The 144179-nt window shown below is 42.6% G+C and overlaps 4 protein-coding genes across 10 annotated transcripts in view; 3 read left to right on the top strand and 1 right to left on the bottom strand.

The window, feature by feature from the left end:
* The window catches only part of LOC115158558 (carboxyl-terminal PDZ ligand of neuronal nitric oxide synthase protein), a 199905-nt gene extending 191852 nt beyond the window's left edge, over positions 1-8053 (top strand). For both annotated transcript variants that reach the window (XM_029707660.1, XM_029707661.1), the window contains 2 exons: positions 6099-6444; positions 7399-8053. In XM_029707660.1, the coding sequence (XP_029563520.1) occupies positions 6099-6444; positions 7399-8032 (980 nt within the window). In that variant the 3' untranslated portion in view covers positions 8033-8053. The remainder of the gene's footprint in view (positions 1-6098; positions 6445-7398) is intronic.
* A 20458-nt stretch (positions 8054-28511) lies between these two features.
* Positions 28512-40924, bottom strand: LOC115158557 (serine/threonine-protein kinase Kist). The gene is made up of 8 exons (XM_029707659.1): positions 39964-40924; positions 37779-38113; positions 36703-36900; positions 34937-35031; positions 34624-34700; positions 32739-32837; positions 30421-30509; positions 28512-28828 (listed from the first exon to the last, which is right to left on the bottom strand). Exons 1-8 carry the CDS (start codon positions 40271-40273, stop codon positions 28682-28684), a joined length of 1350 nt encoding a protein of 449 aa, XP_029563519.1. The 5' UTR covers positions 40274-40924; the 3' UTR covers positions 28512-28681.
* On the top strand, positions 40176-76080 carry LOC115158556 (UDP-N-acetylhexosamine pyrophosphorylase). Of its 4 annotated transcripts, none has more exons than XM_029707655.1 (12): positions 40176-40264; positions 43892-44077; positions 44930-45263; positions 52343-52547; positions 57222-57397; positions 57475-57647; positions 65430-65623; positions 73184-73324; positions 73856-74044; positions 74237-74278; positions 75086-75152; positions 75293-75385. In XM_029707655.1, exons 3-12 carry the CDS (start codon positions 44981-44983, stop codon positions 75383-75385), a joined length of 1563 nt encoding a protein of 520 aa, XP_029563515.1. In that variant the 5' UTR covers positions 40176-40264; positions 43892-44077; positions 44930-44980. The 4 variants fall into 4 exon arrangements, with proteins under 4 accessions (XP_029563515.1, XP_029563516.1, XP_029563518.1 ...); XM_029707656.1 differs by having other exon boundaries at positions 40184-40264; positions 43922-44077; XM_029707654.1 differs by lacking the exon at positions 40176-40264 and having other exon boundaries at positions 42661-44077; positions 75293-76080.
* Positions 76081-80853: 4773 nt separating this feature from the next.
* On the top strand, positions 80854-141170 carry LOC115158554 (discoidin domain-containing receptor 2). 3 transcript variants are annotated; one of them, XM_029707652.1, is made up of 17 exons: positions 80854-81009; positions 105374-105495; positions 124590-124692; positions 129760-129991; positions 130202-130349; positions 130487-130589; positions 131457-131640; positions 132097-132337; positions 132456-132527; positions 132713-132825; positions 133052-133271; positions 133446-133684; positions 134422-134549; positions 134747-134944; positions 135050-135284; positions 138348-138497; positions 138597-141170. In XM_029707652.1, exons 2-17 carry the CDS (start codon positions 105414-105416, stop codon positions 138726-138728), a joined length of 2580 nt encoding a protein of 859 aa, XP_029563512.1. In that variant the 5' UTR covers positions 80854-81009; positions 105374-105413; the 3' UTR covers positions 138729-141170. The 3 variants fall into 3 exon arrangements, with proteins under 3 accessions (XP_029563512.1, XP_029563513.1, XP_029563511.1); XM_029707653.1 differs by having other exon boundaries at positions 132689-132825; positions 133103-133271; XM_029707651.1 differs by having other exon boundaries at positions 132689-132825.
* Positions 141171-144179: the final 3009 nt, after the last annotated feature.

Raw genomic sequence — 144179 nt, 5'->3', positions numbered from 1 at the left:
TCACAGTGTAAATAAAATGTGGAACGACACACACGCTGCACTTTGGTCCGCTCATTCCTACGACAACCGTGACAGAATCTCCCACCACCAAAGGACCAAGCAGCGTGCCCAGGAGAAACAGGAATGGACTTGGGAGGAAATTCTGGACGGGAAAGGACCCTGGAGTCAGGCTGGGGAGTATCGCCGTCCGAAAGAGGAAATTGAGGCAGTTAAAGCGGAGCGCCGATATTACGAGGCACTATACCAGCCACGAGGCAAGTGCGAGAGGCAGCCCCAAAAAATATTTTTTTTGGGGGCCCACGGGGAGATTGGCAGAGTCAGGTTGGAGACCTGAGCCAACTCCCCGTGCTTACCGTGGGGAGCGAGTGACTAAGCAAGCACCGTGTTATGCGGTGGGGCGCACTGTGTCACCAGTGCGCATTCACAGGCCGGTGCGATTTGTGCCTGCGCCCCGCATTTGTCGAGCTAGGTTGAGCATCCAGCCAGGACGGGTTGTGCCAGCTCTACGCTCAAGATCTCCAGTGCGCCTCCACGGCCCAGTATATCCTGTGCCTGCCCCACGTACCCGGCCTCCAATGAGTCTATTCAGCCTGGTACGCCCTGTGCCTGCTCCTCGCACTTGCCCTGAGGTGCGTGTTACCAGTCTGGCGCCACCTGTGCCAGCCCCATGCATCAGGCCTCCAGTGCGCCTGCCCAGTCCGGGGTGTCCTGTTCCTGCTCTCCGCACTCGCCCTGAGGTGCGTGTTACTAGTCTGGCGCCACCTGTGCCAGCCCCACGCATCAGGCCTCCAGTGCACATTCCCAGTCCAGGGCTTCATAAATAAAATCTGGATAGTTCCCAGTCCGGAGCTTCTGGGGGCAGTTCCCAGTCCGGAGCTTCCAGGGGCAGTTCCCAGTCCGGAGCTTCCGGGGGCAGTTCCCAGTCCGGAGCTTCCAGGGGCAGTTCCCAGTCCGGAGCTTCCGGGGGCAGTTCCCAGTCCGGAGCTTCAGGGGGCAGTTCCCAGTCCGGAGCTTTTACGGGGCAGTTCCCAGTCCGGAGCTTCCGGGGGCAGTTCCCAGTCCGGAGCTTCAGGGGGCAGTTCCCAATCCGGAGCTTCAGGGGGCAGTTCCCAGTCCGGAGCTTCCAGGGGCAGTTCCCAGTCCGGAGCTTCAGGGGGCAGTTCCCAGTCCGGAGCTTTTACGGGGCAGTTCCCAGTCCGGAGCTTCCGGGGGCAGTTCCCAGTCCGGAGCTTCAGGGGGCAGTTCCCAGTCCGGAGCTTTTACGGGGCAGTTCCCAGTCCGGAGCTTCCGGGGGCAGTTCCCAGTCCGGAGCTTCAGGGGGCAGTTCCCAATCCGGAGCTTCAGGGGGCAGTTCCCAGTCCGGAGCTTTCACGGGGCAGTTCCCAGTCCGGAGCTTCCAGGGGCAGTTCCCAGTCCGGAGCTTCCGGGGGCAGTTCCCAGTCCGGAGCTTCAGGGGGCAGTTCCCAGTCCGGAGCTTTTACGGGGCAGTTCCCAGTCCGGAGCTTCCGGGGGCAGTTCCCAGTCCGGAGCTTCAGGGGGCAGTTCCCAATCCGGAGCTTCAGGGGGCAGTTCCCAGTCCGGAGCTTTTACGGGGCAGTTCCCAGTCCAGAGCGTCCGGGGGCAGTTCCCAGTCCGGAGCGTCCGGCGACATTTCCCAGTCCGGAACCACCTGAGACGGCCCGCAGTCCGGAACCACCTGAGACGGCCCGCAGTCCGGAACCACCTGAGACGGCCCGCAGTCCGGAACCACCTGAGACGGCCCGCAGTCCGGAACCACCTGAGACGGCCCACAGTCCAGAGTCTCCGGCGACGTTCCCCAGTCCAGAGTCTCCGGCGGCGATCTACAGTCCGGTTCCTCCTCCGATCCACGGTCCGGTGGCACAGAAGCAGAGGGATCAGGGGGCGGAGCGGTTGGTTGTTTTGTTCTTTAGTTTATGTTTATGTATTGCATAGTTTCACAGTGTAAATAAAATGTGAAACGGCACACACGCTGCACTTTGGTCCACTCATTCCTACGACAACTGTGACAAGAAGAAAGTAAAAATGCAATATGCGCCATGTAAAAAAGCTAACATTTAAGTTCCTTGCTCAGAACATATGAAAGCTGGTGGTTCAATATTCCCAGTTTTTCAATATACCCAGTTAAGAAGTTTTAGGTTGTAGTTATAGGAATTATGACGCATCAACTATTTCTCTCTATACCATTTGTATTTCATATACCTTTGACTATTGGATGTTCTAACAGGCACTTTAGTATTGCCAGCCTAATCTCAGGAGTTGATAGGCTTAAAGTCATAAACAGCGCTGTGCTTCAAGCATTGCTAAGAGCTGCTGGCAAACGCAGTAAAGTTTGAATGAATGCTTACGAGCCTGTTGCTGCCTACCATCGCTCTGTCAGACTGCTCTATCAAATATCAAATCATAGACTTAATTATAATATAATAAACACAGAAATACGAGCCTTTGGTCATTAATATGGTCAAATCCGGAAACTATAATTTCGAAAACAAAACGTTTATTCTTTCAGTGAAATACAGAAACGTTACGTATTTTATCTAACGGGTGGCATCCCTAAGTCTAAATATTGCTGTTACATTGCACATCCTTCAATGTTATGTCATATGTAAAGTTCTGGCAAATTAGTTCGCAACAAGCCAGGCGGCCCAAACTGTTGCATATACCCTAACTCTGCTTACACTGAACGCAAGAGAAGTGACACAATTTCCCTACTTAATATTGCCTGCTAACATGAATTTCTTTTAACTAAATATGCAGATTAAAAAATATATACTTCTGTGTATTGATTTTAAGAAAGACATTGATGTTTATGATTAGGTACATTCGTGCAACGATTGTGCTTTTTTCGCGAATGCGCTTTTGTTAAATCATTCCCCGTTTGGCGACGTAGGCTGTGATTCGATGATAAATTATAGGACAAGCTAGTTAACCTAGTAATATCATCAACCATGTGTAGTTAACTAGTGATTATGTGAAGATTGATTGTTTTTTATAAGATAAGTTTAATGCTAGCTAGCAACTTACCTTGGCTCCTTGCTGCACTCGCGTAACAGGTGGTCAGCCTGTGATTGTCTCCTACTCCTTTCTCAAACTGTGATAACATCTCTGTGAGGAAGGCTGCTTTTGTCTGACTAACAGCCCAAGTCTCACCCACTGTGTGTGTGTGTGTGTGTGTGTGTGTGTGTGTGTGTGTGTGTGTGTGTGTGTGTGTGTGTGTGTGTGTGTGTGTGTGTGTGTAGTCACTCTGACAGAAGTGGGTTACTCACAGCTGAGAACAAAGTCTAAAGTTTTTCTTCAGATGAAGAGGAAAGTTGAGTCCATAAAGAAACAGCAGCCTATAAGACTGATATAAAGCTCAGACTGACTCTGTAGAAGGTCTTATCGTCATGGACATTCTCTCTAAGGGTATATGTTAGTAATACAGCCAATTATGTGACTCTGGAGATAAAACTTTTAATAACACTTCAGATAAAACTTTAAATTATAAATAAACCAATTGGAACGTTACATTGCATTCCAGTATCTCCCAACTAGACTGGACCCTATGATTCTAAGTTCCAAAGTTGTGGCTAAACTTTGATCCTATTCCTGTGACTAAAGCTTCATTGGGCTGTGGGAGCATCTCAATAGTGTGACCTTTCTCCCTCTGTTCTGTTAACCTGGGTCTTTTTTCTCTGGTACAAAACGTTTCATTCCATCAGGTCCTTCGCTGGCCTGTTGTATAAAGAGAAACCCAGTATACTGTACTGTACTGTACTGTATATGTGTGGGAGTGAAAATGCACTTACCCTGCATTTCATTCTGTCACTGACCTTTCTTTTGCTCAATAAACGTTTCCTTTCTTACTTTCTCTCTTTCCGTACTCCTCCTCTACTTAAATTGCTGTGCCACACTGTACCGTACTGATTGCCTTTCTAGAATTCTGTCTCTTTCATTTAATTGTCTTTTTTTCATTTAATTATCTTTCTTGTATGTTTTCTGTACTTCATTCCTATATGTTTATTCTCCTCTTGTAACGATGTAAGCTGAGAGTCGGGAAGCAAGTTCAGGGAGTGAATACATTTCATAAATAAATGAACAAAACAAGAAACACAAACAACGACGACTGGGGAAGAAACCAAAGGGAGTGACATATAAAGGGCAGGTAGGGAGGTGATGGAGTCCAGGTGTAATGCTGGTGACAGGCGTGCGCCATAAAGAGCAGCCTGGTGACCTAGAGGCCGGAGAGGGAGCACACGTGACACCTCTGCACTTGAGCAGAAAAAACAAAACTTCGGTGTTAATTAAGAATTAACATGGCAACAATCCCTAAGGCTAGGCTGTAAAAAAAAAACAATTACCCCCAGATTCACCCCAGTAGTACATACCCCTCAGGGGGAGAGATAGAGAGAGGGGGGTAGAGACAGGAGAGGGATACCAGTATGTATTATAGTACAGGGCCAGTCTCAGCCTCAGGTGTAGACAAACAAGCTCCTGCGTCTTAACATGGGGAGTTAATGTGTAATGGAGCTGACTATGATTGTGCTATTTGTTATCATGCCCACCCATACTTTAAACACTATCCTTATTCTATCATTATGCATCATTATGCAGCCTTCTGATAGGGATTCTAGCTAAGAGAAGTGTGGGAACTGCTTTTCTAGCATAAATAGTGGCTGAGAGCTGTCACACAAACACACGCACACATACACACAGAGATAAACAGATGGATTTTCTGTTAAATATAATTATTGCCGAAGTGATGCCGAAACGTTGGTAAATACCCATTACATTGCTGGAAGATTATACATGTGTGTGCGACTTTCTTTATTTTGATAGTTTAGTCAGCACCTCCACACAAACTATTTTCCATGTTTTTTTCTAACAGCACTTCTCTTTAGTCAGGCTACAGAGCATCCACCCCTGGCAAGCCTCTAACAGTGAAAGGAGACATCAGTGTTTGTGTGAATAACCACCTGGATGTCTGCTCTCCCTCTCTCTTCCTCCTTCAAACACCCTTCTTTCACTGCTGATTCGTATTAGCTCACTCTCCAAAGACACACTAATATATTCTAAGATCTCTGGAGCTGCCAGTGTCTTTGAAATCATCTGAATTGCAGCCGCAACACAAAGTGAAGTCAAGGGCACCTGTGCTGTGCTGTCTCACTGCTCTCACTGTTTCTTTCCATATATCTGTCGAGAGATGAGATGTGGTGTTAAGAGTTACAACCCAACCCGGATTTTTAGCCGTAAAGTCCCTATTTGTCCCTATGATGAGCCCGTTAGGGCCCCGGAGCGTTTGTCTGATCAGCGAGAAAGAATCATGCAGTAAATTGTGTTCCATTGGAATGTGCTCAGTATTCTGAACTCTACATTTTCTCTAGCATATGTACTGGAGGTTATTAGAAAGCACTCTGCATAAGACCATCTGCTAAACGACTTAACTTAGAACTTAAAATGTATTTATATAACGCTTTGTACGCAATGTTTGGAACCCGATTTACAAATACACTTTTTATTCATTCTAAGCACTTGTTGTGTCTTACTAATTAATGCCTTCTGAGAAATGATTTTCTCCACGAGGTAAGAAAATCTATTATTGTACTGTGGACTGACAACAACCCGCTTCTTTGTGCATTTAGCCATCCTGTAATGCATTGTGGTCCCTGTTTCTGCTTCATTGTGATTGGTGGATGTGGTTATGTGCATGTGTCATGCCCCTTGCTTGCATCATGACTTGTTGATGGTTGTGTAACGTGTTGCATCCATATGGAGCGGTTGTAACACTGTGCCTTGTGGCACCCCATTTGCTCATTCTATCACTAAGCCATACTTAAACATGTTTTTGATTTTGCAACATTATGCAATGTAGCATAAAAGATGCAGTAAGAAATGGAATGTCAGGAGTTTTCTTTTGCTCCAGGTCATGAGATTTAATGTCGTCTATACATCCATTTATATCTGTACCATTCCATTGGTGCCTGTAATGTTCTATGTATCTGAAACCTTTCATTTAACTAGAAATGCCTTGATTGAATGTGCCCTCACAATACCCTCACTTTTATCTTACACGATCCCTCTCCCTGCCTCTCTCCCTCCAGTTGACCAGAGTATGTTTGAGAACTCCAACGCCTCCAGATCTCCAGGCCAGGGGCTCCAGGCCTCCAGGTTGACCCAGGCCTCGGCCCGTCGCTCCCTGGTCACTGCTAACCCTGCCCTGGGTAGCAGCCCTGCCGAGGCCCTCTCCTCCACCACTGTCGCTGGAGGTCAGCAGAGGCTGAAGAACGCCCTGAACCTGGGCAAGGTGGTGGGGGCAAAGGTCAATGACCTGCTGCGGAGGAAGGAACCCAGTCTTCTTGGAGACATTGGGGTCACAGAGGTCAACAAGAACGTAGGAGCAGTCTGGAGCAATATGGAGGAGATGACCCTGGGGACTACTGCCAATAGGTAAGGAGGGATACACACAGTACACATTGCAAACAGACACTTTTAGACACTGTGCTCTAGAGAATCACTCCAATATTGGTTTTATTCTGAGTCAAACTGTAGCTAGTTATTTCAAAAAGCAACTTTTCACTCCATATTAAAATCATAACCACGGAGTCAAAGATGTTTAAATGATTCATCAGAGTAAGAGGAGGGTTAGTTAGACTGAAGACAGAGATTAAACCATACACACACACACGCAGCCTTGGGTCTCCCTCTGTCTAAAGAGACAGAATGAGCTGTCTGTCTACACACTGTAGCTGATCATTGATCTGTCTGTCTCTTGACTGAACTCGATGCCGAACTCACATCCTCATCATATAATTGGTAAACCGTGATGTGTGTTTGGACACTGATGTGTTGAGAAATATGGATTGTGTGTGTGCGTGAGTGTACGTGTGTGTGTGTGTGTGTGTGTGTGTGTGTGTGTGTGTGTGTGTGTGTGTGTGTGTGTGTGTGTGTGTGTGTGTGTGTGTGTGTGTGTGTGTGTGTGTGTGTGTGTGTGTGTGTGTGTGTGTGTGTCAGCGACAGTGAGTGGTAAGTCACGTACAGACAGACTAGTCATAAATGACTGGTATTCTTTGCAGTGACTTACTTCTTATTACTATGGCAATGATAAGTCATCACCATGGCAATATGCTCATTTATGGGGGACAGATAGAGAAATATTCCACTGATAATATAAACACACAGTCAACAAACACACACAATCTCACAGCATGAGAGAGAGATGCGAGCAAGTAAGGGGGTGACTGGGAGGGATTGAACAAATTAGTCATTCATTTCAGGTACGCTTTGTTCATAGCTAAACTGCAGAGCTAAAACGGATGTCTGTGCATCTTCTCTCTCACCTGTCTACTAAACAGACACAGAAACACACAAGGATTGACACAGTTCTCTTCTCTATCCCTCCAGTCATACCTCTCTGGACTCCTTCCCTCGTCTGGACCCCCCTCCCCCCGGTAAGAAGCGTCTTCCTCGCGCCCTGAAGACCACCCAGGACATGATGATCTCATCTGACCCTGTCGTCACCACTCCCCCTGAGACCCCCGATCACTCCCTCCTCCCCTCCCCTGACAAGACCCCCCTCATCAGCAAGGAGCATACCCCACCCCAGGAAAAGAGGGATGGAGAGAATGATGGAGGGAGAGACGGATTCACCGGGCTGACTGGCCCTCTGGACAGCGAGAGGAAAGAGGTGGTGGAGATGGAGAGAAATGGAAGTAGTAAGATGGATGGAGTGGAAGGGGATGAGATGGAAGAGAGGAGAGAGCCAGAGAAGACCCAGATTCAGCTCCAGCTCTCTGTCCCAGACCTCATCCATAAGGACCACCCGGACCCCCACAGGTCGAAGACGTCTGAGCCCAGGCAGAAGGCACCGGGAGTGGACACGAGGCTGGCCTCCACCCCTCTGAAGGCTCCATACAGGATCAGTCTGAGTGTGAGTGAGGATGGGCTGATGGAGAATGGCTCCCTCTGTATGAGAGGATCAGCAGTTACAGACACAGAGGAGCTTGAACAACACCCCGACCTGCTCTCCTTTGAGTAGAGACACACATAAACACACACATACGTACATACATACATACTTACATACATACATACATACATACATACATCCATCCATACATACATACATACATACATACATACATACATACATACATACATACATACATACATACATACATACATACATACATACATACATCCATACATACATCCATACATACATACATACATACATACATACATACATACATACATACATACATACATACATACATACATACATACATACATACATACATACATACATCCATACATACAGACAGTGATGTGGTGAGGACTTGGCAGAGGGAGAGGAGAAGACAGAAATTGTGTGTGCGAGACAATAAGAGGGAGAGAGGATGTTTTTGACTAGACCCTAGACTAGGGTTAGGGGACAGAGATATAGATTGAGATGTAGTGTGTTTGTAAGTGAGTGGGAGTTGGATATAGTGGTAGAGAGAACAAGACAGAGACAGGGAAAGAGTATCTATTTTAGCATCATGAAGGGACAGACCAAAGTGGCTTAGAATATTTTCAAGAGAACCAAAACCTCCTGGTCTGCCAAACATTGTTTTATAACCTTGTTTTAAGTCATGTTTTATAGTGTTAATCTTAGAAGATAATGCTGAAGGAAGATTTATACCCAAGGATTCTAGATATCTAGATTTCAAATAAATAATTTGAAATGTCATAATACCCTTTCATGCTGAGACAGAATGTATTTTTTATGATCTTTTATACTTGTTGCCCCTCAGAAAATGTCAAGCCATCAGCGGTAAATATGAAAACAAAAGTGAACATGACAAGTAGCATAACACAGTTTTGCGGGGCCACCTCGCAAGGTCTTGCGTGGATTGCGGGGGTGTCTGGTACGCCAGTGAACACGACATAAACACTGATTCATATGATTCAACACCACAAGCGCTTTCTCTGTTTTTATACGCCCACTGTTGTGTTCCTCATTCTCACCCTTCAAGTGGAGACATGTATTGTGGGATACGTGCGATTGGGTTTGTTTCGCCTCTGTATGTGTCTGGTTTATGTTTGTTGATCGACGGTCATTGTTTTAGTAGTGCCACTCACAGTCCTGTTGTTTTATTTCTGCAACAAAAAAGTTATATCACAAACACACACACAGGACACATAGTAGGACAGAATGAGGGGAATGTAAGGCAGGTCTCTCCCAGAGAAAGGAGGCTTTGTCTGGGGCTGCTATTCTCACTTACAGGCTCCTCACCACTCCACTCATCTACTCCTTCTCTTCCCCTCTCATCCACTCCTTCCTGAGATGAACAAACAGAATCCACTATCACAGCCCTTTTATGCTCCTAGCACAGATTGAGATGAATGAGATTTTACACGAGTGTTTCACAAAACTGACCGTAGATCAGTGTGTCAGGGGAACTACTACTCCAATAGAACAATGCTTAATTATTCTGGGTGGGGTGTATGTGGATCTGTGCTTCCATCAGTCAGCACACAGAATATTAGTCTGGACCCAGTATTTCTGGAATGTAGTAGCCAGACACTGAGACTGGGGTGGAGGGGGGGGGCTGCAGGCGACAGCATGAAGATTGATACCATTGGGAGTATTTACATCCAGATTGTTCTTAGCCTATTGTATCAACCGAGTCCGTGGGTCTTGGGACCTGGCTGAAAACGTCTGTGACTAAAAACATGGATTTGTGTGATTGGATGTTGGAAAGGCTATATGTATGTCAGTGTGTTTTTAGATAATCTGTTTGATAAGGCAACCTAATCATGATGTAAACTAAAGCAATAATTGATATATTTTAAATGAATCAATCATCGTTTGTAGTCTAGACGGGTGTTGGCATTAAATTGTTATTTCTAAATGAGAACACTAAAGAGGACAGTTGCTTATAAAGCTACATTTTACAGCATCAACACATAGCTTATCTGTATCAATACTATGCTGACCACTTAAGTTATATCAGATCTTCAAATGTGAAGGAATATACTGTACATTTGTGGAAATATTTTTACTACACCTTTATTACGTCTCTGTGTATATGAAAATCATTTCACATCTTAAGAAATGAATGAAAGTGATTTATTTTGAAATACAATTTAGTCATAAATCTAGTAGAAAATGTTTCTATTTAGCTAGTTGTAAAGACATTTGATTGAAATGGAATGATATCACATACTGTGCATTTGATTTGTTATGATTGATTTATTCATAATTGTAGTTATTGTTTTAAGTGTTGTATTCTACAAGATGTTCAATATCATTTCACTACTCCGCTGTAGAATGAAGGAAAGGAGCAAGGATGATGTGGATGTGTGTGACTGTAAGAGAGAGAGAGAGAGAGAGAGAGAGAGAGAGAGAGAAGCTTGTGGTGTATTTGGACATATGGACAGTTCTGATGAAGCCTTTCACTGGAACAGTTTCTCTATTCATTATTTGTAATACATTTGGGTCACCATGTGTTACAACAAATCTGTGATTTAAATGTTTGTTTTTGATTTATTTAGATTTTATAGTTTTATGATTCTCTGTTTTTTAACATTGGGGAAATAGTTACTCTTGCTACTGGAAAATATAAAGTAAAAAAATGAAATATGACTCCTTGTGCCTGTAACTTATGGACGAAACAGATAGAACTTAGCTCTCTTCTCAGAAGCTTTCCTGTCTATTTCGGGCCATACAGATGTAGGATCTTAATTTGATCACTTTTTATTGCTGAAAAATGTTGCTGCACAGCAGGAAATACAAACGTGTAATGTTTTCGAGGGTTAAAAATACTTCTAACATTTGTAATTTCCACTTTAAATTGTCAGCCTTGATTTGCCCTAACAAAAAATATATCAACCCCCCAAAAAATGTCCATTAAAGATGCACTATGCAGAAATCGCTTCACCATTTCCTAATTTCAGTTTATGTGACAAAACAAGCAAGTATAGTGTAGAGAATTATTGTACCATTTTCAATAACCAAAAATAGATTATTTTCCGCTGTTTGAAGCTGGTCTACCAAAATGAAAGTAAAAGACTAAAAAAGTAAATTTAAGAATGGGAAGCATAGAAATAACGCATATTGAACAGATCTACCACTTTCTAGATTGCTTTCAATGAGAATGACAGATCTATAACTCACATTTCTGTGTGAATTTGGTAGGGTACCCCCAAAAAATATTGCAACTGTAATTATAATCCACATAATAATTCACATTTCCTGTTGCTGCAAGAATATTTTCCTGCTGTAGCAAACTGGCTCAGATTAAGATCCTACATCTGTATCCTATTGTATTACTTCTTACCCTCACACATAACCATGGCAACTTGTGTCACATTCAAAAGTGCCACTGTGACATCCTGTTCTGCTGGATTTAGGATCCTGGAAAGTTTAGAGACGTCCATCAAATATAATTCGATTTTTCTTTCCAATCACCCATATTTGTGTTTCCCTTCATGCATGCAGAAAGACGATTTAGAGCAGAGGCAGAAATTAAATGGCAAATGTGACCGACTGGCTCGATTCGATCTTATGTTTTTACATTGGATAAAAGTGAAGACAGAGCTAGAAAATGGTATATCATACACTACAGTTGAGGAGCAATGGGAAAATAATTCTGCTTTGAAAGTTGATAAACTTGTAACCTCACTTTTGAGAAAATGGCCCTTGAATGTTTTGGTTAACCTATTGGAGAGCTCTTCTTTGTCTACACCCATTCAGCATCGTTCATACCCTCATTGTTATTATGAAAAAGTATAAACAGAAAACTACAGGCTGCATGACATCAGCAGCCTGGTGGTCCAAAATAGCATAACTAGTGTATTTTAACACCAATAAACCCACCTGTTTAAAAATGAATTTAGTATATGTCAATCTAGCAAACCAGGGAACTAAAAGCAACTTTCTAAACAATGTTTTGGTTTGTTTATTAGCTTGTTCGCTAGCTAGCTAATGTTAAGTTAGCTGGCTAGCCAGTTCAAGTAATGACCATATCATAAAGCTGACAACGTCTTCGCTTTAGCTCATTTGTCTTCATTATTACAGGAAAATAAACTCACAACAATATTATTATTTACAAGTTAATGGCAATTACAGAAAAATAGCTTACGATTGTGAGTGTGACTAAATAAAAGCAGCACTCTACCAGAGCATTTTAGAACTTGGATATGTTATAGCCTAATTTGACTTTGGTGCAGGTCATGTTCTTCACGTTACCGTCTCTGGTAAATATATACTATATAAAATCAAATCTAAGTTGATTTGTCACGTACAGGATACAGAAGGTGTCGTGAAATGGTTACTTGGATTGTCTTTTGTTTATACATCTAGCTAGCTAGCTAAACAATGAACCATAATACCAACTCATAACGTTACTACCCTGCATGAATCTGCATGTAGCTAACCAACCAGGTTCAATGTTAGCTAGCTAACAATAGGCTATAACTAGCAATGCAAATGGCTCTGAGATGCTAATAATATTACTACACAGATAATACACGTAACGTTAGCTAGCTAGCTAACAGTACGCTTTAACTTGAAATGAAAATGACTTTCTGATTCAATTTGAAAATGTAACTAACTAGACTATCTTACACATGGATGGACTCTTCTCTCTCTCTCTCTCTGTCACGGATGCCATGGTTGCCCTTAGTTTGAAGATGTAATCCGGAGACAGGTGTTTTACACAACAGCCTTCTGTGTGTTCTGTTTTCGACTCCCTCTGCATATTTGCAATCAAACGGCTGAATTTTCTCCATATCCTTAGCTATCATATTCTAATTCCATCGGGCATTCCACTGATTTCAAAACTCAGTCCTCCAGAAAGTGGAAAGCAACACTTTTTCAATTCTACTATGTGATATTCTTTAAAAAAGCAGCATTAGAAAGGATTACCTACACATACTGACCAGTTGATGTTATCGACAGAAGTGTGCTACATGGCAGACCAATCCAAATTCATCTCTTGGCATGTCCAGCCCATCCATTATCTCAGCCAATCATGGCTAGCAGCAAGGTTCCTGTCGTTTTCCGTGGCTAAACCAACTAGGTTCATAATTGAACAATTGTATTCGTATTTACAGATGGCATATAAATGTATTATTAAGGCACGTGAACGTTGACATGTTCCTGAAGGCATTTATGCCAAAAAATAAATTTTGTTAAGAAAAAGGTTACGTTCAAATGCCTCTTCTGTGATGCACGACATACGCCTAGTTTCCTGAGACGAGCCACAAATACTTTGTTCAAATCTTAAGATTGTTTTCAAGGGAGCAGTCATTTGTCTTTGTCTTTTTATGCCTCTGTCTTTTTAATGCATTTTGCTAGAGGAGATTTATTGGGCTAAAAAAATACATTCCACTCACACACACCATGGTTCCCACATATTGCAAACTGTGGCTTCTTTTCTTGTATACCCTTTCTATGCTGTACTGTTTGGCACATGTTTCCTGTATGCGGAGGAACTGGTGAAAGCTATACTACCAAATCTAATCAGGACCCTGGCTTGAACCTAATATCTCCTGTCCCTGTTCTCTGAAAGCTCTTCTATAGAGAAACAAAATAAAGAGGCTACAATAAATCATGTGTATTGTCAGACCTCATTTGATGATGTCCATGAATTTGCATACATCTTCTCTTGCACTAAGTGTCATAAATGGCATTTGTGTCATTTTTCTGTTGCCTTCAAATGCTGCATACCTTTTCTGATAGGATCCGGTGTTGTATCTCAAAAATGGAAGGCAGCACCAGCGTGTGTGTCTGTGTGCATACGTGCATGCATGTGTGAGGGTCTAACATCGTCTGGCAGTCATGTGCGACCTGTGTAACAACACTGATTAATATGTAAATTAGATTAAGTGATTTATTTACAGTCACTTTATGCAGATCTTGGCACTAGATTCAATCAGATTGACATCCGCATAGCGTTGTTTTGGCGTTGTCGGAAGTGGAACTGCGTTAGAGCCAGGGGTTGGAACCAAAATTATTTTCCAACCGTTTTGTTTTGATTAGAATCATTATTTTTTTTGTTCCCATTCCACTCTTCAGACCAGCAAAATAAAGTATCCATTCTTCTCTAATTAAACATCTCTCCCTAATTTCGGTATTACGCTTGTAATGTCATCAGTAGGCTACAGTACGAGAAGCAAAGTAGAGGGGCAAGTAGCCTACACACACACGCACACCCACTGGCAAAGATTTCCAGCTGGTAGGCAGATGCTGGAATAAGTTTCTCAGTGACAGAGCGCTTTGTTGGGATTTTTGCTGGAACGTAAAATAACATTAATAACTGGTTCAAAATACTGTTCTGTTCCGAAACAGTATAGATCACTTTCATTTTTGGTTCGGGTTCTGTTCTTCAAATAATGTCATTATTTTCCGGTTTTCGGTTCTGCTCCCTGAACCGGTTCCAACCATTGGTTAGAGCTGTCAAATCCACAAGCGGCTCATTGCATTGGGCTCCCGAGTGGTGCAGCAGTCTAAGACACTGCATTTCAGCACAAGAGGTATCACTACAGTCCCTGGTTCAAATCCAGGCTGTATCACATCTGGCAGTGATTCGGAGTCCCATAGGGTGGTGCACAATTGGCTGGGGTAGGCTGTCATTATAAATAAGATTTTGTTCTTAACTGACTTGCCTAGTTATATAGTAATAAAAAATGGCCTTATCGCAGACAGTACACTGGATGCAACTAAACCACACCCGACTATAATCCGACAAATTCTATGTAGCTGCATAGAAGTTAATGCAGCCAAATTAGACTGATAGGCATAAATCCCCCATCCAAATTAACATGAAAAATTTGCATTAGCCTAACATCAATGATTTGATGTTTGAGAGTCATTATTTCTAACATGGATAGAGCCTACACTTTCTTGCTCCATTTTGAACTTCTAACGCAGTAGGGAGAAGCTAATAAGGAAGGGAGTGGTTTGTGACACACGAACAGCCACTCACAGATATATCAGCTCATACCGCAGTTACACATCTGCCCTGCGTATGTCGGTCAACGTTGTTTTACACTTGATCTGATTGAATCCAGGCCCACGTGTGTAAACAGTTAATCAGGTCAAGGCATAGACTTCATTACTAATTGAAACACTTATTTATTCAAGTGTGTTTCTCTGTAAGGGAATCTAGGTCTTAATGCGTAATACATTTGGTGTAACCATCTCAAAGCCTCTATGTTCATCTTCTCTTCTTTGTTGACTTTATTGTATTCTATGTCCTTCAAAGGGAATAATGAAGTGAACCAAAGAATAAACCGGTTTACCTAGCTATCCTATCTATCAACCAGACCAAGAGAAGACGAAGAGAACAAATTTGTTTTTTGATCACTTCCTCTGAGAAGGATGAAAGTGAGTTAATGTATTATCTGCTTTTTGATTGTAACACATCGTCTGTAGTGAAAGGGAGGTAATTCCACTGACTGAAGTTAATCATCTGTTTTATTGTATATTTAATCTATTCTTTAATTTGAGCCAGCAGCAGGCAGGCAGCCACTGCATTTTTTCTTTATCAATAAATATCACAGTGGTCCTCTTCAATAAACATGAGAAGGATTAGAAAAGTTCTGCGTAGCCAAGCGACAGTGTGATGTACTTACGAACTGAAGGACAGAATGTTACACTGATAAGAAATAACAATAGGACACAATTAAACTCTGCTATAATCATAATTTTCACAATTTCAGAGTTATTTCGACCTCAGTGAGGACATATCATAATCATATTTTTCACTGCACTACCCATTTAACACTGTCCTGACAAAGATACTGTATTGACTGATGCGGGGATTCAATCAAATGTGTGTTGTAGACACGTGCATTGTACTTGACTTTAAATGAATTTACACTTCATCAGACTTCTGCAGTGTTTACCTTGTATGTGATCTCTGCGGACGTCAGGGAAATTGCCTGCAGTGCAATGCGCTGGACTATAATGTGCCTTTGATTGAATCCTGGCCTGAGTGTGAGTATCATCCTCTATGTCCTAATGTGACCTGTCTGCTGTTTCGGTATTGTGATAGAGCTCTGTCCCATCAGTCCATTCATAATTCAACAGCTGGTTCTGGTACTGGAGTGTGTGTGTGTGTGTGTGTGTGTGTGTGTGTGTGTGTGTGTGTGTGTGTGTGTGTGTGTGTGTGTGTGTGAGTAATTGGGTCTGGACCAGGACCACACAACGTGTCTACACACACACAGTCATGAATATTCACATGACAGGATGGCTGTTTACACTCCTTCCTTGCTCTCCTAAAACAGACTGGCAGACTCTGTTTGTTGAGGTAAAAGCCCACAGGCCAAAACACAAGAGTAAACACATACACACACTTTTAATAGAGCCAGTGGAAGAGTGGGGAGTCAGTCGGAAGAACTCATTAATCAGAGTGAGTGAATGCATCTCATTTGATTAGAAAGTCTGCTAGTCAAAAGTGTAAAGGAGCTTCCACTCCTGGTCTCATACACAAACTAGACAGACACAGGCCCAGGCAGACAGGTAGACTACACAGGTTAAATGGCACTACACATAGGTAGAAAAACAGGTGACGAGTTCACCTGAGACACTAGTGAGTATCCTTTCTCTTCTTCTGTCTGTATCTCCCTCTTTCTCACTCTCTTCCTCTCACACTGATAGGATAGTCTGAACTCCAATACACACTACACTAGACTACTAAAATATGTTATGCCTACTGTTGCCCCCAACATTTTGTCTATTGTAAATAGTTCCCTGACCTCTGGCTCTGTTCCAGCCTATTTTAAAACTGCTCTGGTCCAACCTCTCCTTAAAATTATCTTTCTAGACCCCTCCTATCCTAAGCTTCCTTTTTTATCCAAGATTTTAGAAACGTTGTTTTCAAGGAATTGTTGGCTCATTTGAGTATGAACAACTTATTTGAAATATTCCAGTCGTGCTTCCGCTCACTTCACAGCACGGAAACTGCTTTATTTAAAGACAGTAATGACCTATTGGCTGCTGAAGTCGGTGAATTTTATTTTTTATTCTTATTTAACCTTTATTTAACTAAGTAAGTCAGTTAAGAACAAATTCGTATTTACAATGATGGCCTACCAAAAGGCCTCCTGCGGGGAAGGGGGCCTGGGATTAAAATAAATAAATACAATATAAATATAGGACAAAACACATATCACAACACTACATAAAGAGAGACCTATAAGACAACAACATAGCAAGGCAGCAACACATGACAACACAGCATGGTAGTAACACAACATAACAACAACATGGTAGCGACATTATTGGGCAATGCTCTAGTCTAGTTCTTTTGGATCTCAGTGCCACACTTGACACTATTGATCATAACATCCTTGTTGACTGGCTGGAGAGGTGGGTGGGAATCTCCGGCGATGCACGTCTGGCTCAGGTCATATCTTTGTGGCAGACATTTCTCAGTGAGCATGGGTGGTTCAGTATCGTCCCCAGGGCCTATTCACTATGCCAGGGGTTCTCAAAGTGCCATCCACGGAACTACTACGGGGGTCCACAGCATTCCACCAATTATACATTTTTAAACTATTCCTATTATTATTTGTTTTTTACATAAATGCACTGTAATTTAAGCTGTAAAGGTCAAATGCAGCCATTTTCATCTCAATATAAAATAATTTCTAGGTAACAATGAAGTACCTTACTGTGATTGTTTTAAATTAAAATGGTCAAAAAGATACAAAGATATATTATTAGCAAAAGAGCAATTTCTCAAGCAAGAATTTTGCTAGGACTGTCTGGGAGTGGTATGAGTGGGAAAGGGAAAAGTAACTGTTATTGGCAGAGTTTGGAACTCACCAGCAGGCCAAAACTCCTTCCCACCCAAACAGGCTTTTAAAACAGCTCTTACACTAAAAAGGCATTATCATCATTTTCAGAATTTGTCAGTATTATGCCAACTTCAGTGTGGAAATATACACTGAGTGTATAAAACATTAGGAACATTTCCCTAATATTGAGTTGCACCAACTTTTGCCCTCAGAACAGCCTCAATTCATCAGGGCATGGACTACAAGGTGTCCAAAGCGTTCCACAGGGATGCTGGCCCATTCTTGATGCACACGGGAAACTGTTGAGAGAGAAAAACCCAACAGCGCTGCAGTTCTTGACACACTCAACCGGTGCACCTGGCACCTACTACCATACAATGTTCAAAGGCACTTCAATCTTTTGTCTTGCCCATTCACCCTCTGAATGCCACACATACACAATCCATGTCTTAATTGTCTCAAGGCTTAAAAGTCATTCTTTAACCTGTCTCCTCCCCTTCATCTACACTGATTGAAGTGACATCAATAAGGGATCATAGCTTTCACCTGGATTCACCTGGTCAGTCTATGTCATGGAAATGTTTTGTGTTCTGACTGCACTGGGGGTTTAAAACTGAAAAGTTCTCTCTCCCTCATGGCAAAATGTGTTGAATTCCAGGATATTAGCTTTAAAAATGTAAAAATGAAAATATCACTTCCCCATGACAAAGTGTGTAGAATTGCAGGAAATTATCTTGAAAACTGCAACATTTTCTTTCCAATGGCAAGAGGTGGGCCTTTTAAATGTTCTTTCCCTGGACCTGAGACTTGGTTCATTCAGCCATGCACTGCAGACATCGTAGTAAAACTGCTTGTAAACTATTTTTATCTCACTCGAGTTGTGTTCTGACTATGAGGGGGGTCCCTGATGAATTTGCTATCACAAAAAGGGTCCACGACCCCCAAAAAGTTTCAGCTGATTCAAATGATCAAACCTTGATGATTAGTTGATTATTTGAATCAGCTGTGTAGTGCTAGGGCAAAAAACTAAATGTGCACCCTTTGGAGTCCCGAGGACCAAGTTTTGGAACTGATTGGGGAAGAACTTTGGAACTTCCCCAATCAGAACATTCACTTTCACTATGCAAATGACACGCAGCTCTATTTACCAATCAGACCCAGTGACCAATCTAGCGTAGCTACCCTTCATAAGTGACTTGCTAACATCAAATGTTGGATGTCTGACAATTTTCTCCAGCTCAATGATAGAAAATCTGAGGTTATATCTGGCCCCCACCTTGCTAGAACTCAGAGTACAGCCTGCTACGACCGGAAGACCCATGGGGCGGCGCACAATTGGCCCAGCGTCATCTGGGTTAGGGGAGGGTTTGGCCGGCAGGGATGTCCTTGTCCCATCGCGCTCTAGCGACTCCTGTGGCGGTCCGGGTGCATGCACGCTGACATGGTCACCAGGTGTACGGTGTTTCCTCCGACACGTTGGTGTGGCTGGCTGGTCATTTGTCCACAAAGGTAAAGCCTAAGGCCAGAAATCTTGGTGTCTTCTTTGAACCTGACCTAAATTTCGAGCTGCATGTACAAAATGTTGTCCAGTCCTGCTTTTAATGTATACTGTTGCTAAAGTCAAGTCTTTTATTTCAGTTCTGATCTGGAGAAACATACACATGCTTTTATTTCCTCACACCTAGATTATTGTAACTGTTTGTATACCTGTCTCAGTCAGAAATCACTCCATTTATTTTTTGTTTAACCTTTATTTAACTAGGCAAGTCAGTTAAGAACAAATTCCTATTTAAAATGACGGCCTACCCTGGCCAAACCCTAACCCAAACGACACTGGGCTAATTGTGCACCGCCTATGGGACTCCCAATCACAGCCGGTTGTGATACAGCCTGGAATCAAACCAGGTCTGTAGTGACGCCTCTAGCACTGAGATGCAGTGCCTTAGACAGCTGCGCCACTCAGGAGCCCTCCATCATCTACAGTTAGTACAGTTAGTTCAAAATGCTGCAGCTCGGCTTTTAACAGGCACAGGACAATGTAACTCTATCACACCTGTTTTAGCTACACTGGCTACTAGGCTTGGTTTAGCACCATCCTATATCTTTGATCTTTAATCTCCCTATGAACCAGGATGCAGCCTGAGATCCTCTGGCAGGGCACTGTCGACCATTCCAAAATCTAGTTTGAAAACAAAGGAGACCAGTATTTTCCATTAGGGCCCCTGGACTTTGGAATGGTCTGCCAGAGGAGATCAAGCTTGCAGATTCAGTGATTATTTTTAAATAGCTGCTGAAGACACACTTTACATTTTTCATTTATCCATCCTCTGGTTTTTCTTTCTTTTATTTTATGATGTAAAGCACTTACTTGTATTGCACTTACTATATATTATTATTACACTGCCAATGGATGTCCTCCTCAGCAAGGGGAATAGACTTTATCAGCCTTATCAATCAGATTGTGTGTGTGTGTGTGTGTGTGTTCCCCCTCTATCCTCCATCCTCTCAGAGGTGATGAGGGTGCTGTGCTGATCCTCTCTGGACTAGGTCCCTGCGGGTCCCTCACTCCCCTGCTCTCAGCTTATTTCTCTATCTCCCTCGCTTCCCCTCTCTCCAGGGAACATGCCTGCGACAGACAGTGATTAATTACATCCCTGTCTGACAGGCCCTCTAGGACAGACTATTCCTTGTTCTAGTTCTACCCCTCTTTTCATCAGCAGACCAATGACCAACTCCAGGCTGAGAGCCATGAATCACTGCAGACAGAGGATTTTGTTTGACCCAAAGTTTGACCCTTCAAACTTGTACGAGAGACAGAGAATATGGGTAAGTCTCTTACTTCCGTCATCCATGCGTTGGTCTGTCCTCCAGGGGCCCAGTGTGGCTGAGCCCAGGTCAGACAAGGCCCTCTTTATGGGGCAGGCTGTAAACAGAGAGCCCATAAATGGGCTGAAAGTCCCACTATTCACAGTAACAGGAAGCAGCAGGACAATATGTTGGGGGCTGTGGAATGCAGAGTGCTACAGGGGGTCTGCTCTTATAGCTTGACTCCTCACACTGTATTCATTGGGTTTGTTTTTACTTGTTTGAGAGGTCTATCCAAGTTCTAATGTAGGCCTACTATGTATTTTTAATACCTACAATTGGAAATAAACTTGGTCTTGATACAACACTACATCTTTCATGGGTTCATATGTATTCAAGGCATCCTAGTGTTAACCACTTGATCCTGACTGGCTCTGTACTTAACTATGACAAGTTAGCCTGAGCTCCAGGCTTTCCCACTATGGGAGAGAGTTCTCTGACTTCTATTCCTTTAATAATTCTCCATCAGCACGGCTCCTTCCATCCCAAAAGAGTTGTGAAAAGCAATTATTTGTTTGCTTCTTGGTAAAAACAGCATGGCAGGGCAATCGATCAGAGTATAACAGAGATCAATAGGCCTGGTTAGATTATTAATTTGTGTGTGGATGTGAGGTCTGTTCTACCCAGCAGCGAGACAACTGTGGGGATCAATGGGCTCCCGAGTGGCGCAGCGGTCTAAGGCACTGCATCTCAGTGCTAGAGGCGTCACTACAGACCCTGGTTAGATTACAGGCTGTATCACAACCGGTCGTGATTGAGAGTCCCATAGGGTTGCGCACAATTGGCCCAGCGTCGCCCGGATTAGGGTTTGGCCGGGGTAGGCCGTCATTGTAAATAAGAATTTGTCTAGTTAAATTAAACATAAAGTGGCAGAAGTAGTAAAAAAAAATCTATTAGTGGTAGCAGTATAGTAGAAAGAGGAGGAAGGGAAGCGCTACTAAGGTACACAATAGTAAATGTTGGTAGACAGAAGGTGCTCTTTGGTAAAAGGGTTGAGTTGGTCTTCAAAAAGAAAGGAGGACCAAGGCACTCTTCATATAATTAATTAAAATGCCTTTATTAGTATGGCATGTTCAATAGAAACAATGTTTTTTAAAAAACGACGCGTTTCGGCTGCATGGCCTTCATCAGGGTGTACAAAGAAATAATACAATGTTCTCTGTTTAACAGCTTTTCCAATTAACCCTAATTAGAAGGGGGAGTGGTTAAAATTGATTGGACACACCTAGTAAGCAATAGTATACACACTTTAAAGTGAAATGCTGTAGCTATGTTATCATAAAAATGTAACTCCAAACTAGAAGTATCACAACACTTAGAAAGGTAGTTCTAACCTTAAATATGTCTGGGCGAAGTGTCAAGAATAAGAAAGCAATACATTCCATAGTACACTAGAACACAGCAAAACATGAACAACAAGAGTCTAAACATAGCTGAGGGCAATTGAGCAAAAATATCCACTAGATGACAGCAAATGTACCCATCACAACCCTACAGGAAGGGTGAGAAATCCATATCTTCATTTAAACCCGGGTATTTAGTGGCCTGTAGTTTGTAAATCCAAAAACTTTCCATTTGGTTTAACTGTTTAAGGCGGTCCCCTTTTCTAATAGAGGCCGGGATATGATCAATACCCATAGCTTGTAGGGAGGCAGGGTTGCCATGGTGTAAGGACTTGTAGTGCCGTGCCATGGGGTAGTCTTCATTGCCTACCCGTATGGCGTACTTGTGTTCCGCTAGGCGATCTTGAAGGCGTCTCTTTGTCCATCCAATGTAGAACACCTTGCACTGTGGACATTCCAATCTATAGATGACATGAGTGGTTTTGCAGTTAATTAAATGCTTGACGTAATACTCCATTTTGGAAGCTGTATCAACAAAATACTTTTTCTGTGCAATATTTCTGCAATGGTTGCACTGGTTACATTTAAAAGAGCCCTTGGGTTTGTGGCCAAGCCAAGTTTTTTGAGAGTCACCCGGAAGATAACTGTGGACTAATTTGTCCTTTAGGGTAGGACATCTCTTAAAGCTTATGACTGGTGGCTCAGGAAAGACTTGGCGTAGTAGCGTATCACTTTTTCTTTTTAAAGTGGTAGCAGTATGTTGTAAAGTATAGCAGTGCTGACCCCTAGTGGCAGTACTATGCTATTACATGGGTAGTTTTACTCTATATTGATATAGCTGATCCAGACCATAAAAACAGACATATAGGACTAACATATATTGTGGACACATAATCAAGTAGCTTTCTTTATTTTGAGATATGCAAACAATACGAACATATATAATCACACCCTTACAATCACAGGGTTCTGTGTGGCAATGCATGGACTCTCACACACACACTTGTTCCATCATACATACTTGTTTTATACTTATGTGCCTTCGATAATCCTGATCACACAGATCAGATAGTGTGAGTGGAGTGATCTCAGATTGAGATATTCACATTCAAGTCAGTTTTAGTTCTGTTGGAGACAGTTGTTCTTTGTAACAGGGGGGTGGCTGACAGCTGCTCAATGCAGCAGGCTTTCACAAAACCCAAAGGAGACATGTTGCTCAAAAATGATCATGATTGTCTTTTGAGTGGGAAAGGGAAATGATTTATATAACACATTGGTATCAGTGCTTTAGTCTTTGGAGACTCCTTCAATATTGCCTAGCAGACAAAACTGACAATAAAACGCCTCATTTCAATCCTGTCATCTTTGGGGGGGGGGGGGGGGTTTCATACCATATGGCAACGGGGGATTGGTCTACATCATTGCTGACTTAGATTTTTCTTTCATTTGATCAGTGCTGTAAAGCTGGGTTGATTCAATTCAGTTCAGGAAATCGCCAAATTGTGCAATCTCTGACAACAGCAGAACTCCACTAACTAATAAACCTGAATGAAACATAACAATGCCTATCAACAAACTGGGAGGATGCAGGAAGCCTCCCCACATACAAACCTATAAATTAATATACATGTAAACACACACACTAATCTCTAACCTTAACACCCAGCTAAATGTTACTGTAGCAGCTTGGGTCAACACTGGCTTCTAATGAGAGAATGAGCGCGATGGAGTAGTGTCAGCTTGGGAGGCATTGCTCATTTTCAGCCTTGACACACCTCCGCCCCACCCCTTCAGTATCCACAGACTAACACCCCCACCCCACACGCACGCACAAATACTTCTCATTCAACACCGCACACACAAACTCTCTGATTGCCCAGGGTGTCTGCAAACAAAGACACTCCTTCCATCTGTTTCTAAATATGTTGGGGCTGGCCCGGTCAGGAGGCTGCTCAGTGATATTTCTACAACTGCTCAGAGTAACAACAAAACTTTACAAAGAAAGTTATACAATCATTCTGCTTCCTCTCGACATGGAGTTGGGCAATAAACAGGATCTATTTTATTCAGTAGCTTATAGTACTACACACTGCCTGCAGGGCTAGCTAGGAAGCTCTTTAGTCTTACCAACACAGTCCCGGGATATGAAACACCTAACTAGAGACTAGATGAGTCTGTACTCTAAAGAATACCTCGGCCCAAAGCAGCGTGAAATGCAGGGCCGTAGCTATACACACACACACACACACACACACACACACACACACACACACACACACGAGAAAACCAAGGTATGGAAGGTCATTTTTTTAAAGAAATAAAATGATTAAATCGGAACTAATTTAGTGTCTCAACTTACTCTTGGGAGTTAGAATACACATGGTACAATTTCTAAATTTGGTTGTGCATCAGCAGTTATCCTGTTGTTGTCTGCCACTCACTGACAGACAGTCACTCAATTAGCCAATGTCAGTGAAAAAAAATGTGATTGTTAAATTTGTCTAGTGCCTCTAGCCAGTTAGGCCCTGACCTCCAGGGAGCCCCCATTGATTTTGTTATTCACTCTCACTCAGATATCATAACATGTCATCGCAAAATGCAGGAGATAAGCTTTTAAAATTGCAAAAATGTCAACCCCCACCCCATGGCAAAATGTGTAGAAATGCAGGAAATTAGCTGTAAAATACTTTTCTGTAAACAGAAATCTGAACGTATTAAATTATAGTTTTTAATCCCGGTGCTGAGTTCATGTGTAGCGGCTAATTGTATAGCTACTGTAATAGGCTATTTATTTGTAGATCGACTGAGGTTAATGAACCTACAGCAACCAACTACTATGTTTTTGCTGTCCTCCAAATAGCATTTTAGATTTTTTAAAGCTGCAATATGTAACTTTTTGGGCAACCTGACCAAATTCACATAGAAATGTGAGTTATAGATATGTAATTCTCATTGAAAGCAAATCTAAGAAGTGGTAGCGCCTCCCGAGTGGCACAGCAGTCTAAGGTGCGGCATGGCAGGATCGTGTTTTGGAGGATGCATGGCTCTCAACCGTCGCTTCTCTCCCGAGTCCATAGGCGAGTTGTAGCAACGGGACAAGACTAACTACCAATTGGAAATTTTAAATAAATACCTGCACATTGCCTAATTTCAGTTTGTGACACAACAAGAAAACTATTAGAATGTTAGCAACCAGAAAATGGTGGAGTGATTTCTACATATTGCACCTTTAAAATGCTTAGAAATGCAGTAAATGAGCTTCAACTTCCTTCATTTCTTGGATGGAAGGGGGCACTCAGACCCTGGCTACAGCCCTGGTGGCATGTACGCTGACTTACTAACAGCAGAGTTCCCTCTCTCTCTGTTACTGTTGCTCTCATGTACAGTGTAGGTACCGGTTTTCCCTGATCAGTATTGTGTTCATAGTCAACATCCAGAGGAATCCTGCTCTGCCACCTGCATTCTAATACTAATATTATGTTCTCTGCCATTAGAAGGCCTAGTATATTGCTACCTATGTGCTAATACCTGACATCGCCTTGCCCACAAATCAATTCCAGCTTTATCAGACACTTAGAAGTACTCATATTAGTACTTCTATATAAGAAGACATAGAAGAAACTGACACTGCATTCAGATAGCTGACCCAAAGTGTAAACAAAACACAATGGAGCTACCTGAACATTTTTCAAAGAAATGCCATCATGCTCAATGGTTGTGGAGATTACAAAGGAATCATTGAGATCTATTTTGAATAACACACTGAAGGGACAGTGTGCCAAAACATCAACAAATATACTAAATGGGAACATTATAGTGGTAGACTCTAGATTATAAACACAGAGAAGGTACTGTAGCTAAGGCAGTGGATGGATCACCTCACATATTGGTGATACCTCACCCAAAGGTCCTAGAGTCAGTACTTCACATAGGCAGGACATCGTCAACGATGTCTCAATCAGCATCCACACTTGTCGCATGATGCCAGTTGACTGGAAGTGTGAGTTACAAATGGAGTAAATCGCAGTGTATCAACAATAATGTGCTTTAAATAGTAGTTATTTTTTCTCATGTTAATATGGTCTCTTTTTCAAACAACTTAAAAGAGCATCTGGAAAGGTTGGACAGGCAGGACGGAGCTTTGGAAGATCAGCTACTGTAGGTATAGTATAGGAGAGGAAGACGAGGCCTTTCTCCAGCATGACCGCTAAGGGGTGCTGCAGTATTTATATAGATGGGCAGGATGCCACTAGCCCCCTGCCTGAAACCGTTCTAGTTTCAATGCCAGCCTACTGACTCAGAAGCCTCTGTGCCCCGCCTAAGATTCACAGGGTCATTGGACTGAATAAGAGCAGCAGACAAACAAGGGGGAAGAGTAAAAAATGCAGAATAAATACTGCCTCTAACATTTCAGTTCATGCAACATTTTGTTGTTAATTTCAACATCTTCAATACACGACACAGAATAATTCAAGACTTTTGTAGCCTATAATCTCACCATAGTCAAACACCTAAACTAGCTGTTCTCACACATTGATTTGCCATGCAGACTATAAAACTCAGAGAGACAGACTGAACTGGAATAGTCGGCTACAACACTGACACAGCTGTAATGCTCTCCAACTGAAAAAGTCAACTGAAAACCCTATTCATGGGTTCTGAGCGTACAGTAGGCTTGTTGCTATGTACTGTACAGAGCTCAGGAATGACCCATCCCTTTCATAACGTATCAAACTTCACTTCCATTCACATCAGCCCAACCAATCAGGAGTAAACATAGTATATGTGGCATTTTGGACAAAATTGAATAATACTATATATATATATATATATATAGTAGAAATGATTATATAAAAACATATGGTAGAAATTACAAAAAAAAGTATATTATTTTTTATGTACCATAGAAAAGTGCCACAGTTGAATGGTTGGACTTTAGTCTCAGAACGTGATTCTACTGATGTTTGAGTGGTACCTTTGGAATTCATGTCTCAAAACAAACAACATCTCATAGAAAAATATGTCATAGGAAGGTAACTTTGGATAAGATTAAATTGTGGCTCAGCCTTCAAAAAGAGACCCAAGATCAATCAGTAGGAACAGTTTCAATTACTTAAAGATGGCATATTCAAGTAGTTGAGTATGAAAAAAAAAAAACTAGGGCCCTACTCAAGCTAAACAGCCTGCTGGGTTTACGAGAGAAACCCATAGGGGACTTGGTACTGTACTCTTTGTGCTCTATAAAAAGGCAGGTGGACATAAAGCAATTCTCTTGTTCAGGGTTTGACATAAGCATTGTGGAGTGGGACCGTGTGGATTTATCCATCTACTGAGAGTCAAGCCATCTACCCTCTGATAAACATATGACCAATCTGGATCAATGTTAAAAGCAGACTCCAGCAGTATACATCCCAATAGGAGGACACGGAAAATTGTGAAAGGACAGATTTGTATAATCCATACTGTAGCTACATACAGTAATTAAAGCTACAGGGCATATTAGGTTATCTCTGGCCCTAGAGGCTGCATAAAGCAGAGTGGTGATCTGATATACAGTTGAAGTTGGAAGTTTACATACACCTTAGCCAAATACATTTAAACTCAGTTTTTCACAATTGCTGACATTTAATCCTCGTAAAAATTCCTTGTCTTAGGTCAGTTAGGCTCACCACTTTATTTTAAGAATGTGAAATGTCAGAATAACAGTAAAGAGAATGATTTATTTCATCACATTCCCAGTGGGTCAGAGGACATTTCTCCAAAAGGCACAATCTTTGTCCCCATGTGCAGTTGCAAACTGTAGTCTGGCTTTTTTTAATGGAGGTTTTGGAGCAGTGGCTTCTTCCTTGCTGAGCGGCCTTTCAGGTTATGTCAATATAGGACTCGTTTTACTGTGGATATAGATACTTTTGTACCCGTTTCTTCCAACATCTTCACAGGGTCCTTTGCTGTTGTTCTGGGATTGATTTGCACTTTTCGCATTAAAGTACGTTCATCTCTAGGAGACAGAACGCGTCTCCTTCCTGAGCGGTATGACGGCTGCGTGGTCCCATGGTGTTTATACTTGATTACTATTGTTTGTACAGATGAAGGTGGCATCTTCAGGCATTTGGAAATTGCTCCCAAGGATGAACCAGACTTGTGGAGGTCTACAATTTTTTTTCTGAGGTCTTTGCTGATTTCTTTTGATTTTCCCATGATGTCAAGCAAAAAGGCACTGAGTTTGAAAGTAGGCCTTGAAATACATCCACAGGTACACCTCCAATTGACTCAAATGATGTCAATTAGCCAATCAGAAGCTTCTAAAGCCATGATTTTCATCATTTTCTGGAATTTTCCAAGCTGTTTAAAGGCACAGTCAACTTAGTGTATGTAAACTTCTGACCCACTGGAATTGTGATACATTGAATTATATGTGAAATAAACTGTCTTTAAACAATTGTTGGAAAAATGACTTGTGTCATGCACAAAGTAGATGTCCTAACCTACTTGCCAAAACTATAGTTTAACAAGAAATTTGTGGAGTGGTTGAAAAACGAGGTTTAATGACTCCAACCTAAGTGTATGTAAGCTTCCAACTTCAACTCTAAGTATACACATCATGACAGAGACTGACTGAATGGGGCCTAGGCCTGTGCTCTTCAACTAACGGTATGTGAGCTCTCAGTGCGCGTGTGTGTGTGTGTTCACTGCACGGTCTGGTACAAGTAGCCTCTCTTGTAAGCACTCAGGGGGTAGAATGTGGCAACGACAAACTTCCTGTCAAAGGTCCGTCCCGTCAGCAGTCTCTGGGCCTCTTTGGAGTCGCCTGCGTTAGCATATTCTACAAACACCTGGGGGAAACACACACACAGAGATTAAGACAAGAGACAGTAAAAATGCAGGTCTACAATATGTACAAATCTCTAATTTGTACAGAAGTATTTAAAACCTCTTACATCTAGATGTTCCGCTAGCGGAACACCTGCTCCAATATCCAATGATAGGCGTGGCGCGAAATACAAACTCCTCGAAAATCCGAAAACTTCCATTTTTCAAACATATGACTATTTTACACCATTTTAAAAGACTCTCCTTTATCTAACCACACTGTCCGATTTCAAAAAGGATTTACAGCGAAAGCAAAACATTAGATTATGTCAGCAGAGTACCCAGCCAGAAATAATCAGACACCCATTTTTCAAGCTAGCATATAATGTCACATAAACCCAAACCACAGCTAAATGCAGCACTAACCTTTGATGATCTTCATCAGATGACACTCCTAGGACATTATTTTATACAATACATGCATGTCTTGTTCAATCAAGTTCATATTTATATCAAAAACCAGCTTTTGACATAAGCATGTGACGTTCAGAACTAGCATTCCCACCGAACACTTCCGGTGAATTTACTAAATTACTCACGATAAACGTTCAAAAAAACATAACAATTATTTTAAGAATTATAGATACAGAACTCCTTTATGCAATCGCGGTGTCCGATTTTAAAATAGCTTTTCAGTGAAAGCACATTTTGCAATATTCTGAGTAGATAGCCCGGCCATCATGGCTAGCTATTTTGACACCCACCAAGTTTGGTACTCACCAAACTCAGATTTACTATAAGAAAAATTTGATTACCTTTGCTGTTCTTCATCAGAATGCACTCCCAGGACTTCTACTTCAATAACAAAATGTTGGTTTGGTTCCAAATAATCCATAGTTATATCCAAATAGCGGCGTTTTGTTGTGCGTTCAAGACACTATCCGAAGGGTAAAGAAGGGTGACGCGCCCGGCGCGTTTCGTGACTAAAAAATTCAAAATATTCCATTCCCGTACTTCGAAGCATGTCAAACGCTGTTTAAAATCAATTTTTATGCGATTTTTCTCGTAAAAAAAGCGATAATATTCCGACCGGGAAACCCTGTTTTCGTTCAAAGACTGAAAATAAAAACATGGAGTCGTCTCGTGCACGCGCGCGCCACTCTCATTGTTCTCAGATCGACCACTATCCAAATGCGCTACTGTTTTTCAGCCATGGCCTGCAAAGTCATCATTCAACGTTCTGGCACCTTCTGAGAGCCTATGGGAGCGTTAGAAAATGTCACGTTACAGCAGAGATCCCCTGTTTTAGATAGAGATGATCAAGAAGGCCAAGAAATGGTCAGAGAGGGCGCTTGCTGTTTGGAATCTTCTCAGGTTTTGGCCTGCCAAATGAGTTCTGTTATACTCACAGACACCATTCAAACAGTTTTAGAAACTTTGGAGTGTTTTCTATCCAAAGCTAACAATTATATGCATATTCTAGTTTCTGGGCAGGAGTAATAATCCGATTAAATCGGGTACGTTTTTTATCCGGCCGTGAAAATACTGCCCCCTATCCATAACAAGTTAAATGACAACAATAGACCACTGGTTATGGGGCTAGTGTGTGTCTTACCTGTCCTTTGCCTGGGTTCTCCTTGGGAATGAGAAGAGAGACTACAGAGCCGTACTTCTGGCACTCCTCCTTCATGTCCTCCAAGATGTCTGACAACACAACAGCATCATTTTGATCAGTGTAAATCGAAATGGTCACATTTTCAGGGGCATTTTTGCCACAAAAAATGGTGTCATTTCCATGTCTTTTTTTTATTCACAATCTGATCATATGTTGTTTAAAAGGGATACTGCACGATTCTGGCAATTAATATATTTTTCTACTTACCCAGAGGCAGATAAAAAAAAATGTTGTCTCTGCTCACAGTATGAAGGAACTTAGATGTGCAGTGCCTTCAGAAAGTATTCACACCCGTTGACTTTTTCCAAATGTTGCTGTGTGACAGCCTCTATTTAAAATATATTCCATTTTGATTTTGTCACTGGCCTACACAATGTCAGAGTGGAATTATATTTTTAGAAATTTTTACAAAGTCATTCAAAATGAAATGCTGAAATTGAGTCAATAAGTATTCAACCCCTTTATGGCAAGCCTAAATAAGTTCAGAAGTAAAAATGTGCTTAACAGGTCACATAATAAAGTTGCATGGACTCACTGTGTGCAATCAAAGTGTTTAACATCATTTTTTAATGACTACCCCATCTCTGTACCCCACACATACAATTATCTGAAAGGTCCCGAAGTCAAGCAGTGAATTTCAAATAGATTCAACCACAAAGACCAGGGAGGTTTTCTAATACATCTCAAAGAAAGGCACCTATTGGTAGATGGGTAAAAATAAAAAGCAGACATTGAATAACCCTTTGAGCATGGTGAAATTATTACACTTTAGATGGTGTATCAATACCCACAGTCACTACAAAGATACAGGTGTCCTTCCTAACTCTGTTGTCAGAGAGGAAGTAAACCGCTCAGGGATTTCACCATGAGGACAATGGTGACTTTAAAACAGTTAGAGGGTGTTTAATGGCTGTAATAGGAGAACACTGAGGATGGTTCAACAACACTAACCTAAATTACAGAGTGAAAAGAAGGCAGCCTGTCCAGAAAATTCATCCTTCATGCAATATTGCACAAAAGTGAAACTGCAAAGAAAAATGGCAAAGAAATTAACTTTATTTCCTGAATACGAAGTGTTATGTTTGGGACAAATCCAACATAACATGTCACGGAGTACCACTCATGTTTTCAAGCATGGTGGTGGCTGCATCATGTTATGGGTATGCTCGTCATCGGCAAGGGAGTTTTTTAGGATAAAAAGAAACGGAATAGAGTTAAGCACAGGCAGAATCCTAGAGGAAAACCTGGTTCAGTCTGCTTTCCACCAGACACGGGCAGACAAATGTACCTTTCAGCAGGACAACAACCTAAAACACAAGGCCAAATTTACACGAGTTGCTTACCAAGACGACCTTGAATGTTCCCGAGTGGCCTAATTACAGTTTGAACGTAAATCACCTTGAAGATCTATGGCAAAACTTGAAAATGGCTGTCTAGCAATGATCAACAACCAACTTGACAGAGCTTGAAGAATAAAATAAAAAACTGCAAATATTGTACAATCCAGGTGTGCAAAGCTCTTAGAGACTTACAACTGTAATCGCTGCCAAATGTTATTCTAACATGTATTGACTCAGGGATATGAATACTTATGTAAATTAGATATTTATGCATTTCATTTTAAATAAATCAGCCAACATTTCTAAAAACATGTATTCACTGTCATGATCCATTTCATAATTTTTGAATTCAGGCTGTAACGCAACAAAATGTGGAAAAAGTCAAGGGCTATGAATACTTTCTGTAAGCAGTGTAGTTTTGCAAGCCAATGCTAATTAGTGTTAGCTGACTGGAAGTCTACCGGTACACTCACAGAACTACCTCTATACTGCATGCAGAGAAACATTTTATCCACAAGTTAACCTGACTCTGGGTAAGTAGAAAAATGTCTTATTTGACAGAATATTGCAGTGTCCCTTTAAAAGCGAGAGTCAGCGACACATGAAGTGGACAGCAGAATTGTGCAGACTTCCGCAACAACTAAGAGCGCAGACAAACTTCTCAGCTGTTTTGGTCCCACATGTACAGATACTCTGTTAGTGCATAGTCTTGCTGCTGCTCATGGCAACGTCATATCGCTGAGTCTATATATAGCCTCATCATATGGTTTAGTTCACCGATGACTCGTGGCACTGACTTGTGGTTCCACGAGCCCCAGTGTATTTCCATCGATCTTCAAAGTGACCAACTGTAGGAGAAATTTGTTCTTAAAATGTATCGTCAGTGGAGAAAGTTGGTTTGAAAAGGCTGAGCCCTACCTTCATACTCCTCCTCATTGTGTAGGTGGCTGTCGTCAATCAGGTTGAGCAGGCGCAGAACAGGAGAGGGCAGCAGAACCAAGTCTTCTATGTGAGGAGCTGTCACACATTTCTTCAATCAATAGGTTTAAGAAGCCTTTTCTATGGTTTATGCAGCTCCACCCAACCTCTCTACTATGATTCTAATATTTTTTTTCAGTGAAAATTCTATGCATATCATAAAGAGGTAGATTACAAGCATAGAGCAAAAAAGAGGGTTGGGAACAGGTGCAGAGATAGCTTGCATAATCTTATCTATCATATGAGCTGACTGAGAATGAGGTACAGTGCCTATCATAAGTATCCACCCCCCTTGGATTTCTTCATATTTTATTGGGTTACAAAGTGGGATTAAAATTAATTTGTACTTTTTTGTCAATGATCCACACAAAATACATGTCAAGGTCAAAGCCAGGTCGCAGTTGCAAATGAGAACTTGTTCTCAACTAGCCTACCTGGTTAAATAAAGGTGAAATAAAAAATACAAAAACGTGGAAGAACAATGTTTGTATTTTTATGAAAAACAAAACAATATACCTTGATTATATAAGTACTCACTGCCCTGAGTTAATACATGTTAGAAACACCTTTGGGTGGCAGCAATTACAGCTGTGAGTCTTCTTGGGTAAAAATGATTCAAGCTCTGTCAAGGTTTCGGGGATCATGGCTAGACAGCAAAGTCTTGCCATAGATTGTCAAGCAGACTTAAGTCAAAACTGTAACTTGGCCACTTAGGAAACTTCTTGGTAACAACTCCATTGTTGATTTGGCCTTATGGTGTATGTAGGTTATTGTCCTGCTGAAAGGTGAATTCATCTCCCAGTGTCTGGTGAATGCAGACTTAAGCAGGTTTCCCTCAAGGATTTTGCCTTTGCTTAGCTCCATCCCGTTTATTTTTATCCTGAAAATCTCCCCAGTCTTTTCCAATGTCAAGCATACCCATACCATGATGCAGCCACCACCATTCTTGAAGATATGGAGGCAGTTACTCAGTGATGTGTTGCATTTTCCCCAATATTACAGCTTTGCATTTAAACCAAAATGTAAATTCCTTTGTTGTGTTTTTTTTAAACAGTATTACTTTAGTGCCTGGTTGTATACAGGATGCAAGTTTATTTTATTCTGTATATTTGTATTCTTTGCACTCTGTCATTGAGGTCATTACAATGTTGTTGATCCATCCTCAGTTCTCCCTTCAATGCCATTGAACTCTGTAGCGGTTTTAAAATCACCAATGGCCTCATGGTGACATCCCTAAGCAGTTTCCTTGTTGTCCTGCTGCTCAGTTCAGAAGGACAACTGTATCTTTGACGTGTCTGGGTGGTTTAATACATCATCAACAGCATAATTATTAACTTGCCCATGCTTAAAGAGATATTCAATGTGTGATTTGTTTTTGTTAGCCAGCTACTAATCACTGCCCTTCTTTATGAGACTTTCGAAAAGCTCCCGGGTCTTTGTTGATGAATCTGTGCTTTAAATGTAATACTTGACTGAGGGACCTTACAAATGTTGTATGTATGGGGACAGAGGAAGGGATAGGCATTCAAAAATTCTGTCAACCGCTATTATTTCATTTATGTGATTTGTTAAGCCAGATTTTACTCCTGAACTAATTTACGCTTGCCTAAACAAATGGGGTGAATACTTATGCAACGACTATATTTTTGTTATTACATTTGTATTAATTTGTAAGCATTTGTAGATTTTTTTCTCTCACTATGACATTATGGAGTATTTTGTGTAGATCAATGACAAAAAAAAAAACAATTAAATCCATTTCAATTCCAGTTTGTAACGCAACAAAATGTCTGCTGTGGACTTTGTATTGGTGTTTCTGACTTACCAAAGGGTATACTGAAGAAAGGGCTAAGCAGGGCCGTCTCGGCTGTGCCTCTGTGCTTGGGGTCATTGTGAAGCATGCTGCAGGTGCACACAAACATTACAAAAATGAATGTCAACGTTAGGAACCCCTATCTCAGGAAAATCATCACATGCATTTCAATAAGTTTACAATTTTGAAAATGACAACTTATGTTTAAGGGAGCGCAGAGTCAATTTGCTACAATAGATCAAATGTCTGCATTTATGCACAAACTAAAACAAAATGCATATGGATGAATGAATGAATGAATGAATGAATGAATGAATGTTGTTACCTCTTGATCAGGTCTCTGAGGTGATAGACAGGGATAGCAGGACACACCACACTGTTACTGGCAAAGATATGGTCGACTATCGCTGCACTGTTGTCCTGCAGGAGCAAAGAACAGTAAGCAACATAACAGCAGGTTGGACAACACGCCCATATCTGTCTAATAAATGTATATTACCTAAATGTCTTCTGTGTACAGTGCATTCAGAAAGTTCAGACCCCTTCACTTTTTCCACATTTTGTTACCTTACAGCCTTATTCTAAAATGGATTAAATAATGTTCCTCGTCAATCTACACACAATAACCCATAATGACGAAGCAAAAACAGGTTTAGACATTTTTACAAAAAATTGGCAGAAATAACTTATTTACATAATTATTCAGACCCTTTACTATGAGACTTGAAATTGAGCTCAGGTGCATCTTGTTTCCATTGATCATCCTTGAGCTGTTTCTACAACTTGGAGTCCACCTGTGGTAAACTCAATTGATTAGACATGATATGGAAACGCTCACACCAGTCTATTTAAGGCCCCTCAGTTGACAGTGCATGTCAGAACAAAAACCGAGCCATGAGGTTGAAGGAATTGTCCGTAAAGCTCAAACAGAATAGTGTTGAGGCACAAATTAGGGGAAGGGTACCAAAACATGTCTGCAGCATTGAAGGTCCCCAACAACAGTTGCCTCCATCATTCTTAAATGGAAGAAGTTTGGAACCACCAGGACTCTTCATAGAGCTGGCCACCCAGCCAAACTGAGCAATCGAGGGAGAAGGGCCTTGGTCAGGGAGGTGGCCAAGAACCCGATGGTCACTCTGACAGAGCTCCTCTGTGGAGATGGGAGAACCTTCCAGAATGACAACCATCTCCACAGCACTCCACCAATCAGGCTGTAATGGTAGAGTGGTCAGATGGAAGCCACTCCTCAGTAAAAGGCACATACCAAATCTACGGTGAAGCATGGTGGTGGCAGCATCATGCTGTGGGGGTGTTTTTCAAGGGCTGGGAGACTAGTCAGGATCGAGAGAAAGATGAACGGAGCAAAGTAGAGAGATCCTTGATGAAAACCTGCTCCAGAGCACTCAGGACCTCAGACTGAGGCGAAAGATCACCTTCCAACAGGACAACGACCCTAAGCACACAGCCAAGACAACACAGGAGTGGCTTTGGGACAAGTCTCTAAATGTCTTTGCGTGGCCCAGCCAGAGCCCGGACTTGAACCCGATTGAACATCTCTGGAGAGACCTGAAAATAGCTGTGCATTGACGCTCCCCATCCAACCTGACAGAGCTTGAGAGATCTGCAGAGAAGAATGGGAGAAACTCCCAAAATACAGTTGTGCCAAGCTTGTAGTGTCATACCCAAGACAGTAATCACTGCCAAAGGGTCTGAATACTAATGTAAATGTAATATTTCAGTTTTCATTTTTTTTTTTTAAATGTGCCTGTTGTTGCTTTGTCATTATGGGTTATTGTTTGTAAATTGATGGGGTGAAAAAAATATTTAAATCAATTTTAGAATAAGGCTGTAATGTAACAAAATGTGGAAAAAGTGAAGGGGTCTGAATACTTTCTGAAAGCACTGTATGTGAAGAACATATTGATCTATTAGCTACAGGTGGATCAGAGTCCACTGCATTGTATATGACAATAATGTGGTAAAGAACAGTCATTTAAACAGGTGTGTTTGTGCTGGGGTGGAACAAAAGCCTGCACACTCATTATAGCGGCAATACAGGCCCAGAGTCAGAGAGCCGTGCTGTGGACGTACCTTCCACTCAGGTGACCTGACAGTGTCTTTGAGTTTGATGCCGGAGTACATCTCCAGCAGGATGATACCCAGGCTCCAGAGGTCCACAGTCGCCGAGCAGCCAGAGTTACCCTCCGCCTCAAGCCCCACCTGGGCCAGCGAGTTCTGAAGCTCAGCCTCCGGGGCACGGTACCCATCCGTCTGGATGTACTTCACGTCCTTGGAACATACAAGGAAAGAACGAACACTATTATACGGGCAGAAAACCACACACACCAAAGTTTAACCCGGTCCATATACCGTAATTTCCGGACTATTAAGCGCACCTGAATATAAGCCGCACCCACGGAATTTTTAAAAAAGTATTATTTTGAACATAAATAAGCCGCACATGTCTATAAGCCGCAGGTGCCTACCGGTACATTGAAACAAATGAACTTTACACAGGCTTTAACGAAACACGGCTTGTAACAAAAAAATTAAAATTAGCAGTAAGCTTTAGTTGTCTTTTTGCACTGAGTCAATTCCTCACGCTGCTGTTTCCAACGTCTTATCATCGACTCATTAAGACCAAGCTCCCGTGCAGCAGCTCTATTTCCTTTTCCAACAGCCAGATCAATCGCCTTCAACTTGAAAGCTGCATCATATGCATTTCTCCGTGTCTTTGCCATGATGAGGGTGACAAAATGACTACCGTAATCAGAATGATGGGAAGTTTGAGAGCGCTCGATTTAATCTAAACAGTAAACAAACAAGTTGTTTGACCTTAACCCGTTCGGCAATTTCATTGGTCTAATGAAAGCTTCATGCCGCCAAAAAACTGAGCACGTCACAGAATGTGTTTTTTTGTAGAAAAAAAAAATTGAAAGCGGGAAAAATCCATATATTAGCCGCGTCATTGTTTAAGCCGCGAGGTTCAAAGCCTGGGAAAAAAAGTTGCGGCTTATAGTCCGGAATTTACGGTAATTGTTTCCTTGTTGTATGTCAACTAATTTTATGCATAACTGATTAACGTACAAATATGCTAAAACCAACTTGAAAACCCTCCGTTAGAGGTATGTAGCCCACACCAACCCCTGTTCACAACTCCACTTCACCTGGTTACCCTCCTTGAAGCTGAGCCCAAAGTCGATTAGTTTGAAGCACTCGTCGTCTGCGCTCCAGAGCACGTTGCGGGGCTTGAGGTCTGCGTGGACGTAGCCCTCTCGGTGGAGGAAGGCCAGGGCCTCCAGGATGTCTCTTGCGCAGTGCTGCACCAGCCACATGGAGTGGCCCTGCTGCTGGGCACCACCACTCTGGAGGCTGCCCACCTGGCCCTGGGTACTGGCCCTAACCAACAGCTCAGACACACTGACATCCAGCAGCTCTAGCAGCAGGCAGCGTGTGGCCACACCCACATGGCTGTGGTTGGTGAACACCCCATACAGCGTTACTATGGAGACATACAGGAATGGAACAGTCAGCATAAGCACAGATTTGATTGGGTGGTGAAGTTGGGGGCTCTGTTCGAATATCAAAAAATGCATCCCTCCCTTGAGGTTACATTGATGTGATCTGTAAAGCAAGGTTATCACCCTGTTATAAAAACATGGAAGTCTTGTCTGAGTATTCACATATCCTGAATGTAAAGTAAGTGTATAGCGATATCGACTTAATAATCAAAACCATATTCTTTTAAAGCCCACTCCGGCAACAATTCCAAAGTCCACTTGTAAACGTGGTGATGATCAATAAATATAGACAACATTGAATTGTTTTATATAGGGGCAAAGTAAACTCTCCAATATCTTATCTTCCATTTAATTGTTGTAGAACAAACAACCGATAATCTGTTGAGCCGATATATCGGGTCGATATTGGCTTTTTGTAGTCTACGGACCGCATCTGGCCCACCGGTCACTTCAGTCCAGCCCACGAGACAAAAAAAAATAAAAATGTAGTGGTATCCAATTGGTAGTTACAGTCTTGTCCCATAGGGAAAGGAGGAATCTTCCTGCATGTTTATGAAACGGCGTAGATGAGCGGATGTGTGGGCGCGCTCAAAATTCTCAAATTATGAGCAGGTTTGAGTCATTCAGGCAGAACGTGCATCGTTGTTTCATCTTTTTACCTACCCTCGCTCTCCTTGTTAGATATTATGCACATTATGACTTGGTAGGTAATGTCATCGCCATTGAGCTAGTTCTCATAGCGGCCATAAACCTCACCAAGAGACATGAGCGATGCGGAGATGTGAAAGGGAGCGGAGTTACAGCCTGGCTCTATCAAGTCGTAGCAGTAGGCTAAAGTTACAACCCACCCATTTCTTGACAGATAGCTGAACTAGCCAATTGAGTCGTTTCGAATTTCATCCTGGCAGCTGAATTTTTTTTTTTAAATCCGATCACGGAAAATGACAACAAAAATACTCGTTTCATAAGAATCTGTGATCACAAGTCATCATGTTGGACCCATTTGCATTGAGTCGATTTTATTTTATATTCTCAAACTAACAGCTGTGCCTATATGATGTCCTTCCATACAGGCGTGACATTCTGGAGTGATGCTTCTATGCAAATGTTGTGGCTCAGTAGGCTAATATAAGTCCCAAATGGAAGGCAAACAGTTTGTCATCTGTAGCACCATAGACTCCACTGATCAGCCAAAACAAGCGCAATAACTCAATGCATGCACATACTCCTATTGAATAAGCATTCACCTGTATTGTGAGTATGCCTATACCATCTTAATTTACCCACTTTATCAAGAGATTTACCATTCAAATTAGATTATTACCTTAATGTTATTATGTAGGTAGATTGGTAAAAAATAAATGTATTGTTTGGTTTTAAAATCTATGCATTATGCATACTGAATATCAGCCTAAAATATCAGCTTCCTTGACCCCCAAGAATTGATATTGGCCCTAAAAACAAATCCATCTAGGTCGTTCTCTAGTTATTACGATGTGTCAGTCAGGGTCATCATCATCAGGTGTTGGTTTGACGTAAAGCCTGAGAAGGGCTTTACGACATGCCAATGAAGGCTTTAAAAACCAGCGTTGCCAGAAAAACAGCTTACTATGACAGATCAGAGACAAGATTGAGATTTGTGACTTGGTTGTAATGGCTGACTGGCAATCAGCTTGATAAAAACACAGATTTCAAGTATGAGGCTAAACCCTTCGTAATACGACTCAGATAACCTCATTTATGTGGTACACTAGAAGACGAGCTCTGTAATTCCAGAGATTGTGCACAGTGACATTACAACCATATTACAATACAATAAAAAGGTCCGTACCGATGTTTTTGTGTCCTTGGATGTCTTCCAGCACGGACCTCTCCTTGTGGTAGCCGTAATCTCCGCCCTGAGCGTCCGCCAGGAACTCCTTAACGGCGGCCGTACTCGTCCTTCCCGAGCTCACCCGGTATACCGAGGCCGAGACGCCTTGCCCGAGTCGGGCCTGGACGTTCCAAATTTCTCCAAATATTTCAAACAACACCGGCTTCATTGCCTGATCAACGCTTCCGGGAGATCCTGCCATCAATACTGCGCTGCTATCTGGACGGGGTATCTTCCCACTTGGATCTGATGAACTACAGTGAGCCATTGAGATGAGTGAATCAAGGCAAATTAGCTAGCTAGTTAAGTTTAGACGGTTGTATGCAGCTGCGGGAACATAGCAGCCGACCAGCGAGACACCCCGATAAAAAATATCGCACGGTTCGACACTAGCCAGCACTGTAAACGTGTCTTCTAATAAGTCAGTTGCGGGTTTCAACTTTATCTACCAATAGCTGACATGTTAGCTACTTCGCATGTGCTAGCTAATTTAGTTACATCAAACAGTAATTTAACATGCATGCACACGGTCACCAAATAAACGACCTAAATTTAAGCATTTATTCTGAACACTTTGGTTAATCCAAGTAACTTGCAAAAGCGAAAAGTTCTCCCTTCTTGATTTGTAGAATATATTTTGTCATTGTTTAGCCGGCCATCTTCCCGGAAGCAGCAGCCGTCATTAAATGGTTAGTGCTATTGGGATTTTTGTGACGTCCCTACCCCCCCTAACCTTGAGCTCGTTTGAGTAGTAACGCGAAAGCAACCGACTGTAGACAAAAGTCGAAGAGTGAAGTCGGACACTGATGTGGTTTTCCAACAGCAAGGCTCAGTGCAACATGGCGGTGTTGACATTGTTTATACAAGTTTGTCTTTGTAATGTAAAAATAAACATGTCTCCAACCCCCATATCACACACTCAAACTAAATATACACTCAGTGTACAAAACATTAGGAACACCAGCTCTTTAATGACAGACTGACCAGGTGAAAGCTATGACCCTTATTGATATCACCTGTTAAATCCACTTAAATCCGTGTAGATGAAGGGGAGGATATAGTTTAATGAATAATTTTTAAACCTTGAGATAATCGAAACATAGATTGTGCATGTATGCCATTTAGAGGGTGAATGGGCAAGACAAAATATTTAAGCGTCTTTGAATGGAGTATGGTAGTAGGTGCCAGGCACACCTGTTTGAGTGTGTCAAGAACTGCAATGCTGCTGGGTTTTTCATGCTCAACAGTTTCCCACGTATCAAGAACGGTTGACCACCCAAAGGACATCCAGCCAACTTGACACAACTGTTGTAAGCACTGGAATCAACATGGGCCAGCAACCCTGTGGAATTCTTTCAACACCTTGTAGAATCCATGGCCTGACGAATTGAGGCTATTCAGAGGGCAAAGGTGGTGCAACTCAATATTAGGAGGTTATTCCTAATGTTTCGTACACTCAGCGTATGTGTGTACATTGTACTATCAATTGGTGAGAGAGAGCCTCATACCATATTCAATTGTACATATCCACTGTTACATGAATTGCGGTAAAGTTGGTTTCAGTCAGGTCTTCCGTCACATTCGCGTGAGTCAAACAAAAACTCCCTGATGATTGGTTGACAATGCAGGTAATGGCTGCAGGATGTAACTGCAGAAATGTACAGTCAACTAAATTACCTTTGATCACATGGTTTTTGAAAGTTCATGCAGTCCTCTTGTAGGCGTAACATGAAGAATATGAACTCTGGTCTCCTATAAAAACAACCAACATCTTAGACGTGGCCTGGCCCACCGTACCTCTTTGCCCGTCCAAATAAAATATTGATAATTTATTGGACCGAAAGACGCACCCGAGCGAGTGAAACAGCGCCCCTCTGATGCTGTCTGGATAAAGGAAGTATGGCATGTCATACTTTTTCTGGCCAGACCGCATGAAATTGTTATATGTTGCTTTTATATTTTTGCTTAGTGTAGCTTCAGCCGGCTGGTATGCAACTGTGGAAAAATTGGTTTGCCTTTGGATAGCCTAGCTTCGGGGCTAGTTAGGGACTGTCAATAAATTACACAATATAAATGAGACAATATTTTCATTTTGCACACCTTTTATTTTTCTAATTTAATGCTTTCAATATTTGTATATGAATTTATACAATTTAAAGTTAGTTTGAAGTTAAGTCATTGAAATGTGGAGCTATTGGAATTTTAACATATGGTCTAATTTACCAACGGTTCCTGACTAGCCCCATAGGGATATTCAAAGTCAACCCAAATTTACCATGGACATTATGATTGGGTCGCATGCAGCTGCACTCCGAACTGATTATGGTCACGTTCGCCTGCATGCAAGAACCAATGGTTGCTTCCACATCATCGACTGTGTCACTATCTAACAGGTTGCTATAACATATGTGCCTAGCTGATACATAAAATACCTATCCAGGCATTGTAAGATCTAACAGGCGTCAGCCACACCTGGGCAGAAGAATACGCCCGATTACTTGTGTGCTGCAAGCTGTGTTCCCCTGCTTAGACGTTGCATATACAGGTTGGTTGTTTAGCAACAAAACCGACGCATGCGCAACTATGGGGCAAAACAGATAGGGTTGGCTTAGATTGTTGACAACATGTAAACTATATTTAGTCTCCAATGTTTATTGAAAACATAAATACATTTGCACAATGAGCACTTGTCTCGAATGCATCAGTATAGTTGTTGGTTAGCTAGCTAGTGAATTCTAGCCATATTACCATAGATGTGCCATCAGTCAAACACCTCAAAGCAAGACATAGTATCAAGAACAAGATAAAAACTAAACGAGCCACCTCCAATTTCCATCATGGTAGCTTTTGTCATTGCTGATAGCGATCTGGCCATCCAGCATCACAGTGACAGACTTCTGCCCCATTGAAGTGCGTGCATCGTCTTTGTGACGTTGTCAACTAATCCGTCTATTGGTGTTTTCCGAGACAAATTAAATAAAATGTTATTGGTCGCATACACATATTTAGCAGATGTTATTGCGGGTGTAGCGAAATGCTTGTGTTCCTAGCTCCAACAGTGCAGTAATATCTAACAATACACAACAAGACACACTAATCTAGAAAGTAAAATTATGGAATTAAGAAATATAGAAATGTAGGAACAACTGATCTTCAGGTCGGAAAGTCAGAGTTCTCGAAAGATGCCCAATTTTCGGACTTGGAATTCCGAGTTGGATGACTGTTCAATCCGATGTTCCAGTTGTCTTGAACGAACTGAAGTCAGAGATGTTCGAGTTCCCAGTTGTTTTGAACGTGGAATATTCACATCATCGATTGACAGATTGCTATAACATATCATGTGGTTAGCTGATACTTAAAATACCTTTCCAGGCGTTGTAAGATCTGACAGGTGTCAGCAACACCTGAGCAAAGGAATTCGCCAATTGTAATGCTGTCATGACCAGAAGTCTCACAAAACTCAGTTTTGGACAAGACTGACTTTAAGACCAAAATAATCCTATTTACACTTTGTAGTCAATTTTGACAGTAGAATAAATGTTTCTGACTTATATCGATGCACATAGGGTGTTTTCGAAATAAGAAGTTGGTTTTAACTTTTAAATGTGAACTTCAACCGGGTATCAGAGTTGTTACGTCCCAAGGATCTAATTTAGACTTCTCCGTAATTAAAGTCAAACGTCACGTTTCTTCTTCTTCTCGTACCTGATTGGATGGATAGTTGTTGTCCCCTACAGATATGGGATCAGTCTACAGTTAAAAAATGACAAAGAATTATAACGACGGCAATTTTTCTCGTTGGATGGTCTCATAACTATTTTACTACCATAGTTGTCTGTTCATGGTTCATCTTTATGGTTAATCTAATCTTTCTGATCTTTCTCAGTTTGCTGACTTTTTCTTCAATACTGTAAAGGCAAAATGTAAGTGAGCTGCAGGGCGTTCCCATTCGACTCGAGTGCCACGTCAAAGCGATGTAGGAGGTGTACTCGAGGGGGCGGGGGGTGGCCAATACAAGAATCTGCTGTTAGACGCTGTCCGGCCAAATTGATTCCTAGACACAGCGTTGAAGGTAAGCTTATATGAACTCAAATTTCTAATATCTTAGCTACATTTACATCGAATAGTCTAGTTAGCCCCCCCAAAAAAATATAAACCAGGTTTGTAGAATACGAGGTTTCAGTTATCATCATTCACCCCCTAGCTTGCTGTTTAGGACCACAAATGGTATGATGATGATGATGATGATGGTCATCATTTAGTTAGGTTGCTAGCTAATATCCCTTTTTATTAGTTAACATAACAGAATTATGGCTCTATATGATAGTGTTAAATGTGTAGTATTACATTAGTTAGCTAACGTAGAAATAGCCTGCCTGGAAATAGATTTGGTGCATCAAAAAGGGACCTCTGTATCTATTGCATTTTAGAACACTTCCTATCTCTTGGATTGTCTGACGGGAAATGTTCTGTTTAGTGTCAACATAAGTAAACACCATTTGGTGTCCCGAGGATATGGATCTTGCCTGCTTATTACAGTAGACTTTGCTTGAAGTAACATGGCAGGCACACCCGTGTCATTATGGTACCACAGAGATCAATGATATACGTGTTGCCCATCTGTATGACTAAAATTAAGATAATACATTGTTCAATCTTTGTAGTCATAAATATGGTCATTGTTGAACCAGAGAGCTACCAACATCTATGTTTCTATTTAGAACAAGTGTATTGAAATGATGCCGTACAAGTGTTTTTATATCTGATGTGACTGAACCTCACAATACGTTTCCGTTGTATTGGGTGTGGTAGTTGTCAGAGGAGTTGTGCCCAGTAATGTGGTCAACCATCATGACTATGCAGGCTAGTTACATATTCCTGACACTCACAACACTTTCCTATTCTGTTCTGGGTGTTCTGGTAGATTCCCTAGAGGATATTATTTTAGCTCTAACCCAGCAGTGTGATCATTGTCATGGAGAGCACCAGAAGCAGACTGGCCCAGAGGCTAGCTGAAGCCGGCCAGTCTCACCTTGTGCAGTTCTGGGACGAGCTGACCCCCGAGCAGCAAGCTGAGATGACCTCTGACCTAGAAGCTATGGACTTCCAGGAGATCAACAAGTTCTTCCGCAGCGCCATGGAGGTGTCGCGCAGCAGCAAGCAGGAGAAGATGGACGCCCGCATGGAGCCGGTGCCCAGGGAGGTGTTGGGCAGCGTGACCAGGGACAGAGACTGCCTCAAGGACTGGGAAGAGAAGGGTGAGTCGGCTGGTACAGGGCTTCCCATTTTTTGGGGGGGTTGTTGGGACAAGACCAGGATCAAGTACTGTATGTCAAATACATGAAAACTCCAATCTTGATTTAGCTTGGAGTTGGCACTTTTGTGACTCAGTCATAATGGCATTGAAACGCCTACTTCAGCAAAGCCTGAAGCAGTTTCTATTTAGCTTTATAAACAGGAGCTTATTTCATTCAAGGGATTGAATTCCACCGATTTACCACACCTCAATTATTTTATATGCTACCAGGAAGTGAAACAGGCAGACAGGGAAATCGTATCAGGTTTTATGGTGCGTGATATGTTTTATAGAGTAGGTGTATATTCTGATAGTGTTACTGTGTGTGTGTGTCTGTGTGTGTGTGTGTGTGTTGGTCTTCTAAGTTACACAAGGGCGTAAACTGAGGTCAAACCTTATGCAACACTCCCAGGTAGTGGGATGATCATTTCTGCAGGGCTACTGAAACTAACTCAGCTAACATGTCTCAGGTAAACCACTTCAAACAGCACAGTGACAGGCAGCAGCATGGAGGATTTACTGGGATCAGATAATGCCAATCCTGAGGTTAAACAAGACCTGGCAACCGTTACATAACCTGGCAACCCTTAGGGTAAAGGGGGTAAACCATGATGGCTTGTGATGTTGAAATGGCTAAGTGGGGTCCTGGCTTGTATTTCACAAAGCACCGTCAGTGAGTTAGCCATCTAACGACTAGAGATGCACGATATATCGGTAAGCATATCGGAATCGGCCGATATTAGCAAAAACCGCTGATGTGCAAAATCGATGTCAAAGCTGACGTGCATACCTATATAACGTAGGTAGATGATGTAATGACGCCACAAAAAATACAGTGCTACACAGAACAAAGGCAGAAAAATACTAAGCGCACTTCGAACAACTAAACAAGTTCAAGTCGAGCAGTCATTTGAAAGAGAAAACATTTTCAGCAAGACAACTCAAAGGCGAAATCCATTAATGCCAAGATAATGGATTTCATTGCCCTTGAGAATCAATCGTTCTCTGTCGTGGATGATGTTGGCATTAGCCGACTGGTCGAGCACCTCAAGCCCCGGTACACAATACCAAGTAGGTGCTACGTTTCAGATGTTGCCCTACCAGAGTTGCACACTATTGTTGAAACGCACATCCCTGGGCTACTTGCTTTGGGTGTCACTGCTATTAGATTCACGACTGACATTTGGACCAGTGACGTCAGCCCCATGAGAATGCTGAGTCTGACAGCACAGTGGGTTGACGAGGATTTCGTACTGTGGAAAGCCGTATTGCATGCTCAAGAATGTGCTGGTTCTCATACCGCTGCTGCCATTTTAATGGCATTTGAGAACATGTTTGAAACTTGGAAACATGAACACACTCCTAGCTCCATTCGATCAACTAACTCGAGAAATAAGCTAATCAACTGCAGACATGGCATTGAAACGCCTACTCAACAAAACTGTTGACACAGACCGTGGGGTTAAAACTTGCAAAACTACTCTACAAGAGATTCGGTGGCATTCTCTCTGAGCCTCTACTGTCGCCACCATGCTTGATGCTAGGTACAAGGACCGCTACTTTGATGCAGACAAGAAACAGGATTTACGTGAAATGTTAGAGACCGCTGGTCAAGATGGAAACGGACACAGTGACAGTGCACACCGAGGAAGAGAGGCCACGGACAGACAGAGCTGAAACTTCACTGCTTGACATGTATGATGAAATCCTGGTTGAGACGAAACAAATGAACAATGAAACAGCACAGCAACTAAGTAAAAGATAGGTTTTGATTATGTTTTACTGGTAATGGGGACATGCGTAAATGCCAACAATAATTTTGTTAAAACTATTTAATTGTACTAGAATACTTTAAAGGCTGCTAAAATGTTAAATATCAGAATCAGTTTTTTTGGCAAGGAAAGTATCGGCCAAAAATGTATCGGTGCATCCCTACTAACGACACTTATAACTCTTAACACTCTGATTCATAATGAAAGCTGAAATATGGGTTTATTGAGAACATCAATTCAGTCACACCATTCCCTTGTCCAGTTTCTCATTCTTCATGATCTAGGAAATATGGAGTTGTTTGAGAAATTTAACTGGCGTAGCCTTGTGAAATAGACTACTTCCTTGGAGTAAAACCTCTGAATGTTTATCAGGCCTGACCTGTAGCTGGGGATGTCCAGCCTGAGGGATGAAGGAGGAGAAAAGCGGGAGCTTCTGGTTCTGCTTGGGACATAAATGGGGTGCTGCTCACTGTGCCCTCACTCATGAGGTCATCCAGCTCTGCATCAGTTTGTGTGTGTGTGTGTCAGGGCAACCATCATCTACAGCAGCAAGCTAAGGATACATACACCCCAGGGTGCGTATGAGTCAGGATAGCCAAAGCCTACAATAGCACCTCCCAGTCAACTCTCAATGACTTAGGACCCTTGTGTGTACGTGGTGTGTGTGTATTTGTGGACTAATCACTGACTCACATAGCAACAGTTTATTGTAAGATAAAGTAGAGCTGTATAATAAAGGTCTTGTTGACCTGGTATGTTTAGATAGAGATTGACTGACTGTAATTGAACTATGGGTTATTCTGAGTTTATCTTGCTGTTTCACCTGCAATGATTATCAGAACTCTTTGCCAAGGTAGATTATACTTTAGCCATAAAAATTCCATAGTGTTCTTGAGTTTTGGCAACCATCACAAGTACGTTTAGTTTGAGTTATATTGCTTGAATAAGCTATAGGCATATTGTTTGTACCATATTTCATAGTTCTACAGTTGCCATGGTTCCCTAGCAGGAGCCTAAGCAGAAAGCTCCTGTACATTTTTGTGAATGTTTTTAATTTATGGCATTTTTTTTTACTTTTGTTTTTTAAGAATGAATAATTTAATATGTAAGGGATAAATGGCGACGTTCTGTACATTACCTTATGCCTTTTCGGAGTTCATTTTTCCAAGGTAATGTACAGAATGTAGGCATTTATCCCGCTTATACCATAATTGCCAAATAAAACAATATGAAAGCACACATTTACCGGTATAAATAGTTTTTTTTGTTGTAAATCTATACATTTTTTATATGCAAATTCCTACTTATCTTTTGGTTGATAGAGATGCTACCCAGTCGTTCATTCTTTATGTTCCGTTGCCATACTCGCTGGTAAAGTTCTTATCCCTTGCTTGCTAGCCAGCTAGCGACGGCTAACACAATCACGACAGCCAGAATAACAGCAAAGTTGCTGTTTTTTATTGATATTCATTTGGATACATCCATAACAATGAGCTGATAATGCCCGATTTTTGCCTGGCATAGCTAGAAAAGTTTGCCTTCTCATCAGGACACTTGACACTGTTCATTACGAGGAGCTTGCATTGCTAGAAGCTAACTAATTAATTTGTTGCTAGCAAACCTGAATAATAAAAAAATCAGTTGCTGAAAACAGCTGGTCAAACTAAATGTGGGAGGAATTGACACCATAGCGCCACTTGCGTCATGACTGCAACAGTAGGAACCAGAAATTCATGTTCATCAATCACTATGTTGTTAGCTAGCTAAGTTTTTGTTTACATAAATTTTTTTGAATTTTTCTTGTTGATCCTGTGTTTACAATGTATCCAATTTCTGTTTGTGTGGTTGTTGGTTTAGCTTTCTGTAACTTTGTAGCAAGTACGGTCTGCATGTGTAGGCGCTTATTGCATCGTGTGTATGTGTATATGTGTGTGTGTGTGTGTGTGTGTGTATGTATATATATATATATATATATATATATATATATATATATATATATATATATATATATATATATATATATATATATATATACATACATACATACATACATACATACATACATACATACATACATACATACATACATACATACATACATACATACATACATACATACATACATACATACATACATACATACTAAGGGCTGTTCATATGCACGACACAACACGGAATGTGGGACAGTTGTATATGTATGTGTGTGTATATACAACTGTCCCACATTCCGTGTTGTGTCGTGCATATGAACAGCCCTTAGTCATGCTATATTGGACATACACCACACCCCCTTGGGCCTTACTGCTTAATTATACCATCAAATTGTTGAATACTTGTTTCTGATTGGCTTGAAGGGCATTCTCGAGCGTGCATTAGTTCCGTATAACGCACCGTGTATTTGCACGGTAGAATTCAATGGCGATAGAACATGTAAGAATGAACTATGTCCAAGCTGCTTTTGAAAGCAAAAGTCGAATTGAAAACCGTTATTAAATTGTTGAGTGCGATTTTCCAAATGACAAGCTAGGACTTATTTTGGTTAGCTAAACTAGCAAGTCTATTTGTTTGGTACCAAGGCAACTACTGTAGCACGCTATCTAGTTAACTTGCTACTTCAGTGGATGTTGAATACATTTCTAGTAACAAATGAGGCAAAGATTTTTATAACTAAACCAAGATAGACCACTGCCTGTCGTTTCCAGTGGGAACAGATGAGTCACAGTGGGCAGAACAAGCAAGGAGGTGGGCAGAGCCAAGCTCGCGCTAGTGAGATCCTATTGGCCCTTTCTAGCATACATCTGCATATTTACATTAGGGAATGTTTACTCTGTGAAATGCGTGTGCAATAACTCAATTCGACTTTGCACTCCTTCTAAACAACACAATTTTTTAATTATTTGGTAAAGGCTGAAGTCTATAAAACTTAGTCCACTCTGTTCATAACATATTCTAGTTTTGGAAACAAAAAACTCTGAGATCAAATTTTCATCGATGAGAAAATTTGCACAATGTAGGCCAAAATCCATCTTCTAACCACTGCCCGCCAGTGGGCTTCATCTCACTACCATATTTGCTAGTCAGTGGAAACGTCAAGCGGATGCTTCATATTTATATATCCAGTGAAATATCTGTCTCATTGTTCTGTGGTAGAGGTGTGCAGTGATGAGGATCGTGGGGAGGGCATAATTACAAGGCTGCTCTTGAATTATTATTGAAATGTGGAGTGGTTTCTGGCACCATGTAACTGCCATCCAAGTGGGTGCTTAATTTTGTTTGTCGTGAAGGAGTAGCTAGCTAGCTACAGTTGAAGTCGGAAGTTTACATACACTTAGGTTGGAGTCATTAAAACTTGTTTTTCAACGATTCCACACATTTCTTGTTAACAAACTAGTTTTGGCAAGTCGGTTAGGACATCTACTTTGTGCATGACACATCATTTTTCCAACAATTGTTTACAGACACATTATTTCACTTATAATTCACTATCACAATTCCAGTGGGTCAGAAGTTTACGTACACTAAGTTGAATGTGCCTTTTTAAACAGCTTGGAAAATTCCAGAAAATGTCATGGCTTTAGAAGCTTCTGATAGGCTAATTGACATCATTTGAGTCAATTGGAGGTGTACCTGTGGATGTATTTCAAGGCCTACCTTCAAACTCAGTGACTCTTTGCTTGACATCATGGGGAAATCAAATGAAATCAGCCAAGACCTCAGAAAACAAATTGTAGACCTCCACAAGTCTGGTTTATCCTTGGGAGCAATTTCCAAATGCCTGAAGGTACCACGTTCATCTGTACAAACAATAGTACGCAAGTATAAACACCATGGGACCACGCAGCCGTCATACCGCTCAAGAAGGAGACGAGTTCTGTCTACGAGAGATGAACGTACTTTAGTGCGAAAAGTGCAAATCAATCTCAGAAGAACAGCAAAGGACCTTGTGAAGATGCTGGAGGAAACAGGTAAAAAAGTATCTATATCCACAGTAAAACGAGTCCTATATCGACATAACCTGAAAGGCCGCTCAGCAAGGAAGAAGCCACTGCTCCGATACCGCCATAAAAAAGCCAGACTACGGTTTGCAACTGCACATGGGGACAAAGATCGTACTTTTTGGAGAATGTCCTCTGGTCTGATGAAACAAAAATAGAACTGTTTGGCCATAATGACCATCGTTATGTTTGGAGGAAAAAGGGGGAGGCTTGCAAGCTGAAGTACACCATCCCAACCGTGAAGCATGGGGGTAGCAGCATCATGTTGTTGGGGTGCTCTGCTGCAGGAGGGACTGGTGCACTTCACAAAATAGATGGCATCATGAGGGAGGGGAAATTATGTGGATATATTGAAGCAACATCTCAAGACATCAGTCAGGAAGTTAAAGCTTGGTCGCAAATGGGTCTTCCAAATGGACAATGACCCCAAGCATACTTCCAAAATTGTGGGAAAATGGCTTAAGGACAACAAAGTCAAGGTATTGGAGTGGCCATCACAAAGCCCTGACCTCAATCCTATAGGAAATGTGTGGGAAGAGCTGAAAAAGCATGTGCAAGCAAGGAGGCCTACAAACCTGACTCAGTTACACCAGCTCTGTCAGGAGGAATGGGCCAAAATTCACCCAACTTATTGTGGGAAGCTTGTGGAAGGCTACCAAAAACGTTTGACCCAAGTTAAAAAATGTAAAGGCAATGCTACCAAATACTAATTGAGTGTATGTAAACTTCTGACCCACTGGGAATGTGATGAAAGAAATAAAAGCTGAAATAAATCATTCTCTCTACTATTATTCTGACATTTCACATAATTAAAATAAAGTGGTGATCTTAACTGACCTAAGACAGAATTTATACTAGGATTAAATGTCAGGAATTGTGAAACTGAGTTTAAATGTATTTGGCAAAGGTGTATGTAAACTTCCGACTTCAACTGTACCTACTACAAGGTACATGGACTGCAGTGGCTTAGCTCAAACTTAAACTGACTGAGTTCTACTACGGAAAAGACAGAGACAGTGGGACACCTTTGAGACAGCGCTTCCTGTCTGCCTCTGGACTTTCTCTCCCAGCTTGACCACCTCTCTCAGATGAATATTCAAGCCATGAACTTTGTAATAACTGTCCCTCTCATGTGGTTTTTCTAAATATTTTTTTTTGTCCTTTGAAGCGCTTTGAGATTCTGTGAAATTTGAATTCATTGTTATCTTTAAATGTTGTAAAATAAATGATCGTTTTTGTAAATTAACTGTTCTATTGTCTCTCCCCGCTCCCAGGTCTGCGGTGTATCTCCCAGAGCAGCGTGGCTGTTCTCCTGCTAGCGGGCGGCCAGGGGACCAGGCTGGGGGTGTCCTACCCTAAAGGCATGTACGACGTGGGCCTGCCCTCCCACAAGACCCTGTTCCAGATCCAGGCAGAGAGGATACTGAGGCTGCAACAGCTGGCAGAACAGAGACATGGAGCCAAGTGCTGCATCCCCTGGTGAGAGTGGGACTGGTAGATAAGGGCATAATGATACACTATGGGGGATATACTGTATAGAACATACAGCAAACTGACCACAAAGCACTGTTTCCCAATCCATTCCTGAGGAGCCCATTTTTGTTTTGGCCCCATTTGTGAAATCACAAACAAGCCATACAATGTTGTTATTGTATAAAAAATACGTTTTTATGTTCCCCCTCTGTTCTCCAGTTTCATCTGTCTGATTATTTACTAGATCTAGATAAGGATCCTTCAGAAAGTATTCACACCCCTTTTTCCACATTTTGTTGTTACACAGTGGGGTTAAAATTGATTTGTCATTTTTTTTGTCAACGATGAACACAAAATACTCAAAGTGGACGGAAACTTCTAATATTTGTAAAATACTCTTATCTTGATTAGCTAAGTATTCAACCCCCTGATTCGGCACATGTTAGAATCCCCTTCGGCAGTGATTACAGCTCTGAGTCTTTCTGGGTAAGTCTCTAAGAGCTTTCCACACCTGGATTGTGCAATATTTGCTCATTTATTATTTTCAAAATTCTTCAAGCTCTGTCAAATTGGTGGTGGATCATTGCTAGGCAACCATTCTCAGGTCTTGCCATAGATTTTTAAGCAGATTTAAGACAAAACTGTAAGTTGGCCAACTCCAGTGGTAAGCAACTCCAGTGTAGATTTGGCTTTAGGTTATTGTCCTGCTTAAAGGTGAATTTGGTGGAAAGCAGACTGGCCCAGGTTTTTCGTGAGGATTTTGCCTGTGTTTAGCTCCCCCAAAAACGTTTTTGCAGTATTTAGTGCCTTGCTGCAAACAGGATGCCTGTTTTGGAATAATTTTATTCTGTACAGGCTTTCCTCATTTCACTCTGTCAATTAGCTTAGTATTGCGCAGTAACTACAATGTTGTTGATCCATCCTCAGTTCTCTCTTATCACAGCCATTCAACTCTGTAACGGTTTTAAAAGTCACCATTGGCCTCATAGTGAAACCCCTGAGCAGTTTCCTTCCTCTCCTGCAACTGAGTTAAGAAGGACACCTGTATCTTTGTAGTGACTGGGTGTATTGATACACCATCCCAAGTGTAATTAATAACTTCACCATGCTCAAAGGGATATTGAATGTATGGTTATTTTTATTTTTTTACCCTTCTACCAATAGGTGCCCTTCATTGCGAGGCATTGGAAAACCTCCCTGGTCTTTGTGGTTGAATTTGTGTTTGAAATTCACTGCTCGACTGAGGGACCTTACAATTATGTGTGAGGTACAGAGATGAGGCAGTCATTCAACAATCATGTTAAACACTTATTGCACACAGTGAGTCAATGCAATTTATTATTTGACTTGTTAAGCACATTTTCTTTTTCTCCTGAACTTATTTATGCTTGCCATAACAAAGGGGTGAATACCTATTGACTCAAGACGTTTCATCTTTACATTTTTTATTAATTTGTAAACATTTCGAAAACCATAATTCCACTTTGACATTATAGGGTATTTGTGTGTGTGTGGGCCAGTGACTAAAAATCTAAATTGAATCAATTTTAAATTCGGTCTGTAACAACAAAATGTGGAAAAAGATAAGGGGTATGAATACTTTATGAAGGCGCTCACCTGTATCTATCAAGGAAGTGGTTTGATCCCAGAAGGAGCAGGATTATAATTCCCTGTGGAGTAGATGAAGGAAGTCATTAAGACGATTCAGGAGTGGGTTGACGGAAGGAGACGTTTTGCTGGCATCCAGGGTTGGGCCGGGCTCTGTCTGTAATTAAGGTCAGGAGTCAGGACTAAGGGCTCACCATGAGATGCCAGGTGACATTCATTCCAGTCATAAGGAAGTACTTCTGGTTTTGTCAAGTCATGGGTGGTCAGTGTCGTTGAAGATGAGGCCTTTTTCTTTCTCTTTTCTCATCAGCATGGCATTATTTCTATTACAGCATATTGGATGACTGTCATTCATATTCCATTCACCCAGTTCAATGTAACATTGATAGGATTACGCTACTACATGATACTCTAATTTTCCCTATACCCATCATGACGTTTCTACAACCTAGCCTATGAAAGTTACCAACGTATGTGCACACAGTTCGAGAAATGTTTTTGAGGTGAGACAGTGGCACATGCAATACCGGCTTGCACGCTCTTGCCTGCATCTAGCTGATATAGGGTGTAATCATTAGTCCAACAGTTGCAAATGAGAGTTTCTATTGGACAAATTCAGCTATGTTTATCCCCGTTTTGTTCCGTTTGCTTCCGTTTTAAGAAACGTTTTTCAACAGAATTGGCGGAATGAATACATACCTGATCACGCTTAAACACAGTTCACTTTCATAGCAGCCACATTGTATTCCTTCTCGCGCTCTCCTCCTCTCACCTTTTCCCTTTTTTTGTGTACTTCAATGCACAATACATCAGCTGTATGTGACCAGGTGAAAAACCTTTCCAAGGCAAACCATATCATAACCGTTACACACAGCCTACATCATTGTCACCATATTAGCTAAAGTAACGTTATAGTCAACATAGCTAATAGAACTAACGCGTTAGTAAACCCGCTAAAATCATGCAGTAACGTTAGTGTCAAGGTAAGCTTTTGGTTTTTGGTCATTAAGCAGTTTATACCGGTGGGCCCCAGTGGCAATAAATTATTAAAACCAAAATCTTACCTTGAATTGGAGGAGTTCCAGTGTTGTGTTGAATAGTCATAGCCAACTTGCTAACATGGCATCCATCTTTTTGAGTAGGCTAAATTAGCTAGCTGCATTTGCTAGAAAAAGAAGTGAAACTGAAAGTAAAAAAATCTCTTGCTTCTCCATTTTGGAATACATATTTTTTTCAAAACTGTTCAACTATTGTCTTTCGCTCTCTGAGTTAACTACTCACCACATTTTATGCACTGTAGTGCTAGCTAGCTATAGCTTATGCTTTCAGTACTAGATTTATTCTCTGATCCTTTGATTGGGTGGACAACATGTCAGTTCATGCTGCAAGAGCTCTGATAGGTTGGAGGACGTCCTCCAGAAGTTGTCATAATTACTGTGTAAGTCTATGGAATGGGGGTGAGAACAATGAGCCTCCTAGGTTTTGTATTGAATTCAATTTACCCAGAGGAGGATGGAAGCTAGCTGTAGATCTTCATGGCAAATTAGTTTGTTTTAATAAATTATTTGGTGATGTGATTTATATTTTAGTATAGTTTTATCGGAAAAGGATAACTTTAACAAACTTTTTTTAAATGAAATTCACTGCGGATGATGAACATCCACTGTTGTTCATTAGTGCTGAGGGATTAGTGCTTTTTGGGTTTGGTTTTGGTTGAGTTTTAGATTATATATATATTTTTTTTAAACAATAATAAATGCATTGTGGGTTCAATGCTGTAACACAGAATAAAACAATTGATGGTGAGTGACTGCTCATTACTGTCACTTATTAGGCTATAACCATCTTATTTACTTTACTTAAATAAAATATTAAATCAAGTTGTCAGGTAGAGATACCGATGCAACCGCTCTCTATCCCCCTCGTGTCTCTCTATCGCTCTTCCTTTCCATGTCTGTCTACCGGCCCCACATGCTTGCCCGAAGAACCAATGATAGCAGGCAGCTGTAGGGCGCAATGGATTCTGGTAATTGTAGTTAATTAGCATGTTGTCTGCGCTTTATTGGTTATTTAAAAACCAAAAATAAACAGACATTTCAGTTAATGTTCATAGAAATAAAATGAATTAATGGTACGAAGAAAAAAAAAAGAATTATGAAATGTATGTATTCACTACTGTAAGTCGCTCTGGATAAGAGCGTCTGCTAAATGACTAAAATGTAAATGTAGTGGGTTGCACCTCCATCACTCGGTCACGTCGTTGCCATGTTGATGCTCGGGGGCTAAGGACTGTTTGGTCTAAATTACACTATAGGGGCTTGGCAATACGATAACATTAGTGAAGTAGACACATTTAGTAGGAATCAACTTTCCCATCATGTCAAATTTACTTTAGACAAATGGCAATTATGTCATTAGCTAGCAAAGTTTGTACAAAATAGCTAGCAATGCTAACGTTAGCTAGCTAAAATCTGGAGGCCTCCCCTTAATCTTCGAAAATATACAGGTTACGATAACGTCCTCACAAATCTGGGATCAGCGCCATTGTTAACTACCAGCGCTGTTTTTAACTAGCATAGCTGGTCCCATTTTTGCAAAGAGTTATGGGTTATTAGAATCCCATTGTCTTAACCTTTCATCTTCAACCTAGGCGTGGGTACACTCAAGATGTCTGCCAGTCCAACCATTATTCCATCATTGACTTGAATTGAGACGCTCTTTCTAGTCATTCTATTCTGTGGGTTTTTAACCACATTGTCACCATGTCTTTTTAGCTTTAGTCAGATCAGAGCATTCAGATGTTCAAATTCATCTGGATGAAAATGTTAGCCTAATCTGGCAATGTGGATTATGAATAACTTTCTGGCAAAGTTATTTTATGGGACTTCTTATGAGTCACTGATACTGTGAAAAGTCAAACTTTTGATTAAAAAAAATAAAAAATTTAAGCACTGTCTTGAGAGTTGTATTAGTCTTGAATCAAACCCAATGTATCACCCCATTCTCCCTGTGCATAATGACCAGTGAATGAATGAATCATGAACTGAATTGTACCTCCTAATTTCCCCCTAGGTACATCATGACGAGCGGCCGAACCATGGAGTCAACTAAAAAGTTTTTTTCGCGCCACAGCTACTTTGGGTTGTGCAAAGACAACGTGATATTCTTCCAGCAGGGCATGCTGCCTGCCATGGACTACAATGGCAAGATCATCCTGGAGAGCAAAAACAAGCTGGCCATGGCCCCAGGTACATAACCTAACGTGTGTTGGTGTGTGCATGTCTGTGTATTTTAGATGATAACAGGGGTCTCGTGTGTGTTTCAGATGGTAACGGGGGTCTTTACAGAGCTCTGGGTACCCAGGGGATCGTGGAGGACATGGATCGGAGGGGGGTCAAGTTCATCCATGTCTACTGTGTGGACAACATCCTGGTTAAAGTAGCAGACCCTGCCTTTGTTGGCTTCTGTGTCCAGAAAGGAGGAGACTGTGGGGCTAAGGTTAGTAGCCCTCCGTCTCTTTCTCACTGGATTTTGTTCTTTCTTTCTCTCTCTAGCTGTCTCTCTCTGCCTTCTTCTGTGTCTCTCGACTGGGGGCCAAAGCTGACTCACCAAATGTAATCCAATACTCTTAAATGACTTCCTTCCTTTTCTCTCAGTATATCCTAAATTGGTTTCCTCCCCTGTTCCCCGCTCCCTCTAAGCCAATGTTCACAAAGGCTTTGAACTGAAAGCAATATGGTTGGTCACTTTTGAATAAGAAGGAAGAAATTAAAATGAATTTAGACCAATTCTTGATCTCCTGGTTGTTCATCTCCTGTTATACAATACCAGACCAGGAAGTAGTCTTGGTTCTATGTGTTCAGTGAAGGTGTGTTTTGACTGTGTTTCAATAAGAGAGTGTGATTGGGGGGATCCTATTAAACTGGCCTGAGTGGGCGGAGTTTGCAACGAGTAAAAACGAATTGCATTTGTTTTGGAAACGGGCTGCCTCCTGGGTGTGAGCCAAGCGCCCCTCTGGCCGTTGGTGAAGTAGGCTCACACAAAAGTGACTTAGGTTAAGCACGTGGAGTGATGAGTAGGATTCTGTGCTTTCACATGCAAAAGTGATTGGTTGTTATTAAAACACTTTGCCTGCCTTCCCAATGAAAACTAGTTTGAAATTCAAACATATATTTTATGGAAAATAAATGTTGAATGTTTCTGTACGATGCATCATGCTACCTTGTTGACAATATTACAGAGCAGCTCAGATTACTGTACCATTTGAGCAGGATGCACCTCCCTCAGTCTTTTGCATGGTCACATGATGGACCATAACCCAGTGTAACCTGGGCCAGTTTTACCGAATCCCCTTATTGAAACAGTGAACTGCCCTGGCACGACTTCCTCTATAAAGACCTGCACTTCTAATTCACCACTAGGTGGGGGTGTAGTCTGCAATCATTCAGGAGTTCAGTAGCAGTGAGCTGAGGTCTGAACAGTGGAGTTTTTAGCCAGACAATGTAAGGAGCTATATGATAGACTATTCCATTTAAAAACACATCCAGGGATGCGTTTCTCTCTAGTTTGATGGCTGAGATTATATAGGACACATAAACTAAAATCTATACTGAACAAAAATATAAGCGCATCAATTAAAAAAATGTTACTGAGTTACAGTTCATATAACGATATCAGTCAATTTAAATAAATTCATTAGGCCCAAGTCTAGGGATTTCAAATGACTGGGCAGGTGTGCAGCCATGTGTGGCCCTGAAGGGCATAGGTCCACCCACTGGGGAGCCAAGCACAGCCAATCAGAATTTGTTTTTCCCCACAAATGGCCTTTATTACAGACAAAAATACTCCTCTGCACCAACCCAAACAGAAGCCTTGTTGAACTCGCCTCTGATATATGATCTGTTTTTTCTAGACAATGAGTTTGGGCACAGTGTACTATTTTTGAGAGGGAAGAAAACTTTACAGGGAACAGTGGTTAAACACGAAACTTAACTGGGTTTTTTTCTCAGGAAAGCGACAGTTTTTACAACTTGTTTAACTAGCATGGCAGTGCAACTATTAAACTCTTTTTCTTTTTATAGTTTTTATTTTATTTGACCTTAATGTTGGTGAGATCTGGCTCAAATTCAGCAGTACAGCATCCCCACCATGCACACACACACACACACACACTGTAAGGCCAGTTCATGAGTAATGTGAAGAGAATAGAAGTAGTAAGACTTGGGAAATACGAGCAGAGATGGGGCCCTAGCTGTTCTATCATCCATTTCCTCCTGATGGCAGCTTTGTGACGTCTAACATCCTCTCATCACTGTCTCAGGACAGGAACACGCGCGCAAACACTCAGAAATATTTTGGCTGGCTGGTTCCAGTTTGACACTAGAAGCTGCTATTACTCTTCATTAGTGTGCTTTCTTCACATGAGTGGACGCTCCTCCCTCGCCCTCTGTATTCCCCCGAAACTCCTTCCTATCTCCTTTAGTTCGTTATTACTGACAGGCCTGCTCCTGTTGGAACAAACAGTTAGCAGTTAACACACACACACACACACACACCAATGCTCTGCAAGACCTTCAGCAGATTGTTCAGTTGACATTTTAGGGTTTAGTTCTGCGTTATTGGCTTGGGTTCTTCTCAGTCACTTGACAGACCATGAGATTGTCCCTAAAAATAAATGAAATGCACTACATGGCCAAAGGTATGTGGACAACTGCTCATCAAACATCTCATTCCAAAGTTGTGAGCATTTAATATGGATTTGGTCCCCCCTTTGCTGCTATAACCGCCTCCACTCTTCTGGGAAGGCTTTCCGCTAGATGTTGGAACATTGCTGTGGGGACTGGCTTCCATTCAGCCACGAGCATTAGTGAAGTGGGGTACTGATGTTGGGCGATTAGGCCTGGCTCGCAGTCGGCATTCCAATTAATCCCAAATGTGGTCGATAGTGTTGAGGTCAGGGCTCTGTGCAGGCCAGTCAAGGTCTTCCACACCGATGTCGACAAACCATTTCTGTATGGACCTCACTTTGTGCACGGGGTCATTGTCATGCTGAAACAGTAAAGGACCTTCCCCAAACTGTTGCCACAAAGCACAGAATCGTCTAGAATGTCATGGTATGCCGTTGTGTTAAGATTTCCCCTCACTGGAACTAATGGGCCTAGCCCGAACCATGAAAAACAGTCCCCGACCATTATTCCTTCTCCACCAAACTTTATAGTTGGCACTATGCGTTGGGGCAGGTAGCATTCTCCTGCTATCCGCCAAACCCAGATTTGTCCGTCAGACTACCAGGTGGTGAAGCTTGATTCATCACTCCAGTGATCGCGTTTTCACCACTCCAGAGTCCAATGGCGGCGAGCTTCACACCTCTCCATCTGATGCTTGGCATTGCACATGGTGATCTTAGGCTTGTGTGCAGCTGCTCGGCCATGGAAACCGATTTCATGAAGCTCCCAACGAACAGTTCTTGTACGGACGTTGCTTCCGGAGGCAGTTTGGAACTCTGTAGTGTGTGTTGCAACCGAGGACAGACGATTTTTGCATGCTTCAGCACTCGGCAGTCCCATTTTGTGCTCTTGTGTGGCCTACCACTTCGCGGCTGAGCCGAGAACTGCTCCTAGAAGTTTCCTCTTCACGATAACAGCACTTAGAGTTGACCTGGGCAGATTTAGCAGGGCAGAAATATGACAAACTGACTTGTTGGAAAGGTGGTGCTCTATGACTGTGACACTTTGAAATACATTGAGCTCTTCATTAAGGCCATTCTACTGCCAATGTTTGTCTATGGAGATTGCATGGCGGTTTGCTCGATTTTATACACCTGTCAGCAACGGGTGTGGCTGAAATAGCCTAATCCACTAATTTGAAGGGGTGTACACTTATGTTCCCTCTAATCTTTTGGGGTACTGAGCAAATTTCAGGTTCGTTGAGCGCAAACTTGAAAGTTGTGAAAATTCTATGCAACTTCCAGCGCGCGTTTACTGTGAACACTGAGGTTGTACCTGCCTTAAGTTTGTTTTAACTGTGGTGAAGTAGGCTACTGTGCCTATTTAATCATAATATAAGCCTACCAGAGTGGCCTACCATCAAAAACAAGGGAGAAAATGCATTCCATAACATTTTACATTTACATTTAAGTCATTTAGCAGACGCTCTTATCCAGAGCGACTTACAAATTGGTGCATTCACCTTATGATATCCAGTGGAACAACCACTTTACAATAGTGCATCTAAATCTTTTAAGGGGGGGGGGGGGTTAGAAGGATTACTTTATCCTATCCCAGGTATTCCTTAAAGAGGTGGGGTTTCAGGTGTCTCCGGAAGGTGGTGATTGACTCCGCTGTCCTGGCGTCGTGAGGGAGCTTGTTCCACCATTGGGGTGCCAGAGCAGCGAACAGTTTGGACTGGGCTGAGCGGGAACCGTGCTTCCGCAGAGGTAGGGGGGCCAGCAGGCCAGAGGTGGATGAACGCAGTGCCCTTGTTTGGGTGTAGGGCCTGATCAGAGCCTGAAGGTATGGAGGTGCCGTTCCCCTCACAGCTCCGTAGGCAAGCACCATGGTCTTGTAGCGGATGCGATCTTCAACTGGAAGCCAGTGGAGAGAGCGGAGGAGCGGGGTGACGTGAGAGAACTTGAGAAGGTTGAACACCAGACGGGCTGCGGCGTTCTGGGTGAGTTGTAGGGGTTTAATGGCACAGGCAGGGAGCCCAGCCAACAGCGAGTTGCAGTAATCCAGACGGGAGATGACAAGTGCCTGGATTAGGACCTGCGTCGCTTCCTGTGTGAGGCAGGGTCGTACTCTGCGAATGTTGTAGAGCATGAACCTACAGGATCGGGTCACCGCCTTGATGTTAGTGGAGAACGACAGGGTGTTGTCCAGGATCACGCCAAGGTTCTTAGCACTCTGGGAGGAGGACACAAGGGAGTTGTCAACCGTGATGGCGAGATCATGGAACGGGCAGTCCTTCCCCGGGAGGAAGAGCAGCTCCGTCTTGCCGAGGTTCAGCTTGAGGTGGTGATCCGTCATCCACACTGATATGTCTGCCAGACATGCAGAGATGCGATTCGCCGCCTGGTTATCAGAAGGGGGAAAGGAGAAGATTAATTGTGTGTCGTCTGCATAGCAATGATAGGAGAGACCATGTGAGGATATGACAGAGCCAAGTGACTTGGTGTATAGCGAGAATAGGAGAGGGCCTAGAATAGAGCCCTGGGGGACACCAGTGGTGAGAGCGCGTGGTGCGGAGACAGATTCTCGCCACGCCACCTGGTAGGAGCGACCTGTCAGGTAGGACGCAATCCAAGCGTGGGCCGCGCCGGAGATGCCCAACTCGGAGAGGGTGGAGAGGAGGATCTGATGGTTCACAGTATCAAAGGCAGCAGATAGGTCTAGAAGGATGAGAGCAGAGGAGAGAGAGTTAGCTTTAGCAGTGCGGAGAGCCTCTGTGACACAGAGAAGAGCAGTCTCAGTTGAATGCCCAGTCTTGAAACCTGACTGATTAGGATCAAGAAGGTCATTCTGAGAGAGATAGCAGGAGAGCTGGCCAAGGACGGCACGTTCAAGAGTTTTGGAGAGAAAAGAAAGAAGGGATACTAGTCTGTAGTTGTTGACATGGGAGGGATCGAGTGTAGGTTTTTTCAGAAGGGGTGCAACTCTCGCTCTCTTGAAGACGGAAGGGACTTAGCCAGCGGTCAAGGATGAGTTGATGAGCGAGGTGAAGTAGGGGAGAAGGTCTCCGGAAATGGTCTGGAGAAGAGAGGAGGGGATAGGGTCAAGTGGGCAGGTTGTTGGCCGGCCGGCCGTCACAAGACGCGAGATTTCATCTGGAGAGAGAGGGGAGAAAGAGGTCAAAGCACAGGGTAGGGCAGTGTGAGCAGGACCAGCGGTGTCGTTTGACTTAGCAAACGAGGATCGAATATCGTCAACCTTCTTTTCAAAATGGTTGACGAAGTCATCCGCAGAGAGGGGGGGGGGGATTCAGGAGGGAGGAGAAGGTAGCAAAGAGCTTCCTAGGGTTAGAGGCACATGCTTGGAATTTAGAGTGGTAGAAAGTGGCTTTAGCAGCAGAGACAGAAGAGGAGAATGTAGAGAGGAGGGAGTGAAAGGATGCCAGGTCCGCAGGGAGGCGAGTTTTCCTCCATTTCCGCTCGGCTGCCCGGAGCCCTGTTCTGTGAGCTCGCAGTGAGTCGTTGAGCCACGGAGCAGGAGGGGAGGACCGAGCCGGCCTGGAGGATAGGGGACAGAGAAAATCAAAGGATGCAGAAAGGGGGGAGAGGAGGGTTGAGGAGGCAGAATCAGGAGATAGGTTTGAGCAGAGGGAAGAGATGATAGGATGGAAGAGGAGAGAGTAGCGGGAGAGAGAGAGCGAAGGTTGGGACGGCGCAATACCATCCGAGTAGGGGCAGAGTGAGAAGTGTTGGATGAGAGCGAGAGGGAAAAGGATACAAGGTAGTGGTCGGAGATTTGGAGGGGAGTTGCAATGAGATTAGTGGAAGAACATCATCTAGTAAAGATGAGGTCAAGCGTATTGCCTGCCTTGTGAGTAGGGGGGGAAGGTGAGAGGGTGAGGTCAAAAGAGGAGAGGAGTGGAAAGGAGGAGGCAGAGAGGAATGAGTCAAAGGTAGACGTGGGGAGGTTAAAGTCACCCAGAACTGTGAGAGGTGAGCCATCCTCAGGAAAGGAACTTATCAAGGCGTCAAGCTCATTGATGAACTCTCCAAGGGAACCTGGAGGGCGATAAATGATAAGGATGTTAAGCTTGAAAGGGCTGGTAACTGTGACAGCATGGAATTCAAATGAGGAGATAGACAGATGGGTCAGGGGAGAAAGAGAGAATGTCCACTTGGGAGAGATGAGGATTCCAGTGCCACCACCCCGCTGGCTCGATGCTCTAGGGGTATGCGAGAATACGTGGGCAGACGAGGAGAGAGCAGTAGGAGTAGCAGTGTTTTTTTAACATCGAAATGGCTGTTTTGTAGTTCAGCTTACAGTTGCAGCCAAAGTGTGGTGTTTGTGTAGGCCTACATTCCATGAGACTTTTGAAAAAAACATACAGGGCTTGACATTAACCTGTGTATCCCCTTGTCCTTCAGTCAAGGAGGTGACTGAAAATGTTCTGTGTTTGATTCAAGAAAACACTTCAAAGCTAAATGCATTATTATTCCCATACTATTATTACAGAGAATCAGACAAATGATGCTACCCTCTGCCTATTGGCTACTTAGCTTATTCAAGGCTGTCTCAAAATACAAAATTCTCCCTTTAAGACTAAAAAAAATCTTTACCTGACTTGCTTTTCAAAGATTTCTAGAAATGTACATGTTTTGTGCTCTTGTAGGAAGCAATCTCCCCTATTGCTGACGACTTACTAACTAGCAAAGGATATTAACAGAATGTGCACACATGGTTGTTTCATGCAGCTCTCGCTTTGATCTCAAAACAAGCGCATCTACTCAAGACCGCTCATGCTGTAAACACAATCCAGTTCAAAGTAAATGGCACAGATCCATATATGGCAATGGTCAATTTGCATATAAACCTACTGCAGCTCTTATTGGTTATGCAGCACCGGTCTGTGTGGAGTACGGGCTGAGGCATGCGTGTCAATGCAATAGAAACCTACTCTGATGTGTTCTGCCGACAACTAACTCTTGTGTAGTTTGTTTTGCATACTAATAAGTCTTGCATAGTTAGTTTTGTATCCGTATGTTGCTTTGAAAGGTGCTCATATTGCATTGATTCTATCACAATTGCCACAGTAAAGGGAAACGTTGATAGTGTTAACTAACAGGGAAAACTCAAGAAAGTTGAGTGAAGTTCAATCTCGTGCTTCTCCGTGTGCGGATACCGTATTTCTGCACGGCAGTCTCGCCCCGTGCACCACACAGTTTAGAGGGAACATTGATGTCCACATACTTTTGTGTGTGTGTGTATATATATAGTGTATTTAACACCAAGTTGAGAGCTGTAGTAAAGCCATTCCTGTTGTGTGTCAGATTAAGAGCTGTGGTGTGGAGGTTCTGCGAGGATCAGAAGAATGCAGGGACCCACCCTCGTGTCATTAACTGACAAACACTACAGTTGATGTGGATTCTTGCCCCAATACTCTCCCCCACCACTAACCCCCTCATCAAGCCCAGCTCTTTCATTTGGACTACCAACCAGATGGGCTGAGGGCTAGATTTCGGATTCAGACCAAAATGTAGAGTCAAATGCTATTTTTAAGAATCCCATCCATATCTACATTTCTGAGACGTTTTGACCCAGGTAAAATCACTTCCAGGTGGTGGAGAAGACCAATCCTACGGAGGCGGTGGGCGTGGTCTGTAAGGTTGACGGACGTTACCAGGTGGTAGAATACAGCGAGATCACCTTGGCTACGGCTGAGAAGCGCAGCGCAGACGGACGGCTGATGTTCAATGCAGGAAACGTGGCCAATCACTTCTTCACCCTAGCCTTCCTCAGGGACATCGTCCAGTGAGTCTCACACACACACACACACACACACACCTCCATACAGTAAGTGAGTAATTACACGGTGAATGTGTATCCCTCATTAAGCAGGTATTTGAGGTCATTACCTGCCTAGTGGGAGCCTCATAACCTGAGAGTGAAGTAGTGGCCTTGGACCTAGCTGGTTTCTAATGAGCAGTGTCTGTCAGCTGATATATCCCTGGAAAAATCGCAGTGACTTTAATGAATATCCAGAATCTAAGGTGAAGGAAATGAAAGGAGAAAAAGCTGAAGTTTAGTTTGGACAGTTTTTTTTATTTATATATATATATATTTTTTCCCTCTTCACTTTTAACAGTTAAAACCAAGTGCGTGTTTCAAATGTCCTGATCTCACTCTCTCTCTGCATCCACCTCTCTCTCTCTGCATCCCCACCTTTCAGTTCAATTCAGATGGGCTTGATTTGACATGGGAAATATGTTTACATTGCCAAAGCAAGTGAAATAATCATTAAACAAAAGTAGGGCTGTCCTCGACTAAAAAAAATCTTAGGTGACCAGGAGTCATCTGTTCTTTCGACCAATCAATTGGTCAAAATTTTAAAACGTAATTTTTATATATTGACACACTTGATGTGTTTTTAATCAAATCAACCATATTCACTGAGGTTGTCTGATGCTTTAAGCACACTGTTTGATTAAATAATTAAGACATACAAATGATTAGAGGGAGTCCGACAGCAATTGATTTGATTGTGCCGTAATAATAATAATAATAGTAATAATAATAAGGATATGAAGAAAAAGGAGCATTATTATTATTTTTTAAAAATTGACAATTTGGAACAGTGTAAACAACACTACATAAATAATACCAGGGAGGTTGTTCTGAGGGACAGAAAGTGTAAAGCCTTCATTACAGCAAAGAAAAGCTTAAAAACAGCCGAATTTGTGAAAATGTTTACTTGACATGTTGTTGTGAGGCTTGATGCTCATGGAATGAGTAGGCTATTAAACAAACACTCAAACAGGCAACAGAAGCAGGATCTGTCTTATTTCTGTAGATATATTGATTTATAAAGCCAGGCACATTTAACAGTTAGGCTATTGATTATAAACCTAATTAAGTTGTGATTTCCTCTCTCCTCACTTTTCGGAGAAAAGGCAATGGCAGTTTTCTCGTCTCCACATTCTGCTTCTGCCTCCGCTGCATTGTTCTTAACACCAATATGCTGGTTAACTTTGCTATTATGCACATAGCAACATTGTCTAGGAAAAGGCGCCAATTCAACAATGCACTGATGTGTTTCAGAACCGCGGACAGCTATCACTATCCAACACAGGAGAAAGCACATTTGTTTTACCATTGTCCTTATGTAATATAACCATATACAATTTCAGTAGCACATGTCTTAGACTGATGAACTGTACCATCCCCAGGGCCTCCACAATGGATTAGTCCACTCACAGACGTGAATCGGGCAGGTGTCTTGTACACCTTGATATTTGTATTTAATTTTTTTGCTACTGCTCGACTAAAGAAAGCTCGGTCAACCAACAGCCTATTGAACAAAAAAACGACGATGGCCTTTTACTGTCCTCAGCGCAAGCTGCACCTGTGGAATGATCATGCTTTTTAATCAGCTTCTTGATATGCCACCTGTCAGATGGATGGATTATCTTGGCAAAGGAGAAATGCTCACTAACAGGGAAGTAAACACATTTGTGCACAAGTTGAGAGAAATGTTTTTTGTGTGAATGGAACATTTCTGCAATATTTTATTTCAGCTCATGAAACATGGGACTAACACTTTTGCGTTTATTTTTGTTCAGTCTAGGATTTGTATTTATTTTTGCAATTTAGCAGCTATGAAACAAAACAGCAGAAATACTTTGAAAACAGCTACTGCAGCATTTTTCTAACCCCAATTCACATGTGCTCATACTTGACTTTTTTACTATTTTTATTCAATGTTATGCTTGCACTGTAGAGCCCTGCAACTTTACCAACCGCCAACGTGGCTGGTGATAGACATTCTTACCTGCCAATAGCTAAATCTACCCGCATTTGGCAGGTGTTAATTGTATGCCCTGGATATGGGAGTTTAACAATGCTGGATTTGTTTTCAAATTCTTTGTGGGTCTGTAAAATATATGGGTCTCTAATATCGTCATACATTTGGCAGGAGATTAGCAAGTGCAGATCAGTTTCCACCTCATTTTGTGGACAGTGGGCACCTCCTGTCTTCTCTTGAGAGCCAGGTCTGCCTCTCTCATTAGCAAGGCTATGCTCACTGACTGTACAGTCAAGGATTTTCTTAATTTTGGGTCAGTCACAGTGGTCAACCACTGTTTACTCTCTGTGGGGTCTTTGTGTTCTCGCTCTCTCTCATTCTCTCGCTCTCTGCATCCCCCTCTTTCTCTTACCCCCTTTCTCTCTTCACCCGTACTGGATGGCTGTGGTTTTGCAAGCTCGACCCAACTTTGCTATTTTGTGATTTGTTTATTTTTACTTGCAGGAAATGTATCTGCTATCATTTCTTACAACCAACAATAACTTTTGGACATCAGATCGGCAGTTACTTACCTCAATTCCGACTTCTATTCATCTGGCCTGGGCTCTTTCTGTAATTCCGACCATATTTTCGGGCAACCCAAGAGGATCAGCCAACTTTAGAGGCAGGAGAGGGGGGAGCCTGGTGAAATTAAGGTCAAGGGAGAACCAGCCACCTCTTCCCTCCATTCTACTGGCCAATTGATAATAAGATGGATGATCTCCGATTGTGGATTTGCTACCAACGGGACTCAACTGCAATTCTCTGCTTTTCTGAAACATGGCTCTCGGACAAGATGGATTCTCCATTCACTGTGCGGACAGGACAGTTGAGTCATGAAAATTGAGGAAGGGAGGGGTTGGCCTCTTCATCAACAACAACTGGAGTGCTGACCCGAGTGCGGTGGAAGTGTTGACCCATTGTTCACCCGTTCAAGAGCTAACCACCTCAGTCATCGGCTTCATTAGGAAATACATCAGCGACGTTGTCCCCACAGTGAAGGTTTTCTGTTTCCCCAATCAAAAGCCCTGGATTAACACGGAGGTTGGCGCTAAACTAAAGGATGGGGCTACCGCATACAACCCCGAGACTATGGCTGAGGACAGGAACAAGTATAAGAAGTCCCGCTATGACAGACTCCTCAAACGAGCAAAAGGACAATATAGGAATAAGGTGACGTCATATTACACAGGCTCCGCCATGTGTCAGGGGCTCCAGTCCATTACGGATTACAAAGGAAGACCCAGCGTGATGTCGCTCTACCAGACGAGCACAATGCATTTTATACACGCTTTGATAATAACATCACGCCGCGTGTTAGGGCCGCCACCGACTCAGAAAATTGGGTGATCTCGCTCTCTGAGGCCGACGTGAGTAAAGTCTTTATTCAGGTCAACACCTGCAAGGCCGCATGGCCCGATGGTATTCCAGGGTGTGTTCTCAGAGCATGAGCAGAACAGCTGGCAGGCATATTCAGTCATTTTTTACCTGTCTGTAATACCCACATGTTTTAAGATGACCACCATCATTCCTGTTCCCAAGAACTCTAAGGGTTCATGCCACAATGACTACCGCCCTGTAGCACTTACATCTGTAATCATGAACTGCTTTGAGAGGCTAGTTAATGGCACGCATGAACTCCATCATCCCAGACACCTAGGCCCACTCCTATTTGCATGCCACCCCAACAGAGCCATAGACGGCACAATCTCAATTACACTCCACACTGCCCTCAACCACCTAGATAAGGGGAATACCTATGTGAGAATGCTTGTTACGAATCCCTTTGGCCCTGCAGTCTAGGGGAGATGGAAACGAGAGCCGTAACATAACTCATGCAAATTATAATAGTGATAAACAGCGAGAACAAAAGCCATAGACAACGTATATCTACCGTCAAACACTACTGGTTTATTTTCAAACACACGGTAATAGGGTGTGGGAAGAGGGGCTGAGCTGGACCCAAGGAAAGAAACAATAAGCCAAAAACCCCCCTAAGCTAGATTAGCCTATTTCAATAACGGCTAGCTAACTAACCAAAAATACAGTGGGGGGTCCGCCCAGTTCTAACTAGTGTATTTAGACACTGTTTTCCTACGGGTAATGTAGGCCCATGGGCGACTGGTCTTGGTACCCCCTTTTCCCACCAACAAACAGTCAACACTTTAACAAAAACAATACTCACAGGTGGGATGGACAAAGTGACATGTAGTTGCAAAAACAAAAGAGATCAATACAGAGAGAGATTGAGTTTACTGAGAGAGAATGAGTTTGAGAGAGATTGAGCACAGAGATTGATCTGGGGAGAAAACAACTGACTGGGTTTTTAAACCAAGGGAAAGGGATGTGATTGTCACCTGTGAGGGGAGAAGGAGAGAAAAGAAACACACACAGGATACCTGTATCCGTAACAATGCTGTTCATTGACTAAAGCTCAGTGTTCAACACCATTGTCCCTCCATGCTAGTCACCAAGCTTAGGACCCTGGGACTGAACACATCCCTCTACAACTGGATACTGGACTTCCTCCCAGGCCGACACCAGGTGGCGAGGGCAGGCAACATCCCCTCCGCCACACTGACCCTCAGCATGGGAGGCCCAACAAGGGTGTGTGCTTAGTCCCCTCCCCTTTCACCCACGAACGCGTGGCCAAACACGACTCCAACACCATCATTAAGTTTGCTGACGACACAACAGTGGTAGGCCTGATCACCGACAACGATGAGATGGGGAGGAGGTCAGAGAACTGGCAGTGTGGTGCCAGGACAACAACCTCTCCCTCAATGTGAGCAAGACTAAGGAGCTGATCGTGGACTACAGGAAAAGGCGGGCCGCACAAGCCCCCATTAACATTGACGGGGCTGTAGTGGAGTGGGTAGAGTTTTTCAAGTTCCTTGCTGTCCATATCACCAACGATCTATCATGGTCCAAGCACACCAAGACAGTTGTGAAGAGGGCACGACAAAACCTTTTCCCCCTCAAGAGACTGAAAACATTTGGCATGGGTCCCCAGAGCCTCAAAACGTTCTACAGCTGCACCATCGAGAGCATCCTGACCGGTTGCATCACGGCCTGGTATGGCAACTGCTCGGCATCTGACCATAAGGTGCTATAGAGGGTAGTGCGAACGGCCCAGTACATCACTGGGGCCAAGCTTCCTGCCATCCAGGACCTATATAATAGTCGGTGTCAGAGGAAAGCCCATAAAATTGTCAGACTCCAGTCACCCAAGTTAGAGACTGTTGTTTTTCTCTGCTACCGGAGCGTCAGGTCTAGGACCAAAAGGCTCCTCAACAGCTTCTACCCCCAAGCCATAAGACTGCTGAAAAATTCATAAAATCGCCACCAGACAATTTACATTGACCCCCCTTCCCTTTTGTACACTGTTGCTACTCGCTGTTTGTTTGTTACCTATACATAGTCACTTTGTCCCCACCTACATGTACCAATTACCTCAACTAGCCTGTACCCCCACACACTGTCTCGGTACCGGTGCCCCCTGTATATAGCGTTGTTATTATTATTATTGTGTTACTTTTTATTATACATTTTTATTTAAGTCTACTTGGTAAATATTTTCTTCTTCTTGAACTGCACTGTTGATTAAGGGCTTGTAAGTAAGCATTTCGCGGTAAAGTCTACACTTGTTGTATTCGGCCAATGTGACAAAGTTTGTTTTGACTCTACGCACACGCACACCCACTCCCATACAATCATCATATACGCTGCTGCTACTCTGTTTATCATATATCCTGATGCCTAGTCACCTTACCCCTATACATACAGCGCCTTCAGAAAGTATTCACACCCCTTGACTTTTTCCATATTCTGAATTTCTAATGGATTAAATTGAGATGTTTGTCACTGGTCTACACACAATACCCCATAATGTCAAAGTGGAATTATGTTTTTAATTTTTTTTACAGATGAATTAAGAATGAAAGCTGAAATGTCTTGAATCAATAAGTATTCAACCCCTTTTGTTATGGCCTAAATAAGTTCAGGAGTTAACATTTTCTTAACAAGTCACAAGTTGCATGGCCTTTCTCTGCGTGCAATAAGTGTTTAACATGTTTTTTTTTATGACTACCTCATCTCTGTACCCCACACATACAATTATCTATAATGTCCCTCAGTCGAGCAGAGAATTCCAACACAGATTCAACCACAAAGACCAAGGAGATTTTCCAATGCCTTACCAATAAGTGCCCTTAATTGTGGATGGGTTAAAAAAAAAAAAAAATAACCGAACATTCAATATCCCGTTTGAGCATGGTGAAGTTATTAATTACACTTGGGATGGTATATCAATACACCCAGTCACTACAAAATATACAGATGTCCTTCCTAACTCCTGGTGACTTTAAAACAGTTAGCGTTGAATGGCTGTGATAAGAGAGAACTAAGGATGGATCAACAACATTGTAGTTACTCCACAAAACTAACCTAGTTGACAGGGTGAATAGAAGGGAGCCTATACAGAATACAAATATTACAAAACATGCATCCTGTTTGCATCAAGGCACTAAAGTAATACTGCAAAAAATAGTAGCAAATCAATTACATTTTTGTCTTTAATACAAAGTGTTATGTTTTGTACAAATCCAATACAACACAGTACCACTCTCCATATTTTCAAGCATAGTGGTGGTTGCATCATGTTATGGGTATGCTTGTAATCATTAAGGACTGGGGAGTTTTTCAGGATAACAAATAAATGGAGAGGAGCTAAGCACAGGCAAAATCCTAGAGGAAAACCTGGATTATTCTGCTTTCCACCAGACACTGGGAGACAAATTCACCTTTCAACAGGACAATAACCTAAAACACAAGGCCAAATCTACAATGGAGTTGCTTACCAAGAAGACCGTGAATGTTCCTAAGTGGCCAACCTATAGTTTTGACTTAAATCGTCTTTAAAATCTATGGCAAGACTTAAATGGTTGTGTATCAACAACCAATTTGACAGAGCTTGAAGAATTTTGAAAAGAATGGCTAAATATTGTACAATCCAGGTATCCAAAGCTCTTAGCGACTTACCCAGAAAGACAAACGGCTGTAATCGCTGCCAAAAGTGATTCTAACATGTATTGACTTAGGGGTGTGAATACTTATGTAAATTTGATATTTCTGTATTTCATTCTCAATAAATTTGCCAAAATAAAAAAATGTTTTCACTTTGTCGTTATGGGGTGTGTAGATGGGTAAAAATGTAATCCATTTCATATTCAGGCTTTAACATGACAAAATGTGGAATAAGTCAAGGGGTGTGAATACTTTCTGAAGGCACTGTATCTACCTTTTTATCAATCCAGTATCCCTGCACATTGTAAATATGGTACTGGAACTGACCTTTAATATATGTGTGTGTGTGCACTTACTTGTTCTTGTTTTTATATCTCATGTGTTCTTGTTCTACCTTGTTATTTTTTGTATTACATTGTTATTAATTACTGCATTGTTGGAGTTAGAGCTCGCAAAAAAAGCCATTACTTGTGCATGTGACATTGAAACTTGAAACTCTCTCTCAGGATGTTCGAGCCTCAGCTGCAGCATCACGTGGCCCAGAAGAAAATCCCGTATGTGGACACGCAGGGACGGCTAATCAAACCCGACAAACCCAACGGGATTAAAATGGAAAAATTTGTCTTTGACATATTCCAGTTTGCCAAGTAAGTGTAGTGATTTTCCAGCTGGCTTTAGCATGTGTGGAGCTGGCTGCATTTCCTCTTAACCTGCGGAGAGGAAAGGGGGAGACACAGCCAGGCATCCGTTAGTAAGACCCAGGTCCTGACACCCAGATCTCTGGAGCCCCAGCTTTCATCCCCCAACTCCTTGGCAGGTTCCAGGACCTCAGACACCTAGCCCAAACCCCAGCTCCATAGCCACTGTCCCAGAGCCAGCCCAGCCCTCCTCTTGCTGCTGGGGCCTGTAAGATGTAGGTTTTACGAGCTGCTCCAGTCTCTCTCTCAGCGGTTGATTCATGAGATCACCTCTGTGTCATGTTGCTGCTTTTAGAACTTTACATGGAGTCAAAGGATTCCTCATTGCAATGAGGACGCAATTCTATGTGGCTCTATTTTAGAACTCTGCCATTCTCAGGTTGTTTTGATAAATATGTTTTGTTGTTCTGGGGGTGGGTTACCTTGGAAAAGGTAGCACTAAAGATGCATTTTCATACTGTGTGTGTTTGCGTGTCTCAGGGCCTTTGTGGTGTATGAGGTTCTTCGTGAAGACGAGTTCTCTGCCCTGAAAAACGCCGACAGCCAGGACGGTAAAGACACGCCCACCACGGTGAAACACGCCCTCATGTCCCTGCATCACCGCTGGGTCCTCAATGCTGCTGGACATTTTATAGACGAGAACGGGACACGTGTGCCTGCTATACCCAGGTGAGACACACACACACACACACACACACACACACACTCACAGTGAGTATACATTCTATTTATCTCACCACCTATTGTCACGTTCATCACCATATAGTCTCCCTGTCACACCTTTTCCACAATCCCACTTTTTCTCACAGCATCCCTCTTAAGGTTCCCCTTAACCCTGTGTGTCCTGTGTAATGTTTCCAGAAACGGACCTGCAGGATGTGGCACAGCTGATGTCAACCAGAAGTAACTATTCTCTGTGCTACTGACTGAGTTACTGCATGGTGACGGGGCTTTGGCTTTCACACTGTAACCCACTGTCACACACACACCCACACCTGGGCTGTGTCTCAATTCTGTGATTATCTCAAGGAGGGAGGGAGGGAGGGAAGGATGCATAAGATATTGGTGCAGGGCCTAGTGCTAACTGGGACAGTAGCTACTAACCCATGGAATGTGGAGCATGTTGGGTAATGGGCACTGGGCATGCTTTGCAATTGATTTTGAGTGGCCATTTCAGATCTGATGTTGGCCAGTTACCTGTGATTGTGACGGCAACACTAAATACATTTAAATCCTTGTTCAAAGATTATCATTTAAATGAAAGTAGTTTATTCAACAGCATTTTTTTATATTTATTACATTCATAAATGTTCATAAATGCTACTTAGTGGTGTCATTAGATTGCAATAAGGTGTATTGGCTCTTTCTGTGTGATATATGCTCTCTCCCAATCAATATAGACTTCATTCACTTTCACTTCAAACTGCCTACTTAGTCTTCTTGGACCTAGATGAAGCCTACTCCTGGACTAAATGGAATCTCTGAAAGTGCTTTTTAGCCCAGGAATAGGGTTCATCTGGGTCCAGGAAAAAGTTCTAGCAGTCTCTCTGATGTGAACGTTTTAATGCTTTGCTCCAAAAAATCATCTAAGAACAGCTGGAGCAGAGAATCACACATCCAGCTGCCTCTTCTCTTTTCTACTCCATACACAAGAGAAAAGCACTCGACCTTTCCTCCTCTCATTCCTTCCTTCTTTTCTTTTCCCCACAGTCTGAAGGATGGAACAGACCTGCCAATCAAATGTGAGATCTCCCCACTGGTGTCCTATGGCGGAGAGGTAAGAGGGAGGGACTTAACAGTAGGCACCTGTTCAAATAGAAATAAATATTAAAAAGTGATTCCTGTTATAGTTACTTAATTCAGTTTTACTAGTGCTGATGATATAAAAGCCTGATGTCACTTCCTGTTGTGTTGCAGGGTTTGGAGGAGCTGGTGAGTGGCCGAGAGTTCCGCCCTACCCTGGTCATCGATGAAAGTGGAGCCCACGAACTGGTGAAGAATGGCTTGTGAGGGATGGAAAATAGAGGGAGGGAGAGAGCGCAAGTGAGCAAAAACCAGAGATGAGCCAAAGACCTATTCCACTCCTTCCCCCACTCCCTCTCCTCCTCCCTACAACTGGATGAAACTGTGACGTTTGTTTCCGTGCAATAATGCTGCGTTCATTTGCTTTCCTAAATAATTGAAACAATGCATTTCCGGCATCCAAAAACAAGCTTCTTAATTGGAATTATAAGTGGGAAACCCGTGCTATAACTCAGTACCAATGAGATCCAACCTCCAGTTGGAATGTTTTCCAAATGTTAGTTTTTTTCTGAGGAACACGTGTACGCAGCATAGGATGAAGGACAGAAGCCTTGCGGGGCTGGATGAAGCAGTCTGAAGATCAAGCTATTTATTTTGCTTAAGTCCAATTTTTTTTATCTGTCTTGTAGATGGAAATGACCACCTATGCATTTTACCAAGTGATTTGTACATACAGATACAAATGGAGATAGGTACAGCAATTGTAGTCAGATGAACCTAATATAATTGATTGATTTATTATTAACATGTAATGTTGGTTCATGGAAATAGTTTTTTAATGATAACTAGCACACTACTGCTAGCACACTACTGCTAGTCTTCTGCCTGATTGGCTTCCAAATGACGCTGTTGACATAAGAATTGTTTTCCATTTTCTTTATTAAAGAAATATCCAATTTGAAGAGGTATGAGTCTTCTTTGATTAAACCTAAGGTTAGCGTGGTGTGTGCGTGCACCTGTGTGTGTGCGTAGTTGTCTGCATGTGCGCACCCTGTGTGTGTAGATTTGTCGGTCTCTGTGTGCATGTGTGATGGGTGTGTCTTTTTGCATTAGAAGGCCTGGTGTGTTGAATCAGAGTTTCCAGCAAGCAGCACATGGTTTGTGTTTAAGATGGGCCATAGTGAGCATGCTACACTTACTGCTGCAGCCACTCAGGAAATCTACTCTGTGGCTGCTAACAGTCTGTCTCTCACACACAAACAATTCCTCTCACTTTCTATCTCTCACTTTCTCCTTTTTTCTTCCTCTCTTTTCCCTCTTTCACTTGCTCTCACTCCCGCTACAATATCTCTGACAGAAGGTATTGCAGTGACCGAGGGATATGCCTACGTAACACTTTTATAAAGTATACCTCAATGTAAAGTGTAAATGTTTAATTGACTGAGGTAAATTACCTTGATGTCTATTGTAGAATATTATATTTCTTCAGGCAGATATGAGACATGACCATGTGCATCGATAGAGTTTTAGCACACTGGACTACTGTAGAGCGTGCTTTCCTCACTAAGCCACACCATGCTTTTCCATCATGAAGGAAGGGGTGCATTTAAAGGGGAATTCCACCCCCTTACCATTATTTGATACGTTGATCCTTACCTCCTTAATCCTCATTATCCCTTTTATTTCCTGAGTCTGGTGTTTTAGTCCACATCAGCTATGGAACACTGGCTGTGATGATGTCATCAGGTGGTGACTGTCCATACTCATCACTAAGGTGAGCTCATTCGGTGGTCCGAGTGTTATCAACGTATAAAAGTGCTTCATGAATTGTATAACAATTGTAAGTATCTGTGTGTACTTGCAGTATGTACTCACTGGCCTACACACAGTACCCCATAATAAAAATGAAAAGCTGAAATGTCTTGAGTCAATAAGCATTCAAGCCCTTTGTTATTGCAAGTCTAAATAAATGAATGAGTAAAAGTTTGCTTAACAAGTCTCATGTTGTATTTAGTCACTCTGTGCAATTATAGTGTTTTAAAAAAAAAAAAAATGTATGACTACCTCATCTATGTACCCCACACATACGATTATCTGTAAGGTCCCTCAGTCGAGCAGTGAATTTCAACACAGATTGAACCATTACATTTACATTTACGTCATTTAGCAGACGCTCTTATCCAGAGCGACTTACAAATTGGTGCATTCACCTTATGATATCCAGTAGAACAACCACTTTACAATAGTACATCTATATCTTTTTTTGGGGGGGTGGGTTAGAAGGATTACTTTATCCTATCCCAGGTATTCCTTAAAGAGGTGGGGTTTCAGGTGTCTCCGGAAGGTGGTGATTGACTCCGCTGTCCTGGCGTCGTGAGGGAGCTTGTTCCACCGTTGGGGTGCCAGAGCAGCGAACAGTTTTGACTGGGCTGAGCGGGAACTGTGCTTCCGCAGAGGTAGGGAGGCGAGCAGGCCAGAGGTGGATGAACGCAGTGCCCTTCTTTGGGTGTAGGGACTGATCAGAGCCTGAAGGTACGGAGGTGCCGTTCCACTCACAGCTCCGTAGGCGAGCACCATGGTCTTGTAGCAGATGCGAGCTTCAACTGGAAGCCAGTGGAGTGTGTGGAGGAGCGGGGTGACATGAGAGAACTTGGGAAGGTTGAACACCAGACGGGCTCCGGCGTTCTGGATGAGTTGTAGGGGTTTAATGGCACAGGCAGGGAGTTGCAGTAATCCAGACGGGAGATGACAAGTGACTGGATTAGGACCTGCGCCGCTACCTGTGTAAGGCAGGGTCGTACTCTGCGAATGTTGTAGAGCATGAACCTACAGGATCGGGTCACCGCCTTGATGTTAGCGGAGAACGACAGGGTGTTGTCCAGGGACACGCCAAGGCTCTTAGCACTCTGGGAGGAGGACACAATGGAGTTGTCAACCTTGATGGCGAGATCATGGAACGGGCAGTCCTTCCCCGGGAGGAAGAGCAGCTCCATCTTGCCGAGGTTCAGCTTGAGGTGGTGATCCATCATCCACACTGATATGTCTGCCAGACACGCAGAGATGCAATTCGCCACCTGGTTATCAGAAGGGGGAAAGGAAATTAATTGTGTTTCGTCTGCGTAGCAATGATAGGAGAGACCATGTGAGGATATGACAGAGCCAAGTGACTTGGTGTATAGCGAGAATAGGAGAGGGCCTTGAACTGAGCCCTGGGGGACACCAGTGGTGCGGAGACGGATTCTCGCCACGCCACCTGGTAGGAGCAACCTGTCAGGTAGGACGCAATCCAAGAGTGAGCCGCGCCGGAGATGCCCAACTCGGAGAGGGTGGAGAGGAGGATCTGATGGTTCACAGTATCAAAGGCAGCAGATAGGTCTAGAAGTGTGAGAGCAGAGGAGAGAGAGTTAGCTTTAGCAGTGCGGAGAGCCTCCGTGACACAGAGAAGAGCAGTCTCAGTTGAATGACCAGTCTTGAAACCTGACTGATTTGGATCAAGAAGGTAATTCTGAGAGAGATAACAAGAGAGCTGGCCAAGGACGGCACGCTCAAGAGTTTTGGAGAGAAAGAAAGAAGGGACACTGGTCTGTAGTTGTTGACATCGGAGGGATCGAGTGTAGGTTTTTTCAGAAGGGGTGCAACTCTTGCTCTCTTGAAGACAGAAGGGACGTAGCCAGCGGTCAAGGATGAGTTGATGAGCGAGGTGAGGTAGGGGAGAAGGTTTCCGGAAATGGTCTGGAGAAGAGAGGAGGGGATAAGGTCAAGCGGGCAGGTTGTTGGGCGGCCGGCCATCACAAGTCACAAGATTTCATCTGGAGAGAGAGGGAGGACCGAGCCAGCCGGGAGGATAGGGGACATAGAGAGTCAAAGGATGCAGAAAGGGAGGAGAGGAGGGTTGAGGAAGCAGAATCAGGAGATTGGTTGGAGAAGGATTGAGCAGAGGGAAGAGATGATAGGATGGGAGATGATAGGATGGAAGAGGAGAGAGTAGCAGGAGAGAGAGAGCGAAGGTTGCGATGGCGCAATACCATCTGAGTAGGGGCAGAGTGAGTAGTGTTGGAGGAGAGCGAGAGGGAAAAGGATACAAGGTAGTGGTCGGAGACTTGGAGAGGAGTTGCAGTGAGATTAGTAGAAGAACAACATCTAGTAAAGATGAGGTCAAGCGTATTGCCTGCCTTGTGAGTAGGGGGGAGGGTGAGGTCAAAAGAGGAGAGGAGTGGAAAGAAGGAGGCAGAGAGAAATGAGTCAAAGGTAGACATAGGGAGGTTAGTCACCCAGAACAAAGACTAGGGAGATTTTCCTATGCCTTGCAAAGAAGGGCACCTATTGGTAAATCGGTCAAAAGCAGACCTTAAATATCCCTTTGATTATGGTGAAGTTATTAATTACACTTTCGATGGTGTATCAATGCACCCAATCACTACAAAGATACAGGTGTCCTTCCTAACTCAGTTGCAGGAGAGGAAGGAAACTGCTCAGGGATTTCACAATGAGGCCAATGGTGACTTTAAAACAGTTAGAGTTTAATGGCTGTGATAAGAGCATTGTAGTTACTCTGCAATACTAACCTAGTTGACAGAGTGAGAAGAAGGAAGCCTGTACAGAAGGAAGGAAGCCTGTGCATCCTGTTTGCAACAAGGCACTAAATTGATACTGCAAAAAAATTGTCAAAGCAATTCACTTTTTGTTCTGAATACAAAGTGTTATGCTTTGGGCAAATCCAATAAAACACATTACTAAGTACCACTCTCCATATTTTCAAGCATAGTGGTGGCTTCATTGTGTTATGGGTATGCTTGTAATCGTTCAGCACTAAAATGTTTTTCAGGATAAAAAAAAAAGAAATAGAATGTAGCTAAGCATAGCCAAAATCATAGAAAACCTGGTTAAGTAATCTTTTCACCAGAGATTAATTGACACTAAAACACGAGGCAAAGTCTACACTGGAGTTGCTTTCCAAGAAGACAGTGAATGTTCCTGAGTGGCCGAGTTAGTTTTGACTGAAGATTTATGGCAAGACCTTAAAATAGTTGTCTAGCCATGATCAACAACCAATTTGACTGAGCTTGAAGGATTTTGAATAGAATAATGGTCAAATGTTGCACAATCCAGGGTTGATAAGCTCTTAAAGACAATCCCAGAAAGACTCACAGCTCTAATTGCTGCCAAATGTGCTTCAACAAAGTATTGACTCAGGGGTGTGAATACTTACGTAAACGAGATATTTCTGTATTTCATTTTCAATAAATGTGCAAACATTTCCAAAAACATGTTTTCACTTTGTCATTATGAGGTATTGTGTGTAGATGGGTGAGAAAACATTTAATCCATTTTGAATTTCAGGCTTTAACAGAAAATGTGGTTTTATTCAAGGGGTATGAACCATTTCTGAAGGCACTGTATTTGTCAACAGAATCAAATGTAATTTCTTCCACACAACAAGAATATGCAACGTTGAATTTAGGTTTTTTTGTGCTTTCTGAATTGTTGCTGCCGTGAATTAAAGTGGTTTCATCGCTCCTTCAGGCTGTCAAAGAACTTTCTCCTCAAGGAGAAAAAAAGCATTCTGATTGGGTACTGGGCTCTGACTTAATTGAAACCTTATTTGTAGCATGTGAAATTCTGGGACTTTGGCATGCCCCCAAGAATTCTCAGAATGTGATTCCCCCTCTTTCTCTGCCTCCGCTCCAAGCTCCATTTTATTCTTTTTTTCTTTCTTTTTTTTCTTTTCAAGGGTGTCTTGCATCAGCCCAGTGAGTATGAGAGGGAACTGAGCGGAGCGAGGAAGAAAAGATCGAAAAGGCTCGGATTCTGTGGCAGAACTGGGGACACTCACTGGAATACTACACCGCTTCCTCTGAACAAATGGTTTGAAAGGACAAAACTCTTTAAAAGTACGTTTCAACCCTCCTTTTTCTCCAAAATAACAATTTTCTTATGTGTTTCAAGGGTGAAGGGTTTGGGTTCCACTGGAAGCTATAGAGATGCTTTTGCTTTCTGTAGAATTGTGTCAGTACCTCACACTAGTCTGTGTTTATATTCTAGTTTTGAACCCAATATCCCCGTTTTTCTTGAGTGAGAGAGAGCTACTGTTTGCATGGCAGACTAGAATAGAGGATCGCAGAGAGATGAGATGCAGCCTATCTCAGATCCACACTTCACTGTAAAAAGCACCGCTGCAATCCAGCTGCTATACACAGAGGCCATTACACTCATACTGTATTATACTGTATCTAGTTTAGTTTAAAACGACATCTCTTTAAAAATGTTGACTTCAAAAAAGATGTTGTGCTTCCCCATTGATAGAGGGATATTGAAAGTCTTGTTTTATTGTCTGGAGAAGCAGCAGTGGAACTAATGCAGAAATAGCTTGAGGCTTTTTCACTTTCGTGCATCGAGTTCAAACCCCAGAGACAACTTGTTGCGCTTTGTTTTTCTGGCCATTTGTTCACTCTGTTTTGGAAAAGTTGAGCAACTGTAGACCATTTGAGTTCCTGGCCCTGATACATTATTTTGGCTTGGTATTATCATACATACCATGCATATTTGTGTGTCTATCCTTGTCCTCTTGTGTCATGCAGGCAGTATATAGGTATTACGTAGGTGGTATGTAGATGGTATGTGGGTGGCAGATCCAATCCTAACAGAGGCTAAATTTAGCCATTTTGATGTGGGGACGTAACACAATCACTTTTCTTTTAAATAATTATCATATATACATAGTCATGACTCATACAGGATCTAAGACCATTTCATACAGACCATTTCAACTGGGGGGGGCCAAGCTGGGGCCAGTTGTACTGTTAGAGGGCCAGTTACATTAGACGTTATTGTTGTCATATCGTTTTCTTCACTGCATTGCAGGCATTAGCAGGCAAAAGACCATGTTCATAATCATTAGTGTTCCGCGTTGCCACTGTCTAATAACGGATGTAAAAAAAGAACGATAGCAAAAATTAGTTATGTAAAAATTATTTCATACTCCACACAAGGGGGTCCAAAAATTGTTGTCACAGGGGCACTGGCCTCCCCCCCAGAACCGCCCCTGCCACAGAGTCATAAAGGACAGTTGTTCTGGGGAGGTCAAGGTGGTGAGGCATGTGGTGTGACCCCTTAGCCATTCCTGGCAGGGTGTGAGTGGGTATGTGAGAGTGTGTGTTGAGCCAGGTTCATGACCTCACTGATGGTAATAGCCAGTCCTGACATCTCTCTTCCAGCTCTCAACATGTGCTTTAAGTTATCAGAGGAATAGACATATCATTTCAATTAGCAACTCCTCCCTCGCTCTCTTTATCTCTCCATCCCTGCCTCCCTCTCTCCCTCCTTCCCCCTGGGGCCTCAGAGTCTGTCCAGATACAGTGAGGGAAAAAAGTATTTGATCCCCTGCTGATTTTGTACATTTGCCCACTGACAAAGAAATGATCAGTCTATCCTTTTAATGGTAGGTTTATTTGAACAGTGAGAGACAGAATAACAACAAAAAAATCCAGAAAAACGCATGTCAAAAATGTTATAAATTGATTAGCATTTTAATGAGGGAAATAAGTATTTGACCCCTCTGCAAAACATGACTTAGTACTTGGTGGCAAAACCCTTCTTGCCAATCACAGAGGTCAGACGTTTCTTGTAGTTGGCCACCAGGTTTTCACACATCTCAGGAGGGATTTTGTCCCACTCCTCTTTGCAGATCTTCTCCAAGTCATTAAGGTTTCGAGGCTGACGTTTGGCAACTCGAACCTTCAGCTCCCTCCACAGATTTTCTATAGGATTAAGGTCTGGAGACTGGCTAAGCCACTCCAGGACCTTAATGTGCTTCTTCTTGAGCCACTCCTTTGTTGTGTTTTGGGTCATTGTCATGCTGGAATACCCATCCACGACCCATTTTTAATGCCCTGGCTGAGGGAAGGAGGTTCTCACCCAAGATTTGACGGTACATGGCCCCGTCCATCGTCCCTTTGATGCGGTGAAGTTGTCCTGTCCCCTTAGCAGAAAAACACCCCCAAAGCATAATGTTTCCACCTCCATGTTTGACGGTGGGGATGGTGTTCTTGGGGTCATAGGCAGCATTCCTCCTCCTCCAAACACGGCGAGTTGAGTTGATGCCAAAGAGCTCCATTTTGGTCTCATCTGACCACAACACTTTCACCCAGTTGTCCTCTGAATCATTCAAACTTCAGATGGGCATGTATATGTGCTTTCTTGAGCAAGGGGACCTTGTGGGCGCTGCAGGATTTCAGTCCTTCACGGCGTAGTGTGCTACCAATTGTTTTCTTGGTGACTATGCTCCCAGCTGCCTTGAGATCATTGACAAGATCCTCCCATGTAGTTCTGGGCTGATTCCTCACCGTTCTCATGATCATTGCAACTCCACAAGGTGAGGTCTTGCATGGAGCCCCAGGCCGAGGGAGATTGACAGTTCTTTTGTGTTTCTTCCATTTGCGAATAATCGCACCAACTGTTGTCACCTTCTCACCAAGCTGCTTGGCGATGGTCTTGTAGCCCATTCCAGCCTTGTGTAGGTCTACAATCTTGTCCCTGACATCCTTGGAGAGCTCTTTGGTCTTGGCCATGGTGGAGAGTTTGGAATCTGATTGATTGCTTCTGTGGACAGGTGTCTTTTATACAGGTAACAAGCTGAGATTAGGAGCACTCCCTTTAAGAGTGTGCTCCTAATCTCAGCTCGTTACCTGTATAAAAGACACCTGGGAGCCAGAAATCTTTCTGAGTGAGAGGGGGTCAAATACTTATTTCCCTCATTAAAATGCAAATCAATTTATAACATTTTTGACATGCGTTTTTCTGGATTTTTTTGTTGTTATTCTGTCTCTCACTGTTCAAATAAACCTACCATTAAAATGATAGACTGATCATTTCTTTGTCAGTGGGCAAATGTACAAAATCAGCAGGGGATCAAATACTTTTTTCCCTCACTGTACAGAGGTAGAGATGTAATGACACACTGCTGAACCAGGTGCAATTGCAGGTGTAATTTCAACTCCTTTCAAAACACAGCAGAGGCACCCAGTGCTTACATGGACTTGCCTGCCTGCCGTAGGTCCATGTCTGACTGAGCCCATACAGATCAGGCCCCTCGCTGGCAGCATATTCCATAGTATACAATTTTGATGTACTCTTTTGCGTCACACTTTATTTGGATAGTTTGGATATTCCATGGAATACTTTTTCTATGTATTATTGTGGGTCACACTTTATTTGGATAGTCCGGAAAGTCCATCTGTAGGTGCTCTACAAATGGTCATACTATCAACAAACTATCTGTTGATAAGAAACTGCTTGCTAAAGTTAGGGTTAGGCTTAAAGGGTGTTTTCACATATAGTCCTCTTTAAAATAACTGATCTCAGTCCTCTTTAAATTCTCGGGTTTAAAAAAAGCAAATGTACTCAGAACATGAGAACATATGAAAGCTGGTGGTTCCTTTTAACATGAGTCTTCAATATTCCAGGTAAGGAGTTTTAGGTTGTTATTATAGGACTACCACCGCTCAGTCAGACTGCTCTATCAAATCATAGACTTAATTATAATATAATAACTCACAGAAATACGAGCCTTAGGTCATTAATATGGCCAAATCCGGAAACTATCATTTCGAAAACAAAACATTTATTCTTTCAGTGAAATACGGAACCGTTCCGTATTTTATCTAACGGGTGGCATCCATAAGTCTAAATATTGCTGTTACATTGCACAACCTTCAATGTTATGTCATAATTATGTAAAATTCTGGCAAATTAATTACGGTCTTTGTTAGGAATAAATGGTCTTAGCGCAGTTCGCAACGAGCCTGGCAGCCCAGACTGCTGCATATACCCTGACTCTGCTTGCACAGAACGCAAGAGAAGTGACACAATTTCCCTAGTTAAAAGAAATTCATGTTAGCAGGCAATATTAACTAAATATGCAGGTTTAAAAATATATACTTGTGTATTTGATTTTAAGAAAGGCATTGATGATTATGGTTAGGTACACATTGGTGCAACGACAGTGATTTTTTTCGCGAATGCGCTTGTTATATCACCCGTTTGGCAAAGTAGGCTGTGATTCAATGACAAATTAACAGGCACCACATCCATTATATGCAACGCAGGACAAGCTAGATAAACTAGTAATATCATCAACCATGTGTAGTTAACTAGTGATTATGTTAAGATTGATCGTTTTTTTATAAGATAAGTTTAATGCTAGCTAGCACCTTACCTTGGCTCCTTGCTGCATTCGCATAACAGGTAGTCAGCCTGCCATGCAGTCTCCTCGTGGAGTGCAATGTAATCGGCCATAATCGGTGTCCAAAAATGCTGATTACCGATTGTTAAGAAAACTTGAAAACGGCCCTAATTAATCGACCATTCCGATTAATCGGTCGACCTCTAGTCCGGAGTTCCTTTTGAGTGTTCACACTGCACACAAAAAATTAAGCAAACCCGCACTGAGTTCACGAATATTGGCTGAAAGGGACCATGTGTGAAAACATCCTTTGAATAAGGTTTAGGGTTAAGGCTAGGGTTAGGGTATAGGTAAACTAACCTAGCAGGGGTATAAGAAACAGCTGAAACTATACTGAGCAAAAATATAAATGCAACATGCAACAATTTCAAAGATTTGACTGAGTTACAGTTCATAGAAGGAAAACAGTCAATTTAAATAAATTAATTAGGCCCTAATCTATGGAATTCGCAGGTGGGTGGGCCTGGGAGGGAATAGGCCATTGGTGGGCCTGGGAGGGAATAGACCAACCCACTTGGGAGCCAGGCCAGCCCACTAGGGAGTTTATATTTTTGTTCAGTATAGATCCCCTACATACTGGTCTTAAAAATAATTTGAAAAAAACTGTCTGCGAGGTTCTCTTCTGCACTGTTCAACTAATCCAGTAAATGTGGAGGAGTGTCGCCTTGGGTGCGTTTGAGCAGATCACTTTTGTCAAGTCAGTGGTCACCGCCTTTCAAAGTGTGTTGCATTATGGGGATAATAATTGTCCGGCATAGGGCCTGCCGAGTGGCGCAGTGGTCTAAGGCACGGCATCGCAGTGCTAGCTGTGCCACTAGAGATTCTGGGTTCGAGTCCAGGCTCTGTCGCAGCCGGCCGCGACCGGGAGGCCCATGGGGCGGCTTACAATTGGCCCAGCGTCATCCGGGTTAGGGAGGGTTTGGCCGGCAGGGATGTCCTTGTCTCATCGCGCACTCGTGACTCCTGTGGCGGGCCGGGCGCAGTGCACGCTGACACGGTCACCAGGTGTACGGTGTTCCCTCTGACACATTGGTGCGGCTGGCTTCCGGGTTCGATGGGCATTGTGTCAAGAAGCAGTGCGGCTTGGTTGGGTTTCGGAGGACAAATGGCTCTCGACCTTCGCCTCTCCCGAGTCCGTACGGGAGTTGCAGCGATGAGACAAGACTGAACTACTACCAATTGGATACCACAAAATTGGGGAGAAAAAAGGGGTGTTGTCTGGCATGCGCCTACATGTCAACTGCATGAACTTTACAAAAATCATGTGATCAAAGGCCATGACGTTTTGACTGCAGTCGACTGCAAGTTTCTGCAGTTGCTCTTCACCAACCTTATCCTGCAGCCATCGCCTGCATTGTTGGAGGATCTATTGTCAACCAATCATTAGGGTGATTTTGTTTGACCCATGCAAACGTGACCGAAGATGTGACTGAAAAAGGAACCAACTTTCCCCAATTCGTGTATACATGGATATGAGCAAATTAATGTGATGTTTGAGGCTCTCTCACACCAATTTATTGTACAATGTACACACCTATATTTTCACTTTATTTTTACATTGTTTATACAAGTTTGTCTTTGTAATGTCAACACCGCCATGTTGCACTGAGTCTTGCTGTTGGAAAACCACATCAGTGTCCGACTCTTGGCTGTCGCAGATGCACCCCACTCGACTTCACTCCTCAACTTTCGTCTACAGACGGTTTGTTTTCACCTTACCACTCAAACGAGCCCCTTGTTAATGTCCAAAAGTAGAAGTAGTGTCCCAGGCTCTCTTTCCATTTCCCCTGAAAACCGGAACATCCAGTTGTTGGGGACACGGCGGAGGATAGGTTAAGGGTTAAGGTTAGGGTTAGAGCTAGACTTGGGGTTAGTAGATAGTTGGTTAAAATGTTAATGATAGTCTGTAGAGCGTCTACAGATGGACTATACAAATAAAGTGTTATATTTAAAGACAGGGTGAACTACTGGTTAGTATGCACAGTCATACTCAGTCTTGTCCCACTCTAAGTACCAGTGTACAAATATCACAACCACCCAAACGTCTAAACTGGTCCGTGATCAACGCTTAGCAAACTAGGCTGAAGTTGTTTGTCTCTTGCTGGTTCAGGTTTGAGGTCAACATGATGAGAACATAGTGAAGAAAGAGATTAATAAAAAATAATGACTTTGCTTTGAGTGGGAATATGCCTTGAGTGGATGGAGAGAGAGGAAAGAGAAAAACAGAGGCAAGACCGACGAGACGGAGCTGGTCTCTTAACGCCTCACACAGATGGATGGATTAGCAAGAACCTGAAAACAACAGGAAAACGTTAGAGAGAAATATCTCGGCTCTCTCTCTCGCTCGTGACTACTACTTCAGAATGGAACATTTTGTTGAGTATCATGAATAAGCAGTACGATATTCAAGGAAACAGTGTCTTGGGAGAGATGTCTTGAAACCACTCAGACGTAGCGTAGTAATAGAACAGTACTTATGGTGGTGTTTTTAGAAGTGGAGAGGTAACACATTATTTGGATTGTCCCAAGGAGATGTTTGTAGATGTTCAGTAGACGTTCAATAACTGTCACCAACATTTCAACTAACTCCACTAACTCTAGCCCTTATCCTAATCTTAAACTTAACCCTTACACTAACTGTAAACTTAACCCTTACGTTAACCCTAATTCTAAACCAGTTGCTTATCAATGGAAAGTTTGTTTGTATAGTATGACCATCTGTGGATCATCTGTATGGGACTATCAAAATAAAGTGTGACCGGGGAGATATTTGTTGAAGCAGTAGTAGTGTTACACTTGCAAGCAGCAGTTGGGTAATTTATTGAAGCAGCAGTAGTTGGGTAATTTATTGAAGCAGCAGTAGTTGGGTAATTTATTGAAGCAGCAGCAGTTGGGTAATTTATTGAAGCAGCTGTAGTTGGGTAATTTATTGAAGCAGCAGTAGTTGGGTAATTTATTGAAGCAACAGTAGTTGGGTAATTTATTGAAGCAGCAGAAGTTGGGTAATTTATTGAAGCAGCAGAAGTTGGGTAATTTATTGAAGCAGCAGCAGTTGGGTAATTGATTGAAGCAGCAGCAGTTGGGTAATTTATTGAAGCAGCAGTAGTTGGGTAATTTATTGAAGCAGCAGCAGTTGGGCAAGTTATTGAAGCAGCAGTAGTTGGGTAATTTATTGAAGCAGCAGCAGTTGGGTAATTTATTGAAGCAGCAGCAGTTGGGTAATTTATTGAAGCAGCAGCAGTTGGGTAATTGATTGAAGCAGCAGCAGTTGGGTAATTGATTGAAGCAGCAGTAGTTGGGTAATTGATTGAAGCAGCAGTGGTTGGGTAATTGATTGAAGCAGCAGTAGTTGGGTAATTGATTGAAGCAGCAGCAGTTGGGTAATTGATTGAAGCTGCAGCAGTTGGGTAATTGATTGAAGCAGCAGCAGTTGGGTAATTTATTGAAGCAGCAGCAGCAGTTGGGTAATTTATTGAAGCAGCAGTAGTTGGGTAATTTATTGAAGTAGCAGCTGTTGGGTAATTTATTGAAGCAGCAGCAGTTGGGTAATTTATTGAAGCAGCAGCAGTTGGGTAATTTATTGAAGCAGCAGTAGTTGGGTTATTTATTGAAGCAGCAGTAGTTGGGTAATTTATTGAAGCAGCAGTAGTTGGGTAATTTATTGAAGCAGCAGTAGTTGGGTAATTTATTGAAGCAGCAGTAGTTGGGTAATTTATTGAAGCAGCAGTAGTTGGGTAATTTATTGAAGCAGCAGTAGTTGGGTAATTTATTGAAGCAGCAGTAGTTGGGTAATTTATTGAAGCAGCAGCAGTTGGGTAATTTATTGAAGCAGTAGCGGTTGGGTAATTTATTGAAGAAGCAGTAGTTGGGTAATTTATTGAAGCAGCAGTAGTTGGGTAATTTATTGAAGAAGCAGTAGTTGTATTTTAAGTGGTAATATTGACATGAACGGATTTAGTTGAGTGGTAAAGGATTGAGATGGATGGGGAAAGGCAGAGTGGAGTGGGTCTGGGGCTCTGAGAGGATTTAAGCACCATGGTCCAGCAGACTGACTGCTGCTGTTATGGGGGGAAATGGAAAATAACTTCTTGGACCTGACCGTTGAGTTTCCACAGGGCTTCATTTAACTCTGAAAACTCCATCCAATACTGAGGGTTCAGTTAAAAACCTCTCTCGTTTTTCTCCTCTCTCTCTCTTTCTCTCTTTCTTGCTTTGTCTTTCTCTCTCTACTTTATTTTCCTCTCTACTCTCTCTCTGACTCTTCCCCTCAGTCTCTCTCGCTCTCTCTCAGGTCTCGTTAAGCCCAGCTGGGTATCATTAACGCTGAATACAGTCCAGATAGTCTTACCAGCCAGACAGTCAGGGAGAGGGTCACTAGTATCAGGGCTGGTAGTAACACCAATTGAGAGTGTGTAGTGTTTGAGTGTGTGTCACACAGAACCCTACAATTGTGTTGTTGATTTGGACTTCATCCTTACATGATCATCCTAGGTAGCACATATGGACCGGCCATCATTGTATATAATCTTCCCTTCTCCCCCTCCCTGCCATGTGTCACACATTATCATTACACATAAACGCACATAATAGAGTCTTGTGTTTCCTCTCCCTCCCGCCTCTCGTGTGAGTGCATGCGTGGCGCGCTTGTGTCACAGTCTGAAACTTTACAGCCTATTTTTTACATGCCTCCACCTGGCTCTGGTTTTGGATAAAAAACAACTACATTTGATTAGGATTTCATGCATTCCCATCAAAATGAAATCTCTGCTATGGGATGTTATGTTATGGGCTTAAGGGGAAACTAGAGGGGCTGCAATCAGAAGCTCATGTGGCTGGTCATGGTAGCTTGTCTAGCGTATGGCTGCATACACACACATACACAGCTCCAGCTAATGAACGCATGGCCAATAAAATGCTCTCTGCATTGTTTTACTTTCTGTTAATTTGCCTGCCTGCCTGCCCAGGTTGCATTGCTCTTGTTGTGCAGGAATGTAACCAGCCATAGCTTGTACGTTTATACCCTTCAACATTTTTAGATTTTTGATGTTTTCCAGAGAAGAATAGTTTGTGGATATAATTGTATGTTTGCATGTGCGTGTGTGCAGTGTACAGGCATGTGTGTGTGTGTGTGTGTGTGTGTGTGTGTGTGTGTGTGTGTGTGTGTCAAATCACATTTTATTGGTCACATACACGTTTAGCAGATGTTATTGCGGTTGTAGCATAATGCTTGTGATTCTAGCTCCGACAGTGCAGTAATATCTAACAAGTAAAAAATAACAATTACACAACATATACACAATACTACAAATCTAGTAATGGAATGGAATTAAGAGTATAAAAATATATGGACATGCAATGTCAGAGTGGCATAGACTAAGATACAGTAGAATATTATAGGATACAGTATATACATTAGAGGTCGACCGATTATGATTTTTCACCGCCGATACCGATTATTGGAGGCCCCAAAAAAAGCCGATACCGATTAATCGGCCGATTATTATTTTTTTAATAATGACAATTACAACAATACTGAATGAACACTTATTATAACTTAATATAATACATCAATAAAATCAATTTAGCCTCAAATAAATAATGAAACATGTTCAATTTGGTTTAAATAATGCAAAACAAAGTGTTGGAGAAGAAAGTAAAAGTGCAATATGTGCCATGTAAGAAAGCTAATGTTTAAGTGCCTTGCTCAGAACATGGGAACATATGAAAGCTAGTGGTTCCTTTTAACATGAGTCTTCAATATTCCCAGGTAAGAAGTTTTAGGTTGTAGTTATTATAGGAATTATAGGACTATTTCTCTCTATACGATTTGTATTTCATATACCTTTGACTATTGGATGTTCTTATAAGCACTTTAGTATTGCCAGTGTAACAGTATAGCTTCCGTCCCTTTCCTCGCTCCTACCTGGGCTTGAACCAGGAACACATCGACAACAGCCACCCTCGAAGCAGCATTACCCATGCAGAGGAAGGGAAACAACTACTCCAAGTCTCAGAGCGAGTGATGTTTGAAACGCTATTAGCGTGCACCCGGCTAACTAGCTAGCCATTTCACATCGGTTACACCAGCCTAATCTTGGGATAGGCTTGAAGGGGTGGGTATAATTTGTGGAACGTTCCAACAGGAATCTGTTCCAAAAAAACGTAAAGTAAAAGGTTGCCAACCAACAACGCATACAAAGTAGCAACGCATACAAACCTAGCTAACTAGCTGCCGAATAGGCATCAACTCACCACGTAGCTTATTCTTAATGTTTGTCCATAGGCAAACAGACATGTGAGGACAGACATTTTTCGGAATAAACGTGATGAGTGAAAAACGCAATGAAATAGACCACTCCCTACCCGGTATCTTATTCTGCCGCTATACAACTTTCTATGCGTTGTTTTTTGGAAACCTTGTTATTTACGAAGTTTTTGGAATAGATTCCTGTTGGAACGTTCCACAAATTATACCAACCCAGGTTGAAGTCATAAACAGCGCAATGCTTGAAGCACAGCGAAGGGCTGTTTGAATGAATGCTTACGAGCCTGCTGCTGCCTACCACCGCTCAGTCAGACTGCTCTATCAAATCATAGACTTAATTATAATATAATAAACACACAGAAATACGAGCCTTAAGTCATTAATATGGTCGAATCCGGAAACTATCATCTCGAAAACAAAAGTTCTTTTCTTTCAGTGACATACGGAACCGTTCCGTATTTTATCTAACGGGTGGCTAAGTGTAAATATTCCTGTTAGGCATTGATGTTTATGGTTAGGTACATTGGTGCAACGACAGTACTTTTTTCGCAATGTCGAAGTAGGCTGTGATCCAATGAAAATTAACAGGCACCGCATTGATTATATGCAACGCAGGACATGTTAGATATACAAGTAATATCATCAACCATGTGTAGTTAACTAGTGATTATGTTAAGATTGATCGTTTTTTATAAGTCTAATGCTAGCTAGCAACTTGCTTCTTGCTGCCCTCGCGTAACAGGTAGTCAGCCTGTTAATCCTTGTGGAGTGCAATGTAAGGCAGGTGGTTAGAGCGTTGGACTGGTAACCGAAGGTTGCAAAAACGAATCCCCCCTGAACAAGGCAGTTAACCCCCGTTTCTAGGCCGTCATTGTAAATAAGAATGTGTTCTTAATCTGACTTGCCTAGTTAAATAAAGGTGTGTAAAAAAAAATAAGAAAAATCGGCAAATTGGTGGCCAAAAATACCGATTAGCGATTGTTATGAAAACTTGAAATCGGCCCTAATTAATCGGCCATTCCGATTAATCGGTCGACCTCTAATATACATATGAGATGGGTACTGCAAGATATGAAGACATTATTAAATTGGCTAGTGTTCCATCTATTAAAGTGGCCAGTGATTTCAAGTCTATTTATATAGGGCAGCAGCCTCTAAGGTGCAGGGTTGCGTAACTTGGGGGAAGCCGGCTAGGGATGGCTATTTAACAGTTTGATGGCCTTGAGATAGAAGCTGTTTTTCAGTCTCTCTGTCCCAGCTTTGATGCACATGTACTGACCTCGTCTTCTGGATGATAGCAGGGTGAACAGGCAGTGGCTCGGGTGGTTGTTGTCCTTGATGATCTTTTTGGCCTTCCTGTGACATCGGGTGCTGTAGGTGTCCTGGAGAGCAGGTAGTTTGCCCCCGGTGATGTGTGGGTGTGTGTGTGGGTGTCACCCTCTTAGCCCACTAATCACTACCAGATCTCAACACTAACTGAATTTGGAGTAAATTATAGCTTTCAAATAATCTCTCTGCTTTTTCTCTTCTCTGTCTAACAGTCTGTTTCAGAGGCAGATATCTTTCAGTCAAGCTCTGTGGTGTATTAATGTACAGGGAAAGATGTAAAGATCTCAGCTCCGATTTGCACAATCATGACACTTCCTGAAGCCACATCATAGGATAGGTTAGGAAAGGTTAGATTCTGTATAAAAAAATGGTTTACACAACCTGAATACAAGAGTAAGAGGGGGGTGCAGAAGGAGAAACAATTAGGGGTCACAGTTTATATTATTCTGTATTTATTAATTCAGCCTTCTCCTCGTTCATGTGTAACTAGGAACATTCAGGACCTCACATCCTAGTGGTTGACTGTGTTTCAAAGCAGGCTGTGTATAGTGGCAGGTAGTGTGTTTCAGAGCAGGTTATGGGTAAGTTGTAGGGATGCCTCTTTAATCAAGGCTGACTGGTGATTTCAGGCTGCTATCATTGGTCTGTACAGCTTTACTTCACTGTAATTGGCCACTATAAAAGATAACTACCCTGCCTGGCGCACTACACAGTCAGGCTGAGGGAAGGCAGACCCTACACACACAGGCAAGCATGCGCGCGTGCGCACACACACACACGCAGAGACACACACACACACACACACACGCAGAGACAGAATTACACACATTGCAGACTTTACTCAATGGTCTCACGTTGTGCCCAGTTGGTTCCACAGTAAATCAAACCTCTCCATTTCTCTTCCTTTACTGTCATTCAGCTCTCCTCCATGCACAGAATACTGTACATAGACTTACTTTTACAAGTATATCCATCAAATTATCTTAGTTGCATAAACATTTTTCACTTTGCTTCCATTTTGCTGTCATCCTTTGCCGTTATTGAGCTGATCACCCCATGAAAAGTCTGGAGCAAATGTTATTCACATCGCACATCAGAGGAGCAGGGCAGAGGACCAGGGCAGAGGACCAGGGCAGAGGACCAGGGCAGAGGACCAGGGCAGAGGACCAGGGCGGAGGACCAGGGCAGAGGACCAGAGGACAGGACCCGGCAAGGGACCAGGGCAGGGGACAAGGGCAGGGCAGGGGACCAGGGCAGAGGACGAGGGCAGGGGACCAGGGCAGAGGACGAGGTCAGGGGACCAGGGCAGGGAACTAGGGCAACGTACCAGGGCGGGGCAGGGGCTGGACAGGGGTCCAGGGAAGAGCATTGGACCAAGGCAGGGGACCAAGGCAGGGGACCAAGGCAGGGGACCAGGGCAGGCGAGCAGAGCAGGGGACCAGGGCAGGGGACCAGAGCAGGGCACCTCTGTGTGTTGACTCTACCGGTTCTCCCATGGTGCAAGGACCATCAGCCCTCTATGACCGTGAGAGGACGAGGGAAGGAGAGGAAGTCTTTCCAGGAGAAGATGATTTGTTTCTGTAAACAGCATAAAACCCACATCCCCTCTCTTCTCAGTCCCACCTTGTACAAAATACAGTGCACACGGTTTGATCAGTAGTAGCAGACCGTTTCAGTTCACAGACTGTTTCAGTTCACAGACCGTTTCAGTTCACAGACAGTGCTCACGTCTTGATATGTGTCTGTCTCCACACAGTCAACATAAAAGTTTCTGTCCAGTGCAGCCAGTTCATGATATCTGGAGCTGAATAAAGATTTCCCAATTCTAGCCCCATAAAGCCCAGTCTGTGGTTTTCTGACAGGAGTATCTGTCCTTGACCACTTCCTGTTCTGAGCCTGGGGGGAACCAATAGTTTTGGAGAACGTTCTGGTCTTCATATTCAGGAACAGCAGACTAAGTTGCTGCTCTGTAAAACTTCAACCCACTAACTTCACTTTACATGAACAGACATTTGGAGTTAAATAAAAGCAAGAGGGAGTGACAGAGCATGATGATAGTGAGAACATTTCTGATCCAATCTTCAAAATAAAACTTTCATGAAAAGTAAAAACATTCATGAAAGCTTTTAAGCACAGTAATATTTATGTCCCATAGGTTTTACCACTGTGAACCTGTGAGATAAGTTAAGTCAATATTTCTGAATGGTTGGGTTCTGGTGGTAGGGGAGCGGTGGGGTAGTAGGAGGGTGGGGTTAGGTCCGGGGGGAGGGGTGGGAGGAAGGGGACCTGATGATGGTGGGCAAAGGGGGTGGGTCGGTGGGTGGGTGGGTTGGTGGCTGGGGGAGGCTGAGGACTTCCAGTACTGGGGAGTGGTTGGGACTGGTGGGACAGCTAGGAGAGGTCTCACTGTCTTCCTGGCAGGAGGGATGAGGTGAAGCTGGGAAGAGGTGGATGGGAGGTTAAGTTGTATGGGGATTGAGGGTTCCTGTGGTGTTTCACAGCCATTTTTATTTTACACACATTGTCATGTCCAAACCTTAAACAATTTACCAAATTGTACCATTGTGTATTCTACTGCTAATTCTCATGATTGGTCTAAATATTTTTTTTTAACAGGAATACTTATGCAGTGCTATGACCAGCTGTGTGTGTGTGTGAGGGAGGGTCAGTCAGACAGACTTCTCAATCACATCAGCCTATTCATCAGTAGGAATTATCCACCAGCCTACACACACACACACACACACACTGCCACGTCTCACCTCCCTTTAATTATCCAGATGTGTCACTTCAACAAAGAGTCCATTGAAGGGGAATACGTCCATATTTTATACAGGGAGAGTAGACTCTTCTGTGGTAGAAAAATATACAAGAAAAACCTTAGTTTATGAGTCTTTCCTTTTGACAGTAACATAATGTATTGCTCTGGGAGCACAAGACAGGGCACTGTGTGCAGATAGAACTATACTGAACAAAAATATAAACGCAACATGTAAAGTGTTGGTCCAATGTTTCATGAGCTGAAATAAAAGATCCCAGAAATGTTCCATATGCACAAAAAGCTTATTTCCCTCAAATGTTGTGCATAAAAGTGTTTATATCCCTGTTAGTGAGCATTTCTACTTTGCCAAGATAATCCATCCACCTGACAGGTGTGATTTATCAAGAAGCTGATTTAGACCTCATGATCATTTCACAGGTTCAGCTTGTGCTGGGGACAATAAAAGGCCACTCTAAAATGTGCAGTTTGTCACACAACACAATGACACAGATGTCTCAAGTTTTGACGGAGTGTGCAATTGGCATGCTGAGTGCAGGAATGTCCACCAGAGCTGGTGACAGAGAATTTTATGTTAATTTCCCTACCATAAGCCGCCTCCAACGTTGTTTTAGAGAATTTGGCCTCACAACCGCAGACCACCTGGAACCATGCAAGCCCAGGACCTCCACATCCGGCTTCTTCACCTGCGGGATTGTCTGAGACCATCAACCTGGACAGCTGATTAAACTGAGGAGTATTTCTGTCTGCAATTAAGCCTTTTTGTGGGGAAAACTCTTTCTGATTGGCTGGGCCTGGCTGCGCCCCTGCCCAGTCATGTGAAATCCATAGATTAGGGCCTAATAAATGTACTTCAATTGAGTCATTTCCTTATGAACTGTAACGCAGTAAAATCATAAAAAAATGTGCATGTTGTGTTGACATTTTTTTCAATATAGTTAAGAGGTCAATAAATATTGTGTTCTTTTTTTCCTCTTCAACGGTTAAACCATTTTAGACAATTATTATATCCGTTTGGATTTGATTTGGCAGTTTTGAGTTCATAAAAAAGAAAACTGTGGTCTCTCAATTTATTTTCATCTCTCTCTCTGTCTCTCTCACTCTTTCTCTCTGATAACCCCATCAGTGATTTGACCTCCACACCTCAGACTCTCGAGGTATCAGATATGGCCCTTGTGAGTGCTTTGTTTGACTTCTCTCCCACCGGTTCAAGCATGATTGTTTTCCTTTGTGGCTGCCGTGAAAGCATTGAGAAGTGCTTTGCTGTCTGACATTCGTTTGTTATTCTAAAGAGGACTTTGATCTGAGTTTTCTGTTGACTGTTTGACTTTATGTCAGACAGACATGCTCTGAGACTCCCAGCTTCATCTGTTATTAATGCATATATGGTAGGATGGACCATAAGGTTGAATTCCCCTTCAGGATTTAGTACAGAAATAGGATCAAGCATTTAGTTTGCCCCTGTCTCATGATGTCAGTTTGTTTGACAGCAGTAATGAGGGACAGACAGCAGTGGACCAAAGCACAACCGTTCACTTGCTTAGTTAAATATCAATCCCCAGCCTCTAACCCTATACCCTATCCCCTACCCATGACTTCTATTCCCTGCATGCTCCAGTTTAGTGCACACTGTCAAACCCATTGCATGTATCAGAAGTCAACTGTATAACTTAGGTTGCATATGTGCATACTTGGCACAGTATGGTACATACAACTCCAACCAGAGCCCAGTGAGTAATATAGGCTTTGAAAGCTGGTTTGGGGAGGCCCTACTAAGTCTAGGTTGATTCCTGCAGGAGCTATAGGAGTGTATGAAACCCATTCCTGGGTAAAATTAGCCCTATAGTAGGCCCCAGCAACCCCATAGAGCAGGCTGTGTACTAACACACACACACGCATACACACGACAGTAGACCTCTAGCAGCAGGCATGCTTGAGCAGGCTGTGTGAGGGGGAATGTGAGGGACAGTGTATGGCAAGACACAGGTCCTGTCTGTCCACTCTGCCCCACTCTGGCCCCTCACCTTAGGCCTAGGAGGGCCCCTAACTCCCCCTGTGCCTCCTTCTGTACCTTGTTCTGTCCTGCAACCTCCACCTTTCTTCCTGTCTCCCCTGTTCCTCCCCTGTCTCCCTCTACTCCCCTGAATTTACCTCCAGATCAGAAGATCCAACAAATCTCTCTGCTGTCTATAGGGCCTCCAGTATAGCTGAAGAATGATAGAGTTAGTTGGACCCTGAAGAGCTGGGGGGTGAATAGTCCGATCTAGATCCTCTCCACCTCATTTTAGTCAGGAAGTATTTTAATCAGTGAGGTGAGGTGAGAGGTCGGGCTTATGCACCTGTCATCTCTGACCTGTGGACATACTGTACCTGTGCTCTCTTTTCTTCTCTCTCCCCTCCCTCTCTCTCCAGTCCTGACAGCCTGTCAGTGAGAGGTGAGTGTAACTGAACAGCAGCTCAACCGTTGGACTGTAGAAACACTACTCTCAATAGTTTGCTGCATCAGAATAAAACATTGTCAAGAAGAGTTACTCACTGATCATTACTGAATGCTTGATCTCAGCTCCTAACATGTCAGCAAACTTTTACAGACATTGCAAAAACATTTACCGAAAATGGCAATTTGGACTTGATAACTATCGTAAGAAAAAGGAATTTGAGTTTAAAACGATACTGGTGAGTGGATAAGTGTTCCATGCTGCTATGACATGAGAATGAGCAGAAGTTTTCCATAATGGTGAATGTGAGACAGCCCATAACCCTGTGTCCTGTGTGTCAGAGCCTGCTCTGATGTTACCATAGCAAAGCCTTGTTATGAGACAACAGCCCTACGCTCCATGCAGATACCTACCTGGATGGAGAATACAGCTCCTACTAAGAGAGAGAGAGAGGAACGGGCAGTGGTGTAGAGTAACTAAGAAAAAGTACTTCGAAGTACGACTTTATTCGTTTTTCTGCATAACTGTACTTTACTATTTGTATTTTTGGCAACTTTTACTCCACTACATTCCTAAAGAAAATATGTACTTTTTACTTGCATCCATTTTCCCTGACACCCAAAAGAACTTGTTAAATTTGGAATGCTCAAGCAGAACAGCAATATGGTCAAATTCACACACACATCAATATAACGTGTTGTCATTACTACTGCCTCTGAACTGACAGACTTACTAAACACAAATAATGTGTCTGTAAATTATGTCTGAGTGTTGGAGTGTGCCCTTGGCAGTCGGTAAATAAAAAATAAAAAATAAATTGTGCCATCTGGTTGGCTTTATTTAAGGAATTTGAAGTATGACAGTTGAGTACTTTTTCCACCACTGTACTTACACTATCGGTGAAAAGTTTTAGAACACCAACTCATTCAAGGGTTTTTCTTTATTTTTACTATTTTCTACATTGTAGAATAATAATGAAGACATCAAAACTATGAAATAACACATTTGGAATCATGTAGTAACAAAAAGTGTTAAACAAATCAAAATATATTTTATATTTGAGATTCTTCAAAGTAGCCACCCTTTGCCTTGATGACAGCTTTGCACACTCTTGGCATTCTGTGTAGGGGGAGTCACCTGGAATGCATTTCAATTAAGAGGTGTGCCTTCTTAAAAGTTAATTTGTGGAATTTCTTTCCTTCTTAATTCGTTTGAGCCAATCAGTTGTGTTCTGACAAGGTAGGGGTGGTATACAGAAGATCGCCCTATTTGGTAAAAGACCAAGTCCATATTATGGCAAGAACAGCTCAAATAAGCAATGAGAAACTAAGTCCATCATTAATTTAAGACATGAAGGGTCAGTCAATACGGAAAATTTCAAGAACTTCGAACGTTTTTTCTTGTGCAATCACAAAAACCATCAAGCACTATGATGAAACTGGCTCTCATGAGGACTGCCACAGGAATGGAAGACCCAGAGTTACCTCTACCGCAGAGGATACGTTCATTCGAGTAAGCTGCCTCAGAAATTGCAGCCCAAATAAATGCTTCACAGAGTTCAAGAAACAGACACATCTCAACATCAACTGTTCAGGGGAGAATGTGTGAATCAGGCCTTCATGGTCTAAATGCTGAAAATAAATCACTACTAAAGGGCACCAATAATAAGAAGAGACTTGCTTGTGCCAAGAGACACGAGCAATGGACATTAGACCGGTGAAAATGTGTCCTTTTGGTACCAACCGCCGTGTCTTTGTGAGACACGGTGTTGGTGAACAGATGATCTCTGAATGTGTATTTCCCACTGTAAAGCATGAAGGAGGAGGTGTTATGGTGTGGGGGTGCTTTGCTGGTGACACTGTCAGTGATTTATTTAGAATTCAAGGCACACTTAACCAGTACGGCTACCACAGCATTCTTCAGCGATACGCCATCCCATCTGGTTTGCGCTTAGTGGGACTATAATTTGTTATTCAACAGGACAATGACCCAATACACCTCCAGGCAGTGTAAGGCTCTATTCTACCAATTAGGAGAGTGATGGAGTGCTGCATCAGATGACCTGGCCTCCACAATCCCCTGACCTCAACCAAATTGAGATGGTTTGTGATGAGTTGGACCGCAGAGTGAAGGAAAAGCCGCCAACAAGTGCTCAGCATATGTGGGAACTTCTTCAAGACTGTTGGAAAAACATTCCAGGTGAAGCTGGTTGAGAGAATGCTAGAGTGTGCAAAGCTGTCATCAAGGCAAAGGGTGGCTACTTTGAAGAATCTGAAATCTAAAAGATATTTTGATTTGTTTAACACTTCTTGTTACTACATGATTCCATATGTGTTATTTCATAGTTTTGATGTTTTCACTATTATTCTACAATGTAGAAAATAGTAAAAAATAAAGAAAAACCCTTGAATGAGTAGGTGTTCTAAACCTTTTGACCAGTAGTGTAAGTATGTTTAAAACCAGATAGTTTTAGACTTTTAGTAGTATTTTGCCAGGTGATTTTTTTACTTTTACTTTAGTAAATTTCTGTTAAGGTACACTACATGACAAAAAGTATGTGGACACCTCCTCGTCGAACATTAATATGGAGTTGGTCTCCCTTTGCTGCTATAACAGCCTCCACTCTTCTGGGAAGGCTTTTAGCTACATGTTGGAACATTGCTGCAGGGACTTGCTTCCATTCAGCCACAAGAGAATTAGTGAAGTCGGGCACTGATGTTGGGCGATTAGGCCTGGCTTGCAGTCAGCGTCCCAATTCATTCGATGAGATTGAGGTCAGGGCTCTGTGCAGGCCAGTCAAGTTCTTCCATACTGATCTCGACCATCCATCTCTGTATGGACCTCACTTTGTGCACGGGGGCATTGTCATGCTGAAACAGGAAAGGGTTTTCCCCAAACTGTTGCCACAAATTTGGAAGCACAGAATCGTCTAGAATGTCATTGTATGCTGTAGCATTAAGATTTATTTTCAATGGAACTAAGGGGCCAAGCCCGAACCATGAAAAACAGCCCCAGACCATTATTCCCCCTCTACCAAACTTTACAGTTGGCACTGTGCATTCGGGCAGGTAGCGTTCTCCTGGCATCCACCAAACCCAGATTTGTCCATCGGACTGCCAGATGGTGAAGCGTGATTCATCACTTCAGAGAACCCGTTTCCACTGCTCCAGAGTCCAATGGCGGCGAGCTTTACACCACACCAGCCGACGCTTGGCATTGCGCATTTTTATCCTAGACTTGTGTGCGGCTGCTCGGCCATGGAAACACATTTCATGAAGCTCCTGACGAACAGTTCTTGTACTGACATTGCTTCCAGAGGCAGTTTGGAACTCAGTAGTGAGTGTTGCAACCGATGACAGACCAATTTTACGTGCTACGCGCTTCAGCACTTGTCGGTCCCGTTCAGTGAGCTTGTGTGGCCTACCACTTTGCAGCCAAGTGGTTATTGCTCCTAGATGATTCCACTTCACAATAACAACACTTATGGTTGACCGGGGCATCTCTAGCAGGGCAGACATTTGACCAACTGACTTGTTGGAAAGGTGGTATCCTATGACAGTGCCATGTTGAAAGTCACTTTTACCACCACTAGGAAGTTGTAGAAAGGTTTGTGTGTGTGTGTGTGTGTGTGTGTGTGTGTGTGTGTGTGTGTGTGTGTGTGTGCGCGCGCACGTTAAACTGTTACACAATCACATGCAGATCAGTGTTAACCTCAAGGAATGGAAGATAGGACAGATTTTAAGAGTATTTCGACAGATCAGGGCCTTGGTAAATGGAAAATCTATTTTTTCTCATGCTAACTTTATGTCCACTTTTACATGAGAGCTGTTCTCTCTGACCACATGGTAAATACCTCTCTGACTCTCCCTCCCCAACACATGACACAAGCCACCAGCTGTTTGTGTTTCATTAACTGTTTAAGCCCAGCATTAGCACCTATATATTTACCCTTATAAGGAGGCCAGTGTCTTACTGTGATATGGCTGTAATCTGATACTACAGGAAATGGAGCACTTCTGAAGGAGAAACTAACTAGATGATGTATGTTGATGATGGTGAATGCACAATGAGGCCATTCAGAGGTCGATGGGTGTTGGTGAAGGGGAGCTGTTGAGAGTTTGTACAGTTTTACAGCTGTTTTGTGATTAGCTGATTACAATAACATAATTACAGTGATGTTATTGTATTTGTGAGAGGAAGGATGGTTTAGAAATCGTATGCCGAATGTCTGACGACTTGCATGAAAGCAGGATTCCTTATATTCTGGAATTTAAGATATTATAAATGGCTATTTGTTTCTAGGAACTGTATAGAGATGAAGAAGTCGTTCTGTAATGTCGGGTGTCAGAGTTCCATCTTGGCAGTGGTATTGGGCGGCAGATCTGAATATGTATCCCACAGCCAGAATACAACTCTATTATACTGTATGAAACTCCAGGTTTTTACACTGATATCTGGCAGTGGCCTGGTTATTGTGAGGTTTCTAGGTGGTGTGAGTGTGTAAGTGTGGTCTCTGGGTGTAGAGGTATGTGAGTGTGTGGAGGATGGTGAGTATGTGTAAATGTTTACTGCAGAAGGCACTTAGAGGTTTAGTGGAGGGGTGAGTGTGTGTGGAGGATGGTGAATGTGTGTAAATGTTTACTGCAGAGGGCACGGAGAGGTTTAGTGGAGGTGTGGGTGGGTGGTCATGTTTAACTATACTTGTGGAGACCAGAAGTCCCAACAAGTATAGTAAACAAACAAAAATGTTACGAACTGGGGACATTTTGTTAGTCCCCACAAGTTAAAATGCTATTTCTAGGGGCGTTAAGGTTAGGGGTAGGAGCTAGGTTTAAGGTTAGGTTTAGGGTAAAGTTTGGAGTAAGGGTTATGGGTTAGGAAAAATTGGATTTTGAATGGGACTGAATTGAGTATCCCCACAAGGTCAGTTATACAAGACTGTGTGTGTGTGTGCCTGTGCGTGTGTGTGTACATGAGGAGTGGTGTGCTGCTTGAGCCTGACATGTTGATCTATCAGCCACTCCTACGCAGCCTCGCACTGCCAAGAGAAAGTTGTTTGGCCAGGGATGAACAGCCGGAAATGTCCCACACACAAACACACACACACACGTGCCCCTTTGGCCTAGGATGAAGACCAGGGAACCTCCCCTTTGGCTTTCTGATCTCTCCAGCTTAACTCTATACAGTCCATAGTACACTCTTCACCCCTCTGCTTTTCTCTTCAAAACTACACTGCCACTTTACCTAATGTTCCGAAAGCCTATGAATTTACATGGTAGTTGCATAGGTGCAGTGTATTGACATTGCATTTCCACATTGTTACATGGTACTTCCAACTGTTGCTGTCCAAAGATTACAATCTTGCTAGAGAAATGTTGACTTTTATATAAACAAAGATAGAACAACCACTAATGATTCTGCTCCAGTTGTTCTCCTTCTTTAAATGGTGTTTGTTACATAAGAAGCGATTAACACAGTGAGATCGCCACATCCTTAGACTGCATTTACATGTGCAACCCCGACTCTCTCCCCCCACACCTTTTACTGGATCATTATTAGTGGTAGGTCAGACAACCACATGAGACTAGAGTAAATCACTAAAAGATCACTGTGAGTGGACATCGACATTTCCTGTAAGGTAAGAGGAGATTATACCATTGGCTGTTTGGGTCTGTTGAAGAGAGGAGGCGTGCTGGACCTCTCACTGTCTCTCTCTCTCTCTCTGTCCCTCGATCTGACTCTCTTTCTTTCTGACGCTCTCTCTCGCTGTCTCTGTCCCTCTGTCTGTCTTTCTCTGTCTCTCTCTGCCTCCCTCTCTGAAATGCTGCCTTAATTTATTCCTGCCTCCTTCTGTCTGAAGTCCTCTCTAACACACACACACAAACACAGCCAGGGGACAAAGAACTACTAAAGAATATTACACACACAGCCAGGGGATGGAGAACTGCTAAACAATATTTTACACACAGCCAGGGGATGGAGAACTGCTAAAGAATATTACACACACAGCCAGGGGATGGAGAACTACTAAAGAATATTACACACACAGCCAGGGGATGGAGAACTACTAAAGAATGTTAAAGTATTTACTTTTAGTATTTACTTTTAGTGCCAGTCCAGGCACGTCGTCCAGTCCCGCCCCAAGGCCGGAGCCTCCTCTGCGCCGGTGCCCAGTCCAGGCACGGCGGCCAACCCAGTTCCATGGCCGGAGCCTCCTCTGCGCCGGTGCCCAGTCCAGGCACGGCGGCCAACCCAGTTCCATGGCCGGAGCCTCCTCTGCGCCGGTGCCCAGTCCAGGCACGGCATCTAGTACCGCTCCAAGGCCGGAGCCTTCCTCTGCGCCAGTGCCCAGTCCAGGCACGGTGTTCAGCCCGGCGCCATGGCGGGGGCTACGACCTGCACCAGAGCCAGAGCCGCCACCGACACTAGTCACCCCAGTTGGTTTCAGGTTTTGCGGCCGAAGTCCGCACCTTTGGGGGGGGTACTGTCACACCCTGACCATAGAGAGCCCTTGGTTCTCTATGGTGTAGTTGGTCGGGCGTGACTAGGGGGTGTTCTAGTTCATTATTTCTGTTGGTGTTTTGTATGGTTCCCAATTAGAGGCAGCTGGTAATCGTTGCCTCTAATTGGGGATCATATTTAGATAGCCTTTTTCCCACCGGTGTTTTGTGGGATATTGTTTGGTTTTGTGCTTGTTGCACCACGTAGTCACGTTTTGTTGCTTGTTAGTTGTTTTGTTGAAGAAGTTTCACTTTAAATAAATATGTGAACCTCAACACACGCTGCGCCTTGGTCCGTCTCTTACAACAACCGTGACATAGATGTATGGGTATAGTTTTATGTACAGTTTTATTACTCAGAGCTGGCTACTGTAATGTTGAATTATCCCCGCCATTTTGATTTTAATATGCTTTCACTCTTCACTCATGGTAAGATAATGAATGAATGGAAATTCCACTTTCAGACAGCAATCATTGTCTTTATTGAGCAAATGAAAACCATTCCTCCAGTAAAAGCTGCAGCTTTCCCTTGAACCTCTCAGATGATCTGGTTCTCTGGAGGAAAGACATGAAACTGCACCAACTGCCTGAATATACCACATGAATCCGAATACAGACCCTAAAACCTCTGTTTCATTTCACCACAGTCTAAATACTTCAACTTGTATGACATGTTCTGACTGTTGTTTTCTCATTGATTTCAGGTTTGAAGACCCTCTGTGTGTGTGTGTGTGTGTGTTTGGGATGAAGTGCCTGTGGGGGGGACACTTTCCGCTGATCATCCTGCTCTACCTGTTAGGAGACGTCACCTCGCAGGTTAACCCAGGTGAGTGTTCGCATAGGAACGGTATGTGGAACGTTGTGTGCGCATGTGTGTGTACGTTTCCAGTTGGTGGCGTTAACTGCTACTGCTGTCTCTGATGTGAGTGAGACTGTTCTGTTGTCCATGGGTCTCTCCCCTGTTCTGTTGTCCATGGGTCTCTCCACTGTTCTGTTGTCCATGGGTCTCTCCACTGTTCTGTTCGCACTCTAGGGGTGGTTCACTGAGGGAAAGTGTGATATCAATGAGACGACCAATTATATTTTACTAGGAAACCCAGTGACAACACTTGGTGTGCAGAGATGGAGCACTAACACCTTGGCAACAGCGAGCAAATCAGTCAAGTCCTGAGAAATGCAACGACCTTGGACTGTAGTATGTGTCACAACATTATAGAGCTGCTTTCATTAAATAGAAGTTTAGAATTGTATAATAGAGCAGGGCACAGGGCCAAGCAATAGACCTAGGAGTGTGTGTGTGCGCACACAAGAGCTTGCGCGTCTGCATGTGCGTGTGTGCTTTGAGGTCTTTTACAGCTGTGGTGTAGCAGTCTATACTCTGAGGGAGATAATTGTACAGTCAGTCCTCCACATTAACATTGCTGTTTCATTACATCCTGCTCAAGGCATACTACAAACACACCAGAACATTTTTCACTAACTCGTCTGGGGCGCCTCAAAGTAAACAAAGGCTATGTTTATGATTATGATTTTTCCACGCCGATGCCGATACCAATTATTGGAGGGCCAAAAAAAAGCTGATACCGATTAATCGGCCAATTTTTGTTGTTGTTGTTGTTTGTAATAATGACAATTACAACAATACTGAATGAACACTTATTTTAACTTAATATAATACATCAATAAAATCCATTTAGCCTCAAATAAATAATGGTTTAAATAATGCAAAAACAAAGTGTTGGAGAAGAAAGTAAAAGTGCAATATGTGCTATGTAAGAAAGCAAACGTTTAAGTTCCTTGCTCAGAACATGAGAACATATGAAAGCCGGTGGTTCCTTTTAACATGAGTCTTCAATATTCCCAGGTAAGAAGTTTTAGGTTGTAGTTATTATAGGAATTATAGGACTATTTCTCTCTATACGATTTGTATTTCATATACCTTTGACTATTGGATGTTCTTATAAGCACTTTAGTATTGCCAGTGTAACAGTATAGCTTCTGCCCCTCTCCTCGCTCCTACCTGGGCTCGAACCAGGAACACATCGACAACAGCCACCCACGAAGCAGCGTTACCCATGCAGAGCAAGGGGAACAACTACTCCAAGTCTCAGAGCGAGTGACGTTTGAAACGCTATTAGCGCGCACCCGCTAACTAGCTAGCCATTTCACATCGGTTACACCAGCCTAATCTTGGGAGTTGATAGGCTTGAAGTCATAAACAGCGCAATGCTTGAAACACAGCGAAGAGCTGCTGGCAAAACGCACAAAAGTGCTGTTTGAATGAATGCTTACGAGCCTGCTGCTGCCTACCACCGCTCAGTCAGACTGCTCTATCAAATCATAGACTTAATTATAACATAATAACACACAGAAATACGAGCCTTTGGTCATTAATATGGTTGAATCCGGAAACTATCATCTTGAAAACAAAATGTTTTTCCTTTCTGCGAAATACGGAACCGTTCAGGTATTTTATCTAACGGGTGGCATCCCTAAGTCTAAATATTCCTGTTACATTGCGCAACCTTCAATGTTATGTCATAATTACGTAGCCAGGCGCCAGGCGGCCCAAACTGTTGCATATACCCTGACTCTGTGTGCAATGAACGCAAGAGAAATGACACAATTTCACCTGGTTAATATTGCCTGCTAACCTGGATTTCTTTTAGCTAAATATGCAGGTTTAAAAATATATACTTCTGTGTATTGATTCTAAGAAAGGCATTGATGTTTATGGTTAGGTACAGTCGTGCAACGATTGTGCTTTTTTCGCAAATGTGCTTTTGTTAAATCATCCCCCGTTTGGCAAAGTCGGCTGTCTATGTTAGGAAGAAATAGTTTTCACAGTTCGCAACGAGGCAGGCGGCCCAAACTTCTGCATATACCCTGACTCTGTTGCAAGAGAAGTGACACATTTTCCCTAGTTAAAAGAAATTCATGTTTGCAGGCAATATTAACTAAATATGCAGGTTTAAAAATATATACTTGTGTATTGATTTTAAGAAAGGCATTGATGTTTATGGTTGGAGCAACGTGTACCTAAGCGATTATATGCAACGCAGGACAGGCTAGATAAACTAGTAATATCATCAACCATGTGTAGTTAACTAGTGATTATGATTGATTGATTGTTTTTTATAAGTTTAATGCTAGCTAGCAACTTACCTTGGCTTCTTACTGCATTCGGGTAACAGGCAGGCTCCTCGTGGAGTGCAATGTAAAGCAGGTGGTTAGAGCGTTGGACTAGTTTAACCGTAAGGTTGCAAGATTGAATCCCCGAGCTGACAAGGTAAAAATTGGTCCTTCTGCCCCTGAACAAGGCAGTCAACCCACCGTTCCTAGGCCCTCATTGAAAATAAAAATGTGTTCTTATCTGACTTGCCTAGTTAAAAAATAAATAAAATAAATAAATAATAACAATAATAATAATAAAAATAAATGTAAATAAGAAATCGGCCAAATCGGCGTCCAAAAATACAGATTTCCGATTATTATGAAAACTTGAAATCAACCCTAATTAATCGGCCATTCCGATTAATCGGTCGACCTCTATTTCAAATGCTGTAAACTTGTATTTATCTGTGGCTTGGTGCAGAGAAATGACAATTTGTTTTCGTGGACTTTCATGATCATACATAACAACTTTAAAATATTTTTCAGTGGAGTGACACACACACTTGACATGCCCTTCTCTCCATTCATGTGTGTATTTTACAGCCTACAATGTGGCTGATCTTTAAGACTAGCATGTTGCTATAATGGCAGGCTGAGCGAGAGAGAAGGTTTTAAGAAGAGGGTGTTCTCTCCAAAGGGACAGGGCAGTGGTGGGTGCTGTGGTTGTTTTCAGGCCTCTCTACATCTCGTTATGACTGTTGTCATGACGTTGGCCTCTTTGGGTACAGGAAGGACAGTTGACCCCCTCCCCTTTGTACCATCACCCAACCTACCTTCCCCCCCAACCCAGGGTTGTAAAAATTCCAAGAGGAGAATCTACTACAACATGTTTCATAGAGAGACAAAGGAAATTCTTCCAACTCATAGAATTGGAGAACCTAGCGACATGTGTGTTCTGGAGAAGATATGGAAGATTGATGAAGACTCCAGCTACGAACTGATCCGCTTGGTACAATTTTGTGATACTCAGAAGAGACAATATAGCCATATTACCCTAAAACGGTCTACATGATAGCCTCAGCGATGAGACTGAATCCACATGGTTGTATACAATGTATTATTTAGGATAAAGCTATTTGTAATACATTGAGATGCTATGTACTGATGTTAATGTGATAGAATTATATTTCTGTAACCAAGTCTAGCTCAGTCATAGGCACGCCCCCAGGGACACATACAGGACCAGGCGTCATTTGACAAGCCTGTTCTCTGGGCCCTATAAAACACCCCCTGATTTACATTTCTACAGACCAGGCCTCCACTCCATCGTGAGTTTGGCCCAGAGGTTTGACCAGCCAAGTATTCTACTGAAAGTGAACCATACCACGTGGTTAACTTTTAGACTATCGATATCGACAGAATAAGAACAAGTCTTTGATATTAATTATTAGTCTGCAGCTAAGTAAATTATATCATCGAACGCGAAGACCAACCACATCCATTCTATGACGACATTCATGAATGTCGCTCTGACAGATCCATTCTAACCGAGAGAGAGAGAACGCTGACAAACTCTCCATCAGAACAAAACTCTCCAACAAGAATCCCGACAACACATGAGCGAAAATATATATTGATTGCAAATGTTCCCGAATGAGTGAGCCTTCAATTGTCAATTGTTAATATTAATGAACTCTGTGTAACTTCTCAGCTTACCGTTTTATGACCCATTGTCTAACAGACCAGCCATGCTTGTTAGCCAGTAGGGCACATTACTATGCCAATCCTTGGTGACGATAGTTGCTGTTTGTATGTTTTCTGTTAATTACTTAGTGTAGTAAATAAATGATTTTAAGACAATTGATGTATGGATGATTTTAGTAAAGACTGGGTTCGTGCAGATAACCAAGAATTTACAACTTTCATGATGAGACTGAAACAACATACGGGTTAAGATTGACTGCTATCGATGTAAAATATTACTAAGTATTTTAAGAGTTTATTCAGAGGATAAACGTTCTTCTATAAACGTTCTTCTGTGGTGCCCCGACTTTCTAGTTAATTACATTTACATGATTAGCTTAATCAGGTAATATTAATTACAGAGAAATAATTTTATAAGTTAGCATGTCATATCACTTAATCCGGCATAGCCAAAGACACGACATATATGGTGCCCCCTGTGAGGAATCTAAGATAGAATTGGACTTTGCTGTGAAATTCTATATATCAATTGTGCAAACAGAATTGTACAAACAGCCTGCTATCTAAACAAAGTGATTGTGCATTTTCCATTGAGAGAAGCTATTCAAAATAGCCCCGGTCTTATATCGATAGCAGTGAGGAATAAATTCCAGTTTTAGTCCGTTAGGCCAAACGGTACTATTTCTGTCGGTAAATATTAACTTCTAGAGTAAGGTTAGAATTTAGAAGTTAACTGTCCGGTTACCGAGCCGAATAATTTGCCTACCGCACTAGGACAGTGTGGGCAGACCGTATGCGTATCTGTATTTTAGTACCGTGTCGCTCCGGTCAGCATAAACGCTAGCAGAATATGCTGAATGGGGTTAAGGTGAGACGTCACTAGAAAACCCACCCTTTCCATAAGTGAAAGGATCCTATTTTGGTGCTTGGAAGGATACTTCTGAACCAAGTAGCAATAGCTTAGCATTACGGGCAAGCTAACAGAGAGGGAACATTTCCTCTCTCCGTACCACGTTTAAAATTCCTCCATAGCGCGACGGAAGTCCGACCTTTGTACTTCCGTTTAAATTTCATCATTCTGCACCCTGGTGGTGAAGAATTGCCAGCACACCTCTAGGGGAAATTCAAACGTGGAGCACGGGATATGACGTCTCATTCAATTTAACTAACAAGTGAAATTGCCAGATTTACCTTTTCAAGTGGATCTTTTTAAAAAAAATATCCAAAATTGATTGGGCGTCCATAATGAGACATGATTAACTTTTCCAAACTTAACTTAGATGAAGCAAGGCTCTCAGGTTAATTGAAAGTTAATTCCCAGATAGCCTCCACAGGTTTGATATATCATAAATAGATTAATCAGTAAAATCTGCTTTAGCAAGGCACATTCAGTAAAACCCATTACTGACGGGAGTGAATCCCATGTGGCTTCGGCCTTAAGGGAAAGTATAGTGGTGAATGTACTCTAAACATTTAAACTACATTACTGTTATGATAACTCCGCAATCTGAATTGCTTGGGTATCATTGCCTCATTCAATTTATTTAGTTAAATTGTCGAACATACCTTTCTAGGTTCTTCCAACTGAATGAGACAACTTAAACTTTGCATATTAACCTTGATGAAGCAACCTCTCAGGTAATTCAAAGTTAATTCCCAGATAGCCTATACAGGTTTGATATATCATAAATAGATTAATCAGTAAAATCTGCTTTAGCAAGGCACCTTCAGTAAAACCCATTACTGACGGGAGTGAATCCCATGTGGCTTCGGCCTTAAGGGAAAGTATAGTGGTGAATGTACCCTAAACATTTAAACTACATTACTGTTAGGATAACTCCGCAATCTGAATTGCTTGGGTATCATTGCCTCATTCAATTTATTTAGTTAAATTGTCGAACATACCTTTCTAGGTTCTTCCAATTAAATGAGACAACTTAAACTTTGCATATTAACCTGGATGAAGCAAACTCTCAGGTAATTCAAGTTTAATACCCAGACAGCCTACCCAGGTAGGACTAATCATTGGCATTGATTAATTCAATTTGCTTTTGCAAATTCATTCACGCCCAACTTCCACAGTACTGTACAGTACTGATGGTTCATTAACGTCTATAAATAGATTAAAATCGTCTTTGCAGCTCCCCACGTTCCAAAACCAAATTTTGGAAAATTAGGAAAAACATTTTTCCTTTCAAATGTTCTAATAATGTGCAAGCTATCAGAGGGGGTGGTCCCCACTCGCCCGCTAATTAGTGAACCTCCACCCGTAAATGGATTGATCTCTGACCTCAGCAGCGATAACAACCCTAATTATGCCATTAGTGGAAAAGCAGACAACAATGTTTTCCAAAATCAACCATCGGGTGCAGGCCTCGTAAAGGTTCTCTCCAGTCTAGCTCTGATGTCTTGCCATCCGAGATTGCCATCTGTCCAATACTGCAGTGCACAGCTGAAGCACGAGCAGGTAATGGTAGACATAAAGGGACAGGTGAAGAGAACCGGGAAACCAATGACCAAGGCAGACAAGGGAAAAATTCTGCTAGCTATGGAACTGCGTTCGAAAACTGAACAATTAAATGAAATTGCAAAAACGTATGACGATGAACAAGCACAAGCTCTTCAACAAAATCGTTTTCTACAGGAACAAAATCATATGCTACAGGAACAACTCGATTTAGCCAAAACTAAATACGATGATGTCCACGCCAAACTAGATAAATCTGAAGAGTTATCTACAAACAGGAGCGCTCAACTTGACAACATGCATGCTGTTTTGTTGAATGTTACTCAAAATAACACGGTGCTCCTCAAAGCGCTGCAGACCAAAGACGATCAGTTAATGAACACAATGACAAAGTTGGATGATAAATCAGCAGAACTTATTGAAGTTGCTGACCAAATGAATGATGAGAGAACTCAGGTGATGAGGTTGGAAATATTGATTTCTAAGCAAGCAGAGGAAATCTCATCACTGAATCTCTCGCTCCGTACTCAAGACCTCTATCTGCAAACCATGACAGATAAGTTTGAGACCGAAAGGAGCAGGTGTGACACTCACGTGTCCAAAATCAGTACTCTAAGCGCTCAAGTGGACTCTGCAATGCAGCAGAATTCCACCCTTAGGTACCATCTGGAGGAAATCCAGAATGGTCACGCTCTACAGCGCGACTTCCCATCCAAGCAACCGGAGCCCTGTACTCACAGGAGTGAAGACAATAGGTTTCAGACCTTGCCTCCCTCATGTGTCCCTCAGTCTTCTCCTCTTTGCCCTTCGGCACTGAGTAATCTGGCGCCTCTTGGCCAACAACAACAAGGCTTGGCTTCCTCTCTTGGCCTTTCGGCCCCAATCTCTCCACAGGATGAAGCCAACCCTCTCCGCCCGCTTGGCGCGGAATACCTTGACAAACTCGTCAAGAATTTCCCCACCTTTGACCCCATTCCAGGTCAGCCAAACGATACTGAGACGTTCCTAGCTGACATAGAGGACGCATTGGATGGCTACCCGAACGCTACGGGTTCTGACAGGGTTTACCTGTTGAAGCGAACGTCAAATAGACACGTGACAAGGTTCATTCGTCTACAACAGCAACACGTGCTAAATGACTACACTAAACTTGCCACAGCTTTGAAATTAGAATTCAGTGGTTCTGCGACTCGCAAACACGATAGCTCACTGGCTAACACCGTCAAACAAGCTCGGAACGAACACCCACAAGCTTACTATCATAGGCTTCGTTCAGCTTACTTTGGCCTACTCACAGAAACAGGAATGGAAGAGCTTTTACCATTCAAACAAATGTTTCTGTCGAACATGTATCCCACCTTCATTACCTACTTGGGCCCTGCCGCCCACGTTGGCTTGCCTATCTTACAACTCAGAGAGCTTGCAGGCACAGCTTTTGAGGCATCAAAAGTTCACAACGCTAAGAGCCCTGATCACTCAGTTTTGAAGTTTAACCAGGAGCACTCACTCCAGTTAGAGGGTGCATTATCAGGTATTGGAGCGTCGAGAGATGACGCACAACAACAGTTTCTACCACGAAACCATGATTCCAATAACCTCCGCGGTCGAAATAACTGTAAAGTACGTAGCCATCAACATGACTACTGCTACAATCGACCCGTTCGCTACGTTCCTGCACCCAACCCACAAAAAGTGTCAGAGCACAAGGGTAACAAAGGGTTGAAGGACGATCAAAACGTAGACCAATGTTCTCCAGAAGTCCCACTATGGGAAGAACTTAAGCGAGAACAATTTGAGAAAAGGGTAAAAGATAAGTCACAAGGACTAGACGGGGAATTACCGGACACCAGGTCCGCAGGAATTAACACCCATAGCAAGGACGTTAAAGTTCAAATTTCTCCCGCTCTCATTCAAGACCCTATCCAGGGCCCGCTTGATCAAGAAACAAGCCCCCAGGCTTTGTCTATAGACTCTGATACAAAAGTTGCGAAGAAAAAGGTCAAACGCTTCGTTAAAGCCAAGCCCACTCAAAATCGGAAAAGTCAATCTGCTTCCACCTTGAACAGACATGGCACATCACGTCGTTGCGAACGACCACTCCACTTTGTGGGGAATATGTCCACTAACCACGAATCTAAACGGCCATACCTGGAAACAGTCCTGGAGGACTGCTTAGCTTGTCATGCGCTAATTGATTCGGGTGCGACAATATCACTCATCTCTCAAACATTGTTTGATGATCTAAAAAGGGCTTTGAAGCCAACTAAACGTTGGTTAAAAGTGGAACGATGCGACACTAAACTTCGAGGGGTCACTCAGACTACCTCGCCTCTCACATTGAGAGTCATGCTGAAACTACACTTCCAGGACGTATCGCTCGTTCACCCTGTGTATGTTACCAGCCTCGAAACTGTAACCCTCCTACTTGGAGCAGACTTGATGGATCGGTTACTCCCATTGATGGATTGGAAAACCAACCAGGTATGGTCACAGGCCACAGTGCCTTCTCCACTGACCACACTGTCTTCCCCTAACGCTAGCTGCAACGCAGTCCTTCACGAGGGGTATCTGTCGAAAGCACCCCTTGGGAAAAAGACGTTTAGAAACCTCTTGGTGCAGAATCCGATCCAAGGAGATATTACGATATCTCGACACATTCCATCAGCCAACCTGATTGACCATTCTTTTCATGATTTCGAGCCAGCAGTCTCTGTGAATAAGCAACTTCCCTCCTCCTTGCAGTCGTGCAATACGATAGTTGATATGCACTTCTCTTGCCCTTTGGACACTTCCGCAAGCACTGCGGCCGTCCCAGCAAGAAAAACATTGATGCGCAGAGTATACTCTGCTTCCGATGATACACCTTCCGCTTTGTTGGGGACTGTCACCCCTTACAATGACACTAATGGCGTCAGTCCAGCAACTGACCCGATAACTCCCACAGGTGAAACACTTTTCAATATCACAGACCGATATCCTCGTCTCAGTTCGCAGGTAATGAAGAGGTTGCCACACGCGGATGCGGTGGGGACTGACATGCCTCGACAGCCACTGAGCGTTTTGAAGCACAAACACCAGGAGATTTGGTTGAAAGGTTACAGCCATTCTCATAACAACGCGGCCGCTGAAAACTCGTACGTAGGGTCCGATCTTCTTGTTTGCGCATCGGACACCAACACCACCCGCTGGTGGGGGGGTCCCGAGGCACAAAGGGGGGGAATAGTAGCCCAGACCCATGATGAGCCTCATCGAGGCCGGTGGGGGGGTCAAGACTACGGACAACACCGTACGAGGCCGCCAGAGCATAAATCAAATCTAGTTGTAAACTCTCCTATGAGAACAGTGAGGAGCAGACAGGCCCCTAGACGGGGATTATCTTAGAACACATCTAAGATAGTAATGAGGTGTACCACACTGGTCGTAAAGGAAGTCCAGTGGACTTGTCCACCTCCAAAACAAATGGCATCAATAATCATTCTTTGCCATGTGTAGGTTCAACTACAATACAACTAGTAAAATGCTCCAATCATGTGTTCCGGTAGATAATATTTCAGAATAAATCGGTAGGATAACTGGTCCCCTTGAGTACCAGTACCAATACTAGCAACAGTCAGTCCAGCTACAATCAGTAAGAAGGTTAGAGATTTAACCAATCAAATTACCATTGACAACAGCGACATAAGAGTCACTCAGAGTGCAACACGTGGAGGGGAATCTCCAGTGCACTCTTCCAATGGTTTACACACATGTCACTAATAAATAGGACCCTCCATTCAGGAGGAAAATTATTAGAAGTCATGAACCATGATCACACCACGTATGACTGGTCCAATACTTATAGAGTACTTCCGTCGTGAGGTTAGCTCCTCCGTGGATAACATAGCTATGAAATAGACTTCATACCTAACGCCACTACAATAGTGGAAGACACCGTGACTTGTAGAAAACTACAGACTCCCTTGACACCAATTCTGACTGACCTCCAGGCATTGACCTGAAAATTACCTGACTACGTCAGACTCATTCTGAACAAGTTGTAATCTGCCCGGATACTTGGTTTTCTTCCCTTGACATGCGCGCTTGTGTAAGCATAAGCGCGCGTGCACAACGGAACATCCAATTAGGATTTATGCTAGGACCACTTAAGGGCCCAAGCAATATACCAGCCTTAGTAAAGTTGAACAATTACTTCTAGGCCTTTGACTCTACAGCACTCACCAGTTTTCTTCCCAGAAGTCCATAGGTCATCCCTGTAGACTGCCCAAAACTAGTGCATTACAGCTGTAGACTTATCATATAGTTATCAACTTAGGATAGCGCCTAAGCAACACACCAAGTAGGAAAAACCCTAGATATGGCATTAGAGACAATGCCATGATAATCATTTTGCCAGAACATTGGACGTATATAGAATACAGTCCAATTAGATTATTTTTTTTTGTGTGAGAACTATATTTTTTTTATTTTTTTTGTTTTGTTTATGCTTTCATTCCTTTTCGGTTCAGTTCCTTTGATGCATAGGAAGTTATAGAGCCATAAACAAAGTCCCCATACAACCATCCCTTAGTGCCACAACGCCGCTCATTGGGGAATGAATGTAATCATATATATTTCATGAGTGTGTGTGCGTTGTTAACATCTGCCTAAGTTACTGCCCAGATCTTCCAGTCTGGACGACGGGTCCGGAACGGCGACCCCAAATCCGGACACCCACAACCTATCCTTGGGGCGGCATGCCGCTGTCAGAGAGACTACCAAGGTAAACCACCAGAGGGGGGGACCGCAACGGCGATCAACAACCAGGACATCCCCTGGCCCTCCCTGGGGTACTTTGCAGCTTCCAGGGAACCTACCAAGGTACACCACTAGAGGAGACCGCAACGGCGACCACCAACTGGACATCAACTGCCCATCCTTGTGGTGGACGGCTCCGCTTTCAGAGAGCCTACCAAGTTCAACCACCAGAGAGGACTGCAACGATGATCTACCAATGGGACATCACGTGGTCATGATTTTATGTTGATTTGTAACTTGTAGGATAAACAAGATCCAAACCACCAGGGGGGGTATGTCATGACGTTGGCCTCTTTGGGTACAGGAAGGACAGTTGACCCCCTCCCCTTTGTACCATCACCCAACCTACCTTCCCCCCCAACCCAGGGTTGTAAAAATTCCAAGAGGAGAATCTACTACAACATGTTTCATAGAGAGACAAAGGAAATTCTTCCAACTCATAGAATTGGAGAACCTAGCGACATGTGTGTTCTGGAGAAGATATGGAAGATTGATGAAGACTCCAGCTACGAACTGATCCGCTTGGTACAATTTTGTGATACTCAGAAGAGACAATATAGCCATATTACCCTAAAACGGTCTACATGATAGCCTCAGCGATGAGACTGAATCCACATGGTTGTATACAATGTATTATTAAGGATAAAGCTATTTGTAATACATTGAGATGCTATGTACTGATGTTAATGTGATAGAATTATATTTCTGTAACCAAGTCTAGCTCAGTCATAGGCACGCCCCCAGGGACACATACAGGACCAGGCGTCATTTGACAAGCCTGTTCTCTGGGCCCTATAAAACACCCCCTGATTTACATTTCTACAGACCAGGCCTCCACTCCATCGTGAGTTTGGCCCAGAGGTTTGACCAGCCAAGTATTCTACTGAAAGTGAACCATACCACGTGGTTAACTTTTAGACTATCGATATCGACAGAATAAGAACAAGTCTTTGATATTAATTATTAGTCTGCAGCTAAGTAAATTATATCATCGAACGCGAAGACCAACCACATCCATTCTATGACGACATTCATGAATGTCGCTCTGACAGATCCATTCTAAACGAGAGAGAGAGAACGCTGACAAACTCTCCATCAGAACAAAACTCTCCAACAAGAATCCCGACGACACATGAGCGAAAATATATATTGATTGCAAATGTTCCCGAATGAGTGAGCCTTCAATTGTCAATTGTTAATATTAATGAACTCTGTGTAACTTCTCAGCTTACCGTTTTATGACCCATTGTCTAACAGACCAGCCATGCTTGTTAGCCAGTAGGGCACATTACTATGCCAATCCTTGGTGACGATAGTTGCTGTTTGTATGTTTTCTGTTAATTACTTAGTGTAGTAAATAAATGATTTTAAGACAATTGATGTATGGATGATTTTAGTAAAGACTGGGTTCGTGCAGATAACCAAGAATTTACAACTTTCATGATGAGACTGAAACAACATACGGGTTAAGATTGACTGCTATCGATGTAAAATATTACTAAGTATTTTAAGAGTTTATTCAGAGGATAACAGCTCTATAAACGTTCTTCTGTGGTGCCCCGACTTTCTAGTTAATTACATTTACATGATTAGCTTAATCAGGTAATATTAATTACAGAGAAATAATTTTATAAGTTAGCATGTCATATCACTTAATCCGGCATAGCCAAAGACACGACACTGTTGATAGAAGTCTCTGATCTGGTTTACCAGATATACAGCAGAGTGGATCATCTTGACAGTATCCAGCTTTCACCTATCTCTATTACTCGATTTATAGTCCAGCCTTATATAGTTTTTCTCTCTTGCTCCATCTCTACTCCAGCCTTATAGTCCCTCTCTATTTATCCTCCATCTATCTCTACTAAAGCCTTATTCCAGAGTCTCTATATGGCTCCCAGTCTACAGCGAAAAGCTTGTCGCCCACTCAGAGTGGAAATAGGAAAGACAGAGATGGTATAACAGCACTGTTCAAGGATTTTAAAAAGGGGAAAGTTGGCATCACCTTGCCTCTCAGTGCTACTAAATGCAGCCATGCAAATTTCCTGCATTCTGATATTTATTTTTCTTCATCCATGCAACAGAATGGTAGTTAGACACAGTAAGACCTGTGGTGGAGTCAACAAGACTCATAGCAAATCTGTTGAGTGACAAGGGACATAAAGATATAGCTTATTGGACAGACACACAATTCCCTCATCCATTCTCTTGCGTTTAGGAAGTCTTTGTCTAGTCTAGAGGATTTGAAATATGGAAATAATGATGATTTCTCCCTCACTTGTCTTCAAAATGATTGTCCCACAATGGGGCATATTTTGGATTTAGAACATTTTGTTGAATGAATTTAAATTAACTTTGGCCATGTTCCAATCCATTAGTACTCTGCACTCCACCACTTCTAAGTGGTCAACAACAATCCCAGCAAATACACAAGGCAAGCCCCTTTCAATGTACATTCCTGCTGTCAGAATGTCTGGAATGCCTTAACCACAGACTCCAGTGGGATAGCTGGATCCTCTGCATGCACACACACACAATATATCATCAACTCCCACCAAGGTCAGGTCGTCCAGTTGTTTTAGGCTATCTTGAGCCTTTGTGATATTGCTCTCATAGTAATACAATAGAACGGTTATGAGAGTTTACACGAGACGGTCACAAACTAAATTGACTATAATATCAGAATTGATGACTGGAGGGGGGGGTGTGCATGTGCTTGAAGCCTGTGGTTAGACAGCAAACACTATGGAACAAGCCTGCCTTTCACTGGCCAGGGCACATAGAAAAAAATAAGTGGCGAGAGAGGGAAAGAAGCCACTCGGAGCTGGATCGGTGTGTGCATGCTGTGTGCGTCCATGTGACCTGTAAGAGTGTATTAGCCAATGGTGACGTTACAGAGTTCGTCTAGTTCTTGCTCTCTCCCTCCTCCTCTGTTCCATGCTTTAGTTTAGGATGGAGTCTGCCGTAGCCACTGGTAATGACTCTTATTTTCACCAACTAGGAAATGTCAAACACTTTCTCAGCCTTCTCCTCTATTGTCTGTGGGCTGAGCCATTGGATCTGTCTGGCTGTAGTTGATGGAACATTACATTATTATGGATCAGTTTGCTTATTTTCACCAAGTGAATCCCAGATAAATATTTTAGTTCAGTTTCATTCTGTTGAATTTGTGTCCTGCTGTGACAATAACAGCATGAGCTTCATTCACGCAATATTAAGTAATAATACATGTAAATAATGTGATTTTTCAGTTACTCTAGTCTGAAATCAATAAACTGTCAATGCATGCAAATTCAGGCCTCGTCTTCCCCTATTTCTCTCTTTCTCTCTCTGGTTCTCTTTCTCCCTGCCTCTGTTTGCAGTGGACACGTGTATTTGAATGGACTCATGTTTCTCTTCGTTCACTCAGACCAGTGGTGAAATACCATGGTCAACTAGCCCAACCTCCACCACTCATAAGGGAAATATTTTCACCACGCAAAAGAGCACAGATCTGTGAAAAATGATCAAATGTACTATAATCTGCATCGTGATTTCATTTGAAACATTATTATTTTACCGGAGGTGAGTAAACTGCAGTATAATTGTTATGGATGTTTTTCTCACTTATGGAAGGGTTTCCCAAACCTGGGGGGCCAGGATCGAGTATCTGAACTGCCTGGAGAGCCAATTAAATGTTTCCAAATACAACACATGAATCAAAACGGACATTATTATTGGAGGAATTGCAGATGTTATCACATTTGATTGCAATTATATTACCAAGATTACCACTAATAGACTGGAAATATGAGAAGTGTGTGATGATTATGGCATGAGGGCGGGGAGGGATGGAGGAGGACAGGGGAAGATGACGAAAGGGGAGGATGGAAGGGAGGATCGGGGATCTGCAGAGGAGAAGGCAGTCTCATATTAGGAATATTTTTTTGTTTTGGGACTGATCTCTTTCTGGATTGAATCTCACCGTCGCTGCCAGGATGAACTCGGCAATGTTTCCCCATCTTGACTTTTAAGCAAATATTTGGAAGACAGAGGGAGGACAGAAAGAAAGGATAAAAAAGCGAGGGAGGACAGAAAGGGCCTTGAGCGTTGTGTGTTCTGTGTGCTGTTTCTGGCAGTTTCACAAAGACTTTCCTGTGTCTCAGACAGAGCTGAGCTGAGGGGCCATGCTGAAGGGAGAGTCCCCCTGGCCTGCACCACCTCCTCTACTCCCTGTGACCATCCATCATACTGTACACTACAGTATACACAGAAACACTCTCTCTCTCTCACCAAGTGTCCCCTTGCATTTCCTCTGCCTCTCCTACTAACCAGTCAACCCTGTGCGCACACACTGTACACCCACACACACTGTACACCCACACACACTGTACACCCACACACACACACACACACACACACACACACACACACAGTACATCTATACAGTTTGCTGAAATGTTCTGCATAATCAGCTAAGACATTGGTTGGGTTGTATTCAAGTTAATTGTTAACATCAGTTTTCTACTGAGTAGAGAAGACAGTTGAAGCAGTGATTATAAACCTCAATTAATATTCCATATACACCCAGCCCTGCTGGGATAATATTGATGGAAAATCACCTTTTATTTTTACTCCTAGAAACAGCAACAAAAGTAAAGGATATTCTATTTCAGGCTTGTAAAAGTGAATAGATACCATCTACACTGAGTATACAAAACATTAAGAACACCTGATCTTTTCATGACAGACTAACCAGGTGAATCCAGGTGAAAGCTATGATCCCTTATTGATGTCACTTGTTAAATCCACTTCAATCAGTGTATATGAAGGGGAGGAGACAGGTTAAAAAATTATTATAAAACCTTCAGACAATTGAGACACAGACTGTGTATGTGTGCCATTCAGACGGTGAATGAGCAAGACAAAACAAACTTTTTTTTATTGTAGAAGAAAGTAGTAGGCGGGTGTATGTCTGTGATTAGACAGATAAGCCTGGTCAATACAGACTGTGTTTGTCAGAGCTCAGCACTCCCACCAGTAACACGGAACCCAAACCGGCTGCGTGCGTGCGTGCGTGTGCCATTGTGCATAAATGTATTTTGTCCCCCCACACCAAACGCGATCACGAAACGCAGGTTGAAATATCAAAATAAACTCTGAACCAATTACATTCATTTGGGGACAGGTCGAAAAGCATTAAACATTTATGTCAATTTAGCTAGCTAGCTTGCAGTTGCTAGCTAATTTGTCCAATTTAGCTAGCTTGCTGTCGCTAGATAATTTGTCCTGGGATATAAACATTGGGTTGTTATTTTACCTGAAATGCACAAGGTCCTCTACTCCAACAATTAATCCACACATAAAACGGTCAACCGAATTGTTTCTAGCCATCTCTCCTCCTTCCAGGCTTTTTCTTCTCTTGACTTTATATTGCGATTGGCAACTTTCATAAATTAGGTGCATTACCGCCATGACCTCGTTCGTCTTTCAGTCACCCACGTGGGTATAACCAATGAGGAGATGGCATGTGGGTACCTGCTTCTATAAACCAATGAGGAGATGGGAGAGGCAGGACTTGCAGTGCGATCTACGTCACAAATAGAACTGACTTCTATTTTAGCCGTGGCAACGCAGACGCTCGTTGGCGCGCCCGAGCAGTGTGGGTGCAATAATTGAATAATATAGATTTCTTAATGTATTTTGCAACGCTCGCGCACACGATGCGAGCAGTGTAGTCAGCCTGTAAGAGTTACTACCACACACCTTGGTGTAGAGGAGTTGGTCCAGACCTGAAAATTTCTTGAGCTATTGCCTATATTAGGGTTTCCCAACCTGCGGCCCGCGGGCCGAATTTGGCCGTATGTGGTTTTATTTGGCTCCCCAAAAAACGTTTTTTTGAGGGGTTACATTTTCATTGTTGGACATAAACTGTAAAAACACCAGGAAATCAGCTCCAAGTGATTTTCATTTGGGAATTCTATTTCCATGCATAATAGAGAGACGTGATCATATACAAATGTTAGCAAGGTTTGAAATTAATATGTTTTAGTCAAATATTATATCTGTTTGGGCTTCTTGCGGTCAATTTGCAGTCAACAAATGATTTGTAATTATGTTCTGGCACCCCGACCAAAGAAATTGCCCCGCAGCTGAATCTAGTAGATGATTCCTGGCTTACAGATGAAGTCGGAAGTCTACATACACTTAGGTTGGAGTCATTGAAACTCGTTTTTCAACCACTCCACAAGTTTCTTGTTAATAATCTATAGTTTTGGCAAGTAGGTTAGGACATCTACTTTGTGCATGACACAAGTCATTTTTTCAACAATTGTTTACAGACAAATTAATTCATGTATAATTCACTTGATCACAATTCCAGTGGGTCAGACGTTTACATACACTAAGTTGACTGTGCCTTTAAACAGCTTGGAAAATTCCAGATGTCTTTAGAAGCTTCTGATAGGCTAATTGACTTCATTTGAGTCAATTGGAGGTGTACCTCTGGATGTCTTTCAAGGCCTACCTTCAAACTCAGTGCCTCTTCGCTTGACATCATGGGAAAATCAAATCAGCCAGAAAAAACATTTAAGACCTCCAGAAGTCTGGTTCATCCTTGGGAGCAATTTCCAAGCGCCTGAAAGTACCACGTTCATCTGTACAAACAATAATACGCAAGTATAAACACCATGGGACCACGCAGCTGTCATACCGCTCAGGAAGGAGACGCGTTCTGTCTCCTAGAGATTAACGTACTTTGGTGCGAAAAGTGCAAATCAATCCCAGAACAACAGCAAAGGACCTTGTGAAGATGCTGGAGGAAACAAGTACAAAAGTATCTATATCCACAGTAAAATGAGTCCTATATCGACATAACCTGAAAGGCCGCTCAGCAAGGAAGAAGCCACTGCTCCATAACCGCCATAAAAAAGCCAGACTATGGTTTGAAACTGCACATAGGGACAAAGATCGTACTTTTTGGAGAAATGTCCTCTAGTCTGATGAAACAAAACTAGAACTGTTTGGTCATAATGACCATCGCTATGTTTGGAGGAAAAAGGGGGAGTCTTGCAAGCCGAAGAACACCATCCCAACCGTGAAGGACGGGGGTGGCAGCATCATGTTGTGGGGGTGCTTTGCTGCAGGAGGGACTGGTGCTCTTCACAAAATAGATGGCATCAAGAGGAAGGAAAATGATGTGGATATATTGAAGCAACATCTTAAGACATCAGTCGGGAAGTTAAATCTTGGTCGCAAATGTGTCTTTCAAATGGACAATGACCCCAAGCATACTTCCAAAGTTGTGGCAAAATGGCTTAAGGACAACAAATTCAAGGTATTGGAGTGGCCATCACAAAGCCCTGACCTCAATCCTATAGAAAATTTGTGGGCAGAACTAAAAAAGCATGTGCGAGTAAGGAGGCCTACAAACCTGACTCAGCTACACCAGCTCTGTCAGGAGGAATGGGCCAAAACTCACCTAACTTATTGTGGGAAGCTTGTGGAAGGCTACCCGAAACGTTTGACCCAAGTTAAAAAATGTAAAGACAATGATACCAAATACTAATTGAGTGTATGTAAGCTTCTGAACCCACCTGGGAATGTGATGAAAGAAATAAAAGCTGAAATAAATCATTCTCTCTACTATTATTCTGACATTTCACATTCTTGAAATAAAGTGGTGATCCTAACTGACCAAAGACAGGGAATTTAAATGTCAGGAATTGTGAAACTGAGTTTAAATGTATTTCGCTAAGGTGTATGTAAACGTCCGACTTCAACTGTATGTGCTTTGCACATATGTGTGTATTTGCATGGGTGCGCACATGTGTGCTTGTACTAAAAGCTGAGTTGTGTTGTAGGTGTGTGCCGGTACCCTCTGGGGATGTCCGGAGGACAGATTCAGGATGAAGACATCTCAGCCTCCAGTCAGTGGTCTGAGTCTACAGCTGCTAGATACGGCAGGTACTGTACACACACACGTGCACGGACACACACACACACACACACACACACACACACACACACACACACACACACACACACACACACACACACACAGTGGAGGCTCCTCAGAGGAGGAAGGGGAGGACCATCCTCCTCAGTGAATTTCATACAAATAAAATAGTGAAACATTAAAGTTATCCTTTTAAGATAAGACTATGCTAAATATATTCACATCACCAAATAACTGATTAAAATACACTGTTTTGCATCGAAGGTCTACAGTATCCTCAACAGCACTCTGTAGGGTAACACCATGGTGTAGCTGGAGGATAGCTAGCTTCTGTCTTCCTCTAGGTACATTGACCTCAATATAAAACCTAGGAAGCTCATGGTTCTCACCCCTTTCTATAGACTTGCACAGTAATTGTCAACTTCCCGGAGGACATCCTCCAACCTATCAGAGCTCTTGCAGTATGAACTGACATGCTGTCCACCCAATTAAAAGATCAGATAATTAATCTATTACTGAAAGCATAAACTAAAGCTAGCTAGCAGTGCAGTGTATAAAATGTGGTGAGTAGTTGACTCAAAGAGAGAGAAAGATAATACTTGAACAGTTTTGAACAAATTAATTTCTTCCTAAATTAAGGAGAAGCAAGAGAGAGCGAGAGCACTAACTTTATTTGGTTGTATTCTTTTTTTACTTTCACTTAGCTAGCATATGCAGCTAGCTAGTTTAGCCTACTCAAACACCTGGCTCAAAAAGAGAGGTATGCTATGTTAGCTAGCGGGCAATGGCTATCCAACACTAGAACTCTTCCAAGTCAAGGTAAGCTTTTGGTTTTATTAATTCATTGCCACCGGCCCACCGGTGTAACTGCTAATCTGCTTTCTGACAGTACACTGTACTGCATGATTGTAGCGGGTTTACTAATGAGTTAGTTCTAGTAGCTATGTTTACTATGATGTGACAACGATGTAGGATGTGTGTAGCGGTCATGATATGAGGGTTTGTTTGGAAAGGTATTTTTTGCCTGGTTACAGACAGCTGATGTGTTGTGCACAAGTCCACAAGCGAAGAGACAAGGTGAGAGGAGGAGAGCACATAGATGGTAACGGAAAGAAGCAGGGATAAAAAAAAATACCTGAATTTGTCCAATAGAAATTCACATTTTCAACAGTTGGACTAATGATTACTCCCAATATCGTATAGATGCAGGCAAGATTGTGCAAGGCGGTATTGAATGTCATGGTCTGTCACCTTGATTACACTCTACCTGTGCACCCAGCTACATTGTAAACTTTCATTCATAGGCTAGGTTGTAGCAACCTCATGATGGTGTCATGACGTGGCCCTTTTTGGGTTTAGCTAGTGGCTTCCCCCTCTCTCTCTCCTACACCCAGGTTCTGTTATCTTAGGTCGTAAATTCCTGGAGGAGACTCTCTCCCCCTGGCCATGCAGAAAGAGACATAGAGAGAACAAATTATTTCACATGGCGAACTCATAAATCACCAAAATGAGGATTTGATACAAAATGTCCACTTGTGAGAAGGTGGGAATGGTCCGTGGACACCTAAGGGACGGGTATGACGAGTGTGTTTCATTTGGTGACCTCAGAGAGGACAGGAAACACACATGACTATATCTCTAAATATGTACATTTCTCAATTATGGGGTTTGCATCTAATTCTTGTATAAAATGAAAGAGTAAAGATGAAACTATTTGTGAAATGATGTTAGGTGATGTTAAACCTTCAATGAAAGAGAATTGTATTCCCTTTAAAGTTTAACTAAGTCATTGTGTCAAGAGGTGAGTGTAGCTGGTGCATCGAAGTCAGGCGCAGGAGAGCAGAGATGAGTGGACAAAGCACTTTACTAAGGCAATCATATGCACAGAACGCAACTGTGTCACAAAACACATGCCCAACGAACCAGTGAAGCAGCACAAAGTACAAAAACACAAGTACAAAGTACAGGCTGCCACAAAGCACGGGTAATAAAATAAACCCGGCGCAAACCAGCCGGAAGCGTGCCAACCTCAACAATAAACAATTACACACACAGACATGGGGGGAACAGAGGGTTAAATACACGACATGTAATGAGGGAATGAATACCAGGTGTGTGGGAAAACAAGACAAAACAAATGGAAAATGAAAGGTGGATCGGCGATAGCTAGAAGACCGGTGACATCGACCGCCGAACGCCGCCCGAACAAGGAGAGGAACCGACTTCGGTGGAAGTCGTGACACATTGGCCCGCCCCCATGAGCACAGACATGATCTGGCATCATAGAACAGCCCTTTTCTACTGTTACGAATAAAAAAAAACTCCTGAAGAAATCCTCTTCAGACCATGCATACCTTGGTCAGCTGAGGGGTCAAAGGTTTGAGTAGAGACCACAAAAATCTCAGTTTAAGCTAAGGTTGTAATGGTTGTTGAATTCCTAACCATACCACGTGGAGCATTGGCTACATGCGGGAAATGGTTCAACTCTGAGACATCGATCCCGACAGAATAAAAGTAAATCTTAGATACTAATTACTAGTCTGCAGCTAGAAATTATGTCAACCTGGGATGCGAAGACCGACAACTGCCGAAACATCTATTTTATGAGAACATTTCTGAATGGTACTCTGAAGTATCCATTCTAACGAAAGACTTCAGGGAAGCAGAGAGAAAGACGCTCGGACGAACTCTCCGACAGAAAGACGGACAATTCCAACAGAGATCACGACGACACACTGAGCGTAAATATATATTGATTGCAATTATTCCCAAATGAGTGAGCGTTCATGTGCAAAGGATTGGCATTTCAATTAATATAATTATCAACTGTGTAGTGACTCCTTTTTGTCTTTCCCGCCCTTCTCAGTCCACACCAACTTCCGTTTGTTCACCAAGCCATCATATCGGCTTAGCCCACTAGGGAACCTCCCCTATCATTTCCTTGTAACCATATCTACTGTTTGTTTGTTTATGCATTTCTGTGATTATTTAGTTAGTAAATAAATGATTAAGGCAATTGGTGTATAGATGATTCATAGTGAAGGCTGGGTTTGTGCAGATAACCAACAATTTACGATGTTTGGAATGAGACTAACTTTTTCCTTGGTGCCCCAACTTCGTAGTTAATTACATTTACATGATTAGTTTAATCACGTAATAATAATTACAGAGAATTGATTTGATAAAATAACAGTCTTCACTTTAAAACTTCTTATGGCTCAAATCCCGTTAACAGGATCGATTTGACAACATCCGGTGAAATGGCAGAGCGCCAAATTCAAAGAATATTATTAAAAATATTGAACTTTCATACATTCACAAGTGCAATACACCAAATTAAAGCTGAACTTCTTGTTTATCTAGCCACAGTGTCAGATTTCAAAAAGGCTTTACGGCGATAGCAAACAATAATATTATGTGAGGACAGCACCCCATCAAACAACACAGACAATCATATTTCATCCCACCAGGCACGACACAAAACTCAGAAATAACGATATAATTCATGCCTTACCTTTGATGAGCTTCTTCTGTTGGCACTCCAAAATGTCCCATAAACATCACAAATGGTCCTTTTGTTCGATTAATTCCATCGTTATATATCCAAAATGTCCATTTATTTGGCGCGTTTGATCCAGAAAAACACCGGTTCCAACTCGCGCAACATGACTACAAAAGTTACCTGTAATCTTTGTCCAAACATATCAAACAACTTTCCTAATACAACTTCAGGTATTTTTTTACGTAAATAATCGATCAAATTTAAGACGGGATAAACTGCGTTCAATACCGGAGGAAAACAAAGTGGAGAGTGCTTTTCAGGTCACGCGCTTCTATCAAACAGTACACTTCCCTCGAGCCTCATTCTGAACAGGGCTACTTCTTCATCACACAAAGGAAAACATCAACCAATTTCTAAAGACTGTTGACATCCAGTGGAAGCGATAGGAACTGCAAAAAAATCCTGGATGGTTTGTCCTCGGGGTTTCGCCTGCCAAATAAGTTCTGTTATACTCACAGACATCATTCAAACAGTTTCAGAAACCTTTGTGTTTTCTATCCAAATCTACCAATTATATGCACATCCTAGCTTCAGGGCCTGAGTAGCAGGCAGTATACTTTGGGCACACTTTTCATCCGGACGTGAAAATAGCGCCCTCAAGCCATAAGAAGTTTAATGACAATGGCTATAGGGAAAATTAGAGTATCATGTAGTAGCCTAAACCTATTGATGTTACATTGATCTGGGTGAATGGAATATGAATGACAGTCATCCATTATGCTGTAATAGAAATAAGGCCATGCTCATAACAACAATAATCATCCTCCCTCATCTTAAGTGGCACCGGCCGCCAATGACACACACAAACACACATATACATCCATAAATACCTCTCAATTTCGATTGTGGACTGGACACATGCAGGCTCCCCCACAACTACACACACAAACACTCATGCACATTAATATACACTCACAAACAGTTTTCAAGATTGTGTATGTGTTTTCAGTTAACTGGGTATCAGTTTCTGCTCTCTGTGTGTAAAAAAACACATGGTTAAGCCTAGAAAGAGCGAGAGAAAAAAATAAGAAACATAGAGAGTGATTGTGTGTGCGTGTGCATGTGTGCTTGTTGGAGAATGGGTGGCCTGCTCTCATTTTTAGAATAATGATGTAATCTACGTTCTGTTCTGGACAGCATAGTTTTATTCTGGCCTAGCCTCCCCTCTCCCCTGCCAGCTCAACCCTACATGAACACTTTCACATTAATTTACGACAAATGTGTTTGTTTAACAGACTGTATGAACTGACATCCACCCACCACACTCACTTTCCACTGACCTCTCTCTCCCTTTTCTCTTCCCTTTCCCTCCATCTCTCTCTCTCTCTCTGTTCCCTCCTCCCTTTCTCTCTGTGTTCACCACCTCCCTTTCTCTCTACTCTCCTTTTTATTCCTGTTCTCTCCCTCTCCTGCCCTCTCTTCTCCTCTTTCCACCCCCTCCTCTCTCTCTCCCACCCTCTCCACCCGCTCCTCTCTGTCCCATCCTCTCCACCCCTTTATCTCCCACCCTCAGATTAGACTTTGAGGAGGGTGATGGTGCGTGGTGTCCAGAGATAACGGTTGAACCAGACAGTCTAAAGGAGTTCCTCCAGATAGACCTGCGTTCCCTCCACTTCATCACCCTGGTGGGCACCCAGGGCCGCCACGCAGGGGGCATCGGCAACGAGTTCGCCCAGATGTACAAGATTAAATATAGCCGTGACGGCAGCCGCTGGATTTCCTGGAGGAACAGGCAGGGCAAACAGGTAATCAAGCAGTTATTGGTTATTGATTTACATGATTAATGATGGACAAGGAGGACAGGAATATAAAAATGTTAATACATTGATAATGGTAATATTGGTGATTTGTGACGTCACTCTCGGTGGTTAAGGGGAACTGTAATGTGTGATTTATTTCTTATTAATTAGGCTAATTGGTTGATTGATTAATATCTGTGTGTGACATGGCTGTAGGTGATAGAGGGAAACAGGAATGCATATGACATTGTGCTGAAGGACCTGGAGCCTCCGATCATCGCCCGCTTCGTGAGGTTCATGCCCGTCTCAGACCACTCCATGAACGTCTGCATGAGGGTAGAGCTCTACGGCTGTGAGTGGCTTGGTAAGATAGATGGAGAGGAGAAAGGGATAGGAGGAGGAGCTCCTTACTCTGAGCCATAGGTAGACAGAGTTGGGCAAACTCACTGCCTAGGCTTTAGCTCAGTGGGCTAATGCAGTCTCTTTCTCTCTCTATGTCAGATGGTCTGGTGTCCTACAACGCCCCAGCAGGAGAACAGATGAGTCTGGAGGGCCAGCCTGTCCACCTCAATGACTCGGTGTATGATGGAGCCGTCATCTACAGGTGGGTGTGCATAACTCCTTTTCCTTCTCGTCCTCCCTCCTCATCTTGCTGCTCCTCTTTTCTCTTTTCCTTCATCTCCTTGTTCTTATTTTTTCTCCTTCTCATTCCGCCTCTCAATACATCCCTCCTCTCTTGGTTCATCCAACCTCATTCTCTGTTCTTCCTCCTCCTCCTTTTGTCTTTCCTTCACCAACCTCTGAGCCTTGGTTCCACACTGGCCCTGTTGTTGCCTGGTTGCCATAGTTCTGGCAGGATGTAGACCGTGGCATGGGTCACTGTGGTTATGCCACACACACACACACGTAATTTTTCTCTGTGCAGTTATGCAATGGAGTGTTAGGAACACACACACACAAACAATTACACCCACGGATGGCTTCTGATCCATGAACGCGTGGGAGAGTTTGATTAAGTGCCTTTGGAATTAAACCTGACTTCTTGGGAGCATAAATGACTATGTGGGTATCCTTCCTTTCTGTGTTAGTGTTTGAGTCACTGTGTGCTGAACAATATCCTCCATGACACTGCCGTCAGTTTGTCTCTGCTATAGTAGTCAGGAAGTCTCTCTCCCTCTCTCTCTTTCTTTCTCCTCTCGCTCTCTGAGTTTGAGTCTGTTAAAGTAGTCCAAGAAGAGAAAAGGGCTGTTTTGATACCACAGCCAAGATGAGATATTGAGGGTGGTGGACAATATGATGCTACCAACTAGTGGTGGGTGGAGAGAGGTTGAACAAACACATACTGGTATAGTTTCTCTCCACCTTCCTCCTCACAAAATAAATATTTGGAATTGTAAATAAATATTTGTAACTAAACATGAAACTAGTCATTATCTTCATCTCCTCTCCCCTTTTCCTTCTCCATCCCCAGTATGACGGAGGGGCTAGGCCAGCTGACTGATGGAATGTGTGGATTAGATGACTTCACCCACAGCCACGTCTACAATGTGTGGCCTGGTTACGACTACGTGGGATGGACCAATGAGAGCTTTCCCAATGGATACGTGGAGATCATGTTCGAGTTTGACCGCACTCGCAATTTCACCACCATGAAGGTGTGTGTGAAAGGATTGGGGGGAGGCAGACAACCTCTTTTTTTTATTTAACCTTTATTTATTTAACTAGGCAAGTCAGTTAAGAACAAATTCTTATATACAATGACGGCCTACCCCAGCCAAACCCTAAACCGGACGACAGTGGGCCAATTGTGCCGGTTGTGGTACAGACTGGAATCGAACCAGGGTCTGTAGTGACGCCTCTAGCATTGAGGTGTAGTATCTTAGACCGCTGCACCACTCGGGAGCCCCATTTCTTGCTACTCCAGCTGGTATTTCATGTGTTCACCACCTCCCAAATAACAGGCATTGCATTTCTAAATCTTTCAGCTTCTTGACCCTATTTCCATCTCCCGAAAACGTTTTTCCTGCAGGTTGACTGTAATAACCTGTTTCACTGTAACAACATATACCCCTCTTGCTCTCCCCTCTCTCTTTCTGTCTCTCTCTTTCTAGGTGCACTGTAACAACATGTTCATGAAGCATGTCAAGGCGTTCCGCCAGGTGGTGTGTTACTTCCGTTCTGAGGCTGACTGGGAGGCCACGCCCCTTTCCTTTAGTCCCGTGGTGGATAACGTCAATCTCAGCGCCCGCTTCGTCACCATCTCTCTGGCCAATCATATGGCCAGCGCAATCAAGTGCCAGTTCTACTTCGCTGAAGCCTGGATGATGTTTAGCGAAATCACCTTCCAGTCAGGTAAACATGTGTACCGGTACACACATCTCAGATCACCTCCAACTCATGTATAGAGAACACCCCTTTCAATATGTATCTGTAAACTATTATCTGTTCTTGTCTGTCTCTGCTCTTCCAGACACAGCCATGTACAACACTACCCTGGCTCCCCCCAAGACTGGCAGCAGCCCCCCCACTAGCACTCAACCAGGTCAGTTCCCACTCCACATGCATCACACAAACACAAGCTGTAACAGTTTTTACCTTTTTTAACATACACTCCCATCCGTGAGCAATGCATTTTGTGCAAAGCATTTCCTGCTTTAATTATGTAATCCAATCAAATGATGTCTTCCTCTATCCCCTCCCCAGGGGATGACCCCACCCACAAAATAGATGACAGCAACACCAGAATTCTGATTGTCTGCCTGGTGGCCATCATTCTTATCCTTGTCGCCATCATTGTCATCATCCTCTGGAGGCAGGTCTGGCAGAAAATGCTGGAGAAGGTGAGAGATGCCACCTGGTCACACACAGATACAAATTAGTTTTGCCTGAGTCAAAAAGCATTTTGATGCTCCATTTCTCTGAATTGTGAACGTTAGTTATTGTGACTGTTTGTTACTATCCGGAAATGTAAAATATTAGTACAAGTTGGGTAAATAAATCCTACCATGTGTTGATCAATCAAGGCTGGTCAGATGTGTCTCTTTACCCCAGCATCCTTTATTCTAGGCCTCGCGGCGGATGCTGGACGATGAACTAACTGCTAGTCTGTCACTACAGAGCGAGACGTTCGCCTACAGCCACAACAACCCGACATCATCGTCAGCACCAAGCGAGCAGGAGTCTAGCTCCACCTACGAGCATATCTTCCCCCTGGGCCCTGACTACCAGGAACCCTCACGACTCATACGCATGCTACCTGAGTTCTCCCACACCTCCGAGGATGCCGGTGAGTAGACCAGACACACAAGGCAGAGTTTATATGACCAGAAAAGACATGAGAGAGTTGACTTAAGGAGGTTGAAAAATGATGTCTGCTCATTCTGTAAGCATGAAGTCACCCCATTGTGTATGATGATGTCATATTGCTGTATCTACCTTCAACTCTTTTCTCTGGTATCAGCTTTGACCAGCACAGCAGTGACAGCCTCCAAGGCTCCCACTGCAACAGTTGCCCAGGACGGAGTCCCTCACTATGCCGAGGCAGACATCGTCAACCTGCAGGGCGTAACCGGGGGCAACACGTACGCGGTCCCTGCTTTAACCATGGACCTGCTGTCAGGGAAGGACGTGGCGGTGGAAGAGTTCCCCAGGAAACTGCTCACCTTCAAAGAGAAGCTGGGCGAGGGACAGTTTGGAGAGGTTTGTGCTCTCTGGACATTACATAGTAATCAATGCCATGTTTGATTTACATTCATTCAACTCATTTCTTATGCACTTCTGAGATTAACAATATTGATCAGGTTCATTAATTAGATTAATCTGGTGATTTAGGCTGAAGAAAAAGCTTGCACAACTTTTGTGGCTCTTTAGAACCATCGTAAGTGACCACTAGATGTCGTGTGTTGATCAGAGTCTCCAGGCTCTTCAGAACCATCGTTAGAACCATCGTTAGTGACCACTAGATGTCGTGTGTTGATCAGAGTCTCCAGGCTCTTCAGAACCATCGTTAGAACCATCATTAGTGACCACTAGATGTTATGTGTTGATCAGAGTCTCCAGGCTCTTCAGAACCATCATTAGAACCATCATTAGTGACCACTAGATGTAGTGTGTTGATCAGAGTCTCCAGGCTCTTTAGAACCCTTGTTAGTGACCACTAGATGTAGTGTGTTGATCAGAGTCTCCAGGCTCTTTAGAACCATCGTTAGTGACCACTAGATGTAGTGTGTTGATCAGAGTCTCCAGGCTCTTTGGAACCATCGTTAGTGACCACTAGATGTAGTGTGTTGATCAGAGTCTCCAGGCTCTTTAGAACCATCGTTAGTGACCACTAGATGTAGTGTGTTGATCAGAGTCTCCAGGCTCTTTAGAACCATCGTTAGTGACCACTAGATGTAGTGTGTTGATCAGAGTCTCCATGTTCCGTCTCCCTACAGGTCCACTTGTGTGAGGCAGAGGGCATGAAGGAGTTTATAGATGAGGATTTCTCCTTCAACATTAGTGACAACCACCCAGTACTGGTTGCTGTTAAGATGCTCAGAGCAGATGCTAACAAAAACGCCAGGTGAGGGAAAGCACACTCCTGATTAGAGAACACAGTGAATGTCTGATAATGCTGCTACCAAATGTATTTACCACGTAGACATGTTTTGAGAGATTCTTCAAGCACATGATTTATGTGTGTGTTTTGGGATTAATTCCTATTTATCATTCAAAGCTCTCACAGTCTCCCTACTGACCTCTAACCTCTGTTATAATCAGGAATGACTTCCTGAAGGAGATTAAGATCATGTCACGTCTGAAGGACCCCAACATCATCCGTCTGCTGGCCGTGTGTATCTGCAGCGACCCCCTCTGCATGATCACAGAGTACATGGAGAACGGTGACCTCAACCAGTTCCTGTCCCGCCATGAACCTGAGGGACAGATAGCACTCATCAGCAACGTAACCACTGTCGGGTAGGGATAAGGGGATGGAGGCTGGGGTGTGTGTGTAATCCTGTATATCTCTTCACCTCTCCTGGTGCTGACTCTCTCTCCATCTCTGCCTTTCCTCTGCTCCAGCTACAGTGACCTGCGCTACATGGCCACTCAGATTGCCTCAGGGATGAGGTACCTCTCCTCGCTTAACTTTGTCCACAGAGACCTGGCCACGAGGAACTGTCTGGTGGGGAAGAACTACACCATCAAGATTGCTGACTTTGGCATGAGCAGGAACCTGTACAGTGGAGACTACTACCGCATCCAGGGTCGGGCTGTGCTGCCCATACGATGGATGTCCTGGGAGAGCATACTGCTGGTGAGGACTGAGGGAGAGAGAGAGGGAGGGAGGGAGAAGCTGGTGAGACGTGGTGGCCCCCTGGTGGTCTTACGTGGAATAGATACCTTAGTTCACTTTTTTTTCTTTCTTTATTTAACTAGGAAAGTCAGTTAAGAACAAATTCTTATTTACAATGATGGCCTACCAAAAGGCAAAAAGATTCCTGCAGGGACAGGGGCTGGGATTAAAAAATATATATATAAAACACACATCACAACAAGAGAGACAACACTACATAAAAGAGACCTAAGACAAGAACATAGCATGGCAGCAACACATGACAACAGAGTATGGTAGCAACACAACATGACAACAACATGGTAGCAATAAAACATGGCAGCAGCACAACAAAACATGGTACAAGCATTATTTGGCACAGACAAGGGCAAGAAGGTAGAGACAACAATACAGCACGCAAAGCAGCCACAACTGTCAGTAAGAGTGTCCACGATTGAGTCTTTGAATGGAGAGATTGAGATAAAAATGTCCAGTTTGAGTGTTTGTTGCAGGTCGTTCCAGTCGCTAGCTGCAGCGAACTAAAAAGAGGAGCGACCCAGGATGAGGGCTGCAGTAAATATCTCAGGCCTCCCCCTATCTAAAAGGGTTTTATAAATAAGCATCAACCAGTGAGTCTACAGAGACGGGTATACAGAGATGACCAGTTTACAGAGGAGTATAAAGTGCAGTGACGTGTCCTATAAGGAACATTGGTGGCAAATCTTATGGCCGAATGGTAAAGAACATCTAGCCGCTCGAGAGCACCCTTTCCTGACGATTTATAAATTACGTCTCCGTAATCTATCATGGTTAGGATGGTCATCTGAATCAGGATTAGTTTGGCAGCTGGGGTGGAAGAAGAGCGATTACGATAGAGGAAAATCAAGTCTAGATTTAACTTTAGCCTGCAGCTTCGATATATGCTGACAGAAGGATAGTGCACTGTCTAGCCATACTCCCAAGTATGAGGTGACTACCTCAAGCTCTAAACCCTCAGAGGTAGTAATCATACCAGTGGGGAGAGGGGCATTCTTCTTACATGACATTTGTTTTGGAGGTGTTCAGAACAAGGTTAAGGGCATTAAGGGCAGAGAAAGCTTGTTGGACACTAAGAAAGCTTTGTTGCAGTGCGTTTTACACAAAATCCGGGGAGGGGTCAGCTGAGTATAAGACTGTATCACCCACAGAGAGAGAACTGCTCCTTAAAGTAACTCACTTTGGCCTTCCGGATAGCCTGAGTGCACTTATTTCTCATTTGCCTGAACGATAGCCAGACAGCCTGAGTATGCGTGTGCCGAGCCTTTCACCAAAAGCAATTCTTGAGGTGGAGTAACTCTGCAAGATCCCGGTCGAACCAGGGGCTGAACTTGTTTTTAATTCTCATTTTCTTTATGGGAGCCTCTTTGTTAACAATACCGCTGAAAATATCAAAAAAGAAGGTCCAAGCGTCTTAAACAGAGGGGATCAAGCTGATTCTATACCAATTTACAGAGGCCAGGTCATGAAGGAACACTTGCTCATTAAAGAAAGATTTAGGGAGTCCCATTGCTTTAGGACTTGGTCAGGTGGTTTAAGCATGTCCCAGTTTAGGTCACCTAGCAGGACAAATTCAGACTTAGTGTAAGGGGCCAGGAGAGAGCATAGGGCAGGTAGGGTACAGGCCGGTGCTGATGGTGGACGATAGCACCCAGCAACAGTCAACAAAGAGCTATTTGAATGTTTAATACTTAAAACCAGCAAATCAAAATTGTTTGGGGACAGACTTGGGGGAGACAACCGAGCACTGAAGGTGATCCTTGGTAAAGATTGCCACTCCCCCACCTTTGGAAGATCTGTCTTGCAGAACAAGGTTAGAACCAGAAAGGTTAACATCAGTATTCAAAACACTCTTCCTTAACCACGTCTCTGTAATGATCAACACATCTGGGGGTGGCAGGGTAGCCTAGTGGTTAGAGTGTTGTACTAGTAACCGAAAGGCTGCAAGTTTGAATCCCCGAGCTGACAAGGTACACATCTGTTGTTCTGCCCCTGAACAAGGCAGTTAACCCACTGTTCCTAGGCCGTCATTGAAAATAAGAATTTGTTCTTAACTGACTTGCCTAGTTAAATAAAGGTAAAATAAAATCTGGATTGGAGCTGTGAACCCACACTTTCAATTGATCCATTTTAGGTAATAAGCTTCTAGTGTTATCATGCAGAAAACCCAGGCTTTTATGAGAGCAGAAATCAGTGAAGCAGATATTAGACCACAAGTCAGAATTGAGGCTAGCAACAGTAGATGGGCCACGGTGTACATGCACATTTCCAGATATCTTCAATCAAGGCACGGCATAGGACAGGAAGAGCTCTGCAGTGCTGATTTATGACTTTTGAATGTGCATTAGATGGCAATAAGATCATATTGTACAGCAATTTCATCAGGTAACATGAATACTAAGCCGGCGAGAGGTGGTTAGAATAGGATGGGAGGCCAAAAGTCTGTGTAACCAATAGAGTCTGTTTTTTCCACTTCAATCAGTGTAGATGAAGGGAGGAGACAGGTTGAAGAAGGAATTTTAAGCCTTGAGACAATTGAGACATGGATTGTGTATGCGTGACATTCAGAAGGTGAATGGGCAAGACAAAAGATTTGAGTGCTTTTTTGGTAGTAGGTGTCAGGGGCACCGGTTTGTGTCAAGAACTGCAACGCTTCTGGGTTTTTCACACTCAACAGTTTCCTGTGTGTATCAAGAATAGTCCACCACCCAAAGGACATCCAGCCAACTTGACAACTGTGGGAAGCATTGGAGTCAACATAAGCCAGCATCCCTTTAGACTGCTTTTGACACCTTGTAGAGTCCATGCTCTGACAAATTTAGGCTGTTCTGAGGGCGAAGGGGGGGCGCTCCTAATGTTTGATATACTCAGTGCATGTTTACTGTAATGGGCCTGTGAATGAGGGCTTTGGTTATCAGTTGAACTATCCCCTTTTTAAGCCCCTACAAATCATCTAAACTCAATAACTTATGTAGCCTAATGTCTGTTGTTCTGCCTCTTCACTCCCAGGGTAAGTTCACCACAGCCAGTGATGTGTGGGCGTTTGGGGTGACGCTGTGGGAGACCCTGACCTTCTGTAAGGAGCAGCCTTACTCCCAGCTGACTGATGAACAGGTCATAGAGAACACTGGGGAGTTCTTCAGGGACCAGAAACGACAGGTGAGAGACACACTCAAACTGACTCACTCCCTTTTGCTGCAGATCTATCTGCCTATGTTCTACTTTATTGTACCTGATTGTCTTGTCTATATGTTGTAGATCTACCTGCCCCAGCCAGTGCTGTGTCCTGACTCTTTGTATAAGATCATGCTGTGTTGTTGGAGAAGGAACACCAAGGAGAGGCCTTCCTTCCAGGAGATTCACCGAGTGCTGCTGGAAAGCCAAGCTTAGGGCCCGAACCCCTGGGCCAGCACACACACACAGACAAACAGACAGACGGATGAAACGCATCAACAACACAAGCATCGGTCTATAAGTCAAAAGGTCAACTCGGTTCAACTTTTGATGCACAGAAAAATTACGAATGGCTGTCCGTTGTCTCAGCTAGAGAAGTAAAAGTGAAATCTAGCAATGAAAGTTCTGCACTTTTTAAAATGTATCATTTATTCCAAATGGTGCTAGAAATAAGTATAAAGTTTCCACCTTGTTTAATGCAGTGTAATGTAATGCCACGTCTATGAATTCAATTGTGTTTTCTTTAAGAAGACTGCTTGAATGTAAATCAGATGTCTTCATTAAGCAAACCATCAGTGTTCAGTTTGGAGAATTTTGATACATTAATATTTTTCTTTTGCAAGGTTATTCATCTCAGTCACTCTGACCGTTTCTTTGTACACTTTGCTTAGAGCTAACAGGGATAATGGTAATGTAGTCAATGCATTATGACTCTTTACATGATCCTGACTTACTATCACCAATTTTGAATCTGTTGACAATGTGTCATATAGATATAACATATCTAATCTGTTGGCTTTGAGTAAAGAGTTACAAGTGATGAACAAATTCATAACATAGGCAATAACCATCATTCGACCATATCTCAGCTATAGTACTCTCTGGCAGTACACTTTGCCACAGTGTCTGCCAGTGATATTTGACCAAGAGTGCTCAAAGACATTGGTGTGTATGTACTTCAATAGATCTTGTTAAATCTCAAATAGTAAAATTTTGTATTGATATTTATATGTATTGTTTATATTTCAGTTTGCTTTCTGTTTATATATTTGGGTACTGATCAGCTTCTTTTTGCATGGGAACATTTGTACAAAGTTGTACGTTGTGCAATTTTCTAGATTCAGTTTTGTAGTTTTGTATTTCGTTGAACATCTCAGTCGAGAGTAGTTTCAGAAAATGACAGTTGGCTTTGTTGAATGTGGGGTGGACAAACGTTGGTTCTCATTCATATTTGTGACCAAATCACTGTCCAAATCAGATCGTAGATCAGCTGCATTACTGCTGGTCCATGTTCAGTCCACACTGAGCAGATTATAAATAAGCTGCATTAGTGCTGGTCCATGTTCGGTCCATAATGATCAGATTATGGTGCTAATCAGGATCCAGACTGGAGGGGAGAGGATGTGCTAACTAAGTTCTGATGGGTCTTTGGAAAGGGAATTGTAGGAAACAATGCTTCTAGAGAGAAAGATTTTTTAAATGGTTAGTGTGTTTGCTACCTTTATACAACAAATTTTCTAAGCTATCATTGTGTTGTATTGAACGTGTTAAAATGCACAGTTGTTCTGAACAGGAAAACAACTGTTTATGATGTATCTCTGTTGAAAGAGAGTGAGAGCTGAACGGTGATTAGAGGGTTTCTGAATAGAGTTAAGGTTGATAATCAGTCAGAATGATTTCAGACAATCTCAACTGCACACAAGGACAGTTGTTGTACAACAAGACCGTTACTATAGTAGCTATTATGATTATGCAATTCTTTCACCATTAGCTTTAGGTTTGAACCCTAAATGACTTCAATATGTTATCAACCTGTCTCCAGTCTTCATGGTCTACAGGCTTAGTTTTGATGTCCTGCTTCCTACAATCACACACAGGTGCAACTTTACTCAGGGGCCTTCTCCTTATCAGCAACCTTCGCCCCTGGACCTTATTATTCACATTCTGGTGTCATTATGTGTCATTATGGGCCATCTTTATAGGTTGTGTACAGTTATAGGCTGAGACCCAAATCAAACACTTTAAGTTTTAATGTCACATGCACAAGCACAGTGAAATGCTTTTCTTGCTAACTCAAAACCCAACAATGGTCTTTCAATAACAACGTATTAATAGAAAAAAACACGAGAAATAAGAATAGGAATTATGAACTACACTATCAAGTAAGCGTACTATATACAGGAAATATGTAAAAAGTCAGTTAATGTTTTATTTCTGTATTTCATTTATCATTTTCTGATTCTCTCCTGACCATGAACTGACTTTATATTGCCCTGTGGGAAGTATATTTGTACATATATTGTAGTCATAGTAATGATTTGATAGTCAGTAGTATGGATGAGGCATGCATTGATATATATCCTTAAGACCAAAATGGGACCGTTCACAGCATCTCAATGTTTCAGCTTGTTTGAATGCTTTATTATTGTATTATTACAGATTTTCCATCTATAATGCAAATGAGGGCATACTTATTGTATAGTAATGAAGTTGTATAGAGGTTATTAGTGTGTCAGTGCACAAGGAAATTAAATAGTAGTTGAGTTTTATAAGATCTTTGTACTCAAATGGGGGGGGTTATCAATAAAAACATTGAATTGTCTGATTTGTCATGGTGATAACTTGTTAGACGAAATAAAACAAATCACCTAAATGATGCATAGTCTATTGTTTTGATTTACAATAAAGAATACATTCATGTGACCAATGGATATATGTAAATCACAGAGTTCAGGATATGAATATGTGACAGACTTCGACAGGATTTTCTACTCAACCATTTCTTATTTTCCTATATCTGGGCTGACAGTAGTCTAAACGCTATTGGCTGGGGCTAGGATGTCGCCCAATCATACCACAGGATGCGGTGTTAGCAAGGGGAAGTCGTCTGATTTCGACGTCGTACTCTACAGTTTATTGCAACTTTCTCTTTCTCCGCTAGACTAATGGACAGCGCTGTTACTGTAAATAGATTAGCGTCGTCACTAGTTACCACAGCCACCCCGCCTATTTCTACAATTTATTTTCTTTAAAGTGTGATTTTAAACCTAACCGTATCCTTAATCTTATGCCTAACCATGACCTTAAATTAAGACCAAAAAGCAAATTTTATATATATATACACACACAAAACACCTTTGACTTTGTGGCTCTGGTAACTAGTGAAACCAACCCTTTTCCTGGAGCGCAACCTTCCTGCAGGTTCTCTCTCTAGAACACCTTCCCAAAAGAGTAGAGGCTAACGGGGACCAACTCCATGTTAATGCCAATGATTTTGTAATGAGATGTTCAACGAGCAGGTGTTCACATACTTTTGGTCATGTAGTGTACAGATAGATCATAAAGAGATCTGTTCGGGTCATGTAATCTTATTTTATGAACTTTTTATACATCACCTGTGTGTCACGTCTTGTTGAGCGGAACGCCTCGCCAATATCCAATGGAAGAACGTGGCGCGAAATACAAAAACCTCAAAAATGCAATAATTTCAATTTTTCAAACATACGACTATTTTACACCATTTTAAAGACAAGACTCAAGTTAATCTAACCATATTGTCCGATTTCAAAAAGGCTTTACAGCGAAAGCAAAACAGATTGTTAGGAGAGTACATAGCCAAAAACAATCACACAGCCATTTTCCATGCAAGCATATATGTCACAAAACCCCAAAACACAGCTAAATGAAGCACTAACCTTTGATGATCTTCATCAGATGACACTCCTAGGACATTATGTTATACAATACATGCATGTTTTGTTCAATCAAGTTCACATTTATATCCAAAAACAGCTTTTTACATTGGCATGCGATGTTCAGAACATGCATTCCCACCCAAAACTTCCGGTGACTTTACAAAATTACTCATCATAAACGTTGACAAAATACATAACAATTATTTTAAGAATTATATATACAGAACTCCTTTATGCAATCGCTATGTTAGATTTTAAAATAGCTTTTCGGTGAAAGCACATTTTGCAATATTCTGAGTACATAGCTCAGCCATCACAGCTAGCTATTTTGACACCCGCCAAGTTCGGGGCTCACTAAACTCAGAATTAGTATTAGAAAAATTGTATTACCTTTGCTGATCTTCGTCAGAATGCACTCCCAGGCCTGCTACTTCCACAACAAATGTTGTTTTGGTTCCAAATAATACATAGTTATGTCCAAATACCTCCGTTTTGTTCGTGCGTTCAGGTCACTATCCAAAGGGTAACGTGCGAGTGCATTTCGAGACAAAAATTAAAAATGTTCCATTATGTCACGTCCTGACCAGTATAAGGGTTATTTGTTATTGTAGTTTGGTCAGGACGTGGCAGAGGGTATTTGTTTTATGTGGTTCGGGGTGGTGGTTTATTTAGTAGGGTGTTTGATTTATTATTTCCGGGTTTTTGGGTACTGTTCTATGTTTGTATTTCTATGTTCTGTCAAGTCTTTTGTATTTCTATGTTTTGTTAATTGTGGTTGGACTCTCAATTGGAGGCAGGTGTTTTCTCGTTGCCTTTGATTGAGAGTCCTATATATGAGTATGTGTTTGGTTTAGTGTTTGTGGGAGATTGTTCCATGTATAGTTTATGGCCTTACAGGACTGTTTATTCGTCGTTGTGTTTCTTTTGGTGTACGTGTTTATTTTGGTTTTTCCTTCTTTCCGTAATAAAAGAAGATGAGTACACATATACCCGCTGCGTTTTGGTCTCAATCTGACGACAACCGTTACACATTACCGTACTTAGAAGCATGTCAAACGCTGTTTAAAATAAATTTTTATGGTATTCTTCTCGTAAAATAGCGATAATATTCCAACCGGACAATAGTGTATTCATTCAAAGAGGAAAAGAAAAAACAGCATGGTCGCGTGAACGCGCATATCCAATCTCTTTGTCACCAGGCAGACCACTGACAAACTTAGCTACTATACTCTGCCCAGAGACAGAAGACACCTCAATCCGCTTTCTGAAGGCTTTAGAGAGCCAATGGAAGCCTTAGAAAGTGCTACGTAACCCCACAGATACTGTAGTTTTGAAAGGGACTAAAAAGAAGAACTACAAATTCTCAGACAGGCCACTTCCTGCTTGGAATCTTCTCAGGTTTTTGCCTGCCATATGAGTTCTGTTATACTCACAGACACCATTCAAACAGTTTTAGAAACTTCAGAGTTTTCTATCCAAATCTACTAATCATTTGCATATTCTAGTTTCTGGGCAAGAGTAGTAACCAGATTAAATCGGGTACGTTTTTTTTTCATCCGGCCGTGAAAATACTGCCCCCTATCCACAACAGGTTTTTAATGCCCATGATTTTGTAATGAGATGTTCAACGAGCAGGTGTTCACATACTTTTGGTCATGTAGTGTATAGATAGATAATCATAAAGAGATCTGTTCGGGTCATGTAATCTTATTTTTTACATCACCTGAGTGTCATGTTCTGAATCTTCAAATTCCCTGTCATAAAGGAGCCAAGGCGCAGCGTGCGGGTAATTCCACATCTTTATTGAGGGAAATCAATAAACAGGTACGCAGCAAGAACGTAACGCACTGTGCCGTACACACACAGAAAATACAATAACTCACAAACATAGGTGGGGAACAGGCTGCCTAAGTATGATTCCTAATCAGAGACAACGATAGACAGCTGCCTCTGATTAGGAACCATACTTGGC

Source organism: Salmo trutta, chromosome 22, assembly GCF_901001165.1.
Source record: "Salmo trutta chromosome 22, fSalTru1.1, whole genome shotgun sequence".
NCBI lineage: Eukaryota > Metazoa > Chordata > Actinopteri > Salmoniformes > Salmonidae > Salmo > Salmo trutta.
This window is presented reverse-complemented; position numbering and strand designations above follow the sequence as displayed.

Excerpts from the sequence above, each read along its gene's own strand:
- LOC115158554 (XM_029707651.1), top strand. The coding sequence starts at position 105,414 with ATGAAGTGCCTGTGGGGGGGACACTTTCCGCTGATCATCCTGCTCTAC. Across the intron at positions 132,338-132,455 it reads CGAAATCACCTTCCAGTCAG|ACACAGCCATGTACAACACT; the intron begins GTAAACATGTGT and ends CTGCTCTTCCAG. Across the intron at positions 134,550-134,746 it reads GATGCTAACAAAAACGCCAG|GAATGACTTCCTGAAGGAGA; the intron begins GTGAGGGAAAGC and ends TGTTATAATCAG.
- LOC115158557 (XM_029707659.1), bottom strand. The coding sequence starts at position 40,273 with ATGGCTCACTGTAGTTCATCAGATCCAAGTGGGAAGATACCCCGTCCA. Across the intron at positions 38,114-39,963 it reads CCAAGGACACAAAAACATCG|TAACGCTGTATGGGGTGTTC; the intron begins GTACGGACCTTT and ends ATGTCTCCATAG. Across the intron at positions 35,032-36,702 it reads TCAGGTCACCTGAGTGGAAG|GACAACAGTGCAGCGATAGT; the intron begins GTACGTCCACAG and ends TTGCTCCTGCAG.
- LOC115158556 (XM_029707654.1), top strand. The coding sequence starts at position 44,981 with ATGGAGAGCACCAGAAGCAGACTGGCCCAGAGGCTAGCTGAAGCCGGC. Across the intron at positions 65,624-73,183 it reads TTCCTCAGGGACATCGTCCA|GATGTTCGAGCCTCAGCTGC; the intron begins GTGAGTCTCACA and ends ACTCTCTCTCAG. Across the intron at positions 74,045-74,236 it reads CGTGTGCCTGCTATACCCAG|AAACGGACCTGCAGGATGTG; the intron begins GTGAGACACACA and ends TAATGTTTCCAG.